At 39.5% G+C, this 144,179-nt stretch overlaps 6 protein-coding genes and 1 long non-coding RNA gene across 64 annotated transcripts in view; 4 read left to right on the forward strand and 3 right to left on the reverse strand.

Annotated features, from left to right (window-relative positions):
- The window catches only part of ndst3 (N-deacetylase/N-sulfotransferase (heparan glucosaminyl) 3), a 51,667-nt gene extending 8,187 nt beyond the window's left edge, over window positions 1-43,480 (forward strand). For 4 of the 6 annotated variants that reach the window (XM_031302766.2, XM_031302764.2, XM_031302765.2 and 1 more), the window contains 13 exons: window positions 10,757-10,844; window positions 13,576-13,730; window positions 15,075-15,260; window positions 25,201-25,329; window positions 33,484-33,666; window positions 34,241-34,337; window positions 35,233-35,356; window positions 35,937-36,111; window positions 36,506-36,676; window positions 37,055-37,164; window positions 40,225-40,327; window positions 41,168-41,278; window positions 42,299-43,480. In XM_031302766.2, the coding sequence (XP_031158626.1) occupies window positions 10,757-10,844; window positions 13,576-13,730; window positions 15,075-15,260; window positions 25,201-25,329; window positions 33,484-33,666; window positions 34,241-34,337; window positions 35,233-35,356; window positions 35,937-36,111; window positions 36,506-36,676; window positions 37,055-37,164; window positions 40,225-40,327; window positions 41,168-41,278; window positions 42,299-42,328 (1,662 nt within the window). In that variant the 3' untranslated portion in view covers window positions 42,329-43,480. Of the gene's footprint in view, window positions 1-10,756; window positions 10,845-13,575; window positions 13,731-15,074; window positions 15,261-25,200; window positions 25,330-33,483; window positions 33,667-34,240; window positions 34,338-35,232; window positions 35,357-35,936; window positions 36,112-36,505; window positions 36,677-37,054; window positions 37,165-38,917; window positions 39,510-40,224; window positions 40,328-41,167; window positions 41,279-42,293 lie in introns of those variants that run through there. The other 2 variants (XM_036000982.1, XM_036000983.1) reach the window with 2 other exon arrangements.
- A 4,435-nt stretch (window positions 43,481-47,915) lies between these two features.
- Window positions 47,916-71,771, reverse strand: prss12 (serine protease 12). 4 transcript variants are annotated; one of them, XM_036000985.1, is made up of 13 exons: window positions 70,681-71,771; window positions 68,682-68,820; window positions 67,560-67,732; window positions 66,996-67,143; window positions 66,151-66,329; window positions 65,190-65,331; window positions 64,867-65,087; window positions 59,515-59,656; window positions 56,273-56,478; window positions 54,037-54,159; window positions 51,823-51,910; window positions 50,690-50,985; window positions 47,916-49,332 (listed from the first exon to the last, which is right to left on the reverse strand). In XM_036000985.1, the coding sequence occupies exons 1-13, from the start codon at window positions 71,072-71,074 to the stop codon at window positions 49,001-49,003; spliced, it is 2,583 nt and encodes an 860-aa protein (XP_035856878.1). In that variant the 5' UTR covers window positions 71,075-71,771; the 3' UTR covers window positions 47,916-49,000. The 4 variants fall into 4 exon arrangements, with proteins under 4 accessions (XP_035856878.1, XP_035856877.1, XP_035856879.1 ...); XM_036000984.1 differs by having other exon boundaries at window positions 66,996-67,146; XM_036000986.1 differs by lacking the exon at window positions 51,823-51,910 and adding an exon at window positions 54,897-54,975 and having other exon boundaries at window positions 70,681-71,254.
- A 158-nt stretch (window positions 71,772-71,929) lies between these two features.
- On the forward strand, window positions 71,930-86,325 carry mettl14 (methyltransferase like 14). Its single transcript, XM_031302759.2, has 11 exons — window positions 71,930-72,315; window positions 72,958-73,046; window positions 75,188-75,275; window positions 77,163-77,240; window positions 80,557-80,644; window positions 80,729-80,819; window positions 80,985-81,126; window positions 83,625-83,717; window positions 85,115-85,231; window positions 85,437-85,647; window positions 85,788-86,325. The coding sequence occupies exons 1-11, from the start codon at window positions 72,250-72,252 to the stop codon at window positions 86,087-86,089; spliced, it is 1,365 nt and encodes a 454-aa protein (XP_031158619.1). The 5' UTR covers window positions 71,930-72,249; the 3' UTR covers window positions 86,090-86,325.
- An 11,239-nt stretch (window positions 86,326-97,564) lies between these two features.
- Window positions 97,565-103,604, reverse strand: LOC118494986. 50 transcript variants are annotated; one of them, XR_004897259.1, is made up of 9 exons: window positions 103,487-103,556; window positions 103,403-103,444; window positions 103,319-103,339; window positions 101,720-101,866; window positions 101,510-101,593; window positions 99,866-100,012; window positions 99,761-99,802; window positions 99,530-99,697; window positions 97,646-98,115 (listed from the first exon to the last, which is right to left on the reverse strand). It is a non-coding gene; the product is annotated as an uncharacterized LOC118494986 (long non-coding RNA). The 50 variants fall into 50 exon arrangements; XR_004897240.1 differs by having other exon boundaries at window positions 101,720-101,887; window positions 103,298-103,339; XR_004897225.1 differs by lacking the exons at window positions 103,319-103,339; window positions 103,403-103,444 and adding an exon at window positions 97,565-97,632 and having other exon boundaries at window positions 97,675-98,115; window positions 101,720-101,887; window positions 103,487-103,532.
- On the forward strand, window positions 98,040-106,324 carry LOC116052236 (mucin-5AC-like). Its single transcript, XM_036000987.1, has 14 exons — window positions 98,040-98,287; window positions 98,850-98,914; window positions 99,218-99,366; window positions 99,493-100,184; window positions 100,746-100,810; window positions 101,113-101,261; window positions 101,389-102,059; window positions 102,617-102,681; window positions 102,985-103,133; window positions 103,261-103,540; window positions 103,856-104,090; window positions 104,655-104,719; window positions 104,809-104,951; window positions 106,000-106,324. Exons 4-14 carry the CDS (start codon window positions 99,525-99,527, stop codon window positions 106,098-106,100), a joined length of 2,583 nt encoding a protein of 860 aa, XP_035856880.1. The 5' UTR covers window positions 98,040-98,287; window positions 98,850-98,914; window positions 99,218-99,366; window positions 99,493-99,524; the 3' UTR covers window positions 106,101-106,324.
- A 7,868-nt stretch (window positions 106,325-114,192) lies between these two features.
- Window positions 114,193-115,364, forward strand: LOC116052235 (5-hydroxytryptamine receptor 4). The gene has a single exon (XM_031302756.1). It carries the CDS (start codon window positions 114,193-114,195, stop codon window positions 115,249-115,251), a length of 1,059 nt encoding a protein of 352 aa, XP_031158616.1. The 3' UTR covers window positions 115,252-115,364.
- A 4,080-nt stretch (window positions 115,365-119,444) lies between these two features.
- Window positions 119,445-128,847, reverse strand: adra1d (adrenoceptor alpha 1D). Its single transcript, XM_031302754.2, has 2 exons — window positions 127,235-128,847; window positions 119,445-120,895 (listed from the first exon to the last, which is right to left on the reverse strand). The coding sequence occupies exons 1-2, from the start codon at window positions 128,190-128,192 to the stop codon at window positions 120,345-120,347; spliced, it is 1,509 nt and encodes a 502-aa protein (XP_031158614.1). The 5' UTR covers window positions 128,193-128,847; the 3' UTR covers window positions 119,445-120,344.
- Between the last annotated feature and the right edge of the window lie 15,332 nt (window positions 128,848-144,179).

A 144,179-nucleotide genomic window follows, 5' to 3' on the forward strand; every position in this document is an offset into this window, starting at 1 on the left:
ATTTCTGTGTAGATTTGTGGCATGCAAATTCTCCTCATGTTTGTTTGGGTGCAAGTTAGATTGTCCAGTGATGGACTGTCGTCATGTCAGAGGAAATCCCCCTGCATTTTGCACATTTGATTGCAGTCAGTCTCTTGTACTCCTGAAAAGGAATAATTGGCTCAATAAGATTAAAACATGCTTTTCCAAAGACACAGTGGGGCAGTTGCTGCACTTTCATTACCCTGTTTAATTTGACAAGTCAAATAACTGCTCTCATGTGGCCTAATAAGCCATAAAGTGCCATTTTCCCTGTAGGACTGAATAGGAAATCAGTTTCAACATTTTATCCAGCTATTTGTTATTCTACATGTTACTGCGTGCCCTAATGACAATGAGAACGGACAATGGGGTAGGGATGTTTGAAATGAAGAACATACATGTCCAAGCTAAAGTGTTTTTTTATGTCATCATTATCACTTTGGTCTGGCAATACAATCTGGCAATAATTGAACAAAAAAAGTAATTTCACAAAATGGGCAATATTCAGACTTCAATGAAGGTTTTTGGCATAGCAGTCTGTAATTATTGTGCAGTCCTACTTAGAGTTAATCTTTAGACTAATTAAGTATGATGCATACAGTGCCAGTTAAGTCAATGGAACTCTTTCCATATGCCTTTATTACTTTGCCAAACGCTATTACATAAGTAATGAATAAAATACATAAACAGTGGAGAAAAGATTTGAAACTACTGGAGGCTGACAAGGACATGGGAGAAAAAAAATCTAAACAATTTAAATTTTTTAGGAATTCTTGAGGCGACATCATTCATTTAATATGTGGCAAAGGCTGGCACCCTTGCTAAGGAATCTCAGGTGTGATCTTAATGGGTTTTGAAGTGACAAAGTTGCAGGTGGGAAAGGGAGAAAAAGGAGATGACATAAGATGGCTGAAAGGAACAAGATATTGCTTCAAGCATGATGCGTCCTGACATCTGCATTCATTCACCCCCCTAATCTGGACATATGAGATGATCACAGTCAGCCCTGCAAGGAAGGAGATGTTTTACAGTTACACTATTAGAAAGAAAACAGGTTGTTACATGTTTATGTATCAGGCGTCATTTTTAACATAAAGTATGAAAAAGACAGTCACGGCAGTGTCACTGTAATGAATAGCATCTGTCAACAAGACAATTATCTTAATAACTTTTTTTGTTTAATTCCATTTTTGTCAGTGTTCTTGTCCTAACTCCAAATTAACTCTGAGAATGTGGCAGTGTGCCATGCATTTTCTCCACAAAATGAGGCAGATTTTGCAGTCACAGCAATCACTGAAACTCAAAATCCTTGAGGCGCCGCCAAGAAGAATTTAGTGTAAGTATAGCGATGCCAAAGCAATCATAAGTACCTTGGATCTGTAAATGCAAGTGAATAGATTATTTTGTAAAAGGCACCAATATAAAAAAGCTACATTGACTTGAATCTGACAAGAGAGACTGGAAGTCAGACAGAGAAGGGTAAGCAAAAGGAGGACTGGCATTAACTGGTAAAGTGCACTCCCTGCTCATCAAATAGAGATGCCTGACCCAGTTAAATTTGCTGGTCTAGTGTTAACATGACATGCACAGATACACACACCTAACCACAAACACATGCACTCATGTAGATGAATCAAGAACTTTGACCTGCTTTTGCAAAAGAATTAAACCCCGTAAATGTGTCAAATTTTCTTGTTCCTCTAAACACACCTTCAAATCTGTTTGCGCATAAAATCCCACTTGCAAATAAGTTATTTTATAATTACTTTTGTTATTTTAGATCTCCCAGCCAGGCTTAAGGCTGTGAAAACAAAAGAGAAGAAACAGTGCAAAGGCGAGAATGACAGAATGGGGATATGGTGGGAAGGTGGTTGGTGTAAAGTGTTTGCGAAAAGCAGTGAATGCCAGCTGTCCAGATGCCTGTCTCCCATCTGTTTGAACCCCAACATCTAGCTGGCGCCTCTTCTACTGCTTACCAAACACGCATGCAAGAACACACAAACACAAACACACACACACACACACACACACACACACACACACACACACACACACACACACACACACACACACACACACACACACACACACACACACTGTCGCTCTCACGTACAAACAAACTGGCATTGCTTCTGACACTAGCAGTGTTAGGCAGCTGTGGGATTGGGCACATAAATGAGGGCCATCGCTAACAGCTAATCCATTTGTGTGCTTACCTTCATCACTAGGATTGTCAAGATCTCTCACATGCTACATAGTCCCACCTCCTGCTAATCCAAATCCCCCTTCTTTCTTATAAAGTAGCTCTTATGGCCCATTTTAAAACCATCTCCAGCTTTGAGCTCAGTATCCAGTGGACAGATTGGCTCCATGTTGCTCAAAGCCCTCCATTCTCCCAGATCTGCTGCCGTTACCCTCAGAAAAACAGCAGGAGGGGACTTCACTGTCCCTCAGAGCCCGAGATAAGATTTTGTCATAAGCTCAGTGTGCATGTTTCTGTCCAAGAAGTGCACTCCTTTTTATTGCTGGGCATAGTTTGTACCCACAGTTCTGCCTCCTAATGATGATCATCAGTAGTTCTCCCATTGCTCTCTATTCTTGAAAGTAAAGTTTCTGAGAACAACACTCAGGTACTGTATTTAGTTTAAGACCAGTAAACTGACACAATTTGCCCAGCACAATGTTTTTTGTTCACTCAACAAACCATTGCTGTAGTTGTGGTATCCTGATGTGGTTGTGTTATGAATATATTAATGTTGCTCATTTTATTACATTTTGTCTGGATAGAACCTCTTGATAGGACACAAACACACACTGAGTCACCAAAATAAAATGTTGCAAAAGCAGGGCGGTTAGGCTACTATGCCAATCACAAGGGCCCTTAAACTGCCAGTATACTTCTACAGAGGTGCTTGTCAGATGGCTGAAAAGCTTCGAAACCCCCCTTCCCCGACATCTTTCAAACAATCCGACACACCCACTTCACGCAGTGATTGGCCAGCTGTGTGGAGTTGAACACCTCTCTGGCTTTCTTTTTTCATTCTTTACAAAACTATTTTTGTCACTTTACATGCGTACAACCGAGTGCAACGCTATGAATGCATTGCAAGAGAGACTGTCAGAAAATGTGTGCCATTATTCCCATATTACACGGACGTGGAATGTCACCTCTCTGTGGGGGAAGGAGCCGGAACTTGTGCGGGAGGTGGAGCGCTACCAGTTGGATCTGGTGGGGCTTACCTCTACGCACAGTCTCGGTTCTGGAACCATACTCCTGGATAGGGGTTGAACTCTTTTCTTCTCCGGAGTTGCCCAGGGTGTGAGGCGCCGGGCGGGTGTGGGGATACTCACAAGCCCCTGGCTGAGCGTCGCTACGTTGGAGTTTACCCTGGTGGACGAGAGGGTCACCTCCCTACGCCTGCGGGTTGTGGGGGGGAAAACTATGACTGTTGTTTGTGCATATGCACCAAACAAGAGTTCGGAGTATTCGGCCTTCTTGGAGACCTGGAATGGAGTCCTGTATGGGGCTCCAGGGGGGGACTCCATAGTTCTGCTGGGGGACTTCAACGTGCACATGGGTAATGATGGAGACACATGGAGAGGCGTGATTGGGAGGAACGGCCTCCCTGATCTAAACCAGAGTGGTTGTCTGTTGTTGGACTTCTGTGCTAGTCATGGATTGTCTATAACAAACACCATGTCACCAAGACATGGAGAAGGACTTTCGGTCGGCACCAAGTAGAGCTTAAGAAAAAAAAAAATCAAGCCCGAACCTGCCCGAGCCCGAGGATGTTGTGTCCGAGCCCGGCCCGGCCCAACACATTAACTGTAATTAATACGTGGGCCGTTATAACTGATGTTCTCAACTACAATTCAGAGTTGTTTGAACTGCAGAAATCTGTTTAGAATAATACAACAAGGACGAAGCCTGTAAACTGCGCTGTTTGTTTAGAATGGAACGGATCGCAAGTGGATCTGAATGAAGAAACGTAAAAAAAAGAAACAATGATGAACAACATATTGTTGTCACTGCCCACGACTTGTTTAAACTGCTTCCATACTTCCGACTTTCCTCCACACTTTTTCTTTTTTTCTTTACATCTTCAAGCTCCCAGTGTGATGCGTGCGAGAGGACATGTGCTGCATTTTGTAACTGCAGCCTAACTTTTGTACACATTTGTTACTTTTATATAGCCTATATATATTTATAATATTTCTGATTATGGCATAGCTATCTCCCCACCCAAATAGGATAATAAGGTAATGGATAAAAAAAAATTTGCTTGATTAAGGGTCCGGCCCAGGCCAGGAGGATGTGGCGGAAAATAACGGCCGGCTTGGGCCGAGAATCTAAACTCTAGCACCAAGGTGCTTCTGGAAAACCGTTCGCCACCTCAGGAGGGGGAAGTGGGGAACCATCCAAGCTGTGTACAGTAAGGATGGGACGCTGTTGACCTCAACTGAGGAGGTAATAGGGCGGTGGAAGGAACACTTTGAGGAACTCCTACATCCGACTAATACGCCCTCTATGGTAGAGGCAGAGCTGGAGGATGATGGGGGATTGTCGTCAATTTCCCTGGTGGAAGTCGCTGAGGTAGTTAAACAACTCCACAGTGGCAAAGCCCCAGGGATTGATGAGATCCATCCAGAAATTCTTAAAGCTCTGGGTGTGGAGGGGTTGTCTTGGTTGACACGCCTCTTCAACATTGTGTGGAAGTCTGGGACGGTGCCTAAGGAGTGGCAGACCGGGGTGGTGGTTCCCCTGTTTAAAAAGGGGGACCAGAGGGTGTGTGTGCCAATTACAGGGGTATCACACTTCTCAGCCTCCCTGGTAAGGTCTACTCCAAGGTGCTGGAAAGGAGGGTTCGGCCGATAGTCGAACCTCGGGTTGAAGAGGAACAATGCGGATTCCGTCCTGGTCGTGGAACAACGGACCAGCTCTTTACTCTCGCAAGGATCCTGGAGGGAGCCTGGGAGTGTGCCCATGTAGGTCCATGTAGACCGCTACATGTGCTTTGTGGATCTGGAGAAGGCGTATGACCGGGTCCCCCGGGAGATACTATGGGAGGTGCTGCGGGAGTATGGGGTGAGGGGGTCCCTTCTCAGGGCCATCCAATCTCTGTACGACCAAAGCGAGAGCTGTGTACGGGTTCTCGGCAGTAAGTCGGACTCGTTTCCAGGGCTGTACTTTGTCACCAATCCTGTTTGTGGTCAGATGATGTGGTCCTGATGGCATCATCGGCCTGTGACCTTCAGCACTCACTGGATCGGTTCGCAGCCGAGTGTGAAGCGGCTGGGATGAGGATCAGCACCTCTAAATCTGAGGCCATGGTTCTCAGCAGGAAACCGATGGAGTGCCTTCTCCAGGTAGGGAATGAGTCATTACCCCAAGTGAAGGAGTTCAAGTACCTTGGGGTCTTGTTCGCGAGTGAGGGGACAATGGAGTGGGAGATTGGTCGGAGAATCGGCGCAGCGGGTGCGGTATTACATTCAATTTATCGCACCGTTGTGACGAAAAGAGAGCTGAGCCAGAAGGCAAAGCTCTCAATCTACCGGTCAGTTTTCGTTCCTACCCTCACCTATGGTCATGAAGGCTGGGTCATGATCGAAAGAACAAGATCCAGGGTACAAGCGGCCGAAATGGGTTTCCTCAGGAAGGGTGGCTGGCGTCTCCCTTAGAGATAGGGTGAGAAGCTCAGTCATCCGTGAGGAGCTCGGAGTAGAGCCGCTGCTCCTTCGCGTCGAAAGGACCCAGTTGAGGTGGTTCGGGCATCTGGTAAGGATGCCCCCTGGGCGCCTCCCTAGGGAGGTGTTCCAGGCACGTCCAGCTGGGAGGAGGCCTCGGGGAAGACCCAGGACTAGGTGGAGGGATTATATCTCCAACCTGGCCTGGGAACGCCTCGGTATCCCCCAGTCGGAGCTGGTTAATGTGGCTCGGGAAAGGGAAGTTTGGGGTCCCCTGCTGGAGCTGCTCCCCCCACGACCCGATACCGGATAAGCGGACGAAGATGGATGGATGGATTATTCCCATATTTAAACAATATCACGTTTCCCCCCTCTCTATGACAGGCAGCTTTTCACTCCGCCTTTGAGTGTGGCCGTTGTCTGATAACACATTGTAAAAACTAGTTCTGTAGTTCTATACTTATTGTATAACAATAATTCACAAAACTTACAAAAGAAAAATGTACTCATAAACTCACTATTGTGGTTAATACAGAATGCCTTATTATTATTATTGACAGTTGGCTGCTAAACAACAACTTCTTTAATGCGAGAATTGGCCAAGTTCATATTATTCCTTTTTAATGTTTGCTTTTTGGTGTTCTGGATTCGTCAGCAATGAGAGCTTTAAAGGTGACAAAATGTTCACTGTAATAGTAAAAGGGTTAAAACATGCAAAATCACCTTGGGGTCATTTGTGGCTCTGGGTCTCACTGGTGCATCACAAAAACTGGTCATTTGCTTGGCTCTTCTGTTTTCTGCTATGGATGTTAGGTAGCAGAATACAAATGAGGTGTTTAAACTAATATACTGCACAGTTGGACACACACCTATGCCGAGTCACAGATACCAACACACACGTTAATAATGCATTTCGACCAAGTGCATCGGGGAGTGTATATTGAGTTACAATGCAAAGCACTCAGCTAAAAACTTAATTTAATTCTTATGTCTTTGCATCCACACGTTTGTCTGTGTGTGGATAGGCAAATGTGTGTGTGTGTGTGTGTGTGTGTGTGTGTGTAAGATGTAGAGGATGTCATAACAGAGGAGACAGGGGATCAGATTAGAGAGCTGTGCACATCTGTCAGCATGCAGCCATCTTCAACACCATTAGATTAGAGCTAATGAAGACACTGTGTGCATGTGTCTGTATATTTGTTAGTTTGGGACACACACACACAGGATGAGAAAAGGTAAAAAGCGACAGAGAGAGAGAGACTGCCTGGAACCAATTCCTTGCTCTGACATCAACTGCTCAGGTCTCGTAAATCAGGGTTCCTGGGGATCGATTAAAAGCAGCATGACAAAGATTGGTAATAGAGATGTGGCGGGTAGCCCAACAGAAAGACCCAGCAGTCTGAAATATACAGGGAATTATAAGAGTTTCATAATTAACAAAATATTTGCGGAAGGGAGCAAATGGCAGGAAGTGCAACGATAGCAAGAAGACGGGGAGAGAGTGCCAGAGAAATAGCAAGAGGAGACTGTTATAGAAAGGGAGAGAGAGCGATCTTTCCACCATGCTGCTTCAGCCTTCCTTTCAAATTAGAACAGTCCTGTCTCCTGAGAATGTGACATTTTCATGGAGCGAGCGAGGGAAAGATGGAGGTTCGGGGGGTGGGGGGGTGGAAGGGGGGCAGAGAGGCAACTGCAGGTTCTCAGAAGCAGGAAGATGGAAGAGAAAGAGGAAGAAAAGAGGAAGCAGCAGAGGAGTGAGAGAGAGAGCGAGAGAGAGAGCGAGAGAGAGAGAGAGAGAGAGAGAGAGAGAGAGAAAGAGAGACAGAGGGGGGGGGGAGAGGGGAATGCATGGCTTTCACTTGGTAGTGTTAGGGGTGGATGGAGAGAATGATGAGAAGGGAGGAGTATGTGGGGGGGGTTAGTCCACCCTCCAGAGGCTACTAATGCACTGACCTTCATTAACTCGCATTACTGTTGATGTGTGTGACTGTATGTGCGAGTGTGCAACTCTCTTTAGTTAACACTCATTACAGAGTCTTTGTTTAAAGGCCAGTAAACTAATGAAGTCATTAAATATATGGAGAAAAAATCTGATTCAAGGATTGAAACCCAAGACTGAGGTAACATTAAGGACAGGAACGGCCACTGGAACACTTAGTAGCCTACACGAACAAAATAATGAAACACACTGTAACAGCATGTTGGTGTTTGCCATTGTCAAGCCACAGGATAAGCACTGATGATAGTTCTCTGAGGAACTAGAGTTTACTACAATATACAGCAGAGAGACATAAGACCTGAATCGGATAGATCTGGGTGTTTATCTATGCAAGTGCAGGCTGGGGATAGAAAAACTGATATACTGGGCTGTGTGGGGTTCAGAGGGGAACCCTGTGGGCCTTCAAGGTATTCAGTGAAGGCCTAAGAAAAAATATTAAAAGAAGTATTGTACTTTTAAATTATGTATTTATTTTTCTGTTTTTATTCACTGAAATAATAGTAATAATGTCTAGATTATTGTTAACCTGGACTCACTTATTTCTGGCAAACAGTGGTTCAATAATGGTCGGGGAAATGGACCAATCACAGCCCTGGCGAGGCAGGTCCTTGAAGTCTTATACTTCAACAGTTTGACGTTTGGTTTGAGCCTTTCTTGACGTACACATTTTTTTTAAACTGACGAACATCAATTGTATAATTCATGGCTCAATTCAAACAGGATAAAAAAAAAATTGTCGTTCCCCATTCACTACCGTTCATATTTTTTCTGAATTAAAGTCCTGTGCCGGTTCACCGGAAGGGGAGGGATTTCGCCTAGTTGAAGCAGCCCGCGAGCCAATTTTTTTTTTGGAGGGTGGTAGGGAAAGACTCATGAATATTCATTAGGGAACTCATCCATGAATGGCTAGTACTCGTTGCCTGCTCTGGTTGGGTTGGTTAGGTTTAGGCAAGAGGAGTGGGATTGGTTATGGTTAGGGTAAGAATGTCAGGGTGAGCCAATCAGGGATGAGTTACCTAATGACAAGTAGCCTATAGATCTGTAACTCTGATTTAATGGCCCTGACACATCAACCCGACAGCCGACCGTCAGGAGGAAAGGCAGTCGGACTGATCAGTCTCCCCGATTTGGTCAAAAAAGTGCCTCGGAACACACCGAAGCAACGCCGACTTGAGCATATGTTCTGCGCGTGCGCAAGACGTAATATGTCTCCATAACAGCAGGCGGTGCTAATCTGTATTGTCGCCCAAAAAATGAAAACCGGCAGCTGATTGGATGAACGCGTCACGTGGGTCTGGCTGCTCCCGGATTTTACAATCGAGCATAATGGTGGCTCATTCAGAATACGATCTCAAGGTTTCCCGCAGAAAATTTGTTAGTTAAGGTGGTAGGGTTGGGGTTGCCATCTGACGGGGGTACAGACTCTGTACTACATTTAACAATTAGACTACTTATTAAACACTAAATATTAATTATTTTATTATTTAAAAAACATAACTATAACAGTGTTACTCGCATGGCTCCCATTATCCTCCGTGACACTCTCTCTTCCAATTCGCCTGACAACTCTTCTCCAAAACAAACAGCTCTGCGATAACAGAGCTCAGCCCATAGCTTCACTCACTCAAAGCAGATAGTATGCGTGAAATAAAAACAGGACACGTAATTTCACTGTGTATAGTGTTAACTACGCTAACTAACCGTGTGTTGTGAACCGCGTGTAGCGATTAAAAAAAAACAGACAACAGCTGTGTCTCAAAGACCGGGCAACAGCCGGGACGTAGAGAATCCACGCATGAGAGGTGATGGATAGTTCCAGTCACTTCATCATGTATTCACTTCGTTGAAACAAGAGAAGAAAGCCTCACTGATGTGAAGAACAGGACAGAGATACATATATAAATGCTCTCTGCCTGCCATATGCCAACGCTCCGGTAAGTCCACTCTCCCCGTCTCTGCCCGGGCATGCCCCAGCTGGCCGCACATTTGTTGACAAACTCTGACGCGCATGCCACGGTGAAATGGTGATTTATCCCTTTAAATGTGAATAAACGACAGTTACACTCACCACCAGCAAATGCTCTTTCCGTTGTGATTGGTAGTATCTTGACAACTCGCCGTTACCTTGTTTCCTACAGACTGTGTTCATGCGACTTGTACATTACAGCCACTCAAACAGGACAGAGTAACACGGCATTTACACGAGTAACACGATATTTTTTTTGTTGTTGACGACTTAGTTAAGGCAGCAGGCGCGTGTTGTTAAGGCAGCCGCCTTAACTGCAAAATGCTGCGGGAAACCCTGGATCTCACATTTTACGAAGATAGTTCACCGTTTCGGTGACAAAGGTCAGTTTAAAAGATTTTCGTCAGATTTTGAGAGCCGTTCGTCACGCTAACATAAGTGCACTGATTAGCTAGTCAAGGGCTAGAACTCCACCAATCAGATTGGGCATTGAGTCCGACTGCCTGCCCTCTGACGCAGCAAGTCAGGTCGGCCAAAATGCCCCTCCGACGGCCGACGGTATGGAACACACCGAACAGACTCGAGTCACGGACCTTGCCAGACGGCCGATTATCGGGTTGGTGTGTCAGGGCCTTTAGGTTGACCTGGCTTTGTTCAATTTTGTGTCCTAATTCTCTGCCACATTTAATTTAATGTTAGTTATGTATTGTAGTGTTCAGCACATGAGTCAGTAAGAAATGGATACATTTGTCATTTATTTACCTATAACCAGCTTTGTGTTTCTGGTTTTCCAATACGACCTTTGTGTATTGTGAACATATAACTATTTTAATTGTTGTGAAGCTATTTAGGGCAAATCAACTTTTAATAAACCTTTAATATACTAAACTTTAATGTGACATAGGGTTCTAGCTATTATTGTTATTGCTTTGTTTGATTGTTTTGTGGTCCAATAGTTCTATTGAAGGCCCACGGTCCAGGACCACGGTTCGCCACTGGTGGGGTTCAATGTGATGTCACTAATGTTGTTTTTATCTATCTATCTATCTATCTATCTATCTATCTATCTGTCTATCTATCTACAGGCTCTCCTTGATTCTCAGAAACAGCTGCGTTCTCAGATCTCCAACTTTACCTTCAACCTGGGCTTCTCTGGGAAGTTCTACCACACAGGTGTGTTCTCTTCATTGCTTTCCATTTAAGTATAAATAGCACAATTTTTTCTAGCAGTAAGTAGTTATGATACAGTAAATAAATCTATAAATGAACTACCAAATAAAAATGTTTTGTCAATTTTGACAATTTACTTGTCGAGTGTATAGTGCTAAGTTATCATTCATCATTTAAATGATGATGATTTTCTATCTCATACTATCTCTTGTGATGTAGTGACATACTGCTGTGCAGTCTAAGCTCTGTCGTGGTTCCAAGGTCAGATTTGATTGATTTTCTAGTTAGTGTCTAAATCTGCAGTGAGAGAACAAAGGTGTAGGATGCAATTGGGGAAAAACATAGAGGTGAAACTGAACATAATTATAATTGAAAAAAAAATCTGATACAGAATAAATCATATTACCATAGTGTCTATTATTACTATGGCATGACTTTCTATCACCATGGTTTCAGACTGCCACCTTATTTAGCAACACAACCTTAAAACAACCCAGTTGCTTGGTGATACGCTGACCTTATACCAGCGAGAAAGTGTATATAGCAGCAATTTTTTAATGTGCTCTATATATCTGCATCAAGCATGCATTATACATGTTATTTATGAAGGTAAATATGGTGCAAAAAGGGAGAGTTTGTAGAATACAATGTGAGAACTTGCAGAACAAAAAATCTGAACTTGTATGTTAAAATTTGCACTTGTAAAAATTTAATTTGCACTTGTAAAAATAAAATTTGCACTTGTAAAAAATATTCACACACATGTGATCTGAATTTGAAGTCATACAAAGAAAAAAAACATGAGAGCTTGTAAAAAAAAATCTGAACTTGTAAGTTGAAATTTGCACTTGTAGAAAATGTTCACACACCTGTATTCTGAATGTGAAGTTACAGAAAAAATATTCACAAATGTGTAGATTGATATTTACATGAACACAATGACAGCTGCAAACTTATAATGCAACATTTACTCGTATACTTTTTATTTTACTCTGGTTCATTTTCCATCACAACCACAACTCAGTGATTACAACCTCTGGAATCTGTCACTGCAACTTCACATATGTGCTCTCTCGCATCACAAAGTGGCCAATCTGCGCACCTCGACTTTCACAACACTCTTGACGATACATTTGGTGCAAAACTAATTTGTACCTGTGGACTTAGGCTGTGGAGCTCTGAGCTAACAGAACGGGAAAAGCAGGGTTTCTATCGCCAGATGAGGGACAACTCTGTCCGGCTTATTTATGTAGCATGGAAACTTGGTGGAATAGCATGCTAGCGTTAGCTAACTAGCAGCCAGCCCGCTTCTAAATAAATACCTTTTAATTGTCTAAACATTTTTAACAGTCAAACTAAAACACTGGCGGTGAGCTCCAGGGCCTGCAGCCGCAGACGGACCGTCATCAGTGGGTAACAGGTGCCAAGTTTCGCATCCCTGCCGAGAATTGCATCCACTAGGGAAAATAATGATTTTATAAGGCAAAGTACTGTTTAAAAACTAGGCAATAGTAAATCTCTTTGTCATGTTCATCAATAATGATTAGGATTTTAGAAGGTTTAGAGACATCAATGTTTTATCAGACTCTGTAGTAGCATTTCCTTGCTACCTAGATGCAATTTTCGGCAGCAATGAATTCTGCAGAAATGATTGTTTCTGCCCAAGCGGGTGAAATTCTTAGCAGGGATGCACAACATCAGCAAAGCAAGCTCTGGTCATGGCCGGGGGATGGGCCGCTGCTACCGGACGTGGGGCTCTCCGTGTCCCGCTGGAGCTCCGACTGCAGGTCGAGGTCGGCAGCGAAGCTTTCTGGCAAAAGCAGTGTTACTACGCTGGTCGATCTCCACTGATGACGGTTCGTCTGCGGCTGCAGGCCGTGGAGCTCACCGCCAGTGTTTTAGTTTGACTGTTAAAAAGTGTTTAGACAATTAAAAGGTATTTATTTAGAAGCGGGCTGGCTGCTAGTTAGCTAGCTAACGCTAGCATGCTATTCCACCAAGTTTCCATGCTACATAAATAAGCCAGACAGAGTTGTCCCTCATCTGGCGATAGAAACCCTGATTTTCCCATAGACTGTATATAAGAAGGCTTTTCCCGTTCTGTTAGCTCAGAGCTCCACAGCCTAAGTCCACAGGTACAAATTAGTTTTGCACCAAATGTATCGTCAAGAGTGTTGTGAAAGTCGAGGTGCGCAGATTGGCCACTTTGTGATGCGAGAGAGCACATATGTGAAGTTGCAGTGACAGATTCCAGAGGTTGTAATCACTGAGTTGTGGTTGTGATGGAAAATGAACCAGAGTAAAAAAAAAAGTATACGAGTAAATGTTGCATTATAAGTTTGCAGCTGTCATTGTGTTCATGTAAATATCAATCTACACATTTGTGAATATTTTTTCTGTAACTTCACATTCAGAATACAGGTGTGTGAACATTTTCTACAAGTGCAAATTTCAACTTACAAGTTCAGATTTTTTTTACAAGCTCTCATGTTTTTTTTCTTTGTATGACTTCAAATTCAGATCACATGTGTGTGAATATTTTTTACAAGTGCAAATTTTATTTTTTACAAGTGCAAATTAAATTTTTACAAGTGCAAATTTTAACATACAAGTTCAGATTTTTTGTTCTGCAAGTTCTCACATTGTATTCTACAAGCTCTCCCTTTTTGCACCATATTTACCTTCATAGTTATTCCTTGTCCTTTTTGTCCTGTGTGTGTTTTTGCGTGTGCAGGAACGATGGAGGAGGACGAGGGAGACGATTTACTATTGAAGTACGTGGATGAGTTCTGGTGGTTCCCCCACATGTGGAGCCACATGCAGCCTCACCTCTTTCACAACGAGTCCTCACTGCTGGAGCAGATGGTCCTCAACAAGGAGTTCGCTCTGGTGAGATGGATGCACACACACATGCATGTACGCTTGCACGCAAGCACACATATTTCTTGCAGCTGTCTAGTTTGTTGTTGCTTTCTTCTTCTTGTGTGTCCTTTTAATCATACTCGCTTCCCATGATTGCATTTTCTTCAAGGACGCCTGTTACCGTTAGTGATTGTTATTTCTTTGCCACAGCAGATTGCAGACAGGATGTTTGCAGGTCAAAGCGCTGGAACTGTTTTAACACAAATAATACACTTTATGTTACATACCCTAGATGTTTAACAGGAAACATAATTTCTCCCTTGTTTACATCCACTTGAAAAAAAAATTCCCAGCTCGGGAAGTGTGACATTCCTATACCATAGGATGTAGACACTGTAAACCGTGATTTATCATTGTGAATGAAATGTGTTTTATTTTCCACAAGTCAATATTGCAGGGAAAGCACATGAAATATATTGACAGTGAATGTTTTGCAGATGTGTACAATATGTTCTTGCTATGTTGATCAATATAATAATTGTGTAGGATTACACTTCCTGCAGAACATTTTTACTAATGCAAATTACTTGCATATGAAAATATTTTTTAGAGGCAGGGCTGGGAAAATAGCTGTACTTCTGTCAGCATAAGCAATAAGAATGCTTTTACAAAATGTACCATCATGTACTCATTTTTTACAGTAAACAAAAACAAACAAAATGTGATATCCCTGTTGGGGGTACTTATTTTGATGGGCACACCTGAGCCCTGTTTAAACGTCTTCTGTTTAATCTCAAGTCCACAAGGTCGAGCACTTTTGTTGCCCTGCTCTGCCTTGTTCTCCTGTGTTTTGTTAGTGTGTGTGCTTCGTGAGTTGAGATGATTTGTATGACCATACTGGAGTGGCGTGCCACACATACAATACAGTGAGGGGGGCTGGTTCATGCTGTTGAAGGTGAACGTGATCATAAAGTGTGATCCCTCACCTCTATTGTACACACACACACATACATACTCCACTCCCTCATCCCCTGACCACCGATGCTTAGCTTTGACAGTGTGTGTAGGTGTGTGTCAGAGCGAAGGACAACACCATCAGTCTGCGAGATGCACCCAGCAACCATCCACCCTCACACTCCCACACATACACATACTCACACAAACCTTTTTTTTTCCTTTTCATTTCCCACCCGAAGGCCAACATCATAACAAACACAACATGCTTCTTCTACAAGGTCAGGCTGTTAGGCTCTACGTGTTTATGTCCCACCATGTCCTTTGTCAGAGTTGTAAATGTGCTATAACTTCTGTTTATCTATATAACCCTCACATACGTGTCTGTCTCTGCATATGTCTGTCCTCCACCTCCAGGAGCACAACATCCCAGTGGACATGGGCTACGCCGTGGCCCCTCACCACTCAGGTGTCTACCCTGTTCACCTGCAGCTGTACAAGGCTTGGAGACGTGTGTGGAATATCCAGGTCACCAGCACTGAAGAGTACCCCCACCTCAAACCCGCCCGCTACCGCAAGGGCTTCACCCACAACAACATCATGGTGAGGAGACAACATTGTGAATCACATGTCTTTAAAAAACCTCAGGGGTGCATCAGCATCCCCGCAAGCGCACACACATGCAAATGTGCTCAAGCATATCCATAAATGCACTTAGATCACCTGACATGTTTCTGCACAAACATGAAAATTGATTAACACCTTCACAATTACCTACTGGGCATTCATTATGAAACATCTAATATTTTTGTTTAGCTGAATGCCAAAAAGGTCTCCTTTCAAGGTATGTTTTATGGGCAAATATCTCTATGATTATTTAAAGAGCCCCTATTATGCTTTTTTGGATTGTTCCCATCTTTTAGTGTGTTGTAGTTTTTTGTGCATTTAATAGATGTATAAAGTACAAAAAACACATTTCACTCAGTTACTGATGTCATTCATTGAGAATGCCAGCCCTGTTTTTAATGTGTGCTGCCCATAGGTGCTGTCTGAGCAAGCACAGCCCGCCGAGTGGCTTGTTTGAATTTGGTTGACAAATCACAACAGAGTAGGGCCAGCTAGTATAATAGGGGCTCTTTAATATTTTTCTTCACGATTTTGTTATTTTTTTCCCCCCTTACTTTATCTCCAGATAGTACTACTTTAGCTTCCACAGCTGGTGGTTGTGGGTATCCCTAGACACAAGTCAGTGCTGCTGCTTTGTGTTGGTCTAGCAGACAATGCATAGATGTGTGTGTTGGCTGACAGAGAGAGGTGATTCAGGTTAGCCAGATACACATGATGAATAGAAATCCTGTATTGTAACTTTTGCTTTTCTTAACACAACACCATTCATGATGCAGAAGTCATGAATCAAGCCTTTAACACTCAAAGTATGTTATATAGTGTCCTTGCCTGCCAGGAGGATAACACATATTTGCTTAATTGCTGACTGAAATGAAAACCATGACTTGTAAATTCTTAAGAGTCACTAAATCAAAGTTTGAATGCAGAACCATTTGGTCACAGGAGTCTCTTTGGATTATTATTATTATAATTAGATTTTTTTTTATCTTACTTTGAAAGACTTTTCATTTACTGTCTCTTCGTTCAAATTAGTGTTTGCTGAATAGTAAAATGTGTGCTGATTGTTTCTTGCGGTCCTAAACTGAAAATCAATGATGCTGTACTGTGTGTAACCTCTGTGTGTGCACGCGTATGTGTGTGGGTGATATGTATTCTTTGACCTCGTCCCACCACAGCTCTACGTTGATTCAATATTTAATGGCTTCCCTTGGCGGTTAAAGGGGTTAGCTTGTCTGTGTGTATGAGTCTGTGTGTATTTGTGTATGTGCAAGATGTGTATCATGGAATAAAGATCTAGTAATGAGAGCATTTTTACACTATATTGCTCCAATAAATAATTCATCAGTCCCTGTTTGAGACAGCAATAGAATAAAACTCCTGTTGCCCGCTCTACCTAAGCAAATTGTCTTCGTACCACCCTCCCTCTTTCTCTCCTCCTTCTCTTCATTCACTTGTCAGTCAGGCTCTTTGTCAGAGTGCACAACTGCTCCCTTATTGACAAAAGAACCAATCACATCTGACACCAAAATTAGCAGTCCATGTTGTTCTGCTGTATTTGGGTCTTGAGCAAACAATTTGAACCGACAGCTATGACAATTTCCTGATCAGTCCCAGAAGTCTGCTTTTATATCTTGACATCTTGTCACAGCGCCATAAAAGAGACACACTTAATCCTACGTCCTTTCAATACAATAACAAGCTGACACTTTGACAGGCTATAATGTGTTATTATACATTATCAATAGTAAGGTATTGAGAAGCATCAGTGAATCACTGAATTAGATAACAAGTCATTGAACAAAAATACATATTCAACATCACCAGACAGAAAACAGGAGGCAAAAAAAATCTCATTTTGTTTGATACAAGAAGAAAATAAGTTTTTTGAAGAAAAGCTGGAGAGGAAGTAGAGGCTGAAATAAAATGAAATCGCCAGAAAACATTACTCTCAAGCTTACCATGGACCCGAATGATGGATCCAACTGTTTTTTAAACTTTTGTTCTTATTGTCTTTCAAATAAAACTTCAGACAATAGTTTTTTTAAATGGCTGTAATAAACCCATGCACCAAAATTGCATTGGTAGAAGACTAAGGACACATGAAAGCTGATGATCAAGTATAGAGTGAGCTTCCATTAGCTGAGTGTTTCTGGTCATGCCATTTGCTGATAAAGATCATGTCATTGAAAGCTACACAGCAGCAACCCAGTGGACCTTGAGGTGACAGTATTCTGTCAAATTTCACACAGAAAACTGTAGAAATACATAATATGTGTTTGCACTACAAATACATATTGTGTATTTCTGCAGTCTAAACATTTTGTAGGCATTGTTAAATATATTAAAGGGGTGATAGAACTGAATAATGACAGTTTAGTGGGTAACTAGGACATACATAGAACCTCAAAATCCCACTGACACCTCTTTCCTCTGCAAATCTCACAATTTGAAACTGCCTCTGAAAACGGGCAAATCTCCTCCTCATTTGGCACTAGTCTCTATCTTTGTCACGCCCCAACATTTACATAGGCTACACCACTGATCTGAGCTCAGCTTACTCTTCTGAATAGGTCGCGCAGATCTCAGACATTGTATACATTGTTAATCTGCTATTTTATCACTAAATTCTCTTCTGAGACTTTTTTATGCGAGAAATCAACTATGTAGAGGTCAAATATGGGCCGTTTTACGAAAATTGATGGCTAATTGCAAATTTTGTCCGACTGTGTGTCGCAGTTCAGCAGGAGCTCAGCAGGCTACGTGACAGCGGCCGGTGCTGCCTCGCCACCCGGCGTGTCCTACTTCATAGACTCCGGCTCGCTGTGAGCTAGCTGGATCTCCATCACGAAGGGAAGCCCGCGGCGCTCCATACCCGCGCAAAGTCACCGTTTCTGGGTTACTGGATTACAAAATGCCGAGGCCCTGATGGAGCTCCAGGGCCTGCAGCTAGCCGCGATCTTTACCCATAGGATTGAAGGGACAGTAGCAGCTAACGAAATCCCTAATGTTCACAAAAATGCATTAAATTGAAATCGGACACCATAGTTAGCTTTATAAGACCTTGGGGTAGATGTTATATAAGTGGCATAACGAAATTCAAACTGTAAATATAGCTACTCTAGTTATGCCAGCAGCTGGCAGCCAGCCAGCCCCGAGTATTTCAGTAGTCCAGTACCCAGGGAAACGGTGACTTTCACTGGGTATGGAGGTTGCCGCTTTCTCGTCAGACTGTGTGGAGCTCCTAGCTAAAGTCCGACACGTTTTACCAAATTTGAAATTAGCCATCAATTTTTGTAAAACGGCCCATATTTGAGCTTTATATAGTTAAAAAAGTCTCAGAAGTGAATTTAATAACAAAATAGCCCGACAAAAAATGTATAACTTTGCAGTGTCTGAAATATGAGACCTGCTGTCTCGTCTCCAATGTGTTTCTATGTGGTTCGCTCAAATCAATCAGCACGCAGCTCATCTAAATATTCATGAGCATACCATATTTGGAAGAAAAGCTCTTGTTCCAAATAGAGCCATATTCACAGGGTAGTTAAGGGCCTAATAAAATAGCATTCGGGCAATTTTCAGCCCAACTAATGTTACATACCCTATTAGGAGACCTTAAGGAACAGTGTAAAATATCCTATATAATCACTCAATCACCCCTTTAAGACTGGGCAGCAATGTGAAAGCAGCGTAGAAAAATAGTGACGAGGTCCATCTCTTGCCCCAAGACATTGCATGCTGCACTAACTAAACAGCAAAGGGAGGCTAGAAAATAGAGAAAACAAACTCAAAACTTAGCTCAAAACATTCATCTGATTGCCAGTTTTTGTGGTGGCTTGTTTAAATGAATATGTGCACTTGCATGCAGAATTTAAATTTTAAATAGTGTCACCATAAATTGGCTGGTGAGCTTTGAGATTCTGATTGGTCTAGCCTTCTGACCTCTCTTAAAGTAACTCTGGCACATCACTCACAACCTTCCCATTTTCCTCACCTTTCACATTTTTTTTGCAATTTCAGCCTATTAATCTCTTTCCCCTCTGCCCCAATTGCTCCAACTTTGTTTGCTCCGAGGAGGACAGGATGTTGTCTTAAGGCTGTAAAATTGGTGTTTGTGTGTCTCTGTCAGCAGATTGAGAGCCACCCACTGGACCCACAGTATATGAACAAATCAGACGTGTGTGTGTGTGTGTGTGTGTGTGTGCGTGTGTGTGTGTGTGCGTGTGTGTGTGTGTGTGCGTGCGTGTGTGCGTGCGTGCGTGTGTGCGTGTGTGCGTGTGTGTGTGTGTGTGTGTGTGCGCACATGCGCAAGCATGCATGCATACTTGTGTGTGTGTGTGTGTGCATTTCTTTTAAAATGTACTATATCAGTTTGAGCTATAGCTCTGTGGATAATTGGTTTGGTGAAATAGTGCTGAGTGTCTGTGGCTCTGGTGGCCTTCTCTCTCTTTCGTGTGAGTGTGAATGACTGCAGTGTTTTATAGATAAACCAATATCTGCGCTTCCAGCCTTTACTCTCTATTTTTCACACAGTGAAAGTGCACCACGAGGAGTTCACAATAAAGACCTTCTTCTCTTCTCATCATTTAATTCATTTAATGACCTAAAGGAGATTCATTTATCTGCTGTTAAACACTAGCACTCTGTTAGTCTTTTATGCTTGTTTTGGGCATATTATTTCTGCTTTTTGACTGCAGTGATTAATTTAAATATATATTTACATTGGCCAACAGACTTTTGGACTCTATATTTGACAAATGTTAGTATTACAGTTGAGGTAAGCTGTAAAGACTCCCTGATGATTTTGATATAAAGCCAAAAACATGTCATGTCATTGCTGTTAAATCAATTGTTGCTGTGACTTTTTATACCTGTCCAACCACAACTTTGTTAGATTTACTACTAGCAATAAAGACAATCTGAGGAATTGACATGTGGGACCCTGCTTTCATCAATCAAGGCATGATTATGTAACTCACACAGGCGGTGGCAGTGTTTCGTGGCCAAGGGTGTACGGTGCACCTGCTCGAGGTGGGATTAAAAGTAATCTATTATTATGTATTTCGGCTTTGGTAAACAACGAGTCACCAAAATTCCAAACAGGTGTAGGTGAGATAGAAAAAAATGTGACAGTGCCCCAGGAAGACTCAACTTCACCAGTGCAATTCATGCACCTGCATGAAAATGAAGGGTCTCTCTACACTGCTGTAGTGTATTATCTCAGCTGGACAGCTCTTTAGGACTCATGGCTCTAGCACAGCACTACAGCGTATCCTTGGACAACCCTAATGTGACTTTTATAGAGCTTTCTCACAGCAGACATGTTGACTTGTCATTACAGGAAAGGCACAGGTGAAATGCATAACATTTAATGATGGCTCCATCCTATTTAAGTGTCCCAGTAAACTCAGTGAGCCAGCGTGCACAATACCAGAGTCCTGGAACTCAAACACCTTATTGGAACAGAGCATTCATCTTTTATGTTATTAATTACACCCATGCATTTTTATCTTATTACAAGTCAAAATGCCAGCTCTGAAGAAGTGTCTATTACACTCTGCAAGAATGTGATTTGAACCATCTGTAGAATTGGCACCTGTGCTTCTCCACTGCGATAGGTAACATTAACATATGCTGGATGACACAACACACCTGCATATCCCTGACCTGCTCTGCTGTCTGCTTCTCATATTTAGAAACTGCCCTGCAGACAAGCTTGACTCTAGCTGTGCATTTCATCCTTACATCTTTCATATTTTATGCTGCTAGCTGAATTATAATAGGGAAAATATTTAAACTAAAATATATATCACCATGAAACCTCCCTAGTTGATTACTTACATTACAGTTTTTTCCAACTGCTTACACACATTTTCAAAACTGTCTCCTTTTTTCAAAACTCTACACACAATTCCCAAAACTGCACACACAAAATGCAAAATGCCTCACATCTCCTTCAAAATGAAACACTGCATTCAAATGGCAAACATTTTTTTTCATAATAGTACATTTTTGGATATACCATGTACACACTGTTTTTCTAAATCTAAAGCTCTTTTGTCTTTCATAGGCCTATATCTACAATGTTCTAGAGTGAAAGTAATCTGCTGAGAGTGGTTGAAAAGTGCACTGCAAACAACAATGCAATGTTACAGTAAAACAGAAAATATTTATTGAACAAAACATCACAAAACAAAACTACAAACATGTAAACCAAAGGTATGGTGGGGGTGTGTGTGTGTGTGTTGTGTGTATTTGTGCGTGCTTGTGTGTCGTGGCAGGGAATTGTATGCACAAACAAAGTCTGATTGATTTGTAATGCTGAAATAGTTACAGTTTTTTTCAATTGCTTAAGCACAATTTTGAAAACAGGGACCGTCTTTTTCAAAACACTACACACAATTAGCACAACCACACACCCAATTAGCAGAACACCTCAGACCCTTTGCAAAATTAAACACTCTTGCAAAAACTATACACTAATTTATAAAAAAACATATGTTTTTACCATATGAAACACATACATTTCATTTGACTTAATTATGTTTGAACCAGTTACACACTGCTGTTGCTAACCTAAAACACTTTTAGCAATTCTACTTCTCAGTGATTAGAGTACTGTAAATGAAGTACACAGAGAAAGTGCAAATTTACAATAAGTTCACCAAACACTACACAAGACCAATGCTGCAGACTGAGGAAAATATAATTTATTTCTCTCCATATACCCAAATCAGTCAACATGTCAACATGGAGAATCAACAACAAAACATGTCCCAGTTTTCATGCTACTACAGTAGTGTGCATAACACTGTTAGCTCAGCAAACAACAGACAAACATAAAATATGGTATCCAGTACAGGTTACAATCACAGAGAAAACAACAACAAACAAAAAAAATGATCTGAAAAAGTACAGAAAATACTAGACATTATCTCTTCGCCTAGCTGGATCTGGTCAGAGAATTTCATCAACATCACAGGCGATATCCTCATTGGCAAGACAACGTGGGAAGAACCGCCTTGAACGTCGAATCCATCCTTGCACAGCTGCGGCGTCCACTTGGTCACAGGCTTCCTCCATGGCCTGAATGAGGGGTACCTGAGCCTGAGGCTGGAGATCATAAACCCTCGCGTGAATATGGGCCCCCTTCCTCGTTGTCGTTGTCGACCCTCAATCCTCAAATGTCACAGGGAGGGGTATCAAAAGTGCTGATATGGTGCATACAATGAGCAGCTGATTACTGTAACTGTAGACAGATTTTCTTTTACCTGTTTCCTTGTCGAAATGTCCTTATGACAGATGCCACTATATATCTGCTAAGATTTGGCTGAACTCTTAGTCCAGCCTCCCTCAGCGTCAATCTGTGGTTCACAACATGGTCCACTAGTGTTGCGCGACTTTCATTTGATAAATGTAGTCCTCTTCTTCTTTGAGCATATTCTCCAGCTTCAGGTATTCCTCTCCCTCTCCCTCTTCCTCTACCTCCACCTCCGTCTCTACCTCTGGCTGGGCCCCTTCCTCTACCTCCTTCTCCTCCTCTGTGGATTCCCCCTCTCACTCTCAGTCTTCTTCTGACTCCTTCCATTTTGGTTGAAGGCAGGTGAACTTACCTGCTGCATTTTATATAGTGCTTAAACCTGATTGGTGTGTCTACAATTAAGCAATCATGTGTTTGCGTACCTGGTGGCTGTGTTTAACCAATTGGTTCATGGGTGTGTTCATTTGAAAGCCTTTGTTTTGAAATTGCAAGGAAATGACATCATGATAAATTTCTGTGTCAAATGCATACAAGTGTGTTTAGTGTTTCGCAAATCACTGTGTGTAATGTTTTGCAAAAAGTGTGAAGCTGACAATGTGCTTACAGTTGTGCAAATCTAGGCCAGTGTTTTGCTCCTTGTGTGTAAGATTTTGCATTATTGTGGGAAAGTTTTAATTTTAGTGTGTAAGCAATTGAAAAAAACTGTATTAGATAGCTGCATGCCGTATGGATGCCATTGTAAAGCTACTCAAGATGGGCTTTTCTCATTGGTCAACCCGTGGTTGATCACATGATGAATAAGAGTGGCCCTGATCTCATCAGAGATGGCTCTCCTTCCTCTTCTTCCCTCCCCCTCCTCCTCATTGTCGTCCCCTGTCTGTCCCTCCTACTCCCCTTGCTCTCTGTCTATTGTTGGCATCCATTGTTCAAAAAAGGTAATCTGACCTTTGACCTCTGTATAGGCCTATACTAAAGCAGTGATTGGTTAGTTTTCAGTTATGACATAATGTGTTTGCACATGTGAGGAGAGTGTGTGTGCCCTGGTAAATAAGTGTAGCATTTTGATTGGTTGTGTTTAGAAAAGGAAAGCAAGTCACTTCCTGTTAGATTTTTGTGTCTTAGGTAGAGAATTGTGTGTAGTGTTTTGAAAAAATGTTTTATGCAATTGAAAATGGAGTGAAAGGCTGAGAAATAGCTTATGGTTTTGGAGATTTGCTGTGTTATTTTGCACTTTGAGTGAGAGGTTTAAAAAATTGTGTGACATGAAAAGATTTTGTGTGTAAGCAGTTGAAAAAAACTGTAAGAAAATATTTTTTTATATTACAAATTGTATGTTTAAATATGCAAATGAGACATTCTCTTATTATATATACTGTAACTTGCATACATTTCCAGTACAGAAATCTGTACATTGGATAAAGCCAGGTACACAATTCTTGTTTCATTTTGTTGACATATTAGAGCCAAATGTTTTTTACAGAGGGGATTTTGGATTTTCTTTTTACAAGTCCATAAATCAGGAAATACTGTCAACAGCCATACAAAATCCATATTCGCCACATTTTTAGGTATAAACTGTTACATGAATCAGATTATAAATGATATGTGAACAAACCCCTCTGTAAAAACTGCAATGTTTGGTGTATGCAAGTGCTACTAAAGTGGAGATTTCTGGCCCAGTATGAGAAATACTAATTTTGAGAACACTTTAAAGCCTTTCAAGATAGTAGAAGTAAAATTCCATACATTTTGCACGACACTACAGGTGAATAGGGTCAAACATTTTAACTAACAGATATCACCATGAAACTCCCATAGTTGACTTACATTAAGACAATTATTTTTTGCAATTACAAGTTTTCTGAAATTATGTTTGAAATGAGGCACTATCTAATGCTAACTTTGGTGAATTTAGGAGAAATCTAAAGGTGCAAATAAACAAAGTGTAGCACAATAAACAACTAAGTATTTTGGATGTTGTTTTCACACTAGTCTGAAGAAGAAGACATGTTATGGAAGCAAAACAGCCCAAAACCTCAACATTTAAAAAAAATATGTTTTTGCCTATAAGTGTATCCCCTTAAGTAATCTTTGTAACTGGTTTGTTTGTACTTTGGCCTTGGGTTAGGTAAGTGATCAGCACTTTCAAAAACCTCACACAGAACTGGCTGTTTTTCAAATCATAGTATCACAGCAGTTTCATATGCCACTTAAAGGGGAACATCAAAGTGTGCTTATAGGTCTTACAGGGGACTACTACTGCATATGTAAAAAAAAGCCTTTTGTGGCTCCAGAGGGTGCTAAGCCAAATCTGATAAATGTGCTAGAGCACTTCTACTACAAGTTTAAAAAAAGAAATCTGGCGGGGGGGTTAGAAAGAAGTGAGCTTACCAGACCTCTGTAGCCGGCTCCTCATCTCTGCTTGAGGCTAGCGGCTGGAGGCTACTCCTTGATTGGTCATTGTAAACAACAGATTATAATTTTTTGCCATTAAGGTTTTTTTGTCTAACAAATTAGTATCTGCTGATCATACTTTGCTTAGTTGACTGTTATCTTACACTATTTGTTCATTTGCACTTACTGTGTAAACTGAAGATATAAAAGATATTAACACTGCTTCTTTTATGTTTGTGTGTGTGTGTGTGTGTGTGTGTGTAGGTGCTGCCCCGCCAGACGTGTGGCTTGTTTACTCACACCATCTACTATAAGGAATACCCTGGTGGACCTAAAGAACTGGACAAAAGCATCAGTGGGGGAGAGCTGTTTCTTACTGTGCTTGTCAACCCAGTGAGTCAGAAAAACCACACATGCACGTACGCACACACACACACACACACACACACACACACACACACACACACAAAATCAAACAGACACACTTGCACATGCAAACGTAAATACAGAGTGAGAAACAGGGAGGACTGTTACTTTCTATTTAGATTTCTTTTTACCTTAAAGAGGCACCAACTGGGTTTCCAGCTCTCTCTGTAAGCTAACTTCCTCCTCTGGTTCATTCTTTTTCATTTGTGTGTGTGTGTGTGTGTGTGTGTGTGTGTGTGTGTGTGTGTGTGTGTGTGTGTGTGTGTGTGTGTGTGTGTGTGTGTGTGTGTGTGTGTGTGTGTGTGTGTGTGGCGTGCGTGTCGCGTGCGTGTCTCTCTTTTCCTGTCAGGGGCTGCTTCTTACTGTGGAGCTGTGTTCATCTCCCCACTTTAAATTAGGTCACACCACAGGGGGAGATGCTGTCACAAATTCACGCACGCACGCACACACACACACACACACACACACACGCACACACACACATCCTCCCCTTTTGCTTACCCCTGCTGTGTATGTCAGCTCAACTCGATTCTGCTTTGAATTAAGGAACAGAATTAGGTTTTGGTGGCAGTTAAGATGCTCACACACATGCTCGCAAGTGCATGCACGCACACAGTTAAAGGTAGGCGTAGAAATTACCAGGAATTATCTCCAAACAATCTCTCGCTGACTCACACCACATACATGCACATGCAGAAACACACACAGAGATGCTCATAGACCAGCAGTAGGCTGTATTGAAGTGTCAGGTAGGGGAGTGCTGAACTAGAGAAGCTGTCAGATTTCGGCGAACATCACAGAGTCAAGTGCAGATTCACACAACAACCTAATATAGTCCTTTCTTCTCTCTCTGCTCCACTTTGTCTCTGTCTTTCTTTTTGTTATTCTTTTTTCTTTTTTATGTTCTCTCTTTTTCCTTACATCTTTCTTGTGTTTCTTTCTTTCTTTCTTGGTCTTCCACTTTTCACTGGTTTATTTATTTAATTGTTCTTTCTTTCATGCTGTCTGTTTTCTGTGTCTGCATGCCGCGGTTTCTTCCCCTGAGTGCAATGTTTTCACTGTGTTAAATTGATATTAGTACATGACAGAAATACTGATTGTTGTTCCTCTCTCAATTGACAATTAATATAACAAAATAGGAATCAGTTCATATCCATTTCAGAAGAACTCTTATATTTGCTTAATGTTGCTGTTCCTAAAGTCTCTTCACAGGTAGCACTTTCCTAGTGAAAAGGCATTTGATACAAATGAAGTGATGTGTTTTACATTGCCTCTAGCAGGGACAATGGTTTTCTAATAATAGACAAAGAACTAGAGGGAGTGTAATTCACCTTTTTGTATTTAAGGGGTGGAGTGATTTGTGTGAACACAAGGAGTCAATGGGGGAAGTGTACCAGATGAATAGTCACCTGTGCCTATAAAAGTCCTTCTCATGGCAATTTTGAACATTGAATGAATTGTGATAGGGACTAATAACTATGTGGCCTTTTGAACTATGTAGTAGTTGCTGAGAAGCACAAGTCAACATGTTGAGGAAGACCAGTAGTAAAACTTTGAATGAAAGATAACAGAGGTAAAGACTCCCTGCAGTGCAGACATATCAAGGTTTTCAATTTGGAAAGGGCACTACAGTATATCAGGGTTTTTCCTTCATAGAGGAATTTTTGGCACCCCCCCCCAAAGAGGTTTTAGCCAGCCCCAAAGGAAAATCAGTGCCAAAATGAAACGAATTGAGAAAAAAAAAAAAAAAAAGCAATTCAAATCCTTTCTGATTGTGTTTAATAGCAATTTTCCGTTAAAAAAACAGAGCATGAACGGACGCTCCTGGTGATTTTAACAGTGGTATTTAAATATTATTATTTTTTAAAGCAGTTTTGTTGATTGTGGTTTCATTGACTCAAGCATAATATACAGTTGTGTTTATCAAATTGTCAGAAATGATTTCTGTCAAATAAGGTAATACAAACTCATTGCCTTTACTGTATGCGCACTGATCATGCTTACTGTGCATAGTCACCCCCCCAAAGGCCGATTCTGAGTCAGGAAAAACCCTGTATAACCTGAGGTTTATTTTATTATGAGATTTAACAAGAAGTACATTAAAAGATGCCAGAATCTTTACAGGTATTGAAGCATGCGATCGATAAAAATGACTGACATGGCAGAATTAAAATCACAAACTTGCTCTTATAAAATTTACATTAACCCACCTCCCCCTTTAAAACCTTTCCTGTATAAATAATTATGCATGCTGCCTTTTGGTTGCTGAAATCCCCTAAAAGGACCATGAAAGAGCATTATATAACAATAATGATGAACTGTATTTTTTTTTAATCAGTAAACCCCATTTCTTAACAGGGTTACAAAATTAGAAACATCAGAAAAATACTGTAGAAATAAAATAGAAATAATCCAAGTTCTAGTACATAAGACAACATTACAATTAATTAAAGATATTACAAAACCGAACAATGTGATTGTTTAAAGCATTGCTTTAATAATACAGTAGTGTTATATTGCAATACATATTTTAGGCTAACATGTTTTTTCCACCACTAAAATGCCTCCGTTTTCTAACTGTACGCTAGGCTTGGGTTGAAGCAATTTGTTCTCATTTTTTAGTTTGTCACGTTGTCATCATTATATTTTGTTTGTGTGTGTGTGTGTGTGTGTGTGTGTGTGTGTGTGTGTGTGTGTCTGTGTGTCATTAGTGTAGCTGTCTGTTGATAGCTGCTCATAAGGACAAAGGATCTAACAAAGTTTCCGCTCATCTCAACATGAATTCAGAAACACTCACACTCACTGTCCCTCTCTGTCCTTCTCTGTCTCTTTCACACACACACACACACACACACACACACACACACACACACACATTACATAAGGGTTTTAGAATTCGTCCTGAAAGCCAGAAACACAAAGGCTAATTACATTTTTTCCTTTTTTTACCCCCATCTTTTGTCCTTCTCTTTCACTTCCTCCCTTTCCTAATCAGTGTAATAAGGGATGAAACTCTCCTCTTGTTGTGTCTTTTACTATAATGAGGAGACAAATTCCATCATGACGCATGTCCACGCACACACATGCTCACACACACAAAGACTGATGACTTATTTTTGATTCTCTCTGCTATGTTTCCATTTGCATACGCAAAAGCTTTCATTAGTGTGTACATGTTGTGCATATAATCAATAGTGTTCTGTAGCTCACTGCTTTAGACCCTGGGGGGTTTCCTATTGTTTTATGATCTGCACATTGGTAACAATGTCACTTCCCATTCAGTCACTTCAAATCACATTTGGCCTGTGGTGGCAGCAACCAACATATTGTATGCGTGTGTGCATGTGCATGTACTGTATGTGTGTGTGTATGCGCATGTGGGTATGTGCGTTTGGATACTTTTTGCATCATTCCAGGCTGCATCAGCGATCATTGAGCTACTCGTCTCACATAAGCTCCACAATCGATTGGACGACCTAGACTCTGCAAACAGCCAATAGGGCACAAGTCAATAAATAGTGAGAGAGGGTTGAAAAAGAGAGAGAGAGAGAGAGAGAGAGAGACATAGAAGAAGAAAAAGAAGAAGAGGAGAGAGGGTGGACATGAGGAGATGGAGGGGCGAGAGCAGGGTGAGAAGGTGGCAGACGGATTGAGATTTAATTTTCAGGTCACGGCTTGTGTCACTTGTGAATCCAGACACATACAGAGAGGAAGTGCAGCACGTATAGGCGCACACACACACACACACACACACACATACAAGTGCGTTTCACTATCTTTGTGGGGACTCGTCATTGACATAATGCATTCCCTAGCCCCTTACCCTAACCTCAACCATCACAACTAAATGCCTAACCTTAACCCTTACCCTCACCCTAACCATAACCTAATTCTAACCCTAATCCTAAAACCAAGTCTTAACCCTCAAACAGACCTTTAAACTTGTGGGGTCCAGCATTTTGGCCCCACAAAGCTGTCGGGACCCCACAAGTATACTGGACTCCCGGTTTTTGGACCCCACGAATATAGTTAAACAAGAACACACACACACACACACACACACACACACACACACACACACACACACGGCAGTGCATATGTTTATGTCAGCATCCAAGTATCTACGTATGTGTGAATGTGTATGTTTGTATAAACGTGTGTATAGCTGATATAAGCAGATCTGTAGACATATATCAGGGCTGACATTTAGCGCTTAGCTCTGCCACTAAGCTTATTAGCCAAACACCAAATATCAGCACAATCTCCCTCCCTCCTAGCCGTCTGTTTTTATCCAGTACTCACCCCACATCCCCCACACCCCTCACCTCTCCTCCATCTCTTTCTTTTCCTAATTTTCAACCTGTTCATGTTGACTTTGCTCACACGTGTGAATCTTTTCACACTTCTTTTTGTCTCATTTCCACTCCTTCCTTCCCTTTCTTCAGAGTCCTGCTGATTGCTACTGAAGGCTTTGGCAGCTCATCAACACATAGTCTCTCTCACACACACACACACACACACACACACACACACACACACACACACACACACACACACACACACACACACACACACACACACACACACACACACACACACACACACACACACACACACACACACACACCCACACCGCTCACACACACACGCTATGCTCAAATCCAAACAGGAGGAGAAATTACAAAGTGAGAGTAAAGCAGTGAAAGATGGCAGAATGGAAAGGGCCAGAAGATGTTGACTGGAGCTGACAGAATAAATTAAATCGAAATCATTTGCTGTGTTGACGTTCAGCTTTCAATTATCCACTGATGAGACAGAGACAGCGAGATGGACTGTGAGAAAGAGAGAGAGACACACTGCAAGAGCAAGAAAGGGAAAGAGGACGATCGCGATGAGGGGTAGAGAATGAAACCGGAAGGAGTGTATAGGCTTCTTTTTAGTAGCAATAACAATTCAATCAGGGAGAAATGTATGTAGAACTAAGTGCTCTGTAATGGGAAACAGGTTTCTACAGCTACACATTGAAGAAGAGAGAACGCAGCAGAGAAGGCAGAGACAAACAGGGAGTGAGAATGCGGTAGGCAAGAGGCAAAAGGATAAATAGAAATAGAGGGAAAAGTGTGGGGGGGGGGGATCCATCCATCCAAGGCCAGTAAAACAAGTAATTTTCTCAAAAATGCAATCATGTTAAAGTGAATTGGAGCATGTCACAAACTCTAATACATGACTGGTGTTCTCTTAATCTTCCAAGACATGGCGTGTGTGCGCGGGCGTGTGTGTGTGCGTGTGTGTGTGTGTGTGTGTGTGTGTGTGTGTGTGTGTGTGTGTATGTGTGTGTGTGTGTGTGTGTGCGCGCGTGTGCGTGTGTGCATGCGTGCGTGCATGTGTGTGTATAAGAACATCACTCCATGTTGGACCAACCTGCTTCATCAGAGCATCTAGGTCAGCTTGAGATCGGAGAGAGGAAAAAAACATATATAAAGTGACTTTTTGCAGCAGACGAGAGAGTAAAAGCAAGCCATTAAAAGGATGAGAGAAGAGGAACGAAAAGAAGCTGCTTAGTAGCAATGAGAAGAAAAGACAAGGGCCAAAGAATGAAAGAGGAAAGCTGCAGGGTTGGGTTAATTTCTCCCATTTTTTACACTTCTCTCCAAGTCCAGTTCCAACTTATGATTTGAGCCCAATTCGGCTGTTAAATTATTAGCGCAGTATTCTTTATTAAAGGCACAAAAGGGACTCAAAGCAATTCAATATTCAGGAAATATGAAGTGGCATCATATGCAAAGAAAACATTTTGATGATTCACTTAATTGAATTCTTACCAACAGTGAGTTCTTCTACCAAAAGAGAGAGGGGCTTGCACTGTGTTGGGAGATGAACACTCTCTCATGTGGCTTTTTTGTTTTTAATTCAGACTCACCTGCCAAGGTTACTCTCTCTGTCTTTCCCTTTGTTACCACCCTCTATCCTTTTTTCTCTTTTTCTGCAGTTCTCCAATTACAAATACAAATCATCTTCTCTCTCCCCTTTTGTTTAATTTGGCGGCCAGTGCTTAAGCTCTCCATAATGAATGTTCCATGTTCAATTCTCTCTCTCTCTCTCTCTCTCTCTCTCTCTCTCTCTCTCTCTCTCTCTCTCTCTCTCTCTCTCTCTCTCTCTCTCTCTCTCTCTCTCTGTCTCTCTCTCACCACACACATACATACACCTCACAGCCTGAGCCAGATATCATAGGGTATTGAGTGGTTTGAAGGGAACATAAATCACTTTTTGATCACCTTGCCTGCTTTCAAAAAAGCACAAAACAACACAAAAAGGGAAAGGTGGGAGACTTTGAAATGCTTTATAGCCTGTTATTTACTCAGGGGAGATTTTTTTCTGCATTCGCTGTGTATCAGTCATTTTATAATATTCACATCTCCCCCCCCCCCCAAACCTCTGCAGCATGCAAATATTCCTTCTTAATCCCTAATGTGAATAGATGTTTCTGGTGAGACGCTGTCGGATTTCATTTTACACGTTTGTAAACGTGCTCCAAGTTCTGCATGCGTGCTTTCAAGAGGGAGGTTTTTTGTTTTTGACATTACAAATCATTGAAGAGGAGGAGCAAGCAAATATTTCTTACTGCCTTGTGTTTCTGTTGTTACTGGTTGAGTGCTTGGTGATGCCTTGACAGTGGTTCCACATTGTTGCCCTAACATCAACCAGATTGATATGAAGCAGGCAAAGCTGGATGGGGCAGCGCTGGTTTGCTTAGAGTGAGCACAAGATAAGAAGGGGGTGGTAGATGCACACAGTTGCACTGGCATACACAAATGCATAAACAATTACACTGACACACGCACACACACATGAAAAATGACTCTGACATGCATACCCTTGCTCCTCTCTGTTCTTTCTCCGTTGTTCTTTGGCACAAAGACACATACAACTAGCCACACAAATCTGGTTCCTCTTTCTCCCTCCCACAGTGTCTCACATATGCACACACACACACACACACACACACACACACACACACACACACACACACACACCAGTATTCAGGGGCGATCGGTATTCTGAACAGCTTTCCAGGTCGGCCGGACGCTGATCCATCAAACGCCGACACTGTGTCGTTTTGTATCTGCGGCAACCTTCAGCGTTAAAGAGCAGCACCGACAGTCCTCTGTCACCAGGAAATTCACGGTGTATGCTTGTATGTGTCTTTCTATGTACGTGTGTTCACATTCATAGAGTCTCCCAAATATTCTGACACACAATCATTCATGCACACACAGACACACAGATGCTCACACCCACCAAATAATTCATATCTTAATGGCTGATGTTTCCGTTTCATCCAGACACTTCACGTTCCCAAGCTGCCTCCAATCGCAAAAGAAGCATGTGTGTGTGTGTGTGTGTGTGTGTGTGTGTGTGTGTGTGTGTGTGTGTGTGTGTGTGTGTGTGTGTGTGTGTGTGTGTGTGTGTGTGTGCGCATTTGTCTGTAGCTGCTATCTTAGCTTGTCTCTTTGATCAGCCTATAAAAGCACTGAGGTGTGGACAGATAGCCTGGACCAACACACTATCGCTCCTTCACTGCCTCTGAGTCTTTCCTTTGCCCTCACACACATTAACCGCCATGAACACACACCGACACACTCTGAAACACTTTCCCGTGTGTAGCTGCATTTCTCCCATCACCCAGTGGCTATGAGGAGTATTGTGTTGCCTCCTCAGCTTTATCTATCCGGAGTGGGGAATGCATCAGTTTCGGTTTATCTGTTTTCCTCTTTATACTTGAAACTGTATTGCGCTGAAAGTTAACGTATAATCGTACATAAAAAAAGTGAATGTCTCTTTGCAAAGTGATAGCAAATATTGATACCCGGTGGACAGCTGCTCTGGTAGTGACTTTAAATCCATCAAACACTGAGAAATAATCTGTTTGCTTTCTACTGCAGCCACAACAACAGTAATTAGATTTACTGCACTGCCTCAGTTTTTCACAAACATGGGAACTTGGGAAATGAGATTTGGACTTTATCATCATTTTGCACAATACAATATGTATTTTCTTCTCTCCACTCCTTTCCCTTTTCCTTTCTACCCCCCTACTCTGTCTCTGTTTCTCCACCCTAGATCAGTATATTTATGACCCACCTCTCCAACTATGGCAATGATCGACTTGGTCTTTACACATTCGTCCACCTGGCCTCCTTCCTTCGCTCGTGGACAAACCTGAAACTCCACACACTCCCACCGCTGCAGCTTGCACACAAGTACTTTCAGCTTTTTCCTGAACAAAGGAACCCACTCTGGCAGGTGTGTTTGCGTGCCCACATGTATGGGCTTGTGTGTTTCTGCACTTGTCTGTAAAAAAAAATTCTGTGCATGTCTGTGTAAAAATATTATCTCTTAATGTGGATTCAATAATATTCAGGAGGAAAACAAATTGTATGAGCTTTGTGATAGGAACATTTTATTCATATTTTCTTTTGTTCTGTACTGTACAAATGTTGATTATTTAATGACAGTTCATTTTACACTATGCTGTCTTTGTCTCAAAAGTCTGGAAAAGAAGGCAATATTTATTATTTACTTATATTTATTATAGTAAAAAAAGTGATTCATTAATTTTGTTGTAGACAATGAAAATCAGAGGACTTGATTGTTTAAGTTGGTTTTCTATTTTCACTTTTGCAGAATTCGTGTTCCGTCGTATATGAGTTTGTGGTGTGTTGTGAGCCCATGCTGGCTGGGATTTATTGTGTGCATGACACACTAAGAAACGCGTCATTCTGTGTAGTAAATCCACCATGCACTGGAAATATGGGCATGCATTTTTTATATGTACATCATTACTTTAACCTCTAATCCTTCGTCTGTGCCTTTTAAGAACCCATGCGATGACAAACGACATAAAGACATCTGGTCTAAAGAGAAAACCTGTGACAGGTTACCCAGGTTCATGGTCATAGGCCCACAGAAAACAGGTAAGCTACACACAAACAGAACCGTAGGCATGCACATGCAACGGAGAGACTCCTTCTGTGTGCCCAGGTGTCTAGATCCTCAACATCAGAGCACATTCATTTAATCCCCCTAGCTCCTTCGGTCCTGTCAGAGGGAGACAAAGGAGGAGGCTCTTACCTCCTTTCTTCCACCCACATACTATCTATTTTAAATGCATAGATATACAGTACTGAGCTACCACCCTGTCCTTTTCTGACTTTCTCTCTGTCAAAGAGACAAAAAAACAGGAGATTATTACAAATCTGTATCGCTACTTGGTAGTGTTACCTTCGTGTGATCTCAGGAATTCTAATTGCTGGTGTTTGATGTGAGAGGTGAGGAGGTCCCATAATGCTGCTAATTAACCAGGTGATCATTTACTAAATGGGAGGAGGGGTCACAATAGCAACATTAGCAGCCCAACAACAACTACAGTACAATAAATTCTCATTTTATTGCAGGGTATACCTCGCATGTCGGAGATGTTAGAGTAAATAGGAAACAGGGTCAGGGGGGATGTTACGGGATGCGTGGGGGTGAGTGTTAAGGGAACGGGGTGAAAAGAGAGCTGCTGAGGGTGAGACAGAGGGCATGACCAGAGCCCCACTGCTGATTGGTATCAAATGGGTTTGAATCATTTGATGGGGAGGCCTGTGATCATTGCAGACACACACACACACACACACACACACACACACACACACACACACACACACACACAGAGTGTATTCTCAGCAAGACATAAATCTTGCGGAGGAAAAAATCATCCAGTATGGATCAGTGGATGACAGCTCTCACACATACTAGGGCACACACAGACTACCCTCTGCTGAGTTGAATTAACGAGCCAGTTATGAATTATGCCCTTTCTTCCAGGAACGACAGCACTTTATCTCTTCCTACTCATGCATCCCTCCATCTCCAGTAACTTCCCCAGTCAAAAGACTTATGAGGAGGTCCAGTTCTTCAACACCAATAACTACCACAAAGGAATTGACTGGTAAAAACAAACAGTCAAACACACACACACACACACACACACACACACACACACTTACAGTATCTTTCATTCTCTCTGTGTGCCTTTTTATTAGTCAAAACCTAAGGTGAAAAGGAAGATTATAAGCAAACCTTTTTCATTTTTAAAGGCTGTTGTATACTAATGTGTCTTGCAGACTTCAATGATACATTAAGGAGTTCAAAAACATCTTCAAAATGATCTTTTAAGCCTGCAAACATAAGCCAACAGACATATGGCTGCCTAAATTGACCCATAAATGGGTTACTTAGCTGACTGAGACACAGATGGTGCAGTCTCCGAAGTCATCCAGAAAAGACGTAACTCTGAAAATGTGTCATTAAAATTATATTGTCAAGTTTATTTTAGGCTCGTCGTCTAAGAACAGATTAAGGCCATAACTTTCTGACTGAATCTGACTTTGAAAAGATTTGTAAAAAATTAGCAATGTACAATCCGGGTGACTGAGTTTGCAGTAATGTTGTGGTGCTTGTGTGTGAGGCTTGTATCATTATAGTGTGTGGATGTGTATTTGCATTTCCTCTCAATTTTGTTGCCTCAGGTACATGGAGTTTTTCCCCTTGCCCTCTAATGTAACCACGGACTTCCTGTTTGAGAAGAGCGCTAACTACTTCCCTTCAGAAGAGTCCCCGCGGCGAGCTGCTGCCCTGCTGCCCAAGGCCAAGATCATCACCCTGCTCATCAACCCCTCTGACAGGGCCTACAGCTGGTATCAGGTATGTACACAAACACACAGAATATATTTGATGCCAGTGACTGCACATGTATTATTTTTAACCTTCTACAGATGCCTGCTTCATCATAAGACATGCTTCATCTCTGTATAGATGAGTTCTGTATTTCTCTCTGTGAGTGTTGAGTTAATGAGCCTGATTTATCTATATATCTCAGTGTGGGAAATGTCACAAGATCCTTAAATCTTCTGCTTAAGTCTGTTTGATTAATGAGACATGAATGTCAACAACGTGGCAGCTCAAATGTTATTTCCTTGTCGACAATACAAATGGTGTGTAAAGTTGTGAATATATTATTTGATGTTTAAGTTAGGTTATTGTACAATAAGAGTGAATTATTTGAAGCTTATGTGGCTGCATCTGCTGACCTTCCCAGCATCAAAGAGCTCACGAGGACCACGCAGCGCTGCGGTTTACCTTCTATGATGTCATCAGTGCAAGACCAGGAGCACCGGCCGAGCTCCGCTCTCTGCAGAGCCGCTGTCTCATTCCCGGTCTCTACTCCTCACACCTAGAGAGGTGGCTCACTTACTACCCTGCCAACCAGGTATGCACAGACACAGGCACAGATGTGCTCTATTGCACTGCAATACCAAACCCATGCACAGATCATACAGTATGCAATGTAAAAGTCTTGTATTGGCTTTGTAAGATGAGAATTTGAAGAAAGGGAATGAAAAAGGAGATTTGAGATTTAATTTATAATTTTAATGTATTCAGGAGGATTGGAACTACGTTGGTATATTTTGCATTGTTAGATGGAAACCACATACAGTAACACTTTGTACATTGCCTGTAGGTATACATAGAAATAAAGAAGCTGCCCCCATGCTTTTACTCTTATCCAATATCTACATGAATTGTAATGCACTAACTAGTTAGTTAATTGTACCCAGTGTTACAGTATGAATGTATCTGTGTGTAGGTGATGATCATAGATGGCCATCAGCTGAGAACTGACCCTGCAGCAGTGATGGATGAAGTCCAGAAGTTCCTAGGTGTCACTCCTCATTTCAACTACTCCCAGGCCCTTACGTAAGTCTCTCTGCTTTTCTTCTTTAGTCTCTTCCATCCCTTTGCGTCCTGGCATAATGGCACCAGGCGTGCACTGTGATAGAAATGACAATACCGATTCAAGCTGTAACAACACTCCAAACCCAAATTTGTGTGAAGCCTGACATCTACTGGTGGACAGTGGGGTACTAAACATGCCATCTCCTCTTTGCCAGTCTTTAGTGCCAGGTGGTGTCATTCTCTGAAAACTACAACAGACAGTGACATCACCTGGCACCAAAGATCAGCCAATAGCAGATGGTCAGTTCGCTGCTTGCTTTGAGCTATTACAGTTCTGCTTTTACACACATTTAGTTTTATGCTTTTGTCAGTATTTGGAGGGGGGAGTAGTATGTGGTACCAATGGAGAGCTTAAAGAGGATACAAGAGGACGAACAAGAGATGATGAGACAAAAAAGAGAAAAGAAACATGAAGACATTCTGTCATATATATATAGAGGACATGGCAGGAATGCCTATGTATAATTGCAAATTAACAAAACAATGTTGTGAAAAGGAATAATTTATTGGTGTCAATATTTGTTTGTAATGCATAACTTGCCGGTCAACTATGATACAGCAGACACTTACATCTCTTATACAGTATTTTAGGCATCACTTATACCAACATATTATGAATATTAACATCTGATTACATTGCTTGTACAAGTTTTAAGTCCATAAATAATAATTGTATTACATACATATTAAACACATGAATTTGAAGTGGGATCAAATCCCAACAGAGAGTTGACTGTCTCATTTACACTGCCTGCCTGTCTGTGTTTGAATAAATAAAATTATGAAAAGATTAGTGCACTGCACAATGTCAGTCCAAAAGAACTAAAACAGCAAAGACACCAGTGCAAGATAAATAGCTACTGTAACTTCTACAGTATGAACTAAACATATGCAGTCTTTCATAACAGATACAAAAAGGATGTGCGAAAGGGAGAAATGGTTTTTTTTTTGTCTAAGCGTTTGTTTTGTTTGTAGCCACAAATACAACCTCGTAATTTACTCACATTTACTGTAAGGAAGTAATGTGGAAATACATTCTCATGTAGCTGTGGCCACTAAAGACCAACTGAATTGACCAACGGAACCACATTCTCAATAGTTAATAGAACAAAAAAAACAACATAATGTGTTTATTCTTTAATACAGATATAATATTCTGTAGAACCAATGTTTTCAGATATCGTTATGTGTAATATGTGTGAAGCCTAAAATATGCATGTCAACCAAATTAATACAACTTGAGAGAATTAGCTTTGGCCACTTGATGCTCTACTTCAGCTCCTTCTCCATTAGAGATTTTGCAATGTGACCTTTAAGTTTGGGAGAAGTGGTAAACAGTTTATTTATCTCGAGCACCACTCATCAGAATGCAATCTGCCTGCAAGCCCTCAAATCTCCAGACAGGGACATCTAGAATTTGTAGCTCAGATTGGGAAAGAGAGTGCCTCTGCCTTGAATCACAAGACCACATTCATACCAATAATTTGTAAAGAGATGCATTTTGACAGAATAATAAGGAAGGTGTGTGTGTCTCTGTGTGTGTGTGTGCGTGTGTGTGTGTGTGTGTGTGTGTGTGTGTGTATGTGTGTGTGTGTGTGTGTGTGTGCGTGTGCGTGTGTGTGCGTGTGTGTGTGTGTGTGTGTGTGGGTGCAAAGACAGAGTTACACAAAAGCCTAATCTTTCTTTTCTCCTTCTCATTCTTTTGACATGGCAGCGGTCTGACAGATCCTCAACACTGGAGCCTATTTATTTAATCCCCCTCTCCTCTCTTCCTCCTGTTCTGTCAAAGGAAAACTGAAGGAGAACCACTTAACTCTTTTTTCCTCTTTTATTTAGCCATTGATGCATGCAGATAAAGAACAATATTTGCATCTTTCACTCACATCCACATTAGCCCTTGTCCTCTATCTGTCAAATAACAGTTAAAAATAATGTTTATCTTTTTTTACCTCTTTTTTACTATTACACTGCAAAGGCAAGGTGCATAAATGTATACATGCATAGAAAATGACTAAGAAATCTACATTATATATGCAGTAGATAGACATACATGCCAATAAACAGTACACGTGCAGGCATACTGTATACACATGCACATACGCACTTGAATACGCATATGTGTACTTTACATACATACATCTATATACATGAATATGGTTTCATGCATATACACAGGACAACAAGCACATTAATTTACTAGGGTATTCATAACATGCTGCTGGGGTGCAAGAGTCTTTGCACACTGCTAATAAGAGAGGCAGTTTGGCATCACAAAGGATGCTCACAAAGCCAATATGGGAACGTTACAGACATAAAATTTATAAAAATATTTCACCCTCACATTTATGTATTTCTTTACATTCAGTAATGAATTAAAGTTCCATCTCAAGCACATACGTACATCCCCAAGTGATTATACATTATCTCTCTTATCTCATTGTTATCATCTCTTTTTGGGAGCCATGTTTCTAATGTCTGCTTTTACAATAGAGAAGTTGTGATCACTGTCTTTACCTGATTATACACCTGTAAACTATGCCAGTCAGATAATCTTCCACGCCTGGAGTGAGTTTTGATTAGAAGTCAACTCCCTTTTTACAAAATGTTATTATGTAGGGGCTTTTTGAAAATAAACACTTTAGAAACACAAGGACATATTGTATCATATTTAACATTTTTATAAATGTATTCTTAAATTTAAATAATACTAGAAAACAGTAAATCAATATAAAATAAATTTATAAAAAGTAAAATAATCACGGAAATTAACCAAATAATAAACTGTACTCATGATTATTGTGAGAGAGGCTAATAGAGACACAGATAGCACGATAGCAAAAGAATAAGAGACGTTTACATCCAGTCCATAAGTATAAAATAGGCCCACTTTTTCCACTGTAATTTCCTAAAACAACAGACATTGCTTTATATTTAGACTGAATTCACTACTTATTTACATTTTTATTAAGATGTCTCTTCTGTCTCTCTTCTGTCTGTCTCTCTCTGTTTCTTTTCTCTCAGGTTTGACCCTCAGAAGGGCTTTTGGTGCCAGCTCCTTGAGGGAGGAAAGACAAAATGTTTGGGAAAGAGCAAGGGGAGAAAGTACCCTCCTATGGAGCCAGAGGTAAACATATACATTTTAATTAGAAAAGATTTATGTGTAGTGAAAAAAAAATGGAATGTTAAAGAAAGAGCAGCCTGACTGACAGTGATACACAGTCCCCTCCATCCTCCAGTCCAAAATTTCCCACAGGACTGGAGCGTTGAGGTGGAAACTGTCAGCCAATCAGATCCAGCCAGAAAGTTACAACCTAATTATGAGGACTCAATAGTGACACACCACCCGTGAGAGAGAGGATAGAGGGGAGATTAGGTTGCAGGGAGGAAGGTAGAAGGAGAAAATCCAATCCATAAATCTTTGTCCTGGCTACTGATTCCACAGAGGAGAGAGCAGACCTGCCGACAATGAATCACAAATTTGCTCTCACATGAAGACAAACACACATAGATACAATTTGTCTTCCCTCATGTGCTCACACATGGATAATGGCTGCGCCTCAGTGTCACCTGTAATTAAACTGTATTTGAATGTCCACCAGGGGGACAGAAGGAGACAGATGAGGAGGAGGGAAATAAAGGGAACACCAGGGAGGAGAGAAAATAGATGGGGAGATGAGGGATGCACACAGAAGGGAGAGAGATAATGGATCTCATACATCCTTCATGTAATTTTCTCCCTCTCTCTAACCTCTCTTTTCCTAGCTCTGTTCATACCACTCGGCACTTAGTGGCCCTTAAGTCCTATTGAGGAGAAATAAACTGATCTAAAGATGGTGGCACATCATTGATCTCTCTTAATGTCTTGTTTGTCACCTACTATGGCACTACTATGCCTGCTTATCTTCTTTCCTATGTTGCTCTCACCCTTCCTCTTCTTCCATCCCCCCCCCTCTCCTCTCATCAGGCACATGCATATCTCTCCAGGTACTACAGGGAACACAACGTGGAGCTGTCAAAGCTGCTGCATCGCCTTGGTCAGCCCCTTCCCTCCTGGCTACGAGAGGAGCTGCAGAAGGTCAGCAGCATTACAATCTGTGACGCTTATCTCAACAGCTTTTAAATGCAAGTCAAAAATTCTAAGCGGACTTACGTCAGCAGATAGTGAAAAACATGTTCTTGAAGCCCCTGAAACCTTGGTTTCATATCTTATGTTTTTCTTTTTTACAAAATGACAATTTAGTGACTAAATAAGCAACATTTACAGTTATAGTTTAAAAAAAAACCTTCCTAGTTGTTGCGTCTAACCAAAACAAAAACTCATCAGGACTGTGTGGGTGTGGTTTGATCAAAGATATTTTAGACTAGTTTGTAGTGTAGACCAGTCTTAATAATGCTCTTAGATTAGTTTAATGCAAGTTTTACAAAAATACATCTTGACTTATTGGAAGCCTAAAACGTAGTCACCCAACCTTTAGGCTAACTCAGAACTAAGACCCACATTTCCAAAGTAACAGTCTGTGAAACCTGCTGACCAGTGGTGAAGAGGAATGGCTCCAAATCAAACCACGTTTATTTGTCACATGTCACACAAAGAAAAAAACACAAAACAGAAATTTCTCATGTGAATTATTCAAAACAGTCTATGTTTATGTAGAGTATCGACGGAGGATTCAAAATACAAAACAATACAAATATAATTGGCTTCTAAAAAGAAGAAATATCACATCTTCTGAACTTGATTACACTATCATCCTGTCAAGGTATTCAAAACATGTGCTGCTGCTGACAGTCGTCTCACCTTGATCTCTGCAGAGCCCTCTTTCTTCTGCAGTGCTCAACATTGTTTGTCTTTTGTCTACGGATTTGTTTGTGTACTGTCACTGTTAATGAATTAGAAGGAGCCACTTGACAAGTCCACTTAGGTTTTCCAGCCCATTCACAACAATTGCAGCATGTTTTCTTTCCTTTGTCATAGTTGGCATTTGAATCAATATGTTAACAAAATGGAATTAAATTACTGTTTCTATCTCTTTTCCCTCTTCTTTGTGTTTTCCTCTTCATCCCCTCCCTCACTTTACCTCTTTCTGAAGGTTAGATAACCTTTACATCCATGAACCAGGGTTAAAGGTCAAGTGGTCGAAGACCAGGAAGTGACCAGGAGCACCTGACCTTCAGATCAGATGCACTGTCTGTGGCCTTTTAGTGAACCCTGAGGTGAAGGTTGGTGAAGGGCTACCTTGTTTCACCTAGGAGCTGTGACACTGCTGGAGGAAGCAGAAGTCATGAAAGCAAAGAAGCAAGAAACTTAAGGAGCGCTTAAACTTTACTCTTGGAAGGACGAAAGGATGGATGGATGGATGGAATCAGAGTTTCAGGTGACTCTGACAGTTCTGACGAAAGTGGGACTGAAAGGAACAGCTGCATTATAAGGCTGACGAGAACTATGGGAGACGAGGAGTATTTGGCAAGTCTTTGATGCCCAAACTCAGTTCTGAACTGTGGTGAACTTTCGTGCAGACCTGCAGTGACTTTGAGGGTTATTACTTTTTGTTTTGATTTTCATCTTTAATTTATGATGCCAGAACAGCGCTGGTCAGCTGTGCGTGGTTCCCTTAGAGATGACTTTGCACTAAGTTCTGTTCTGATTTCCAAGACAAAAAAACAAAAACGCACCCTATGTAGTTTTGCTTTACTATTTTTTTTGTTTTCTTTTGGCACAATGATAGTGAATAAGCAGGGAGGATAAGTGCATAGACTCAGGGTGAGTGACAGGCTGTTGCTTTCCATGATAGCTTCTCATTGTTTTGTGAGTTAATTTTTTAAAGTGAAGCTAGTTTCTGGTAGATCTGGTAGCCTTGTACACATCTAGAGATGTCACTGGAAAGTATGGACTGGACATGATTCACAGAAGCAAGATGCATTACCCGCTCATTATTTTCCTTTGACGCCATGCAGCCATGCAGAAGAGCGCCATTTCCATTTAGCAGAGCATGAGTGCTGATGATCCAGCGCTAAGGACTGAGGAGACATGAGTTTGTGATAAGAAAACTGACCAAAATGAGCCTAATGGATATGACACCTAATTCCTAGACTTTTTAAGTAGCTACTGTAATCGCAGGCCGTTTTTGTTTTGTCAGTGTCTCATTTAAGTCTCAACCTCCTTTTTATTTCCTTTTTTAAAACCAGTGGCCTACGTTGTTAAGCTTCAAATTGAATGCAAAAAACCCCTTAATGTCAAACACAAAAACCAAAATTAAAGAAATGAATATAACTGACAGCACAAGATGTTTGTATTGTTTAACGACCAAGAAACACAGATGAACCATATTGTGCAGGATAAACCTGCACACACACGTATGAAGTCACATAATCTTTGGCCTTAATGGTTGACAGTAGACTCTTTGTCCTTTAAGGTAAGTGAAACTAACGTTGATGACAGTTTGCTGTTTGATTAATTTGGGCCTGTCAGGTATTACATCAGTAACCATTAACTAACCTGTCATACAATGATGTTCAGTTTAAACAACAAGGTTATTTTACTATTTATAATATAACATACATTTACAGAGCACACAACATCATGTCAGACTGCAAAATATGGACAATGCTGTTACACAACCTTGCATAACTGTAGCCTAAATTGAGCCACTTGATGATTAATGTTATCACAGTGCAGCCAGTGTAGAAAGTGAAGATATTCCATGCTTTATCTTCTGAGAGTCGCACTGTGTTACTACTTGTCACATATGGTGCATTAGACTTCAACGCAGTGTTGGAAATTAAGCGGGGCAAAGGGCAAAAATGGCACAAGAAATCTCAAAATGCCCCAAAAACACTTGAGTGAAGGACAAAAATAGCTCCCAAAATTTGAAAAAAATAAATGTATAGCCTATTTTTATCAATTCAGGTTAATATCCTAATCCAACATTAAGCTATAATTTTATTTTTCATTTAATTCATTTATTTTCCATTTACGTATCCAATTTCTCTAACTCACAAATAGCGCTGTTACATATAAATGCACTGATAGTAGCAATAGCATGCTTTTTATTTATCCATGTTGGCAACAGGTGGTGGTTATTGTATGCATTTAAATCTGGGCACATTTCACATTAAAAAAACAGCAACTTTATGCACTAATTACTATTACTCATTTTTTTTATTACTATTTTTTTAAGTGCCCCTAAAATTTGGTATATGCCCCAATTTAATAGACATTGGAGGTAAAAGTTGCCCCCAAAATATTTTTTTAATTTCCTATACTGCTACAACGCATATACATGCTTATTCAGAAAAAGTGATACATGAGAATATATCTACCAACTTATTGTGTTAATGTTAAAGGATAGGTTCACAGTTTTTCAAGTCTGCCTTGCACCCTCCAGCTCAACAGGGAAACACTGTCCATGAAAATACAAACAGGGAATTCCGGCCATAAAAAAAAAAACTGTACCTTTGGAAGATATCCACTTGACCAACTCAGACTGCTGACACCTCGTATTAACTTTAGAAAAACCTCTAAACATGTCTTTGCTATAAACAAAGATGTTGTCCGCCATCACACAGTGGAAGTGCATAAGAAAGGGATTCTGGCCAGTGTGAGGAACAGGAGGAATGTTTAAAGCAAGCAAAACCTATTCTAATGAACATATGAGCACCTGACTATTGTTTAAGACAGACTTGAAAAAATGTGAACCTATCCTTCAAGGCATGACAGGGTAATCACATATCAGTCAGTATTAGAGGGTGTGGGTAAGTGTGTTTGATATACTGCAGTGGGGATTGCCAGGTGAGTTTGTCTTTGTCAATTTGTTTGTTTTTTTATATCTCTGATCATAAAATGTAGAACATTTGCAATAAACCTTGAATGTGATGGAGGGCTTTGACATTACCAAAGCAACAGGAAATGATGTTTAGCCATGAAGTCAAAAAAGGCAACCACCTTAAGATTTATGTCTTGTGAGTCACTACTAAACACTACAGGTCTGGAAGAGCAGAAGCGAAGACTGTACTGTCTGAGAAATCATCCATTACCAGTAAGACAGGAGTGAAGGACACACAGCATGTGAGTGTCAGAGAGAGAACAACATTTGAAAATAATTCAAGACACTTTTGACTCATTTAATCCAGTTGAGAGAAAATAATATGTAGTCTAGTTATGAACTACATCATTTTTGATGAAAAAGGCTTACGATTGGGATACCAAAAGGCAAATTTATCCACAGCCACTGAAAAGCTGAAAAGTTGCAGCCCAGTAATATGCCACCAGAACAGTTAGGTTGTTGTATTATCATTTTCTGTAGATCTGTTGTCCCAAACAATGTCTTAAAACTATAGTTTCAAAGATTCAAGTTTTAAAAAGATGAAGGAATATGAAGAAAATACATTACTCAAGTTTTGCAGATCTAAATATAATCAGTCTAAAAGCTACACAAATCCCAAATCTATAAACATATTTTCAGCCATCTTCAAAAGCAGCTGGTTGGGGAGGGTGTTTCTAGCAGCTAATCAGATGTGCATGAGATCACTCTTATTCAGGTTTAATCATTATTCTCAGATCTTTCCCAACTGGTTTTCCCAAGTGTTGCCAGAGTTTAAGGGATGGAAACAGATATGAGTAGAAATAAATTATCTGTGTATAATGAGACCTTCTGTTCTGCATTACCTCTAGTGGCATCTAATATAAGCTCATTAGTGCAGAGAGCATATAGCTAGAGGTTCAGTGGTAATAGCGATAAGAAAAAAGAAAAAGGGCAATGTTGTCTGTTTCCTCTGTTCATCATTTTATTTGAATGTGTATGCACAACATTTTGAATCTGTTAATTAATTTGAACATAACGGAAGCAGAGAGGTTTATAAAGTGTATACAGATAATCAACATCTAACATCAACAATAACACAAGCAGAATGCAAATGTGTTTTAGAAAAATCTGAAGAAGCAAAAAGGTTTTAATATTCAGTTTAAAAACACTGCCATGTTCACTTTTAATTGGCATAAATTAAATTAAATCCTAGATTCAATTAACATTTACATTTATTTAATTAACATTTAGCCTATATTTGTGTGTTAATTGTTCATCCGAGACTATCCATTATTTTGTTATATATATTTATAGATTAAATGTGTTATTTATCTCAGCCCGAAGAAAAAAGAACACTTCATTTCAATTTATTCATTTTATGTTTATTTGATAGGGACAAATACACTATATAACAAGTATCCAATGCAATGTATCACAGCATTTATACCTACTGCTAATTCCCAATGCCCTTCCCAAAAAGGGCACGTGTTTTATAGTGTCCTAATTCCCATATAAAATGAGCTCCAATATTTTGTAATGTGCGATAGTGACCACAGGAGGGTGCTTTCAGACAATAAGGACAGCTGTGCTCTCGCACTCGCTCAGAGCAGTTCGGTGAGTTCAGGCAATCAATTCAGCAGGTGTGAAAAATGGAGCTGCACGTTTACTCCCACAAACCCCCTGCAGCATGTTGTGCCTTCCAAGCTTATTAGTTAAATGAACTATCTGCCTCTGTGTTCATGTGTGCGCAAAACGGGCACACATTTGCATAACTACCAGTGTGCGTCTGGTTGACAAATAGTTCAATGTTGTCTATGAGGATAAAAAGGAACGGTTCACCGATATAAAGGCAGTAAGGCATGATGACATTTGCATTTCATTTTTAGCATCATGTCTCATGAAATATTTTAAAATCAAGTAAATCTTATCTAAAATCAGAGCCAGGGCAGAAATCCAATTAGTCAACAGAGCCAGACCACTTCATTATTTCTATGATGCCTTTCAACATCATTTGAAGCATTGTCTTGGCTTATGGTTGGTTTTGTATATATTTAGATTTTTTAAATGCTTTTGAAAACAAATAATAAATTAAATCACAGTACTCTATGTCTCAGTTAGGTCCATAAGTAAACATAAATTGTACAAAGGAAAAGACCGTTATTTAGAGATAGAAATGTCACTTATGCAGCAGGATGTGCAAATGCCATCCATACAGATTTATGGAATGCAGTTTAATGTAATGGGTCTGTTTGATATTACAGTAAAACATACTGTACTATACTATAATAAACCGTGTCGATAAAGGTTTTGGCTTAACTTGATCAAACATACAGGAAATGCGAAACAAATGAAGTGCTTTGATACAAGGAGCAAAGCTATAACAATAACTGGTCAAAAGTTAAATCATTGCACCTAACATAACTTTTAAGCATATGAGGAAAAAAAATGCTGGAAAGATGAGAATAATTTGCATTTATGTTGCCAAGATTTCATGCAGCTTCCCACTGTAGCAGTTGGTCCCAGTTCTTAAATGGGTGTTAAGTCAACATAACGTGTTTGCCTTGTAAATAAGAACAACTCAGAAAATGGCTGCCATTCCTGTCGACACTGTGTGACAGACCAGAGACACTGTGTGTGTGTGGGTGTGTGTGCATACACATTGTCTGACATAGTGGTGCACACTTTGACAGTTTGCAGTCAGAAACAAACCTGAAAGAGCTCTGTTGTTCCAGCTGCTGTCACCATTCAGATGTGTGGGAATAACAGAAAGTGTAACATAAAGTGCAACAACCACTTAAAACATATATTCAGTGACATTAAAATGTTTTTACATAAACAGACTATGGCCATTACAGTATGACTTAAAACTTTTAAGTATCTTAATTAAGACAAACTCACTTTTTTATTTTATTTTTACAAAAACCTATTTATAAAGAAATGTTACAGTACATTAAAACACAACACATAGTCAGTAAACACCAAATAAGAAGGCAGTGTAGTTTTTTTTCAAGTGTACCAGATTGTCTCCATTCAGTGTTGTCAAAACCTCGACAACACTTAACTATCCTACTAGAACAAAAGAACATGAATTAACAGTGTCAATACGACAAATCAACACTTAGAAATGCTGTTATGTGCTTTGATTCAGAAACACTTTAGTCCCTTCCTTTCTCTGCAAATGCCAAGCAGCACTGAGTTAAGGACAAATACTGACTGCTTGTAAATGATAAATGCCTGAGTAATTACTAAGACCTGAAATCTGCTTTTTACACAGCAAAACAATGAGCCCAATGGAGACACATTACATAAACAATAATGAAATCAGGCTGAAATGCATATTTCAATTTGGCAAATGTCAATGTGACCAGAATGCTTAACACAAAATCACTGAATATCATGCAATAAGTACCTAAAGGGGGATTCTTAGTGCAAGTCTGCAACTTCATATCATGCCAATACTTACTATGTACGCACGAGTGCATGCATTTATTTCTGTTTTGTTTTTTACTGTGGTCCCTTTTCAACCATTTTAATCACAGTTCATACCATAAATCACAACTTTACAACAAAAGCAAGCACAGAAAACATTATTTTGGTAAAAAAATAATGTTTTTAAGTGTATTATGCAATGTCACAAGAAACAACAAAAAGATATTTAAGTTACAGTTGCATTTTTTTGAGTTGAGATTTAACACCATCCAAAATCTTGCAGCTCAAGAGAATATTAAATCATTAAAATAAGTGCTTATGACTTAGATGAGAGTAAAGACAGAAAAGCCTTCCTCTCACCAAAAAAAAAAAAAAGAAGTCCAGCGTTGACTTGTGCTCTCCATTTGATAGTCAGGTTACAACTTACATCACTGGATAATCAGGTCATAACATCATCACATCAGTAACACATTGTTGTATCAGTTGTCACCTGACCAATCGAGTAAGTCTTTGAGTGTCATTCTTTCTGATTGAGAGGTCAATTCTTTAAATTTGTCATTCACCTTTCATCGCTTTTTCTCTTTCCTGTCATCACGCCCAATCACCTTGCGTATCCAGGAGCTGAAGGCAGAGACTTTGGTGTAGACGCCGGGGGACTGTTGTGTCCGACAGGCATGACCCCAGGATGTGACCCCGTAAACCACCCAACCCCCTCCCGGACGCTCACACACCAACGGACCGCCACTGTCACCACGGCAACTGTCCACACGTCTTTCCGATTGGATGCTGCCGGCACAGAGCATGCGGCTTGTGAAGGCACTGTGGAAATGCTGCTGGCAATGACGCCGGGGAAGTAAGGAGAGGGGGGCCTGCTGTAGGGTCTTGGAGTATGAGCGACCTGAGAAAGAGGCAAAGTGTTAGAGTTTAGAATGAGAGGTGGAAGGTAGGTAGATTGTGTGCGTGAGCATCATATTTGTGTTTTAACCATGATAGCTCTAGTGATGGCAATGTCGGTCAGTAGGCCCATCCCTTTGGTCCTCTAGCATTACCAGCAGGTTGACATTTTTGGTTCTAAGTGAAATGTCTGGACAACTATTGGATGGTTTGCCATGACATTTGGTAGAGACATTTATGGTCCCTAGAGGATGAGTTGTTAAAGCTTAGATCCCGTGACCTTTCGACTTGTGCCATCATCCGATCAAAACATATCTTAACACTTTGGTTTATGACCAAATCCCTGGCGGTGTCACTTTACTGTTGGCCTGTTGGAGGTTGTACACAGAAATGTGCTTCCTCTGATACACATGCTGTTGGCAGTCACTTTGTTCAACAACCAACAAGGAACTTCACCCTGTGGCCAAAATGTCTGCAGAGGTTCAATCTATCCACCACATACACACACACACACACACACACACACACACACACACACACACACAGTGTTTTCAACTCTCCATGGTAGCTTAGGGTGGTGTGTGTGTGATATTAGAGGGCAGATTGCCAAATGCAAACAGCTGTACAAAGCAGACATCTCGCCATTGCCAGCATCACACACTCTAAATAGCCTGTGTTGTCATCACACTTGGGTAAACTAATAAAAACAGTCTCTCAACACACACACACACACACACACACACACACACACACACACACACACACACACACATGGATTCAACCGACATTAAGAAAACAGACACACAAAACCCCTCAACAGGGAGTACATGTTTTTGTATAAGCGTGTACTGACACTGTCTGTAGCCCTCTGTGACTAAGTTGCTATGCTTAATGACATCAGCACGTAACTTAAAGATCACTAACAGATGTGTGTCGGTGTACACAGTCAAGTGTATGGACAGATACGGAGCGTGAAGTCAAACAAGTGCAATTACTGGTGGAGGATTCTCTTCTACTATATATGCATTTGCAGTTGACCTTCAAAATGACTAACATATGGTAAGAATACAGTGGTTACAGTACGTGATTGTTTCACTGTCTGTCCAAATGTGCAATAGACTTTTACCCCAAATAACTAGTCCCAGTGTGATTTTTTTATGGTCCCTCATTACCTTTCTGTTTTTACGTTACGTTGATTTCCAGTGCGACTTACAAAAATTTAAAGTTGTGAAGGTCCTACACCTTCCAATATACAGTGTTGCTTACATCTTAAATACAAGAACGAAATTAAATTATGTCATGTTTTGCACCTCAGGGCCACCGTACCCACCTCCCCTCTACACACAAACACACACCCTCACCCGTATCACCCCAGCCAGTAATATGACAGTTGCTGGCTTGTTTGAGCACTCTCTCTTTCCTCATGGGCAGACAGGCGGGAAGAACATGACGGCTGAATGACACACACTCTCCCGGCATCTGGCCCACGGCCCCCGGTGACAGACGAACCAAGGCCAGGTCGTAATCGTTGTTATGGGAGTGGTAGCCTGGGTGGAGGACAATCTGATCGACGCCGTACTCTTCTTCATATTCCTCAGGGACGAGGGAGTGGTAGTCGCCCACTCTAACTTTATATTGCTTGGTGCTGTTTCCGTACCTGGAGAGAGGAATAGAGGGATGGATTAAGAGAAGTCATTAGGGAGTGTGTGTGTGGTGTGGTGTGAGTGTGTGTGTGTGTGTGTGTGTGTGTGTGTGTGTGTGTGTGTGTGTGTGCGTGTGCGTGTGCGTGTGCGTGTGTGCGTGTGAGTGCAGTATCCCACTGCTGATACATAAACCATGAGCAATAAAATAACAAGCTCTTGCAAGGGTTACCTCAGCAATAGTTAATCTAGAGCTGAAAAAAGTACTGTGTACTGTTACACTGAGCACACAGTCATAAAATCTGGACTAGTTGCCTATGAGTAGTAGAAGAAATTTTTTCCCATATGTTCCATAGCTTTTCTACAAAGTATTATGTATAGTGTTCGTGTTCCCCCTGAGGCTTATAAATATTGCATATGCTTAATCAGACAGTCCTAAAAGCTTTGTCCAATTAACTCATCAGATACATGGTCCCTCATTTTCTCTGCTTTACCTCCTTCTTCACACAACAGTGCTTTTATCAGTTCACTATAAACCATGACTAACAATGGATTGCACATGTCCTGCACTACTTCTTGGAGCTAAACAAATGAAAACTTGGACACAGACTGAGTACAGACAAGAATGATAACAATAAATCTGTCATTGTCATTGTGTGTTTATGCTTTATACTGACTCATAGGTTGACATAATGAAGTGTTTTCCACGCTTTCCATTTACTTGTTAGAGATGTTTGGCCTTTTTGAAATGGAGTGGGAGTGGAGGAGAGGTAAGTCAGGGACAAAGATGGGACCAAAGGAGAGGGAGGGCGGGAGGGAAGAGAAGGAAGGGGAGAGGAGTTAAGGAAGGAGACCTTTCGATCGAGCCAAGTCTGTGTGTCCAGTTACAACTGGTAGAGTGTTTCCGGAAAGATCTCCTGACCTGGGAATGCCAAGACGTTCCTGGCAGAGCAAAGACACTGCTGACCAGTTAAATACGTACAGTGCATACTCACCATGGAGGCAACATCTCAGGATTAGAATGGAGTTTGAATGTGACACCTAAGTTACCTTTCACACGTTGTTGTAGTTGCTAAAAGCAGTTACAAATCTGCTGGAGTTGTGTTACTGTTGGCAAGCCCCCAGCTGTACAACTACAAGGTATAAATAGGTTTAACATGTTGACAGCATGTGACTACTGAGCTGAGGTCAATTTTTATGAATCTACTAATCAGTAGTGTAAGGGATAGGGAAACATGATTGTGTTAGTTACATTTGGTAGTGGCACCTTAACATGTCATTATAAAATCATCTATGCTTGTGTGCAAATTAGAACAAGAAGAAGTGAGTACACCAACTTGTTGATGCATCTTCTGTGTATTGTTTGTTTGTTGCTGTGTGTGCTGTGGGTGCTGTATCACCCTATTTTGGTTACCATATAAGAAAGGGGACACAGTTAAGTCAGAAGTCCCTATCTTGGTCTGCATGCTCTGGCTTGCATGCAGCAAATTACTTTTGAAAGCGGTCATAGTTAAAACTAACAGCTTGGAGCACTGAAGACAGATATGTGACCAAGCAGGCAAGAGAAGTAATTTGTAGTGTCTGACTTTTCTTGTCTGCTTACAATGTTTAGGAAGACAAATGTCCTACGTACAGCTCAAAATACCTTTCATCATTTCTGTCACTGTGTTTAGGTGTGCACCTACATCCTAGTAGGTATCCTTTGAGCAACATCGATCAGAAATAATTAACTGTTACACTAGAAAAGCGTTGTGCTGTACATGTTGCTGTACACATTGTGTGCCAATGTGGCTGCAGTCAGCAAAATGTTACTATTGTAGGAATGTCATCAATCTGAACCTGGCAGATGAATTCCACAAGCTATGATGAATTATTAAAACCCATTCAATATAAATAAAAATCAAAGCCTGAGGCAGTAGGTGAGTGAGCATCTAGGTCATTAAGCACATAAACATATAATTAATTTGTTTTGGTAAAGCCTATCATTTATTTACTCCTGCTTAAGCAACCTAAGCCATTCAACCACAAGAGCAATCACTTAAAGACAGGGGTATGTTTGAGGCTAACTAATATGGCTACTATAGTGCCTACTGTGCAGTTTTAAATGACTTACCATTGTTAGTAAAGAGTCAGACTAACATACATTATTTCAATCTGCAATTACACTGGTGGTCAACTATGGGCACTGCTTGCATTAATCAGTCCTAGAAGTCCTGATTGCTACTTCCCAAGTGTTCCTAATTATAAGTTTCCTGTGTGTCATTTAAAGAAAGAGGAAGTGACGTACGAGTCAAATCGCAGAGTAGAGGTTCTTGCATTAGGAGTACAACTCTGGCAGTAGAAAGGGCCTGGGAATGGCTGGATAAATGGTACTGGAAAAGATTTAGTGAATGACCACTTCCTCTCTTTAATGTGGAAAAATCTGGATTTATAGTGGCAGAGCTGCTGGGGCCTGTAAAGAATTCTGGTTTTCCCAAACCCAAATGATGAATACTTGGTAATGCAACCAAAATATATTATCCTTAAAATACAGTCTGACAACCTTACATGTGCTGTACAGATACCAAATGCAGACTCTAGCTCTTCACAAATTTGCTAAGTCTCTCTCTGTTCAATTAATTTTCTTTCCTTTTAATTTTTCTTTCCGTTGCCTTCTCTGCTGTGTGCATTAGGTGATTGATTTCAAGTTGGTGGTGCCAGGTGGAGGCCCCCAGACCAGATGAGGTTGAGATGAAGTAACTCTGGCTGTCTCACTGCCACCTGCACCACAGCCAAACCACCTCTGATCACTGCTCACATCATTGAGGTCCTCATGCCTCTGTAAGACTTGAATATACTGAAGTAGTTAAGTAGTGCAGTTCAGGTGTAGCTCAAGTTGGAGGGAAATGTATGCATAAGCACACCCACATTTTCATGAATAAAGATAACTTAAAAACTGATAATTTCCTGGCCTCCATACTACATGCTGTATGAGATAAATTGGCTTTAAAAATTTTAACATAGCCTTTCAAACGGTGACACATACATATGTGTGTGAGTAGATGTTGGTGTGTGTGTGTGTGTTTGACCTCTTGAAGCAGTGTGCTGAGGTGAGGACCCAGCAGGTGTCAATGAGAGTCGCTCCACACACCAACCTCCCGTCTCCTCGAGATCCTCGCAAACGAACTGCAGCCTGCCATGGCCAGCCACCCCTACAGATGCGCGCACACACACACACACACACACACACACACACAAAAACACAAGCAATTATAAAAGTGCAGGTAATCATCATAGCAACATGTATATTCTATGATTTATGTGATTTTTTGGAGGACACTAAACATTAGCTTACCTAGCAGAATGAGTTTACATGCAGCTATGTAAAGCGTAAACATGAAGGATGTCATCTAAACATGCACACACACAAACACACAAATACATACTCAGTATGAAAAACGTTCTTTGGTTTCACATCTAACCATAAATGTGGCCGCACTCACTCGGTTGCATTCAAATATACATAAATGTTGCTTTTCTCTCTGCTTATCCAAACCTCTTTCTGTCTCTCTCTCTCTATATATCTTTCTCACACACAACACAAACACACACAGCGCAAGACAGAGAAAGTCATAACCACAGGATTTTTTTGTTTAATTCCAGTGAGTTTTTTTGTGTTTGCCAATGCATGCCTGTGTCTCTTCAATGTAAATCGTTGTAAGTGACAAACTCACAGTTAATGCTAACATTCTTACTCATTTGCGTCCACTTATAGTTTGTGTTTGGAGGAATTACACACAGTTGACATTTCTTTGCCTGTAGATTCAGATCAGCTGTTTTCCATCTAAGACTTATTGTCTTGAAAATGTGTCCAAAATTCTTTATTCCATATGTCTCTGGCAGGAGCTCTTTGTGCTGTCATTATTCCCTCCTGTCCCTTCCAGCTTACCTCAGAGAGTTTTCTCCTCCTATGATTCGCCGCTGGCGGGTGTGTATGAGCCGCAAACCACAAATTGAGTTGACAGGATCTGACAGAGACAAAAGAGGAACCATTGGGAGTGTATATGTGAGGGTGTGTGGGAGGGTGATGATTGTTAAACCATACATTTTGGCTCAGATGTCGCTCATATTAAATATTTAGACTGATTGAAAAAATAATAATGTTTTAAATCCATCTTTCACTACTACACATGAACCTGAAATAAATTAAATTAAATAAATGAGAGATCATTTTTCGTAGTCTGTGTGTACGTGATGTTAAAATCTACAAACAGAAGATGTAATTCATCATACTGAAGAGACAAAGAAACCTCCTGCACTGGTTTGACTTGCAGAAGAATGTGCCCTTGCGAAATGGAAGTAATAGCATATGTGCAGGTATCGAAAAGCATTGTGTGAGTCTGCCCTGATGTGTGACAGAGAGGGTGAAGCAATAACATTGCTCTTTCCCTTTTACCATCTGGATACACACACACACACACACACACACACACACACACACACACACACACACACACACACTGAAGCCCTGCCTGCTTTCCTCTCAGAATCATACCTCCTGACTTTTCTTTAGTCATTTGTTTCTCATTAGTTTTTCAGTGTATATGACATAATGGAAATATTTGCTAAACACACTATAGCAGGGGTGGCGAACCTGTGGCTCTTGAGCCATATGCGGCTCTTTACCTGCTCCTGTGAGGCTCTTACTGTGTGGCTGGGGGCTGTGTCATTGGTTGATTGTTGTTTTTAACTTTTCTGAAACAAACAGTATTTCAGATAAGTAAAAAAAAACCACATTTGAATGCATCTGCCAATACATTTGCCAATTATTTTAAAATGGAAAATAATGCAGCAGAGTTTTGAGGACAGATTCTGCAACCTGAGGAAAAACAGCGGCCACAGATCACCTTCATCGTTAACCCTTTCACTGCTGAATCCGATTGTTTGAAAGCCCCTCTAGTGATAGATGAGTGAGAGAGTTGCTTCGAGTGGCCACAACCGAGTTCAAGCAAGACCTGAAAAGGACTGTGGATAACAAAGACTGTCAGGTTTCCCACTGAGTCAGTCTAAGTGAGAAAAAAAACTATGAAAACTGCTATGTATTATGACTGTCATCAGATCTGAAAGACACTGTTGCTGTTGTAGTGTGGACGTGCATGTGTTGTGTGGCTTTTTGCTATGGTGCGGTTTTTTTTTGTGGCTCTTTATACCTAACTGGTTGGCCACCCCTGCACTATAGTCTCACACATGCTCAATGCACACAGATGCTCCAAATAAATCCCAAGAGCTCCATATTATTTTAAATAAAAATCAGACCTGACTGACCTTTGACCTCTTTGTAGCTGGTTTGCGATTCACCATAGTCACAGATGACCCCAGCGTCCTCACTATGACGACAGTTGTGAGTGCCAAGTGTCTGTTTGATGCAGTCTGCTAACAAACGCTCCTCGCCACCGCACTTAACATTGTCCACGTGGATGGGCCCTGTCCCCTCCCCGAAGTACGCCATCACACGGGCCTTTGCAACCCCACTGTAGTGGAATTGACACAGAACACAGACACTTTATTGGGATTGCCTTATAAATTGTATTAAACTCAAAAACTGCCAAAAAGGTAGTTCATATTAGGCTGGAGATAAAACAAAGTAATTCTCACAAAAAAAAAAAAAAATATATATATATATATATATATATATATATATATATCAAAAAGGCAGGACCGCAACAAATTCAAGAGCCACAAAATTGAATTTACTAAACAGAAATAACATAAAACATAAAAGATCAGTTTAGAAAAGAGGGAATATAAGTCAATTTTGAGAAGCTTTTTAAAAAGAGTCAGTTGAATTGGATGATCTACTGTTATAGTAAGAGGTCAAATATTCCAAATGGTCTCCCTTCATTTTAAGCTGAGCTCTTGGAACAACAATTAAAATACTGTATGTACTGGAGCTTCACCTAAAGCTTGATAGGTAATAACTAAAATCGTATTTTAAAGTCTAAACTCCACTGGCGGGCAATGAAAAGAGGCCAATACTTAAGTAATGTGTTCCCTACACTTTGTTTTTGTTAGAAGACAAGCTGCAGCATTTTGAACCATTTCCAGATGAGCTCCTGTCAGAATTTGAAATGTAGAATTGTCTGTTTTTTGTAATAGTCTGATGAGATTTTGAAAGTGTAGAATGTGTAGGACACATTTAATTAAAAATATACCTTCTTTGATTTAGTGATAAAAACTCTGTTATGTATTTTTTTCTTCTTCTCATTCTATGTATCTTTTCGAAATTACCTTTAACCATTCAAGAGTTGAATCCGTGGTTGCCACATCTTTTTGTTTGTACGTGTGTGTATAAGCATGCAGACGGTGATGACGTTATTGTTTGACATTCTTTGGCTGTGACGCAAACCAGGTCAAACCACTTTTACAATCTGATAACAGTATTTGTATTACTTTCTCACCTCTGACTTTAATAAGCAAACAGCTAACACACAGAGGCCTGTAGGTTGTGGCTGCGTATGTGTGCCTGTATAGGCTTTAACTGTGATTTTAATTAAGATTGATAGATAACTGACTGAGAGGATCTCATATTGCGTCCCTGGGGTTTGATGGGTGGCAGGTCTTCTATCCCCACTCATGACATGTAGCATTGTGCCTGTGTCTCCAATAGCTCCCTGAGCATGCAAAGGGTGAACCTCCAAGTCACTTGGAACTAAAACTGTCATCAAGCCTGCTTGGTGTGTTTCTTTGGAAACACACAGTGATACTACATACTCAACTTAAAAAGTAACGCTAATTGTTTTGTCAGACATCATATTTCATATACTGCCCATGTACCATGAATTATCCTTAAAATGTGAATAATCATAATAATGATTCCCCTTTTTGCTTGGAACCCCCTGGAACTCCCTCAACTCAACCACTAGCAAATTAAGTTGTTGCCAAAATATGTTTTATGTATTATGCTGGCAAACCTTTTTTGTTTGTTGTCCAGTTTCATGTAGATTCTTATTTAAGGTGACTCTGGGTCATACTGTTGATTTTTTTTTATAAAAGTTGTGTGTATGTGTGTGTGTGTGTGTGTGTGTCTGTCTGTCTGTCTGTCTGTGTATGAATATGCGTATTTTGTTTTATCACTCCCTGAGCAACCTCTAACCCTTGGGGACCTGCTGTGTATGTAATGACCTTTCACCACACCCTGTGTGAGACAAAATGATGATCCTAACATGGCTTTTACACTCCTCCAACATGCTCTCTCTCTCTCTCTCTCTCTCTCTCTCTCTCTCTCTCTCTCTCTCTCTCTCTCTCTCTCTCGCTCTCTCTCGCTCTCTCTCGCTCTCTCTCTCTCTCTCTCTCTCTCTCTCTCTCTCTCTCTCTCTCGCACTCCAGATGTGGCTTTCATCTACACCCAGACGTGTCACAGAAAATTGGGTAGCTAAGGGATAAATGTCTCATGCTGAGCAGTGATGAGAGAGAAAATGAAGACAGTTTGTTACGGTACAGTTTTCCCTTGTCATCCCATTGCCATTATTTTAGAAAACAGGACAGTGTCTCAGAGGGAAGGGATAATGGGACACAGAGAGGATGAGATGAGGTAGTTTGCTTCGCCTCAACATATCTGTCACTGTGAATATGTCATATGCATAATTGGCCTGCTCTTTAATTGGATGTTTATCTTGGCTCTGCAAAAGGGCACAGCTAAAACACCTAGAAAAAGCAGCTGGCAGCACAGCAGAGGCTCATAAGAAGTATTTGAAAAACTTTAGTGCACACATTGTAAAGATTGATTAATGAAATATAGTAATCTTAAATGATTAAAAGCATAGTGTAGTTTTTCCATTGTCGGTTAGCTTGAAACTCGAGACGTGCGTGATGAAGTGCAAACTGAAAACAGAGAAGGGTTGAGAGATGGAAGACAGACAGGGAAAGTGGGAGCACGCAGATGCCAAGTCTTGGAAGTAGTGATTGATTTTGCAAACTGAGTAGGCAGTCTGGATTCACTTATGTAAGTTTATAGAGTGATCACACTACAATGCCACATCTCAAAACTGAGCCTTTCTCCAACATGTTACCTCTATTCCAACATCCTGACCATGACTAAAAAGGAAATGATCGGCAGAAATTGTCAACTAAGTTAATTAACTTTTCATCATTTCAGTTTTGAAGCAAAAACACCCAAAATGTACCATTTTCTCAAAAGTGAATATTTGCAGGTTGTCTTAGCCTTTTATTCTAGTAAACTGAATATCTTAGCATTTTGTTAACCACAAAATTAATCAAGAGACTTTTCAATAGTTAATCAATAATGAAAATAATCATTAGTTGCAGATGTAAAATGCACCCATCTCTCCAAACTTCATAAGCAATCTTCCCTCCTCCCAATTGAACCTGTAAGTGCTGTGTGGAATTAGTCACTTCCAGCAGCTTCGTCTGCCCTTATTGCAAGCAAAACATTCTTGTTGCTCATGCTCCATGCAAGTCATTGTGCTTGTTCTAGTTTTTATCATGTTACCCAGAAACACATGGTAATCAATGACGCTACTCAAACAGACATGCACATACATACATACCTGTAGCCCAGCTGTCGGCACACCACCTCAGCGTCACGATCAGTCCATCCGTCATCACACACGGTCCCCCATTGTCCAGCCAGATAGAGCTCCACCCGGCCTTCCCTAGGGCTCTCTCCTCCCACAAGCCTTATTGGCACACCTGAAGAACACACATACACATAGACACAATTTAGAACAACTACACAGACTGGCACAGATTTATTTCTGTTCTCTGAAGTTGCCCAAGTTTAGAAATACTCAAAGGCACTACACACACATTCCCTAACATCCTCTTCCTCCGGGCTAGCATGTTTCCTAAATGGGGCATGTGCTCTCATGTTCCCTACAAAGGAAAAATCTTGAACACCTGTCTGTTTTCATGCACATAACCACTTGTGTGTCCAGAAGGGGAAGTTGGTAGACTCCTGTCGCGATGAAAAGATCATTTATTTTCATTGCCTCTCTCTGTTTTCACATGCTCTCTCTCTTGTTCTTTCTCCCTCAAATGGTATTCACCTATACTGTTAATCAAATCAGTCTGGGTTTTAGTTTAAACCATCCATCATCATTTGTCTGCACACAGACACACGCACGCACGCACGCACGCACGCACGCACGCACGCACGCACGCACGCACGCACACACACACACACACACACACACACACACACACACACACACACACACACACACACACTAATCTCATTTAAGTGAATGCCAATGTCTTTTCCATGTGTGGACAGTTTCAGGATCAGTTTACACTCTTGCCAAGTGTGAGGTTTTTTATGCTATGAAATATAAAGTCGGTTGTTGCGTCTTGTAGCTGAAACATTGTATACAGTAACACAATCATTCTGTAAATAGCAAATACTAGAACAACTTTGTTAGTGGTCAGTTTAGCCTGGAATCTCTGTGACTGTATTAAGTTGAACATTGTGTGTGTGGAACATAAGAATTGTAGGATGGGGAGATTTAGATAGGGAGAGTTAATTGTTAATTCTTTGTTGGTGTTGGGTATTTAGGAAATGCTTATTTTTGTCACACACACAAACAAACACACACACACACACACACACACACATTGCTGCTCTGATACAACACTAATGTGATGATCTCTCAAAACAGAGTGGGAGAGGGGGAGAGAGAGAGAGAGAGAGAGAGAGAGAGAGAGAGAGAGAGAGAGAGAGAGAGAGAGAGAGAGAGAGAGAGAGAGTAATAGTTCAAAGCACAGCCTGACTTATCTGCTTTTTCTCCTTTTCCAAAAACAACATAACAACTTAAACCAATCTGCCTGTGGCATGTTGAGTGGGAAAGAGGGATTTGCATACACACATTAACACTCAAACAAATGCACACAAACAAGCACACACACACACACACACACACACACACACACGCACACAAATGCTATGAAGTAATGACACAATTCTTTAGTGGGCGTTTGTGAGGTGAGAGTGTCCCTCAGGCTCTTGCCAAAATAACTAAAGCTACCTAAACCCAACTTATCATCACTGAGAGGACATTAAAAACAACATGATGCATCCTTTCTGTGACATTCACCAGACTTATCTGTTACATTCAACATCATGACAGATGGCAGAGAATGAAACGGTTGTATTAGGTGAAATCTGAGCCACTGCTGGTTCCATCCAGCACTATGCTTTATTGGTGTCCAGAGGCTATAGAAATAGGCTTGATTAATGGTGCTACCATCCAACCCTTCCTCCCTCTTTTAGCAAGTAGAAACACTACTGAACCCTTCTGTCTCTTCTTATAAAGAGGTAAGAAGTGCAGTGTTATGTGTGTCTGGTGCCTGATAATTATGATTTTGCAGTTAGGAACAGTGAGGAATAGTGGCATGAGGGAGACTTACTTTAGGGAAAGGTTTGCAGTAAATCCATTTAATCATGACGACTTTACAAGCGGCCCAGTTATTAAGCCAGGACAAGCCAACTAACAGCTGTGCCTATTAGAGTTAGCATGACTTACATCATCCTCTATCTGTCTCTTGGAGAGTGTTGGCTTTTCTCTTATCAGTCGGATGAGATCAAATTGAATGCAGGTTGAGTTTGGCAGAGATCGTAAAGACATCAGCTTGCAATTCCATTAAAGGGGTGATTGAACCAATTTTACCTTGTCATAGTTGAATAATGACAGTTTAGTGGGTAACTAGGACATACATAGAACCTCAAAATCCCATTGACACCTCTTTCCTCTGCAAATCTCACAATTTGAAACTGCCTCTGAAAACGGGCAAATCTCAGCGAGCCGCCGAGTTGACGTCAACTCGGCGGCTCCTCCTCATTTGGCTCTAGTCTCTATCTTTGTCACACCCAAACAAATTTTATATAGGCTACACCACTGACCTGATATCAGGTAGTCTTCTGAATAGGTCGCGCAGATCTCAGAAATTGTATACATTGTTCATCTGCTATTTTACCACTAAATTCACTTCTGAGACTTTTTTATGTGAGAAATCAACTATGTAGAAGTCAAATATGTGCCGTTTTCCTAAAATTGATGGTTAATTGCAAATTTTGTCCGACTGTGTGTCAGAGTTCAGCGGCCGGTGCTGCCTGTGTTGCTGCCTCGCAGCCCAGCCTGCCTTCCTTCACAGACCCCGGCCTGCTGTGAGGTAGATGGAGCTCCGTCACGGCTGGCAGCCCACGGCACTCCATACCCGCGCAAAGTCACCGTTTTTTGGGTTAATGGACTACCAAACGCCGCTGCCCTGACAGAGCTCCAGGGCCTGCAGCTCCCCTCTTCCTGCTAAATGGCCGGTGTGTGTGAGTGAGAGCTCAGTTAGCGAGCTTGTTACGCAATCTCTTACCGCAGGTTCCAGTTAATCTTATAATGTGTGTAATTATAATGTGTTGAGTTATTTAAACAAACGATCGGGGAAATAAACGCCTCTTGTCCGTGAGTCTCATTGATAGAGCCTGCGGCTGGATGGAGCTCTATCAATGAGAGCTAGCTAGCCTCCTCTTAGAATTCCTCTGAAATTCACAAAAATGCATTAAATTGAAATCGGACACCATTGTTAGCTTTATAAGGCCTTGGGGTAGATGTTATATAAGTTGTGTGACGAAATTCAAACTGTAAATATACTCTAATTACGCCGAAAATGAAGCTAACTAGCCGCGATCTGTACACATAAGATTGAAGGGACAGTCGCAGCTAACGAAACCCCTAATGTTCACAAAAATTCATTAAATTGAAATTGGACACCAGTGTTAGCTTTATAAGACCTTGGGGTAGATGGTATATAAGTGGCGTGATGAAATTCAAACTGTAAATATAGCTAGTTATGCCGGCAGCCAGCCAGCTCTGTGGAGCTCCACGGAGCTCCGCGAAGCCCCGAGTATTCCAGTAGTCCAGTACCCAGGGAAACGGTGCCTTTCACTGGGTATGGAGGTTGCCGCTTTCTCGTCAGACTGTGTGGAGCTCCTAGCTAAAGTCCGACACGTCTTACCAAATTTGCAATTAGCCTTCAATTTTCGTAAAACGGCCCATATTTGAGCTTTATATAGTTGATTTCTCGCTTAAAAAAAGTCTCAGAAGTGAATTTAATAACGAAATTGCCCGACAAACAATGTATAACTTTGCAGTGTCTGAAATATGAGACCTGCTATCTCATCTCCAATGTGTTTCTATGTGGTTTGCTCAAACCAATCAGCGCGCAGCTCATCTAAATATTCATGAGCATACCATATTTGGAAGAAAAGCTCTTGTTCCAAATAGAGCCATATTCACAGGGTAGTTAAGGGCCTAATAAAATAGCATTCGGGCAATTTTCAGCCCAACCAATGTTACATACCCTATTAGGAGACCTTAAGGAACAGTTTAAAATACCCTATATAATCATTCAATCACCCCTTTAACAGGTATTATGAAGTGACAGGAAATTACATAGAGGCTTTCATCCTTAGGTTTCCTGTTCTTCAAAGTCTATACATATGTGTGCTCTTAATGCAAAGCTTCTACAGTCCTTGTCTTAAGCTAACATTATTATGGATAATTATCTTAATATATCATATTTTTTATTAATTTGACCCAGTCTTATTATTACAAAAATGTATAGTTGTTTATATATCAAAGGGAATAAAAATATATAAGAACAATCAGCAAATAAAGTACAGGAGTCATTTCAGTAAAAGTCCTTCTAGAATAATGTCTTGTTTTTGTAATTTTAGACAAGATTTTTAAAAACTTGCTAGCCTGATCTCATCCAGCTATCATTCCAGAGTTGAGGGGCCCAGATGGCAAACACTGATAGATTTTAGTCTGCACCTAGGAGTCACTAAAAGGGAACAACCAGAGGCTCTCAGGCAGAACTCAGCTAATAGGGGGGTAAAAGGTCAGCAGTCAGGAGCCTACCCCATATGAGCTATAAAAGTGATTAGAATACACATTCAAGTCAACCCTAAAATGCACAGGTAACCAGTGTAGATATAATATGCACAGTATTATAATTATATTATACAGTATATAATAATATATGATATTAGAAAACAGTAAACCAAGATGAGAGAAGATTCTACCTCTGGACCTATGATAATGAGTTCTGATTTATTGGAATTAAAACTAAAATAAGTTTTCAGAGGTTGCTACAATCATAAGAGAAATAGATCTAGTTAAAAGTCTGCTTCTAACAGACACTTTTATCTTTCAGTTATGAGGCATATGAAAGGAAAATACAACAGATTGAGGACTGAAGCCTGCGGCTCCCCTTAATTCAAAGGGGATGGATGATTTGTATTCAACAATGGCAACACAAAAGAGAGATAAGAGTGTAACCAATCTAAACCAATACCACCCACTCATTGCTTAAGATGTCAAAAAATCAAATGATCACCAAAATGAAAAGCCTTAACATTGACTAAAATAAGCAAAAGAGAATATTACAAACGATCGTTAAGGGTGTTGCAAGCGGAGTTTCCGTCTTTATCAACTCTAAAACCGCAATGGGATTTTTGAGAAAGACCATTACCATTTATGAAGGCAAATACCTGCGTCACAACCGATTTTCCTTAAACACTGGCCAGAAATGTTTAGAGATTGCCCACTTGTGCGCTTGCTAACTTGCAAACTTTCCACATCTAACCTCGAGCACAACCCACACAGACATTACGTTTCCATGTGTGTTGTTATAACAAACTTCAATCAAGCTTCAAGTAGCACTGCTCTTTGTTTTTCAAAGTCTAAAAACAGTGACAATCTACATATGCACATAATATAAATAATATCAGTATCTAACCACATACATAACCAACATTTTACAGGTTACATTGAGCCTCTCTCGCCCATTAATGGTTTCTATGCTATCTGCGTCCTTCTGAAGTCTTACAGCAAGATAAGATTCTGTCTTACTCGTTGGAAGACTGTCTCCATTGCGATCAGCGCTGCATGCAATGTTCACATCTTCATGGTGTGTGCAGTCATGGCGGAGCCACTCCTTCCTGTTGCACAGCAATAGGCTAGGCTCTTTCCCTGTGCAGCTCACATCATCCAAAAGAATGGGACCTGACCCCACCCCGAAGCGTGGGACTGAGGTGATGTCTAGTCCTTCAGAAAGGAGAGTCTCACCTAATCTACAAGGTAGACATGTACACACACAAACACACATTTTTTCACTTCTTAATAAGTACCAACAGTGCATGTGTATGTGCCTGTGAGTATATACTTCACATTACCTGTAACCAAGTTCTCGGCACACAACTTGTGTGTTAGAGTCTGTCCAGCCGTCATCACACACTGTCCCCCACTGACCACGGTAAAATACTTCTAAACGTCCCTCATAGCTGCTGGTGCCCCCTACCAACCTAACAGAGCCATCTGGAGAGAAAGAGAAAGACAGAGAGTTAGGCAATGTCCTCGCTAAGGAGGATACATTTTCATAACCTTGAATCCTTATTAAAACACCTTTCTGAATAAATACATAAATAAATGACAAATAAATATTTTTTATGGCTTTGTACGTTTTAAGTTATTGTTTTTGATCACAATATAGCAACAATTTTTTTTTCAATTTATTATTCAGACAAAACAGTAATGATAAACCAGCACTGGGAGATGCTGTTCGGAGCCAATGTCTGTAGCCAGAATTTAGTCCTTAAGATTTCACACTTTGGTCACCTGGCAACCCGCCAGACTCTTATTCCTCTCCTTGTGTGTGGTAAAACCACACATAACTTTTCCCACATTGTTTGCTCAGGCTGAGCAATAGTCAACCTCCATATTTCTGGGCCTGGCCACCATTAACTCTCCTAAAATACAGTACCTCGCTGGCTCCAGGAGCGAGCTCATGTGGGAAAGAGATGTTTTCACATTGCACCCTTTTCATTAAGGGACTTTGATTTGTTTTTTCTCTCCTATAACCAATTTCCAAACTTCTTTTTTAAAGAGAACATTTTGACTTGTCATAGCAATAAAAGCATGGGTGTAACTAATAACATTAATGATTGCTCTATTTAATGCAGGCCTTCCAGTTACCCAGCACACACAATCACAGTCATGTGCGAATCCTTCCGCCACGATAAGGTGGGAATTCCAGGAAGGGCTTCTATATCTTTATATGTAAACTATGTTTGCATTAAACTTGCATGTTTTTATGAATATCATAGATTGCTAATGCTGAGTCAGGTGTTGTTCTACCTGTAATAGGGTTGCAGGACACTCCTGCATCCTCAGAGTGCAGACAGTTGTGTTCCCCCCAGGCACTTTTTGGACACTGCTCCAGAGTGAGCTCATTGCCTGTGCAACGCACCTCATCCAGCCAGACACGGTCTGAACCCTTGCCAAAATGTGCCTGGCCCCATGCCTTCGCCACACCGCTGCAAAGAAAAGACACGGTACAGAAGAATAGAAGGTTTGGTCTGCAGTAATACTGATACAATTGAAAACAGATGTACAGACGGGCTCAGTTTGACTTACAAACTATGTGGTATAGGATGCAGTATTTGTTTAATCTGGAAATGGAATCAAATAAACCTACTGTATTTCAAATAGATTTTTGAGAAATTGCCACGCATATCCGTGCATACATAAACATTGCAACACGAACACCACAGTGGCATACACAAAAAATGCACACACGGACATTTGCAGAGAGTGCAGCGTTGCTAAATATGCATATCTCTGTGGTCCTAGAATTCATGCAGGAACAATGAGCCTGATTCATTATCTGACCCCCAGATGTTCTTTACTGCTCGCTTCTCTCTCTGTGTGTCCGAATGGAAAGAATACTTCTCATACTTTTGGAGATAAAGAAAGACAGACGGGACACCCACAGTTACTCATCTAAGCTTCTTAGTCTAATTTCTGTCAAACGTTTTCCTTTTACTCTCATACTCACAATTTATTTCCTTTATGCTAATTACCAGTTGGAATAAATGTGAATATGAACATTAATATATGTGTGTGTGTGTGTGTGTGTGTGTGTGTGTGTGTGTGTGTGTGTGTGTGTGTGTGTGATTGTGTGTGTGTGTGTGCCCTATCACCTCAGCCCCAGTTGTCGACACACCACCTCTGCATCACTGTCGTCCCATTGGTCGTCACATATGGAACCCCACTGCCCTGCATGGAAGACCTCCACTGTGCCCTCTGACCCTGATCGACCCCCCACCAGCCGTATAGGGAGCGTCACTACTGCTAAAAAACGAACACAAGCATGAATGCACACATTTTCACAGTCTAGTTATGCAGGCTGACACAAAATGCAGGGACTTTTTTTAAATATTACATTTATTTAGCTGATGCTTTTATCCAAAGCGACTTACAATAAGTGCATTCTACAATTTTGGTACAACCCCAAAAAGTGCAAGAATCATGCAAGTACATCAACTTCATCAAGTATGCTGATCTACTGCAAGTGCTACATTTAGAGAATAGGATAATAGGAGATTTTTTTTGTTTATTTAAAGTTTATTTTCAGGACAGTTCTAAAACTGAGTAGGGGTTGTAGAATTTTTGAAGGTTTGTTGAGCTATCAGATCGTATTAAATATTCATCCAAACCTCTATCCATTCATCACAGACCTATAATTCCCCATGAAGAGGGCCTACCATGCTGCTGTGTGCATGTGATGGCTGCAGCCAGAGAACATTCCCCTCCATTCCAAGCAGTCTTAGGACACAGGAGCAGGTCTGGCTCCTCTCCCTGGCAATGAACCGCCCTCCAATGGAGCTTGGCCATGCTTGGACGAAACAGGGGAACTGCACGTGCATGACCTGAGATCCTGGAATGGGATCAATAAGCAAACAAGTTATTTTTACTAATACAAGACATTTTTCAAAAAAAAATTAAATTAGAGTTGCTTGGCTCTTCTTTTTTCAAATCATCTGAGATGAATCTTGCAGCCAGGCGGCCAATCTCAGAGGAAAAAGTACAGCAGCCGCCTGGTAGTAACATTGAGCCATTTGTATGTTCATGATCTGCCATTCCAGGGTCAATGCGGTCAGCAGTTTCACACCCAACAGCTTCAATAACTGGCCACGTGAAAGTCATCACCAACAATACCGGCTGACATATGGCTGACATTTGCCCTCTTTCCTTTCCGCTGCGGACTTTCATTGACTGACTCCTGTGTGAATATGCAGACACAGGCATGTGTTCATGTCAGCATGCGTGCCAACGCTGGTGTTAGTGTTAACATGTGTAGTAAGTGCACAGAATGCCTCTGTTCCCCAGGGAAATAATACACTTTATCAACTATCTACACCCCAGCTTATGAACACTGTCGATATGCATGATCTGTCTACAGGCTCCCTCAAGACCCAGCAGATCTGTGGCTCTTCTAGCATGAAAGCATCTTAAAATGCAAGACCAGAAGACACAGTCGAAAGAGAAAGAGAGAGGTGGTAACAAGGTAAATAGCTGAGCACTGAAGGTATTTAAATACCTCTGGGGAATGGGGGGGGGGTTGGAATGCAAGGGAAAGTGCAAGAAAAGTACAAAGACTGTGAAGAGAGTGCATGAGTATGTCTGATATCTTGTGAAATTGTCTAACATTCCCACTAAATTTCCATCTGACTCTTACCATATGTCAGACCTCTGTAGCTTCACATTGCAGATGGTTATTGTACTTGCACCTGTGTCTTAATACGTATGTAAGAGGGGGAGGCAGACGGAGAGCAGCAAATAGTGCATGCCTGAACGCATGTGTGTGCATGTGTGCTCTCTCTCACCCCTTGCCCAGCTGTCTGCAAACCACTGCAGCGTCTTCGTTCCCCCAGTCATCGCTACACACGGACCCCCACACTCCTCCCAGATAGACTTCCACCCTGCCATCTAGCTTGGAGCGACCTCCTTGCAGACGTACAGAGCCTGGGTTGGAAAGAGGGTTGGAGAACAGTGGATGTGTAGTAATCCAGCACATACAAAATGGGGGATAAAAGAAGGCACAAAAAAGATGTGTCACACCATATCAAAATATATAAGTAGGGTGTTAAGAAAAACAGAAAGAGAGTAAAGGGAAAAGGATGAAAGACAGGGAAAAAAATAAAAGGGGCAGAAGTGGGTGCAAAGCGAAAAAAGAGAAACAGCTCAATCCAAGTTGAAAAAGAAGAGAAAGGGGGAGCAGGCTGTATTTGATTCTGTAAAGATGGCAGGAAAGCACATATAGAGGCGTATAAATGTCTTATAAATGATCCAATGAATCTGTCAGCATCAAAATGGCTGCATGTAGAAGGTCTCATTGCACTTCAGTTCCTGACATCCATTGACATAATGTTTTATGTGTGTGTCGTGTCGTCACATTACAACTAGACTGTAAAAAGAAAACAACGATAAAGATAAAAAATATAGTGCTGTTAAAAATAATACATATATAGGACAATAAAGCAGCTATTTGACTATGTACTGGTTGTATTTTTCACAGCAAATGCATATTTAGCTTTCCCCAAAGAATAAAATATGTATTCACCCTGTATGGCCTCATACCTCACTGCGATACAATTGATTATATCACTGATTAAATTAATTTAGCCACAAGCTAATTAGGATTTGGAATTGAGTGTTTCACAGATGGTTACAGTGTGTGTGTGTGTGTGTGTGTGTGTGTGTGTGTGTGTGTGTGTGTGTGTGTGTGTGTGTGTGTGTGTGTGTGTGTGTGTGTGTGTGTGGGTGGGTGGATGCTGTTTATTGTTGGAGTAACCTGATTGCATTGTGTGTATCACTTGGTATATTTGGGCTATTATGGCAACAAAGATTGTAAGAGTGCATGTTCACGCACGCACACACACACACACACACACACACACACACACACACACACACACACACACACACAGGTGAATGTCTACCTCTTACTGCCATCAGCATTTCTTAAGTTAAATTAAACATTCACTGCTTGGCTGTCTTTTTTTTCGCAAAAAATAGAATGAACAGAATGTGGCCACCCCTTCAAAAGGTGTGTAATTGTCCAAACATCTTTAATAACAGGACCAATGTATGTCAATTCCATGTATCAATTACAAGAAGATAATTTACCCATGCTGTGCCTACACACTACAAGACTGAAAATACCACATATGCTGCTTGTGCCAGATGGAAATCGCACACTATTCCTTTCACCACTCTCTCTTACTTCTACCTTTCATCAATCCAGAGATGTATAGCCCACTTTGCCTTTACTTTTGATTTTAGCAACACTTAGTAGTCCAAGCCTGTATACTTGATAGGTGTTAGGTGATAATATGGTGTTCCCAATGTCAAACTATTTTAATGTGACAAGAGAGATTTTATTGAGTCTATTCACTTTACTCTCTGAGTAGGCCTATATGGCGTGTAGCGTACAACACACCATAAGCAAATACCGGTGCACTCATTACAGCACAAATGTGCTTAGACTTGCCATCTGCATACACTGTGCTCACACCTGGGACACTGAAGGTGTGTCCTGTCTAATTACTTCAGCATGAGCTTCCTGAGTTGAACACAATGGAGCTAGAAAATTGTTAACACAGTTTCACACCAACTTAAAAAAACACTGTACAGTATATATATATATATATATATATATAGGCCTAAGTTACAGGGACTTTTAAATTATCATTATCGTTCCGTTCATTGGAGATTTCGACTACTATGTTCATAATGTTTTTTTTTCGACATATTACACATTTACAATTATGAATCCCAACGAAATCCTATAATGCTATGTGTCTATTAGATCTGCGTGTTTACCTTGTTTACAGTCGCAGTACCCCCAGTCCACTCTGCCTTTGTGGTTCCTGAAAAAGCACCAGGGTCGGATCCTGCCGTCCGGGTTGCGACAGTGATTGTGTTCTCCTATTCCTTTTCCCGGGTAGCGCTCCTTGAAGCCGGCCACTTCGGTCCAGTTCATGCACCGGGTGCCGGACTCAGTGACGTCTATAGCTCCCCGGTAGAAACCGTCTTTCCCACGGCTCTGGACGCAGTCAGTAAACGGCAGGATGAATGAAGGGACGCTGCTGGAATAACAGAAGCCGCTATCCGCAGCCAAAAGCGCGGCTGTTAGAACAAGCAATGCCAAATTCATGTTAGGTCTCCGGTTGTAGGCAGCGAAGACAGTGCTTCTACCATCAGTAGGTTCTATCATCAGCAGAGGAGACGATTTTCAGTCAGCCTCATCGCCCTGCCGTGGGACGAGAGTGAGAACCGGGAAAGGAGAAACGACGCGGATCAATGAAACTCCTATTTGCTTGTGCTAATGGGCAGGCAGCCCCCAACGAAAACTGAATAACATGCAGGCTATAGGCCATATTCGCAGTAAATTCCCCCCATATTGCGATTTAACACCATTTAATTATATGTGGAAATTGTATACCATTCAATAGACCTATATGGTATTAATCAAAGGTCAAATTTACAGGGAGTAAAGGGGAACCCATCCTGTATAACAGGCTAATAACTTTAGGCCTAAATAATGTATAATCCCAAGTAATCCACATAGGGCTCCCAAAACGTTAAGAAATGGCTTTTTGTTGAGACAACATTCATGACCAAAATGCTTATTTGATTGCTTGGGTTTACTGAAAAGCAAGTTTTATTAATGCGTATGCTTTATAACCTTTGGTGCATTGTCATTTTAAGAAATGTCCTTTAACACTAACCTTCACTATATTTAACCTCTTATCATAGTCTACTTTATCTAACGCAAGTCACATAGATCATACAGCCAAAGATGAGCATCTTTGATGACATGCAGACTGAAATGGACTTAATAGCGCCTCTAGTGTCTAAAATATAGTAGTATCCATGGTATTATCTGATTGGAGGAGGAATTTGGAAACGTCAAACAAAAGCGTCCTATCTGGTGACATAATCACGTCGCGTCTATTCTATCACAAAAGTGTTCACTCTTAATTGACACCGGCGTACGCCAAAACTCGTCCAGGTTGGCGGAGTTACTCGATACACCGCTCCATTCGCCGGTTGATCCACTCAAGCCGGGCTGCCAAGACCGCTGCGTATGCAAAAAGCGCCTCAGTATACATTATTGAGACACCAGCCATTGAGCAGTGGCAACCGGTGTCTTTAACACTTTATTTTAGCGGCTAACTTCATTTACGTCGCCAAGACTCAAAATCGAACCCGAGCGCCCAGGTGTCCATAACGAGTACACCCATTGTGACTTTAACGGCTACACCGGTCAATTATTTGCTAATAATATAAGTTACCGTTATAGCTAGCTAACTAATCACATTCATATGAAACGTTTTAATGTAACAACGACCAAGGATACTAAGACAGTTAAACATTGCAACTAAAGAAATGAACAGCCGACTGCAAGAGATCCGCGAGCGACAAAAACTTAGGCGGCAGCTTTTAGCTCAACAGGCAAGTGGACTGTGAGCCTCTTGTTGTTAGCAAGTAACATTAGCTAAGTGAGTTAACGTAAGCTATAGCTAGCTAACGTTATCTGTTGACCAACTGTGGCGCTGCTAACTAGATTACAGAATTGTTGTATTGAAAACTACTTTTCGACTGTGTGGTGAACAAGGACGGAGTACTGTCGCATAAATAACGTTACACACATGGGTGATGATAATTTAGCTGACATATCCGCATGTTTCGCTCTCGAGTGGACTGCAGGCGCATACGCACTGTAGCTAGCGTTAGCTACATGTAAATAAATGAACGTAACGTCAACATGTTGAAGCTATTTGAGCCACTATAGCTAACGTTAACCTTAACACAATTGACATCGTTGCATGACACGTCAGTTAGGATACATATAACGTTACACGGAAATCTAACAACATTCATTTAGAGTAACGTTAACGTTATATGTAAAATATGTAAGATAAGATGGAACTTTATTAATCTCGAGGGAAATTGTTAAACCTGGAGCTACATAAGTAGAAAATACTGAGACAGAAAACGTTGAGTACAACAATACATTATATAATAAAGGAGACAATAGTAGAATTTGAGAATATGTGACTTTGCACTGATTTTCTCATTCTTGTCTGACCACAGTTGGGAGCTGAAAGCGCAGACAGTATCGGAGCTGTCCTCAACAGTAAAGATGAACTAAAGGAGATAGAGGAGACAAGAGAATCATGCAGGTAAGCTATAACCCCAAAACAGTGAACAAATGTCAAGGATGTTTACAGGAAAACGCATATCAGGGCAGGATTGGGAGACATGGACAAGGGAGACTTGAATTTTAGCTCTCCCCATGTTCTGCACAGTTTCTTAATTAATGAGGTGAACTGAAACAACGGCTCGTAAATTGGCAAAACGGCTACCCAAACAGGTCAGTATTAAAGGTGCAATATGTAATAGATGATGTATTTGAGAGATGAAGACAGCTTAGAGCCTAAAAGGATGCTGAGTTGGCTAATTCCCTCCAGAACAGGTAAGCATTAAGTTTCAGGCTAATTTATCACGGCTACTAGGGACTGGCATTTTCAGTCATTTCAACATTTGTGTACTCAAATTGAGTTATATAGCGTACTCAAGTTAGTTACTCACAAAAGCAATTAAGGGCGTTTTCACACATACCTCATTTGGTCCGGACTTTCGGACTTTTCAGTTTGATCCGATCCAAAATTAGAGGTGTGAAACCTCCCCTGGACCACGGTCCGGATCAAAAGACCAAATTTTGGTCCGACAAAAAGAGGTGGTCTCGGTCCGGACCAAACTGAACCATGGTCCGGTTCGTTTACAGTGTGAAAGCATTTTTTGGATGGTTCGGACTTTCGGACCAAATACAAGAAGCTCTGGCAGGCTCTCCTTGTGTTACAAGACCGGGGAATAGCTCCTTTAAGGAATAGCTCGGTGCTTAGTGTGTAGGCTACATGAGAGAGTGACGGTGAATGCGCTCAGAGCAGACAGCTGTCGGCTATCAGAGCAGAGAATACATCAGCAGTTTATTTGTTAAGTGGTAATAATAAATAAATAAATTCTCCAGAAAGTTCCAGTGTCTTGCTTCTCAACATCACAACAAAACAAAAAGAGCTGCGGCAGTAAGGGAGAGCAGCAGTCAGCTGAAAAAACTCCGACACAGAGAGAGGAGACGAGAGGACGGGGAAGCCCGTCTACAAACCAATCAATTATAAGTATCTGGAGACGCAGCTCACGTATGTGATGACGGCAGGACATAGTTTTGTCACGTATAGATCTTTAGTGCGCTTGCATAACTGCAGTGTGAAACCAAAACTTACCGGATCAAATGTATACAATGTAACAAAAACATGAACCTTGGTCCGGACCTTGGTTCGGACTTTCATGTGTGAAAACGCCCTAAGACACAGCCAGTGAAGTGATCCCAACTGGTCCTGGCTAACGCCAGCATGCTAACACTTGATAATTGCTAACGTTACCGGAGGACCAGGCAGGCGGGCCACAGCTGTTTACAATGCGTAGCCTGTTCAGCAGCCGTAGCCGAACAAACGGTGAGTAATTTTAAGCCAATAAAGGGTGGCTGTAAATCGAGTAGAGAGGACTGTGAGTTTGCTCAGTTTTTTGTGGTTGTTGCTGTAATTTTAAGCCGAGAAAGTCTGTCTGTCAGTTGGGTAGAGAGGACAGCGAGGTCATGCTGTTTTAGCGGTTGTTGCTGTCATTTTAGGCCGAGATAGGGGGATTGTCAGTCAGGTACACAGCTCCGCATGAGCACGGACTGTCAACATAGCCAGCATCTAACGTTAGCTACTCCGCTGCGCTGTGGAGTAAAGTCTGACTATGTGAGACTAGTGTCTAGCAACATTGTTGGATGCTGCGTTCTCAACCTGGGTTAGGGTTAGGGTTTAACCCTAACCCAGGGTTAAACCCTAACCTCCGTGAATTTCGAGTCTGGGGAGGAGGGGCCAGGGGAGACGACTCTCCAGTATTTTGAATTTGGATTGCAGTACCTATTTTAAACGCTAGCTATTACATATTGCATCTTTAACAGAAAGAAGAAAGGAGGGGGTGCAATTGAAAGGAGGAATGTTAAATATTTGAATATGCTACATGTGTACACATGCAGGGACTTAATGGCATGAAGAACACAAAAGCTTCCAGTCCAAGCCATTTTAAGTTCTTAAATAAACTCACTTTTCAACATTCAACCGCTCCTCTCGTTTCTTCTTCAACATATTTTCGTAAACATTTGTCCATCTTGCTTGCCAGTTTTGTCTTGTCATTGTCAGTGCTAAAATGTTGATTTTGTGCATTACTAAGCCACAGAATCAGGGAATGTATTTCCGCTGTTTGTGTTTTGCAGAGCTTCATTTGACAGTTCTGTCGCACCTTCCAAAAGAAAGGCACAAACTGAGGGAGAGGACACAGAGGAAGATGTGGAAGAACAAAAGGTGATCATTATGAATCTGCATCGGTTAAAAAAGCCTCCACCTTATGATAATAAACCTGATTAATATAGCACTTTTCAAAACAAATGTTAGTGATTTAAAATATAAAACCACAATTACATTGACAATTAAATCAAAATATATGAATAAAACATCAGTAGGAAACAACAAAAGCAGATAAAACAAAGAACATGTAATGGATGAAACTTCAGGACAAGCCGGGGAGTGAGTATATATGGGGGAGGATTTCAAATGACACAGACTGAACAAACTGCATCTTCTGAGGCAGTTTGTTCATCAGGCCAGTGGAAACAAAAGTGTGGTCCCTCCTGATATTTTTGTCTGGACAGTGGGACAGTAAATAGGGCCGTTGCCTGAGGATCTCAGGCTATAAGCCAGGTCTTTTGAAAGTAGTCTCAATAGTAGGGCTTTGATTTGTTCTTATTAGCTCCAAAGATTTGCCAAAGGACACGTACATATATTGGATATAGTCTGGGTAAGGTCTAGACTGGGTAAACCCAGCCCGATCTGCCACAATTTGATTTCTCCCTGCAGCTCAGGCTGGAAACCTGTACGTTTATCTATCCTGCTTCCGTTACAATTTTGCGGGGACCAATCACAAACTGGCTTATCCACCTGGCGCGCTATTGGTGGGTTAAACACGATGACGATAGAGAAGCGACCAAGCAGCTTCTTGTTTACATTCAACAAGCCGGCCACCGAAGCGCAGCACTCCATGGCAGCAACCCGTTGATTCCTCTGTCGCTGCTACGTCACCCGGATCGTTGGTCTGATTGGTTGAAGGACTATCCAATTGCGTACAGAGTCATTTGAACTATGCCTGTTGATCACGCCTCTTGTGCAGAGAAAATACAGAGCAGACTCCCCAGACTAATGTTCAATCTTAAAAGATGAGCTTGGTCTGGTGATAGCCAGACTAGGTAAGGTCCTCTCTGCAAGTCAGTATTGTGGCTTTGCTCCATTTGGCAGGTTGTAGCTGCAGGCTGTGAACATAAATCTGGCCACCATCCAAATGGTTGTTTTTCTCTTTTCTCAGCAACAGAAGCTGTGAACATGTTTAAATTTAATCTTCATGGGGGTTAGGTTGTAGGTTCTATCAAATTTAAATATTTCAGCATATTGTGAAGCTTGAGGTTAACTATTAATGACTTTGGCTTGAATATGACATGGGCAGAATAAGGGGGTTGATATTGTCTCTGCTTACTCTTTTTTATTTTCCGGCTGACTGATTTGTAGGGCTGCCACCTCTTAGTCGATTAGTCGACTAATCGGTCGTTTTGGTTTTAGTCGACTAAGATTTCTTTAGTTGATGAGTCATTTTTTATACTTATTCATGCTTAATTACTCATTTCCAAGAAACTTATGAGCACATTTCTGATAAGCACAAGATTTAAAGTGGTGCTTTTGCAGGATTAATTGTGGAGAAACTCAGTTTTACAGATGGTTCATTAACTACATTTATATTGTGCTTTTCTAGTCTTAATCACCTCTCAAAGAGCACAGCTCTGTCGATTACATCAACTAATCGATTAATCGACAAAATCATATAAGTGTTAGTCGACTAAGAATTTCTTTAGTCAAGGACAGCCCTACTGATTTGAAACTGAGAATCTTGACTATTTAACTGTAAGCCCTTCAATATGTTTTATGTGTTTCCCTCTATTTGTTATCCCAACTTCTATACTCATTTATTTGTTATTATAGGTAGTAATGTTCTCATGATTTTGATTCCACTCATATTTTTTAAATTGCTTTATGATCAATTTCTTTTCAGTTGTATTCATCTACCAAATACATGTGCCTCTCATTACAGATAAAGATTGTGTTCGTAGACAAACATATTAACCTCATTGTGTTGTTGTGTGTTAGGAAGAGGTCGAGGTGCAACAGCCGGATGAAAGCAACCCATATGAGGAAGTGTACAAGGACTCAAGTACTTTCCTTAAGGTTGGACAACGTGCTGTCTCTTTCTTTTACACACGCCTGTCAAGCAATGTTTTTATTTTTCATTGAGGTAAATAAACTGGTTTCCCAAATGTAGAAAGTAGCTACGTTAGAAATGATCAAGAAAACCAATGGTAAAAAATCTTTAAAATAGTAGTATTGGGCACGTTGGTATTGTTTTTGTGTTACCAGTTGTGAGTATGTAATCCATGGCCTTATAAGCAATCTACAATTGCAATGGTAATACTGGTATTAGGGCTGGGCGATATGGAGAAAATCAGATATCATGATATTTTTGACCAAATACATCAATGTCGATATTGTATGGTTGACTATCCGTGCTTTCACAAAATATTATTTACAATTAGTTTTTAGATATATAATCATCCATAATGTGGGTATAATGACTAAGTGGGTAAAGGCAAATAATAGAACAGCTAGAACAGTCTAGTAAGTTCAGAAAATTGCATCACTTTACTGTAATGCAGCTTTTAAAAATCAGGAAAATAGCATTTTTGCCATATTACGATATCCACAATCTAAGACGATATCTAGTCTCATATTTCGATATCCATATAATATCGATATATTGCCCAGCCCTAACTGGTAACATTTGTGGGAAAGCAGCAGGAAGAAGAGACTCGTAAATCTCACAGGTGTTCAGATGGGTTATGCTGCCTGACAGCTCTGTACATTCAAAGCATTTTTGGATCTAACCGTAATGAACTGCTGTTGTATAAGAAAGGGAGGGGCTGACCCCGCTCACACCACAGCTGTGGATTCACAATACCCACGTGCTGATTATGCGTCTAGCTTGTGAATACTTTTTCGTGGCATTGTGATTTAATGTGAAGACACATTGTATATTTCAATTTGTATTGTATTCAAAGATAGTTTAATTCATAGGTCTAGTACTGTGCGGTTTTAAAAGTGAAGATAGATTTCTGTTCTTTTATCATGTTCAGGTGCAATAACAATTTTGTTTCCAAAGAAAAATAAGTAACTGTGATCCTTTTTTAACCATCACTGTGCATCTTAAAGTTGTCCAAGGTTGTACATTACATATTCAGTGCACATCTTTTCAATGTGTTTGTTTAAGTCTCACTTTCAGCAATGAGAAATGGCCACATCAAAGTGAAATTATATCAGACCCGCACTGTACATGTCAACAATTCCTGATTGCCCCATCACATTCACCAGCATTATCAGTATCAACTGCAAGGACTACTTTTGCTTAAAAAGACGGTGTTAAATTCCAACTCACTGAACATGAGATGGCTTGGTGATGCTAATTAGTCTGTCAAATTCTATTCATTCATTTACAAAATGCTCTGCGTGGACTTGGTGACTAGATGGTGTGATGCAATAGGAAAACCTGTGACATTTGGCTGACTTAAAGCCCAAGCAGTCAGATAAAGATCGTACTGTATCTATATCGGGTGTGCATCAGCCATCAGCCATTCATATCTCAAACCATGAAACTTGTGATCCAAAGAGAGAGGTTGGATCTACAGTATGCCTTCTATCTAAGCTTGAGAAAAGTAAGTGGAATGTTGGTAACATCAGTGTTTCCCACACATAGACAAGATAGTGTGGCGGTAAACGCTATTTAAAACACGTTCAGCTGCAGTTCCTTTAACTGCTCTCCTCCGTCTCTCTGTCACTTGTGTCTCACTCACACACACACACACACACACACGCATACAGCTCCTCCCACCGTGCGGTGTTTGGTGTGTTTAGCCCCCAACGTCGCCTTCCAGGCAGCGCGGCAATGGTTATGTTTAGGGTTAAGGTGAGTGTTAGCTGCCTGGAAGGCAACGTTGGAGGCTTAAAACACCATCGAGCCCACCGCGCACACAGCGTCTGTCTCCATAAGGAGAGAAGACCGCTGGCGAAATTCACAAGTTCAATAAATGTTGGTATCTATCTCGTGAACACCTTTACACAATCACACACTAAAAAGTGCTATAAAAATATTTTATATTCTGAATACAATGTTGAGTCCCGACCTGACTCTTAGCAAACAAGCGATTGTGCCTGCTTTAGAAAGTTAACTAGTCCTAAGTTTACGGTAAAATGCAGTTGGGTTGTCGAGGTCAAAACACTATATGTAGCACCTGTGAATCAAATGAACATATTATAAATAATATGTCATTTTTTACTCTTACACTGAATGTTTGCTGCTTAAATCCAGATGAGTATTGAAAAGTATTTTCCGCGACTGAAAAAGGCACGTGTTGAGGATGAGGACCAGCCTGAACCGGAGGTATCAGTCTGAAACAGAGCTGAACAGTCCGACCAGTGTAATTAATTATGATATTAATTAAAAGTTTACAATATTTTCAGGCTTCAACCAGTGAAAGACAGGGTCAGGGAGAGAAAGAGATAGATTCGTTAGGCATTGAAGTAGAAGAGGAGGACCACATCACTTAGTTTTTGGTACTTGATTGTTACGAAAAGAAGTATCCCCCCCCTCCCCGGCATCAACCTGTAATTTCAGACTGTATTGAGTGTCACAGCCTATTTACAGGTTAGAACCAGTGTAATGATGGACATGAACCTGAATGTGTGATTTCACCATGCGGAAACTATTCATGTATAACGAGACAATTTTTGTTAAACATGTTATTACAATACACATGAACTGCTTTTGCTGAAGTTGAGTACATTGTTTCAGTTAAGGATCAAATTAGTGATCAGTTACACTGGAAAGAACAAAAATTAAGCTTTAGAAAGCAGCTGTGGTGTCATTATTGATTCAAGCTGAAGGATTCCCACTGTTGATGTGACATTTTTATTTAGAAAGTTTTTTTTTCCTCATATAAAAAAAATAAAACATTTAAAGTAGCTGTACTCAATATTCAGACTATTAATATAGCAGCAAAAAATATATATATATATTTGCTATGTATAGATAAAGTGGAGTAATGGCGTCCTGAGCAGATTCAATTTGCTCTGTTTTAATAGCCAGTCCGGTCGTGTGTGCATGTTAGTGTTTATGACTGTGAAAAAATGTAAACTATCATGAATTGGGGAACGGTCTGTGAGAGCCATGTGGAGGCAATCCCAGCCCGCTGTTTTTTTTTTTTTCAATATTTCGAGTTCAGCCCCTTTAAAAAATTTAATTTTTAGATATTGCAGAAATTGAATTAGAACTTGCAGTTTCAATTAGAGCTTTTTCAATTTCATATATCAAGCACTAAAATGCATCAATACACATCAAGCTATTCATTTTTATTTTGTCTTGTTTGTGCAGATGTATTTTTCTTTTGACCCTCTCTCCTGCTCATCCTATTTATCTTATTTCATTCATTTTCAGGGTACCCAGAGTTTGAACCCTCACAATGACTACTGTCAGCACTTTGTCGACACAGGGCACAGGCCACAGAACTTCATCAGAGATGTTGGTAAGTGTATGCTTGTGTGTGTTTGTTTCATGTACATGTGCATGCTTGTGTGTAGTTCTGACCTGGTTGTCATCTGTGGTTCAGGCTTGGCTGATCGATTTGAAGAATACCCAAAGCTTCGAGAGCTGATTAGACTGAAGGACGAACTCATCTCCACCACCAACACCCCTCCCATGTATGTTAAATGATGATGTGAATATTAGAGTAAATATTTACCTGAATGCCAATGTGATTACACCCAGAGATAATAACTTGACTTAAAAAGAGTTGAGATCAAGTTGGCATCATGTATTTTGAAAAAGGTTTGCTATTTAAGATGTGTGTGTGTCTGTGTGTTCAGGTACCTCCAGGCTGATCCAGAGCACTTTGACCTACAGGATTTGAAGTGCAAGTTTGATGTAATTCTTCTTGAGCCTCCCTTAGAGGAATACTACAGAGAATCAGGCATCAGCCACACCGAACGCTTCTGGACCTGGGATGATGTATGTACAGTATGCTTCTTATACTGGTTTGCATTAAGCAGTTTGTGCTTGTATGATGTGAATAGATAGAACATTGTTATGGCTGGTTCATAGGTCACAACAAAGAAGGGAGGCTATAATAATTATAAACTGAAATTTAAGGTAAGTAATAATAATAAATGCCCAGTGTGGTGTATGAAAGTGTATGAATTTACTACTGTGTGAATGAATTAGGGCTGCACAATATAGCGTTTATTTTTTTCCATCATCGCAATTTCAACTGGCCTAATATACGCATCGCGAAAGGCTTTAACATATCGCGATAGACACAAAACCGATTTTCTTTGTGTGTGTTAGTTGAAAGAAAATATCAAATGTATGTCATTCTTTTTTATAGTGGTGCATTTTATATTCAATATAATGTTCAATTTGTCCATTTAAAGAATGTTGGAAATGATTTCCTTTTATTTGTTTTAAATTCAACGAGCAATTGTAGAAAAATAATGAAAGCAGCAGAAATGCAGAACTGAGTACATTTTAATATCTGTTTATGTAGCTCGAGTAATATCGTTAGTGCTATATTCAACAACTAGGGGTGGTACGGTTCACAAAATCCACGGTTTGGTTCACGGTTTTAGGGTCACGGTTTTCGGTTCTGTATGGTTCTTGTTATTTTTTCTTTTAATCTTTAACACTCCAGAAATATACTTCAGCATATGATATATAGCTAAAATTAGCATATTGAATGCATGTTGCACAATACATGCATAGAGGGTTTTCACCGACGTCACGTTGTGGGCGGTAACCTGGATGCACGGCCATATTGGAGGCACTCGGTGTAAACAACTGAATGGAGTATTGTGCACTTTGGATACTTTAATACTTTATGTCTAAACAACAGAAAAGCTCATCAAAACGCGTCCAAGATGCAAAGGCATGGAAGGACTTGGACCACAAAAAAGGCGCGATATTTTGAGAAATTGCAGTTTAGTGGCGGTGCAGATCCCTACAAGTTGGCTCCCTCTTCTTGGATCCATGGCGACCCGGTGATTCTTCCTTCAGTTGCATATCCCGATATAATCAACTACCTGGTTTTCTCGCTGAGCCCATACAACAGCGGAAGACCTTAAATCCTACAAAAGTTTGGAGGCTTATAACCAGATGGTGTGTGGATGGGTTAGGGAGACGCAGTACCAAGTCACTAACGACAAATGTGTTGTGAAGGCCAAAGTAAGTAATGCAATAACGTCTTTAATCAACCTAACCTTAACTGTGTGATATCATTGTTATACTCAAGGTGTAGCCAAGTGACTCTCAATAGTTTTTTTTTTCATTTCATAGACCGAACAAGACAGAGTTTTCCCTCGTAGATCCTGGTTGAGCTTTGCCAACCACAAGCGCCTCCTTTCCTCTGATAACTTCTGGCATTCCTCTCCCTGTTTTTTAATAACTTTTGGAAGTCGATAATATTCCAAATGTTTTTCTCGATCTGACCTATTGGTACAACCTAAAACACGGCAATAATTAACCATTTTCCTTGACGCCGTTCAGGATCTACTTCAGTGCCTGCTTTGTTGTGATGCGGAGTACCTCCAATATGGCGACTTCGGGTCTGATGACGCGTCGTGAAAACCCTATCTATTGTTTTATTTCCGCTGTCATCATAGGTAACATGAAATCCAAAATGTTCCCACACACCAGACTATATACGACGCTGGCGCATCCTCTAACTCCGGGCAGCCTTCCTTATCTCTCCCACTTACCATTTCTGCATGTGACGTGACCTGCAGCACTCCACACTCCACCTGAGGAGCGGTCGGCTCGGCGCCTCTCAAAATCTGATGAAAATCTTTTAAACTGACCTTTGTCGATCAAAAAACAGACAGATTCAGCAACTGTATGGCCTATTTCTCGCTTAAAATGTTTTCAGAAACACTTTCGGTGAACTATTTTCGTAAAATACGAGATCGTATTCAGAACGAGACGCCATTAGAGTGTTTTGAAATTCGGGAGCAGCAAGAACCACGTGACGTGTTCGTCCAATCAGCTGCCATGTGTTGCGTTCGTCACGCTCATCCCCCTCGTCGTTTCCAGTAAGTGTTTTAACAAAGGTGTCGAAAGTGGGCACTACGGCAGTAAGTGGTTAGTGCACATTAACAGTGTACTGACAAACCATGCGACACACACACGCTCCGAACCGAGACATGCGAACCGAGCGGTTCGGATGTTTTTTCATGAACCGTACCACCCCTATTAACAATATTATCGCATATCGCATATTTTCCACATATCGTGCAGTGCTAGAATGAATGTAGTCCAATGAATTCAAGGATTGTTGAAGATATCTGCACACTTGCATCTGGGCAGGCAGGCTTAAATAACTTCCATGAACACTGTGTATAGGTTTCCCTCGTACAGCTAAGAATCTGCAACACGCATACACACACCATTCTGCATGAATGATTTTGACATTGTGTTCACTCACCCCTCTTTTCCTTCTCTGCTCTCTGCTATTTTAGATCATGAAACTGGAAATTGAGGAGATATCAGCTCCACGTTCCTTTGTTTTTCTCTGGTGTGGCTCTGGTGAAGGCCTGGACTTGGGCAGAATGGTAACATGATCCCTCATTCAGTCAAAGCACACATTTAATTACAGGCAAACTCTTACTCGGTGTCTACATCTCATATTCTTTACTGGTTTTACAAGGTTTTGCAAATCAAGGCATGAGAGTTATTTTTTAAAACTGCCATTTTCAAGTCATTCAGGAACTCACTGGTTCAGTGTGCATCAGAAAGTTAGGCAACTGTTTGTGTGATGTTATGACAACATCTTTGAAAACCTAATACGTCTGTTCATACCAGACTATTCAAGGCTAAGCCACTCAACAGAGACGCCATGGTTCAATTCCAGCAAGCTGTCAGAACAACCTGTATTATTTACTTTGTTGTATTGTTGCTGTCAATGGTGTGACGTATGTCCTCTTTTGAGCTTGTCAGTATCACTGAGTCACAGTCTGTCTCTCTGTGTTAGAAAATAGATTTTGTAGTAGCCTTTACCAGGGCAGGTATGTTTACACAGCATTCTTTTTTCAACAACTTTATGATTGACATTGGGAACGGGTTTACCCCATTGTCTGTCCATTCTTTGGGGTCACAAGGGCTAGGGTAGTGAAACCAAAAATAGAAATTTGTATTGAGGCCAGCTGATGATGTTGATGTCAATTTTTACATTTGCGTTTTATATATTTAAAAAAAGTAGAGACAATGGGTGACTGCAAACTGCTAAAGGAATTTTGGTCTAATATAAAAAGGTTGTTCTTAGGCGACCTCTAGCTCACCCAGTCAAGTGTGCGCCCCATGTAGGCTGAGTCCTTGGCAGCGGACAGGGTTTGCTGTATGTCGTCCCCCCTCTCCCTCCCCTTAACTATTTTCAAGCTGTCCTATCAATTAAAGGCCATAAAATCCCAAAAAATATAAAAACAAATAATTGTCTTGTATGTTTTGCTAGTGCCATTATCAAAATACAGAAAAAAGTGAAACATAGACAACTTTAGGAAGGGAAGGCTGATGACTATTCTGTGTTATCTCAAATAGCATTCAACTATTACAAACAAAGAACAAGATACCAGCTAAACTGGGAAGCCAAAACATGTTTTGTGCAGATTACTCGGAAACTTGTATGCAATTAGTGTACGTAAAACTGAGAGAATAACTGGCATTATTGCTTTTAGAACCACAGAGTAGGTCATGCACTTTTCAGCAGTTAGAAATCTGTTTGCCTGGAATCACCAGATTTTTTAATTGAATTTACATTTCTGATTTGCTACATGATGTTCCATACAGTAGATGGGAAGGGAAGCCTTACTGTGTATGCACTGTGTTGCATGTCTGCATTAATCCTCTCAGATTAATTAAAAAGATCAACCTGTAAATATTAACAGCCACAAAAGGAGTACCGTACTTGTACACACTCCTCCTCATAATACTTCCCCTATTACACCCATTTCAGTGTTTGAGGAAGTGGGGCTTTAGGCGGTGTGAGGATATCTGTTGGATCAAGACCAACAAGAATAACCCAGGGAAGACCAAGGCACTGGACCCAAAAGCAGTATTTCAGAGGACCAAGGTACAGCAGAAATGTGAAATATATGTTCATGTTAATGTAAATATTACATACCAGTAATCTAAGTGCTTTGGGATATGTTTTCCTTTCAAATCTGTTGATGTAGATGTAAGATACACAATTTAACAAGAGTCATCTACACATGATAATTGTAAAGTTAAACCAGTTCAAATTGTATATCATGATGTATACAACATATTCCCTCCAGGAACACTGCCTAATGGGAATCAAAGGAACGGTGCGTAGGAGTACCGACGGTGACTTCATCCATGCTAACGTGGACATTGACTTGATCATCACCGAGGAGCCTGAGATGGGAAATGTAGAGAAGCCTGTGGAGATCTTCCACATAATTGAGCATTTCTGTTTGGGACGCAGGAGGTTGCACCTGTTTGGACGAGACTCAACCATCAGACCAGGTGAGATGGACATGCTCTTTCCTTTCGAAAAGTTGGCTAATAACTGCATGTTGTAGGTTTGCTTTTAGTTTCGTCTTCCTCCGTGCCTCTGCTTGTTTCTAAATACTTGTTGCTATTTATTTATTTTCTTCTCTTTCTAGGCTGGCTGACTGTGGGTCCTACTTTGACAAACAGTAACTTAAACCCAGAGTCTTACGCCTCGCATTTTGTCAACTCCCACCTATCTGGCTGCACCGAGGATATTGAGAGACTGCGGCCTAAATCTCCCCCTGCTAAGCTGAAGTCGGACCGTGGTGGCGGAGCACCCAGAGGGGGACGTGGTGGGCCAAATGCAGGAAGAGGCGGAGACAGAGGCCGTGAAAGAAACCGGCCAAATTTCCGTGGGGACAGGGGAGGGTTTAGGGGCAGGGGAGGGCCGCATAGGGGCTTTCCACCTCGCTAGAGGAAAGAGCTCATGCCAACCAGACTGATGCTAGGAATCCCCATCTGCATTATCTGCAAACACAAGCTCATCTGTAATGCAGTCGGGTTATAGTATGATATTGTTATTATGTGACAGCTGAGTAGATTAGCGAATGTGATCAATCTTTTTGAATATTTTTGTTTTGTTTATATTTTTTCATGGATATACTTAAGATTGAGTGGGTATTGTCTGAATAAACATTCCTTTCACTTTTTGTGTTTGTGTTTTGGGATTTTTTTGTATTAGGTTCTGTCTTGTCCTTGAATATCTATGCAGTTATGGATGTAATGTCAACTGTTTATAGTTCAAAGAAAATGAAAACTCTGGCACCCACAGATAACTTTTTATTCAATGTGGGCAAAAGCGTATGTGTTTCAGCTAGAAGCTATCATTAGCGTAATTAAAACTATCAGACAAGGCAATTAATATAGCCTACACAGCTAAGGTTCACACATCAATCAAGATAGAGGTTACATAATTAAATAATAGGATCCATAGGTGGATGAACCGCCCAGAAATGTCATCATCTAGCTCTTATACTGATCAAATTTCACATGCTGTGAGTGCCAGAGTTTTTGTTTTCTTTAATCTTTGTCACTGCCGGGCACCCGATACACGGTATAAGATTTGAAGCTCCGCAATAAATATAACATTTCACTAATATGTAGAGTGTGATTGAAAGTCAAATATGAGCAAATTGAACGTTTAAAAACACTGTATCGTAAAGATACAAGAGGATTGTTGTAATTTTCAGACAATGTCATTTCAGGGGGCTGTTACACTGTCGCTGGAACTATTGATTTATTTGCAGGTCATATACTGTAAATTGACAACTAATCAAACACTGATTGTTCTCTTATACAACTGCTTTTGTTGCCAAAGTATTTAACATGAGCATCAGCTCCATGAAAGCTGATTGGCTGTTATCTTCTTTTCATGCTCTGCCTGCCTGCTGTTGGAATGTTGGTTGCATGCTGAGCATGTATGGAGAATGTCAACCATGCAGACTTAAGAAGGGGGACCATTTGAGAAATGCCACGCATCTTCTTTCTTAACTGCTACTTACAGTACAGTACACGTTCCTTTGGATTGTTCTGTTGGCTCTGGGTCTGGTGTTGCTTAACAGTTTACCAAAAGGTAAAATGGCCTCCTGAAGCAACATGAGGTCAGCATAATAGTGATCTCTGCCTACCTGATACCAATACAGACAAACATTTTATAAAAGTCTACTGACCTTGGTGTCCCCTGACTTTTCATCTTGAACAACACAGAGGTTGACCTATTCTTTGGTTTTCAGTAAAACGTGGATCAATTGTCATGAAATTTGGTACAGACATTCAGCATGTTTAAAATTTGTCATTGTGATCATGTTTGCGTACTGTAGATAACGTTTATCCCAATGTACCACTATGTCTAAGTACTGCCCCACTGAGCCCTTAGCATGGCTGCAGAATCATAGTCTTGTACAGTTTTTGTGTGAAGCATTTTGTTTTTTAAATCTTGGATCCTTGAGTTTGCTAGACTCATTTCTCAATCCCCTGCCAGTTCCTGTTGTGCCTGTTAGGGCAGAACATCTCACCCCTGAAACTATGAAACATGATTGACACTGAAACCAGCCTTTTGTCTTGGTTCTCATGGACTTGATGAGCTCAAGCAGAGTCCAGACAGATCATATTCCATTTACAAGAATGCATTTATCTTTTACATAAATATATTGAGGTGTTTCAATATTCTTCTCAAAAATAAAACCTAAGAAATAATAATTTAGTTAGTTCCTTAAATATAGTTTGACTAGAAACCTGTAGTCTTTGTATAGAATGCTCTCTATTGTTTGGGCAAACTATCATTCCAGCAATGTTAAGAATTTTTTTTTTTATAGAAACAAAATAACAATGCTACACTACATAAGCGAGTTTCCTGCTTTTTTTTAGTTATTTGTAATTTACTGTTAAGCATAATGTTAGGTTTACAATTATTAATATATAATGTTAATTAATATTTTATATCAACATTGACATTTTAGTTACAGTAATATCCTCAATTAATTGATTAGGAAGATTGAATTGAATAAATAGCAAATAGTAGCAAAGTACCTTAAAGTTTTACTTTAACGTAATTTCTATTTCTATAATTATCAACAATATCTATCACTAAATATTGGATTTAAACTGATTTTATCATATTTTTTTTTTATTTATTTAACCTTTATTTAACCAGGTTAGTCTCATTGAAATATAAAATCTCTTTTTCAAGAGAGACCTGGCCAAGATAGCAGAACAAGTTTGTTAGATATAAAAACAATTTACAATCACAAAACAGGCAAAGACATCTCAAGTGCATTTCAATTAAATAAAAGTACCATTAGTTAAACATTTGCACGTGTGGATGGACTCATGTTCTATGGTTTTAACATTATACCTTAAGTAGCATATGTTTTGTTGTGATCATTTATTGTGTTCTTTTATCACCTACTCAGTTTGTGCATACCTTGGCTATTCAAAAGAAAACAATAGAACAATAGAGATTTGTTTCCCATTGGCTGTCAGAGGTTTGAGAATGTAGTCGAACTGGTCACTGTCAGTGGAACTTATTTCCTGTAATACCATCTCATCAGGAACACCTATGGCAGAATTATTCTTGGAAGTCCCCGTGCTATGTGACATTTTGGTACTTACTGATTAAATATTGTCAACTTCCTCCTTCAACCCTTCAACCTCCAGAAGGTGCTTATTATCTTTTGGACAAAGTAGGAGGTCACCTAACCTGTTATTAAGTACCTCTATACAAATCATCTTTGTGTTGGTTAATAAATCCATGTGTGCTAAACAGTTAAACAGTGCATTAGACCAATGTAGAGCCATCTCAGTCATTCAAGAAAGGTTCAGAACCTGAACAATCCACAAAATGTGGAGATAATCAGAATGATATCATAGAAATCTGTAGTCTATCTACCTACCTATCTATCTTTTCAACGAAAGGGGCAGCATAAAGCATGCTAACAATTTCAATTGCTTATCTTTTGCATAAAGTGTTGTCCCTTTGTCATGTTTAACGCCATGGCAGATAGAATAGTGTGTAGAAACCAACTGTCACCTCCATAGTTAGCATACTCAAGGATCCTGTTTTTATGTAGTTCTAGTTTTATGAGTTGAGTAATGTATGTGTAGATTGTGTGTCTGTGCCAAATGGATAGTAGCCCTGTACAAATATAGTAATAATATAATGTCTTTGATAAATTGATTTTTTGAAAAAAACTGAGGATTTTAAATATGTTAATGTTGGAACTACCACAGTACAAAAGCACAGCATGTACGAAAGAGTGACATTAAATGCTCAATAACACAATGAAAAACTTGATGCTTTCCCACTGGCTGCACAGAAGAAACAGCACACAACCTGCTACAGCTGCAAATGCATGAATAATAAATAGAAAACTGATTAAGGATTGGCTTAATTAAATGAGGGATGTCATTGATAGGTTTACTACGGTGGCCCTGAAGTGCAAACCACGCCAGCAAATCCCACAACACTACAGCATTTCAGCACAATACGACAGCATTAGTAAGAATGAAACAGAGGTAGGTACATATTGGACACTGATCCTCGTCCTGATTGGTTGCACTGTCTGTAATTTACAAATTGGTCCATGTACATTTTGAGAGTTTCTTTGAGAAAACCAAACCCAAACACCAGACTGAGAGAAAATAGTGACACTGCATGGTTATTTACATCTCTTAACTTATATCTGAGAAAATTAGATCAACCGAAAGGTGGAATTCAGTTTGTCATCTGTGATGGAGTAGGGCCGCTGTTCCACAATGTTGGCAAACCTGATTCATTGACAGGGTATCTTGAATTCCTGTACTTTTGGAAACTACCTAACTATGAGCATGAGTCTGTGTGATGTGTCATACATACAGGCATTAAAGAGGAGGACTAAACAATGGAGAAACCAGTGTCTTCTATTGCATTCTTATTCTATTCTGTTTTTTTATTACCTTTAAAATGTTATGAGATATTACAAACATTAATGTGCATATTGTTTGTAAATATACAGCATTGGTTGTTTCTTCTTTTACTAAAATAAGTTTACATTGTCTTGATGCCTGATTTCTCTCTCAATCCCCCATGTTCTTTGTACCTCACTCTCGCTTTTGGAACAGAGGCTAGATTTGTGTTACTGCATATATCAATTTCGTGGTCTGAGAAAAGATTATGTCAACTGATTGGTCCTAATTGTTTGACCACTTTCAAACATAATACTTGTAACTTCATAGAGTGTGGTCTAGACCTACTATATCTGTAAAGTTTCTTGAGATAACTGTTGTTATGACTTGATACTTTAAATAAAATGTAATTGAATTTAATTAACTTAGTTAACAACATGAAACATGATTGACACTGAAACCAGCCTTTTGTCTTGGTTCTCATGGACTTGATGAGCTCAAGCAGAGTCCAGACAGATCATATTTTATTTACAAGAATGCATTTATCTTTTATATAAACATATAGAGGTGTTTCAATATTCTTCTTAAAAAAATTAAACCTAAAAAATAATAATTTAGTTAGTTCCTTAATTATGAGTAAAATGTACTTTTACTAGAAACCTGTAGTCTTTGTATAGAATGCTCTCTATTGTTTGGGCATACTATCATTCCAGCAATGTTAAGAAAACGTTTTTATAGAAACAAAATAACAATGCTACACTACATACAAGAATGTCCTACTTTTTTAGTTTGTAATTAACTGTTAAGCATTATGTTAGGTTTCCAATTATTAATATGATTTATATTGTATATCAACATTGACATTTTTGTTACAGCAATATCCTCAATTAATTAAGTTTATTATATCTATTACACCTTAAGTAGCATATGTTTTGTTGTGATCATTTATTGTGTTCTTTTATCACCTACTCAGTTTGTGCATACCTTGGCTCTTAAAAAGAAAAGATAAAAAAGAACAATAGAGATTTGTTTCCCATTGGCTGTCAGAGGTTTGAGAATGTACTCGAACTGGTCACTGTCAGTGGAACTTATTTTCCGTAATACCCTCTCATCAGGAACACCGCATCCTATGGCAGAATTATTCTTGGGAGTCCCCGTGCTATGTGACATTTTGGTACTTACTGATTAAATATTGTTAACTTCCTCCTTCAACCTGTGCAATCAGTCTGAATTCTGCTTTTGTTCTGATGGTTGTGTGTGTGAAGTGCCTCCCTTTCAAGGGGAAATTTCTCAGTATCTGTTGTCGGCCCCCACCCATGTCTCCACCCATGTCTGCTGATCTGTTCCCCTTCATGTTTCAGTACATCTTATCCATACAGAAGTGTCATCAGGTACAGTACAATATGCAGAGACATAGACATACTTGTGCCAACCAAAAGACAAAACATGATACTCCTACTAACATTGTGTTATTCTCTAGAGATACTTTGTGTTTTTCTTAAGGAATACAAAAACAATTATATATCCTTCCGCTCACCCTTAACTTAACTTTCTCAGTCTTAATACCGCTTTACATGACTTCCTTCTTTGCTCCCGTCTTAATTACTACGGCCACTAGACAGCTACCTAACAATAAAACATAAAATTGGGTCGTAATTGCTGCATGTACAAACAACCTATCGTTATTTGGGGCAAGACAGCCTCCCATAAATACAACACTAAAAGTGATAGAGACTGTTAGCTAGGTGTCTTTGCTGACAGATTGAGAGTAAGGTACTCTAAATCAGAGGTTCAAAACTAGGGCGTGGGGCCCCTAAATTTTAAAATTGAACCATCATTAATGCTATTAGTTTTACATGTGATTCTCCTGATATGACAAGTCAAGATGTCTGCTGAAAAAGTTTTTATGAAAAAGAGGCATTACAGAAAAGGCTTTGGGATAACTAGGTAACATTACAGTAGCTTTTGTGCAAAATTATTCCACAAGGTGCTTATTATCTTTTGTACAAAGTAGGAGGTCACCTAACCTGTTATTAAGTACCTCTGTACAAATCATCTTTGTGTTGGTTGATGCATCCATGTGTTTTAACAGTTAAACAGTTCATTAGACCAATGTAGAGCCATCTCAGTCATACAAGTAAGTGTCAGAACCTGAACAATCCACAAAATGTGGAGATAATCAGAATAATATCATAGAAATCTGTAGTCTATCTACCTACCTATCTATTTTTTCAACGAAAGGGGCAGCATAAAGCATGCTAACAATTTCAATTGCTTATCTTTTGCATAAAGTGTTGTCCCTTTGTCATGTTTAACGTCATGACAGATAGAATAGCGTGTAGAAACCAACTGTCACCTCCATAGTTAGCATACTCAAGGATCCTGTTTTTATGTACGTCTAGTTTTATGATGAGTTGAGTAATGTACGTGTGGATTGTGTGTCTGTGCCAAATGGATAGTAGCCCTGTGCAACTATAGTAATAATATAATGTGTTTGATAAATTGATTTTTGAAAAAACTGAGGATTTTAAAGCCCCTGTTGAACACAATGAAAGATATGCTTTCCCGCTGGCTGCACAGAAGAAACAGCACACAACCTGCTACAGCTGCAAATACATGAATAATAAATAGCAAACTGATTAAGGATTGGCTTAATTAAAAGAGGTATGTCAATGAGTGGACAGTCTAAACCAGGATGGTGCTGACTTTTGAATTTATGTTGAATAAGGAAAAAACTTAAAACTGTAAGGCATTGCTTCATTGTTATAAGTAATTCATTATTTTTTGTGATACAGATATATCTGTTCTATAAGACTAGATCTATAATCCCTAGATGCCACTGCTCACTGCAAGTTCAATGACATGAACGAGATGGTGTAGGCCATAGAACAAAGTCTGTTGAGGTTGTTTTCATACAATTAATATTATATTATTAATGTCATTACAGACAAATCATCTTTGCAAGACTTAGTAACAAATTTGCGTTTTGGCACTATAGAGGCTGAGACTTGACAACGTATGGATGTTTGAAATAGCAAGAAGGCTTTATTTACTCAAACAGCATTGGTATTCACGTCTATCAACTCTTCATTAACCAACCCTCCTCCTCTCTAACCTAGTCTTTTCACATGGAAATAACACAACAGAACAGGTCCTGCAAGTTATGTATCAGGTTTGAAAAAGAATTTATTGTCTCTCTCACAAATCCCTCACTGACAAGTTTTCACTTCCATCTTCACATCTTTAAGGTGACAGGTTCCTTCTTAGTGTCAGCTTGTACCATTCATTGAACAATTTCTGTGAATATAACAATATTGCTGCACAGTTGGACTTGGGACTCCACCAAGGTAAGAAAACAAATATTTAAGTTATAAATGTAGTATATATGTAGAATTGGTGGTTTTCTGTACCACTTTCTTTGACTGGGAATTGAATTGTTTAATGAATGATTTGCATTTGGGCTCAGAAAGCTATCAAAGGAATAATAACTACAATTCGCAATCTATGCTTTTCCTTTTCTTCCATGTGTATTGCTTTCACATTGCATGTTTTTATTGACTTCTATTTTTTATGTACCTACTTTTACTCCGACATACCTTTGATATCCATTGTGTCATACAGCATCTTCTTAAACATAAGACAAAAAAATCCTGAAGAACAATGCATTATTAAAAGTAATCCATATTATTCTGAAGGCTGTAACAGTTAAACAAACAGTAGCCTGTATACTTAACACTAATGGATTTCAATGCTTGGCTTGTTGTGCATTGCTGCTCTATGAGCACCTAAGTGTTATGGATATAATGAATGCAGTGAGCAGAGCGGTTTTTATGCTAAGGCAGCTTAGATCGTCTAATTCAATGAATTTAACCCTTGTAAAGACAATTTCTTTATCTGACAAATACATACCAATATTTATGACATGTATATAAAGTACATATATGTATTCTGATACAAATAAGTGATGAATATCTGTTCATACAGGTTTATTGTTGACAAAGTTTAGAAATACTGTCTCACACTCAAAATGTGTGTGTGTTAAATCTCTTTTAAGCATTTGCTAAATTATGAGGACAAGAAGAACATACAGCACATAGTCAAAGTGATGTTATTGTGTATTAATAAGACACGTATTTGACACAACTGCTTGAGAGGAGTTTTACATCTAATTTTTCCCTCTCTCTCTCTCCATCGCACCCTCGCTAATGTGTAAGTGTAAGTGCTGTTATATTTGAGTAGCATATCTGTACACACATCTGAATATGGTCGGTACCCTAACAGTATGTATGGATGAGCAGTGTATAAGTGCTCTGAAGATTGGTAATGTGTATGGATGAGCAGTGAGTATGTGCTTTTTAAGAATTAGTATGTATTTAAAATAGCAGCGGTCAGTTGATGTTTTGCACATTGTCTATGTTTTGGTGTTTTTGCCTGTGGTTTTACTGTGTGCGATGTTTTTTGATTTTTATGTTTTGTTATGTTTTTGTATTGTCCATGCAGCAACGTTCCCTTGTCCACACTAATTTCTCCCAAGGGAGACAAATAAAGATACCTTGACCTTGATATGCATTGTTAGGGACGAAGCAGTGAGGCAACAAGGACACTGTGCTTTGTGGTGTTGTTGAATTGTGTTATGTTAAGAGGTGTTCCTTTTATTTAACATCCTCATTGATATAAATGGTGTCAACAAAATATTAAATACTTCTAAGTATTGCAATGCAATATAACAGCCCCGCAAACTATAACCTCTAACTGACCATTCACTTGAATCAACACCTCTCTAAACAGTTTATATTAAACCTAAACATTATAACCTTTATGAAGGTAGGATTTACTGCAAAGCTAGAGCAGCTAATCTGACAACAGAATGTATATTAGAATGGCATCAGTGTGTATATTTGTTCTGCATATTAAAATGTATTGAAAATGTTTTTATACTGAATTCTTGATATTTCACAGGAACGAGAAAAAGGGAGGATGGATCGTCTTATATTCCTTCTATTAGCAGGTATTTCTTGGAATAAATGCTGAGTGTGTGAGTGTGTGTGTGTGTGTGTGTGTGTGTGTGTGTGTGTGTGTGTGTGTGTGTGTGTGCGTGTGTGCGTGCATGCGTGCGTGCATGCGTGTGTGTATGTGTGTATGTGTGTGTGTGTGTGTGTGTGTGCGTGTGTGCGCGTGTGTATGCGTGCGTGCGTGCATGCGTGTGTGTGTGTGTGTGTGTGTGACAGGGAGAGAGATATTATTATATATAATTTTATTTTGAATTTAAGTTTAATCATTGTCATTTTTTCTACAGGACTAGTGAGAACAGTGTCAGCTACAACCACTAATGCAACAACAGGTAACATGATGATAATACTTTACTTTCTTTTAAGACAACATTTCGGCAAACAATATGTGCTGGAGAATACTCTTAAAGCAAGTATTCACATGGTTCCACAGGCGACCTGTTAGTTATCAAAAGTAGCAATAGTCCAATTTCTTCAGTGTCTTTCTTTTTTTCTCTATATATACACGAGGAAGCAAATCACATAATAGGCTATGTTTTATTTTTTTTAAAGATTAGTTTTGGGCATTTTAGGCCTTTATCTAAATAGGACAGCTGAAGACATGAAAGGGAAGAGAGAGGGGGAATGACATGCAGCAAAGGGCTGCAGGGCGGAGTCGAACCTGCGGCCACTGCATCAAGGAGTAAACCTCTATATATGGGCGCCTGCTCTACCAGGTGAGCTAACCAGGCGCCCATCATAGAATATGTTAAGAAGTAAACTCTGCCTCTGTAATAAAACAGTGAGAAAAAGCCTGGCAGACAATATAGTGGACCAACTGAAAGAGTCTAAAATATAGCTACATTTTCGAACTACTGCTCTTAACTACAACCATTTAAGGAGTTTCTTGTCTTTTGCACAAACCAAAGGTTGTATGCTTTGCCTTTAAAAGCGAGCAGTGGAAGTTAATATGTTACTCAGGAAATTTATATCATAGGCTAGCCCATATGAGAGAGAGCGAGAGAGAGAGAGAGAGAGAGAGAGAGAGAGAGCGAGAGAGAGAGAGAGAGAGAGAGAGAGAGAGAGAGAGAGAGAGAGAGAGAGAGAGAGAAAGAGGAAGAGATATTTGCACATCGTACTCTAGCATTGTGGATCAGTGGTTGTAATTGATTGTCATGGTAAATTTCCTTTTAAGGCAAAGAGTACAACTGTTAATTTGTGCAAATGATTTGTACCCTTACTCCTTGAATGGTAAGAAGGTTTCAGTTAAGAGCAGTAGTCAGTAAATGTAGGCTATTTTTTAGGCTGCATTCAGTCGATCCACAGTTGTCACGCTTTCTCTCGCTGTTTTATTATAGCGGAAATGTTTCATTTTTACAAATAGGTTACCTAATGTACTTCACTTCCATAAGAAGCTGCTGCTCACTCTGTGTCAAGTATGCCCAATGTGTATTCTCGATTTTAGCATCAGTAAATCTGTGATCGACCTTGTGGGCGGTTGAACGTGAACGCACATCTATCCAAATTACCTCATCCTGGCTTGACCTATTTGCACCTCATCAGCCTGGCATGGCCGTTGTGAAACGCACCAAGCCAAGATACACCAATAAGACTAAGTCAACTCTCGCTTTATCGGTTATCCTGGATTTATAAATTCTATTTTTGTGAAATATGTCCCAGGGGTTGATGTATAGACTGTTTAAGTGAAGCCAAAACATCTCGATTGCCCCCTGGTCGCTGGCTGTAGTATAGGTAATCAATCCTACCCCCTCCCTGTTAGTGGATGGGACAAGGGCCAAACTACAAAATCAAAGTAGACGTCAAAGGTTTCCCAGCGATGTTTTTTGTTATTTAAGGGGGTTCTGATTACACTGTTCAAATGTTAGTTTTTCTGATAAAATTGCTTTATGTTAGTTATTTGATGCGATAAAATGGGGTGAAACATAATGATTGACAGCTGGGATTGACTCACGGTTGGGCAAGCAGGTGTATGGGCGGGACTTCGATACCTCCACCAGCCGAACACTACTGCACAGACTCTGGCTCCAAAATGACAAGATGGCGTCACCCGTATCCAGGATATTTTGGCTTCACTTTTGTACAGTCCAAGGAAGTGGAAACGTGTTATTAATCTTTATATACAGTCTATGCTTGAGACCCAAAAGAGAAATAATGTAGTAAATAGGTTGATGCTGAGCTGATATTCAATAATGCCAGTTCAGTGCTGGAAACTAGTGCTGTGGCAAATGTGCTGGTGGAGACAATGTCAAACAGTTCCTACTTCTCCCTTCCACTGGATGCATCAAGCGTTGTTGCAACAAGTAAGAGTTGTTGTATACATCTTGTTTGTCACTATAATTTAATACGGTATGCAGAGCTGCATTTGTTACTGCTCGTAAAGCTCCTGCAAATACTACAATGATCAGAATTTTGTTGTTACAGAAATTAGTACACCAACAACTGCAACTACATTAGTTGTGACCTCACCACCAGTCAACGTAACTTCACCGCCAGTCAATGTGACCTCACCACCAATCAACGTGACTTCACCACCAGTCAACGTGACTTCACCACCTGTCAATGTGACCTCACCACCAGACAACGTGACCTCACCACAAGTCAACGTGACTTCACCACCAGTCAGTGTGACATCACCACCAGTCAACGTGACATCACCACCAGTCAACGTGACTTCACCACCTGTCAATGTGACCTCACCACCAGACAACGTGACCTCACCACAAGTCAACGTGACTTCACCACCAGTCAGTGTGACATCAGCAGCAGTTAACGTGACATCACCACCAGTCAATGTGACTTCACCACCAGTCAACGTGACATCACCACCAGTCAACGTGACTTCACCACAAGTCAACGTGACTTCACCACCAGTCAGTGTGACGTCACCACCAGTCAACGTGACCTCACCACCAGTCAACGTGACATCACCACCACTCAACGTGACATCACCAGCGGTCAATGTGACCTCACCGCCAGTCAACGTGATTTCACCGCCAGTCAACGTGACCTCACCACCAGTCAACGTGACCTCACCACAAGTCAACGTGACCTCACCACCAATAATCACAACTATTGGCACTCCAACTACAACCCCATCAGCTGTCACAAAAACAGAGCCAATAATTCAGATTGGATTTAAGTTAAAGCAAAATTTTACATCACAACTTACAGACAAATTCTCACCAGAGTTCAAGCAATTAGAAAACATAGTAACCACAGCGGTAAGTTTATACATATTCTTTTGATATTTTTTCATCTTTCCACAATCAGAATCCAAATAATGCATCAAAAGTTTCGATAAAGAACTTTGAATGACAGTGTTTTCTGAAGACATTTTTTATACACCTTTTTCAAATTAGACAACACTTAAATTTTTGTAGTGGGAATGAGTTGTCAAGACACTGTAGCAGGTAATAGCATATATAACATTAATACAAATTCAGTGATAAAATAGCTTTCGTAAAACCTTAACAAATTAATGCATGGTATTATATTTTTAATACTCAACATTGACATGGAGGTAAGACATAGGCATACTAATAATGGTGATTTTCACATAACCTACATGCTTTAGAAAAAAGAAAAGAAAACATGGCTGGTGTCAGAAACAAATTATTATCATAACATATCAGGAGTAATTAAACCTTTTTTTAACAGTATGCGTGAAAAACAACTCAAAGCATAAGAGGAGAGAAAAAGATAGAATATTTGTTGAATAATATAAACTTTCTTTCCTCTTACATATTTTAAAATTTGATTTACTTTTTAACAATTCATTCACAGCTCAACACCGTTTATTCACAAAAATATGGAGCTGTCTTCAATCGAACTGTCATCAACAGCTTCAGGTATGAAACATTACTCACCATTACATTTTATAAAAGTTGTTTATTTGTTGGGTAATATTTGGATTTTGTGGGTTATTAATTAAAACAGAGGAATGTTGTACTTTGTTTTTAATTGTCTGTTATATGGTTTATCATACGTATTATAAAAGTTTCCAGAATCTTATGAACAGATTTAAAAAGTTTTTATATTATAAATATGACATCCATCCTTGGCATGGACCCTTAGTTAAACAACAATGGGCACAATAGCCAAATACGATTGCAGCATTAAAAAATTACTTTAAAAAAATATTTCTGTTACAGTCAAGGTTCCGTTGTGGTTGATGCTCAGCTGATATTCAATAATGCCAGTGCTGCCAATGCCAGTGCTGTGGCAAATGTGCTGGTGGAGGCAACGTCAAACAGTTCCAACTTCTCCCTTCCATTGGATGCATCAAGCGTTGTTGCAATACGTAAGAGTTGTTTAATATGTCTTGTTTTGTCACTATCATTAAATACAGCATACAGAGATGCATTTGTTACTGCTCGTAAAACTCCTGTTAATACTACAATAATCCAAATTTCTTTTTTCTTTACAGAAATAAGTACAACAGCTGCACCTACATTAGTCATGACTTCACCACCAGTCAACGTGACCTCACCAGCAGTCAATGTGACCTCACCACCAGTCAACGTGACTTCAACACCAGTCATCATGACCTCACCACCAGTCAACGTGACCTCACCACCGGTCAACGTGACATCACCACCGGTCAACGTGACATCACCACCGGTCAACGTGACCTCACCACCAGTCAACGTGACTTCAACACAAGTCAATGTGACATCACCACCTGTCAACGTGACTTCACCACCAGTCAACGTGACATCACCGCCAGTCAACGTGACCTCACCACCATTGAACGTGACTTCACCACCGGTCAACGTGACCTCACCACCGGTCACCGTGACTTCACCACCAGTCAACGTGACATCACCACAAGTCAACGTGACTTCACCGCCAGTCAATGTGACCTCACCACCAGTCAACGTGACATCACCACCAGTCAACATGACCTCACCACCAGTCAACGTGACCTCACCACAAGTCAACGTGACCTCACCACCAATAATCACAACTATTGGCACTCCAACTACAACCCCATCAGCTGTCACAAAAACAGAGCCAATAATTCAGATTGGATTTAAGTTAAAGCAAAACTTTACATCACAACTTACAGACAAATCCTCACCAGAGTTCAAGCAATTAGAAAACATAGTAACCACAGCGGTAAGTTTATACATATTCTTTTGATATTTTTTCATCTTTCCACAATCAGAATCCAAATAATGCATCAAAAGTTTCGATAAAGAACTTTGAATGACAGTGTTTTCTGAAGACATTTTTTATACACCTTTTTCAAATTAGACAACACTTAAATTTTTGTAGTGGGAATGAGTTGTCAAGACACTGTAGCATGTAATAGCATATATAACATTAATACAAATTCAGTGATAAAATAGCTTTCGTAAAACCTTAACAAATTAATGCATGGTATTATATTTTTAATACTCAACATTGACATGGAGGTAAGACATAGGCATAATAATAATGGTGATTTTCACATAACCTACATGCTTTAGAAAAAAGAAAAGAAAACATGGCTGGTGTCAGAAACAAATTATTATCATAACATATCAGGAGTAATTAAACCTTTTTTAACAGTATGCGTGAAAAACAACTCAAAGCATAAGAGGAGAGAAAAAGATAGAATATTTGTTGAATAATATAAACTTTCTTTCCTCTTACATATTTTAAAATTTGATTTACTTTTTAACAATTCATTCACAGCTCAACACCGTTTATTCACAAAAATATGGAGCTGTCTTCAATCGAACTGTCATCAACAGCTTCAGGTATGAAACATTACTCACCATTACATTTTATAAAAGTTGTTTATTTGTTGGGTAATATTTGGATTTTGTGGGTTATTAATTAAAACAGAGGAATGTTGTACTTTGTTTTTAATTGTCTGTTATATGGTTTATCATACGTATTATAAAAGTTTCCAGAATGTTATGAACAGATTTAAAAAGTTTTTATATTATAAATATGACATCCATCCTTGGCATGGACCCTTAGTTAAACAACAATGGGCACAATAGCCAAATACGATTGCAGCATTAAAAATGACTTTAAAAAAATATTTCTGTTACAGTCAAGGTTCCGTTGTGGTTGATGCTCAGCTGATATTCAATAATGCCAGTGCTGCCAATGCCAGTGCTGTGGCAAATGTGCTGGTGGAGGCAACGTCAAACAGTTCCAACTTCTCCCTTCCATTGGATGCATCAAGCGTTGTTGCAATACGTAAGAGTTGTTTAATATATCTTGTTTTGTCACTATCATTAAATACAGTATACAGAGATGCATTTGTTACTGCTCGTAAAACTCCTGTTAATACTACAATGATCCAAATTTCTTTTTTTCTTTACAGAAATAAGTACAACAGCTGCACCTACATTAGTCATGACTTCACCACCAGTCAACGTGACCTCACCATCGGTCAATGTGACCTCACCACCAGTAAACGTGACTTCAACACCAGTCATCATGACCTCACCACCAGTCAACGTGACCTCACCACCGGTCAACGTGACATCACCACCGGTCAACGTGACATCACCACCGGTCAACGTGACCTCACCACCAGTCAACGTGACTTCAACACAAGTCAATGTGACATCACCACCTGTCAACGTGACTTCACCACCAGTCAACGTGACATCACCGCCAGTCAACGTGACCTCACCACCATTGAACGTGACTTCACCACCAGTCAACGTGACCTCACCACCGGTCAACGTGACATCACCACCGGTCAACGTGACATCACCACCGGTCAACGTGACCTCACCACCAGTCAACGTGACCTCACAACCAGTCAACGTGACCTCACCACCAGTCAACGTGACCTCACCACAAGTCAACGTGACCTCACCACCAATAATCACAACTATTGGCACTCCAACTACAACCCCATCAGCTGTTACAAAAACAGAGCCAATAATTCAGATTGGATTTAAGTTAAAGCAAAATTTTACATCACAACTTACAGACAAATCCTCACCAGAGTTCAAGCAATTAGAAAACATAGTAACCACAGCGGTAAGTTTATACATATTCTTTTGATATTTTTTCATCTTTCCACAATCAGAATCCAAATAATGCATGAAAAGTTTCGATAAAGAACTTTGAATGACAGTGTTTTCTGAAGACATTTTTTATACAGCTTTTTCAAATTAGACAACACTTACATTTTTGTAGTGGGAATGAGTTGTCAAGACACTGTAGCAGGTAATAGCATATATAACATTAATACAAATACAGTGATAAAATAGCTTTCGTAAAACCTTAACAAATTAATGCATGGTATTATATTTTTAATACTCAACATTGAGATGGAGATAAGACATAGGCATACTAATAATGGTGATTTTCACATAACCTACATCCTTTAGAAAAAAAGAAAAGGTGTAGGAAACAAATTATTATCATAACATATCAGGAGTAATTCAACCTTTTTTTTAACAGTATGCGTGAAAAACAACTCAAAGCATAAGAGGAGAGGAGAGAAAAAGATAGAATATTTGTTGAATAATATAAACTTTCTTGTCTCTTACGTACTTTTAAATTTGATTTATTTTTTAACAATTCATTCACAGCTCAACACCATTTATTCACAAAAATATGGAGCCTTATTCAATCGAACTGTCATCAACAGCTTCAGGTATGAAACATTACTCACCATTACATTTTATAAAAGTTGTTTATTTGTTGGGTAATATTTGAATTTTGTGGGTTATTAATTAAAACAGAGGAATGTTGTACTTTGTTTTTAATTGTCTGTTATATGGTTTATCATACGTATTATAAAAGTTTCCAGAATGTTATGAACAGATTTAAAAAGTTTTTATATTATAAATATGACATCCATCCTTGGCATGGACCCTTAGTTAAACGACAATGGGCACAATAGCCAAATACGATTGCAGCATTAAAAAATGACTTTAAAAAAATATTTCTGTTACAGTCAAGGTTCCGTTGTGGTTGATGCTCAGCTGATATTCAATAATGCCAGTGCTGCCAATGCCAGTGCTGTGGCAAATGTGCTGGTGGAGGCAACGTCAAACAGTTCCAACTTCTCCCTTCCTTTGGATGCATCAAGCATTGTTGCAATACGTAAGAGTTGTTTAATATATCTTGTTTTGTCACTATCATTAAATGCAGTATACAGAGCTGCATTTGTTACTGCTTGTAAAACTCCTGCTAATACTACAATGATCCACATTTCTTTTTTTCTTTACAGAATTAAGTACAACAGCTGCACCTACATTAGTCATGACCTCACCACCAGTCAGCGTGACCTCACCACCAGTCAATGTGACCTCACCACCAGTCAATGTGACTTCAACACAAGTCAATGTGACATCACCACCTGTCAACGTGACTTCACCACCAGTCAACATGACTTCACCACCAGTCAACGTGACCTCACCACCGGTCAACGTGACATCACCACCGGTCAATGTGACCTCACCACCAGTCAACGTGACTTCACCACCAGTCAATGTGACTTCAACACCAGTCATCGTGACCTCACCACTGGTCAACGTGACTTCAACACCAGTCAACGTGACCTCACCACCAGCCCCAACTGCTACCCCAACAGCTGCTCCCAATGTTACAGCATCTTCAACTGCAGCTTCTAATTCTACAGCTGCCCCAACTGCTGCCCCAACTGTTGCCACAACAGTGGCTCCCAATGTTACAGCAGCTTCAACTGTAGCTTCTAATTCTACAGCTGCCCCAACAGCTGCCCCAACAGCAGCTCCCAACGTTACAGCAGCTCCAACTGCAGCTTCTACTGCTACAGCTGCCCCAACAGCGGCTCCAACTGCAGCTCCCAATGTTACAGCAGCTTCAACTGCAGCTTCTACTGGTACAGCTCCTAATGTGACATTTGCTTCCAGCACTACTACAACTACAGTAACTACCACCACTGCATCAATAAATCCTCCTACATCTAGTGAGGGAACCCTTGGGCTTAAGTTTAGTCTCAACCAAACATTTACATCAGATCTTTCAGACTCATCCTCCACGGCATATCAGACTTTGGCTGCAAAAGTGATCCAAGAGGTAAGAAGTCTATGCACTAAAATGAAACGTACTTTAAGTTTTTCCTTTGTATCAACAATATTCCATGGGCATCATAAGACAGATAACCATCTTTTTAATTTAACTGCTTATATTTAGAAAACATTGCATTTTGGGAAACAAATCTTATCAGCGTCCACACTGATTATAGGAACACTCATGTGGTCACTCATCAATGCATTTTTGCTTGATGTAGATTAATCATTCAACAGATACAAAAAGGCTGATATTATTCTTGGAATTCTTGTTAGTCCCTTTTTGCTTAATTTGACCAATATTTTGGTAATTGAGTCTGGTTCATACAGTGACTATTGCATTATATTGGAAGGTGTTTTTTTTGTTCTCACTGGCTGCAAGTTAGTCATGTTCCCAAGAGTGAAGTTGAGCCTAGATCCCAGTGTGGCTCACTGGCCATTATCTTTAAACGGTAGCAAAATCCCTTGCAGGGCAATCAGGGAACTTGTGCATTTGTGGTAAGCTGTTCGTTGGTGCTTGTGGTAATCTGTTATATTTGTTATTGGAAATGACAGTAATGTTGTTTTTCAGGTAAACAAAGTGGCTAAAGCTCTCTATGGATCATCTTTCAGACGCTCCTTCATTAATTCATTCACGTAAGACTAAATTTGAATCACTGACTAATTTTTATACATTTATTTTAACTCTCTTCTAAAAGTGTTGCTGTCTCTCTTTGTCAATGTAGGAGTGGATCAGTGAAAGTGGACATGACCCTTGTGTACACAGATAAAAACTCAGTTCCTTCAGCAAGCATTGCAACTTCACAATTCAGCAATCAACTTACGAACAGCTCTACTCTGAACATTATATCAGGCAGCGTTTCTGCACGTAAGTTATTGGAGACTTAAAAGTCAAACGTTGTGAATTTGTGGTTTAAGGTCCAATATGTAATACTGACACCTAGTGTTTAAAATAGTTACTGCAGTACAAATTCAAAATACTGGAGAGAGTCGTCTCCCCCGCCCCCTCCTCCCCAGACTCGAAGTTCACGTTGGTTGCCAGGCTGATACCGGAGCATCCAACAATGTTGCTAGACGCTTGTCTCACATAGCCAGACATTACTTCACAGCAAAGTGGAGTAGCTAACGTTAGATGCTGGCTATATTGACAGTCATAAAAGCCCATGCTCATGTGGAGCTCTGTACCCAACTGACAGACACACTTTTTCAGCTTAGAATTACCGTAGGAAATGCTAAAAATCCCACAACCTCGCCATCCTCTCCACACGCCAAACAGACACACTTCCTTGGCTTAGAATTATGATAGGAACCGCTAAAAATACCACTACCTTGCTGTCCTTTTCCACCCGACTGAACACACTTAGGCTTAGAATTTTGTTTGGGTAAAATCAATGTCCGCTGATCCTGTTCGTTTGTTTGCTGCTTTTATGGCTGTACTAACCTTACAGCTGTAGCGCGCTGGGTTTACGTTTTTACAGGTGTATCTGGCAACCCGGCCTGGCTGACAAACTGGGCAGTTGATAACAACAAACAGGCCAAAACACAAACAGAAATTCCGTCACGGAACGGATATTTCAAAAGGAGAAAATACTGGCATTAGCATTGTTGTCAGAAAAGATAGTATTTCAACTTAACATGTTTCCTTAATATCTGATGACGCATTGGGGTCATTTTTGGATTTATTACAGTAAATATATTACATATTGGACCTTTAACATATTGTTGTCTATTAAACAATTACATGTATGCTACAATGCCATAATTGTAATTATCTGGTAATTTTTAAATATAAAAGTGCAATGAGGCCTCAAGGTTAGGATGTATTTTCCTTTTAACCCTGTATTTCCAACTTGTGAAGTTACTTTCTGTCAGGAGAACTTCACTAACTACAACCTCTGCTTTTTCTTATATTTCAGAGTCAACAGCATTAAGCAGTTCTCCTCGATGCACAATGGGCTCTTTGGCAGTCTTTTCACTAACACTGCTGGCTGTGGCACAGATGCTAATAGACTTATAACTGACTAGGCCAGTAGCTTCTAGTATGCTATCAAGTGTGGAAAAAAGCAAAAACAAAAGACATAAGTGTGCATAATGACATTTACCAAGATAATGTGGTAAAAAGATGTGCACTGTGTCAAAGATTGAGACAGTTTTTCAGTATTTTCCACATTTGATGTTACAATAACTTGTATTTTAATTCCATTTTGTTTGAATAACTAATCATTGAGATTGTAAGTAATTGGGCATTTTTGTGCAGATGCCATTACATTTTGTAAATGCTTCTTTACATACTATTTTATGACATTTTTAACATTTAAAAAATGAAAATACATAAAAGATAGATATTTATTTCCAGTTAAAATCAGCATTGTACAATTCAGCAGGACAAAATTTACATCCAATGCTATTGGTACGTGTGAATGAAGGAGTGTGGTAGCAAAAGCTAGAGTGTGGAGGTAGCATGATCTTGATGCTGAAGATGATTCATATTACACCTGAGACTAATCATTAAAAGGCATATGGACATATTTATTCATGAAGACAATGTTTCCTTAACCATAAAATAAGTTACCTTAACAACACTACAGTTGCCATGAAAATACTGTAGGATTTTTTTTGGCATTTAGCATTCAAATAAGATGCTATTAAACATAATGTCATGTTTCACAGAATCATTCAGTATATCGAGTGAAAAGTGTGCCAGGTGAATTGCTGAATGAATGTTTAAAAATGTCCAGGTAGTATCATACAATTTAAAAAGATTGATTGTAAAACACTGTAAATGTAATGCTTTTTCTGTTTGTTTTTAAAAAGGGGACGATAACAAACATGTATATTTGTTATCCATTAACTATTAAAATATTACTTTTAAAATGACCCTGTTGGTTTTTCATATTTTTTTTTTGTCTTTTTTTTATAATGTGGAAATTAAACTACCAGTAGTATTAATGAAAGTATCAGCCTTGCAATGCTTCCGTGTGATGCCAACACAGTAACTTTAGCTAATAGTAATAGCTTAGCTCCGCTCTGTCTGCAGCTCTCTACTCTTGGAACTCTTTAGTATAGGATTTCTTCTCCTCGTTGGCTGGCAGTAATGTTAGTCATCCCAGTCAAAATGGTCACAGAACCATGGTCTGCAAGGCGCAGTGTATGGTCAGGAGTGTTAGGATCCATTTGTAATGACTTATATGGGTAAGTATCATAATACTCTAACTGCTCGTCACTCCCTGACTACCATTTTCTTTCCAGGATCATAGTGTATTATAATTCTAATAATTTTAATACATTATGATCATTTTATAATACTTAATAATCACTGCTATTAGGCATTAGAATGTGATTATAAGTTGATCTAAGTGGTCATCGGGTGCTTTAAAGTAACTGTATCTAACTTTTAAATGTTTCTGAAACTGTTTAATTTTGCATCTGATGATCATAAATAACCTGTAACAGCAAATGAGAATAACAGAGAAAAGAACGCTATTTTTATATAGTTTTTATTAACGCCTTTGCCTGGATCGATTTTTGCCGCAAAATCACAAAATGATTTATGACAGGTAGACCGGCTCTAATAACACATTATGATGGGTCACAGATTTCAGCGTAACACCGGAAAAAACTGTGTTAGTGGGATAGCAAGAGATTTCTTTATAAAGGCCTAATTGTATTTTAATTTTTATTTAAGAAGATATCTGTTGTAGTTAGTTTTTTCAGAAAAAAAAATTAAACGAAGAACAACTAAAAGCTAAAAGGGAAAAACGACAGGCCAAAACCCAATCAATCTCGGTCGGGCTTTCAACAGATGGAGACAATTACGGGATTTTAAATGATTTAAAACCGAATGCTATAAAGATACATTATTCAAAATTATTGTATTATCATTTTCAAAGAGATACATGTTAAACTGTAATATTCTAACACAGACTCACTGTATTCCGGACACTTTCGATGCAGTAAGCACAGTAAAAGTCCTATGAAATAATGCGTGGAAAGATAAGCCTGATTGGTTTACCTGTCTCTGGGGGGCACACATACTAAAGTTTGATTGACACATTTTGTGCAAATCATTTGGGGGAAATCTTGAAAAAAGAGTAGACAGGGTGCCCAGATTATCGTGAGGGCTCACAGTAATCTGGACGGCTGGGAATTTTCGCTTACATTAACGTTAGACAAAGTGCCTCTGTAAATGTGTATATCCCTTCAAGAAGTCAAAATGTCTGCAAAACATAACTTGAATGTTTCTGTCCTTTTTATGGTGGGTGATCATGCTTTAAAACATTCCCTTCTGCCTGTCGTCCTGGCCGAAGACCCTCTGCTCACTATTTTTGAACGCTCATAGGCGCACTTTGGAAACTGGATTTCTCGTGGTCAGAGTTGAGACAAGGGAGAAAACAAGGATGACATAATGTAGATATTGCCCATAAAAATTAAGTATTTATTTATAGAATTTGCAGGAAAAGTCAAGTGTCCAGAATACCGTGATGCATTGGAAGTGTCCGGAATACAGTGAGCCTACGTTACTGTTGAGAATGTGATGTGATTATTTATGTATGGTATTTTGTACTCTCACTAGAGAGTGGGCATTGCAAATATTAGCAGGACAAAATGTAAAATGCATACATACAATTCTAATTTTGGATTGAGGAAAGCGGTATGCTATTGGTATTATGCTATTGGTATGCTATTGGTGTTATAGTAGGTACAATGATGTATGCTGATAATGATTCAGATATTGATACTGAAACTTATAATGCAAGGCCTAAACATGTGGCTTATCGAGTATTTCACCTGGTGGTAGGGTGTTGACAGTCACCAGGCCTGCTATACACATCTACAGGGTGCACTTATCACAAGAAAATGTCCCAGGAACAGAAACAGACATTTGAAAACTACAGACAGTGGATTGATGAAACAGACATTGAAAGTGATCACAAAACAGATTTGACAGACTGTTGACAAAAAAAGACTCTTTTATTTAAAAAGGCCATTGATCCTTAGAAAAAAATAATGTCAGTGAGTGACAAGTTCACTTCACAGGTGAAGTAAAAATGGTTACAGGTATTATGTATAATCTGAGTAAATTGAGTCTTTACATTACATTAGTGAAATCATTCAGTTGTTCTTTACCAAAAAGTTCTTTCAAATTGGAATACTCAATTTGTCTTATGACCAGTTAAACATATAAATACATTTTACAAAGTTTTCTTTGTTCTTCTTGCATAGATTTAAATATGTTTTTCACTTTACTTAAAGCGCCTAGTGACCACTTAGAGTAATTTATGATCAAATTAGTATAATGTATTATAATTATGATAATTATAATACCTTATGATCCTGGAAAGAAAATGGTAGCCAGGGAGTGACGAGCAATTATAGAGTATTATCATACTTACCTTATAAGTCATTATAAAATGGTTTATTATGTGTTATAATTATTGTTATAAAGCATTATGGTTATTCCTGAGTGCTTATAACTATACTTATAGTGTGTTATAAGCAGATTATAACACATTATAACTGTGTTTATAATGCATTATAGAGACAGGCTTCATAGAAAGTGTTACCGTTTGTTACAGATATGTTGTGCGTAAAAACTGAACTGTGTATGGATTAGGGTTAAACACGGCAACCACACAGAAGTGGGGTTTTATTAATCGGAACCAAAGACGCCATATTGAGTGCAGTTTATCATAAATTATATTATTATTAATACAGAATGTATAATCTAGTTGTTGCTATTGACAGCATCATGTTCTCATAATGTACATGCAATGGCAAACCAGAAGATGGCTGCATTGGCTCAAGGATCATCCGAACCTGTGCATGTGCGTACAGCTTCCGTCCCTAAAATGTTTTATTTACAGTTTTGTGTGCTCTATTAGTCAAGGTCACACATCCCTCACATCACCCCTAGCCGTTGCCTTGACTTTACATGACAAAAAAAAAAAATAGCCAGAGAGAACAAATTTAAATGGAAAAAACTCAGGAATTAATGAAAAGAACAATAAAAAAAAATAAATATGTATTTGAATTTTATCGGCAGAGGAATCAAGTCTGTGTGAGGTTTCTTTGTGTTCCCCTGCATAAAAACCAAAAAATCATAAATAAATGTAATTACTGTTATGCAATGGCACATTCCTTTTTGTTATCTTATATTTCTTGTGCTTTCAGTGAATGAAGACAAGTGGACTCCATAGACCATCTTAATTGCCTTTTACAGTAACTCACTGGTTCATTTTAATCAGGGATTCTGGGGGGGGGGGAGTATGTAAAACAAAGACGGCTCTTACCTTCAGTGAAATGTTTAAAAAAGAAGTATTTTGTATTATAGTGTTTTGTGTCTTATCATATTTTTAACTTTTACTGGGTTAATCTGCATAAGGCAACTAAGCACAATTTGAGAATGGGACACAAAACTAATTTATTCCACATTACATTAAAAACTAAAACAAAATACATTGTGTCTGGATCAGTCAGAAATTGTCCACCTGCCAACTGGATTCTATACACCAGCAACGTTTTGCAACTTTACAGATTTGTTCATTGAAACGTGTCCTCATTATGTTGATTACAACATTTTTAATTTGGGCAGCATTACATTTCTCCTAAAATATTTGCAGATTATTTTAAGAAGACGCAAATTCATACAATGTCCAGAATAATAGAGTACAAATTTAAAGCATCATATTGAGGTATAGTACCATTAATTAGTATTACACTGCTGATAATGAAATGAGTAATCACATAACATAGATCACTTTATTTGCCACTTAGTAATTGAAACAAATCCCAGGAATCAAACTCTGCCCACTACTACTGAACAAAAGAACAGATGTGCAGCCAGTCTATCCTGTCTGGAAGGCACACTTGCATTACACATATGAATGGCTGGTCTGAAAAAACACTAGCTGTTGAGCAAATGTGCCTTTTATTGCACCCTTCATTAAAAATCCCCCCATGTTTAATTAGAAAACATCCGCCACACTTGAGATACGTCTGTCACTGGCTGAGGCCCAAAGTATTCAAGCTTGGCAGGATTGGCTGTGCTCTACTGCACACTGAAACACATGAAAGGGATGAAGAAAGTGAAGTTGTATTCATGTAAACACTCATGATAATACATACCCATGCTTCCTTCATATGTACTTAATATAGAAAATGTTGTTAAGTCTTCCCTTTCTTCCTTAGTGTTATTTAGTGTTGTTATTTTTTTTCTCCAATTTATTCATGACATTTATAATGCAAAATATTAAGAAATTTCCAAACAACACAGAACGTTTTTGCATATAATTTATATCTGGGATGGACACAGCACTTAAGTTCCACCATATTTTACATGTGAAAAAACACCTTTATTTAAAAAACTTTTGAAATTCATGAAATGCACAAATGTGTGTCGTCATTTTTTTACATGATAGTACAATGACAGCAATCAAACATTTCCTTCAGTGCCAATACATAGTGTATCCATATAGATATAGTTGTTGACCATTTGTTGTAAAGGAGCTCTGGAGAGGCAGAGTGTGCATTTCTGGCAAACCTTCACCTTCCAAGGTGCATGGAGAAGGGAAAATGATGCTCTTAAGGAATATGTAATTGAGCTCCAGGCAAGAGTCATTCTTTATGAAGATCTGGTCCTCACTGTGTGTGTGAAGGACGAGAGTCTACTGAACCTGAGTTAGACTTACTACTTTACTACTCATGCCTGGTGAGGTTATTACAAGTATTCCTAAAGGGCACATGAATGTCTGAATCAAATATCATGGCAATCTATCCAACAGTTGTTGCGACATTTTAATAAAAAACAAAAGAATGTCAACTTGCTGGTGGCACTACAGGAGAAGTTAGGGACCAACAAAGTCAGCAGGATATACCTTCTGGGGACCACGAATATATGTACAACAATTTTATGACAATCCATCCAATAGATGTTATTTCCGGACAGACGTTGTTTTTTTAGCCATACTATCAGTGTGGCTCTAGGGATGGCAACACTCTTTTAACAGATGCAAAAACAATTAGGTTTGCACTAATGTCTCTGGAGAAATTGAATTGTGTTTTATTATATAGCACATTGTGTATACACAGCCTGAGCTATCCAGTTTATGGATTCATCAATAGTCTTCATTACAGGGTTATGTTCCTACATTGGTCTTTTTAGTATTGGGAACAAAATGATTTTTCAGGCACTACTGTCCAAATTTTCAAAGTGATACACAGATACAGATTCTGGTCTGCCCTCATTAAACATACCACAATAAGAATTGAATTGTCATTTCAATGGAGTTGGCAGCAGACTGTATTTCGTTACTGTGATTATTGTTGCATGCATTAATTACAGCCCACTTCCCAGCTCTCCCATCCCTCTCATCTCTGTGTAAAAGGTGCAGTATGATACAGACATGAGGACAGAGGATCATCTCTCTTCTTTACAGGTGAGTGTCACTGTTTTCACAGTTTTCTTGTAGTTCCTGATGTGAAGTATTATAATAAACAAGACTTTTTTTTAAAAACTGTATTTCAAAGAACTTGATTGAAATGCTAACATCTATTAATAAGCTAATGTCTAGTAACCAAGCTGCTCTTTGTAGGATCAGAAGGAGAGATGCAGAATCCTACTGAACTTGTAACATTTTAAGTGTGGCTTTTTCAGAGTTGCAGTTACTATATATTCTCAATGTAAAAGATTGGAATTTCTTGCTTTGATATTTTATGTTACAAATAATATCATCATCAACATCATACTAATATTAGCATATTGTGTTCTCCAGTATTGCTGCATTGCAAAAGATGTAACCAACAAGGATTAATTTCATCTGTGACATAATTAATAGATGGCTGTTATCTTTAAAAAATAAAATATGTTATGGTATTTATGTTATTACCAAACATATAGGCAAAATGTTGTACACACTAAATTACAGTTACATAAGCCTGACAGTAAAAGTTTACACAAAGCTTTTGCTCTAATATTGAACTAATTATTGTCTACCTGTTGTGTAAATCATAAATTGACATTAGGAACTAGATGTTGTGGATAATGGCAAAGAAGAGGTATTGTACAAAAATGAACAGACTCCAATACAACTGTATGATTCCTTGAAGACGTGATGTTTCTAACATAAACAGTACGATTAGACGTTTAAAAGGGAACAATGACATATGGATGGAGGAAAGGGAACTTTCACCTGCTTTCATTGAATAGATGATGATAGGATGTTGTGAATTCAAATTAAAACATTTATTAGTCATGGTGATGTGTGTTGGTTACACTCAACAAGTCTACATGCCAAACAAAAACCTAAATTTTCACTCAGCATCACTTTCCCATCACCACTGCACAGTCCCTGTGGTGTTCATTTAAATATATTCCTATTAAGTCAGCTGGAACATCTGCTCCCTGTTCACACCACTGGCACTGGGAATTTCCTATTATTCTTACATATTTTATCTATTCTATGTGCAATGCATAGTCCAGATTAGTTAAACTTAATAAATGCCAAATTATTCCCAGAGGCAAACGCACTTGCTATAATTAAACAAATGACTAATATTGTAACAGAATCCCAATGCTGTTTGTGATAAATGTAACATTCAGGGTTCAAATTCCTAAATTTCCCTATAAGAAAGTCTGACGGTAGTGACAAGTTCCACTTTAACATACGTAATGACTCATACAGAGAATGAGAATCCCTGCTACCTCAAGCTACTCAATGTATTATCTGACAGTATTTCTTGGTTTCAAAGACACATGCAAAAAGTAATCATATCATATATAATTCTCGTTATTATATCAAGATCTGTGTTGTGCTGATTTTGTTCTCCACACTAAGCAAAGAGATGGCATTTTAGATAAAGCAACTACAGCAGAACAAGGGCTTTTCAGGCCCACATAGTTTTGTGATTCCTATGTCAAACTGAAGTTTACAGCTGAGATATTAACTAAAGTTACCATGGAGCACTTATTGGGTCAAAACAATTTTTTTCACAGTAAATGTACCATAGAGGAGTCTGAAACTGCTATGAAATGCCTCACTTACTAAAAAGTCAGTCTAAAACACTCATTACTTACAACTGTATCTGTGTGTTTTGACAGGCTTGATTTGACCATGGATAACAGCAGTTTGGGATTGCTCGGAGATGCTAACACATCTCTTCAGATTGAACTTCAATCCTGTACTACATTGAGGAACCAGGTCTCTCGCATTTCACTGTATGCCTTCCTCTCTGTTGGCATCGTCTGCACAGTAGTGGGCAACTTTCTGGTGGTCTTGTCCATCGCCTACTTCAAGCAGTTGCAGTCACCCACAAACTCCTTTGTCATGTCCCTGGCAGTGGCTGACTGCCTTGTTGGCCTGGTAGTGATGCCATATAGTATGATTCGGACCGTGGAAGGATGCTGGTACTTTGGTGTCCTTTTTTGTAAGCTACACTCTAGCCTAGATGTCATGCTCTGCACTGCCTCTATATTTCATCTCAGCTGCATTGCCTTTGACCGCTACTATGCTGTCTGCAATCCGCTTGTTTACTCTTTAAAAATGTCCCGCAGTCGGGTAGCTCTCCTTATTGTTGTATGTTGGGCTGTTCCCATGCTCATTTCCTTTGGCCCCATAATGCTAGATCTCCATGTTGCTGGTGTAGACATCCTGCTCCCTAAAGATGAATGTGTGTTCTTGGTCAATCGCATTTATGCTGTCATGGCTTCCTTGGTAGCCTTTTACTTGCCGATGGCTGTCATGCTAATAGCTTACTGGAAGATCTTCCAAGCTGCCAAACGTCAGGCCAGGCAGATCAACGCCATGGAAAGCCAGATGGCTGCTGGAGTGGGCAAAGACTCAAGCAAGAAACAAAGACACCGAAACACTATGAAGAGGGAAAGAAAGGCAGCAAAAACTTTGGGGATAATTATGGGAGTTTTCCTAATCTTTTGGATGCCTTTCTTTACAGTCAACATTGTGGACCCGTTCATTGAATACAGCACGGAAGTGGTCATCTGGGATATATTTTTGTGGCTAGGATATATCAACTCATCTCTAAATCCCTTCCTGTATGGTTTCTTCAACCGTTCCTTCCGTAGGGCATTCCTAATGTTCATTGGCTGCAGGGTATGCCTGCCTGGATCCTCCCCTGGGATGGAGCTGTCGCACACTAAGGAAAGAGGCAAATGAACGTGCAGATCAACCATGAAATAAAGATAATATCTGTATATTTTTTGTAGGCATATAAAGCTTACTTAACAGTAAGTGCTGCATTTTTGTGAATCAATGGCACTATTCAGAGTGCTCCAACCATCTTTTTTTCAACATCATGGAAAAAAAAAATAGTTTAAATCAGGAAGAATTATAATTATAAGATAAGAAATATTAGTGATGTGGGACTGCCTTCAAACATGATGTATAAAATCAGCTTTATTGATTCCATGTGGCACAACATTTTTGATTTTGTAACAGAAAAAAGTCTGGTTTGACTCTGCCACAGAAGTTTTTTCAGTTCCATTTTTCAGTAAATTAACTTTGGATTACGCCAACAAGTTTGTCCATGTGTTGCTCGATATTAGAAGAAAATTCAACCAGAAAGTGGTCAAGAACTGCAGGAATGATTTGACAAGATGACCATCTATCTGCTAGTAGCTGTGTATGCCTATATTAAGTCTATGTTAGCATACTGATGGCTCTATCTTGAAGTACAATCATTCATGTGTATAGAGTTACAATCACAACTGTTTTTAAGATTATTTTTTGGGGCATTTTTTCCCTTTATTTGATAGTGACAGTGGATAGACAGGAAAGGTGGGAGAGAGAAGGGGGATGACATGCAGAAAATGGCAGCAGGTCGGATTTGAACCCACGCCGCTGCAAAGGACTCAGCCTACATGTGGCGCACGCTCTTACTGGGTGAGTTAGAGGCCACCCCACAATCACAACTGTGGTATGTTCATTATTAAATTATTTCCCTGAAAAATTCAATAATAATTAGAGATGCTTTGAACAGATCCAAAAAGATGGCAGAACAGATAGGGCTTAGAAATTGCTACAGCTGGAAAAAAACATTTTTTTTTCAATCTTCATACTAGTGAGAAAGGAGGATTAAAGTATATCTAAACCACAGATAACAATTCTTGAGACATTCACAAAAGGATAAGGTTTGGAAGATGTGCAAGAAGTTTTGAAGAGGCCACATCAAACAGGTTCATGAAGCTTCACTAGATGACACAACAGTGATTTACATTTCAGGTAAAAACCTTGTTGATACTTATAATTCTGCTCTTCCATAGCACTTTGACTCAATCCAAACCTAAGTGGATGTGTTAAAGTTGAGGGAAATGTATTATAAATGTCATTATCATCACCTAACCTAGCTATATCTCAAAGGTTGATAATAATTTATGTACATATAAAAAAAAGTTTTATTATTGATTGTTCTTTTAATGTCTCAGTGCCATTACTAAAAAGAGGTATTGCATAATTTGCAACTTTTGCAGAAGAGCGGCTTCGAGAAACCACAGGGGTCAAGCTGAAGACAGGAGTGTCAGGTCTTCAGACGACTGCAGGACAATAAAAAACATCCTGAAACCTGCTGATACGAGTGAAGGTGCACGTTTGAAGGTAAGTGTTTAAGATATCAAATAAAACGCAAAGCACAAATGTAACTGTGCCTCTCATATTTACACTGGAAATCTGGATAATTGCCTGAGACTGCCCTAGGTGTGTTTTGCTAGTTAAGGAGGGGCAGTAATGGTTGTGGTTGTTGGCTACAGCTTTGGGCAGGGCCAATAAGCAACATTTAAATTCTGTGAATGACAGGTTCCTTAATTAAAATCAAAGGCTATTTTACACCCAATCAAATTTACATAAAATAAACTTGATCCACCAATCTGGCAAATTACTAGTTATATTACACAAGGATAAATCAAAACCATATTAAATACAGTACCCATTACCCTGTAAATAGCATCTCTATCGTTCAAGCAACTTGTAAAAAAGCCCAGTGACTAATGTAAAAGCTGATATTTTGACAGCTGTTGGCCAGCTGCTGTTATGAGCTGAAATGTTGCATGCTTGAAAAATTAGCAGTGCAGCAGCAGTTTTTATCTTGTGTATTTCGGTGCTGATAAAGACTTTTACAGTTTGAAAACAACTCTTGCGCTAATAAACTATTGAATATCTCAAAATTAAAACATAGATACTTGGCCCCCTTTAATGTGCTCTTGTCAAGTTTAGCTCAAACTTCAGTAATTTCAATGACACCCAATCCCATTGCTTCTTGAGGTGAAAAACTACAATAAACATAACTTAATGCCTAATCTTGCATTGTAAAATACATCTCAGGACAAATAAATGACAAATTATTTCCTATTGTATTTATTTCTGGCATATAATATTATGATGGCTCTTTATAAGATCTTTATAAGAATTAATATGTATGAGCAAAACATTCTGCAAATTTGAAATGTTATGTTAATAATGCTCATGAAATTGCTATTAAAAATCATCATATTTCACTCTAATTTTACTAATTTCATATTAAATGTAATTTAATTTGTTTGTGGTGACACTGACTAACACGACCAGCATAAAGATTTTAGCTTTTCATATATATATATATATTTTTTCGTATATGTGTTATTAAATCGAAGATGAGATGAGGGCAGAAGACAAATGATTAGTACTTTGTAGCAAGACTAGCATACTATAATACTACACTAATACAGCACCTTGAACCACCTCTGTGTATGAAACGCGCTTTATAAATAAAACTGTCTCCTTTTTGCCTCGCTATTGTGATTGTTGTAGTAAACCGTAGTCATTGTGAAATCATAAGGCAGGATTACTTTTTAAAACATACTTGCTAGATGTAGTCATTGGGTAAAAATAGGAATATGAAATGAGGTTGCTTGTTGTTTTGACTGTTCTTATGAAAAGATCGCTGTCTAAGACAGGAGAGACTGAATTCAGGAGTCACAGCACAGTTTAGCCCCAGCAAAAATAACAGAAAGTAATATGAGACCTCAAGCCGTTGATTGCTGGATAATCGAAGTGTGTGTGTGTGTGTGTGTGTGTGTGTGTGTGTGTGCTCTCAGCGTGCTTTTGTTATTACACTTACACTACACTTCCTTTTTAAAGACACCATAGTATGTTATTTATTCTGCAATAAACATTTAACGTTTAGTTTGAATTTGAAAAGTTTGTTGGGAAATGACCACAATGTGTTTATACTAAATGATACTACAGACATGAACCAAATGTGTCACATTTCTGAAAATTTCACTTGCACGTTGCTCTTCTAATCTTTACTGCAAAGCATGGGTTATGTTATGACATAATGATAGACAATGCACCCTTTTATGGCCACAAAAGGCCTTAAATCCATGAATGAGCATTTATTAAATTAGGATTTGATCTTGCACAAACTATGAATTCATTCATATGCACAACTGATACAATGTAAATTTATATAAAAAAATAGGTATTCAACATTTGTCAGGATATTTTGAAGACAGTTTGGTGTAGGGCTAATAAATATATACCTGTAGGTGTTTTGCTTCACATTATGGTACATGAGAGAAAGACCAACATTATTGGTACAATGAGCTAACATAGGTCTACTATACACCAAATCACATATAACACAAATATCAGGGACACTGCTATATTGGTGGGATGCTGTGCAGTGCTTGTAAATCAGTGTTATTGTCAGCAGTTAGAATGTTTTTGTCCACTTAGTGTTTCAGTTCTTTATGGGGTGTCCATTGATAAAAACTCTTTTCTTTTGTTTTCATCACTTTTTTTATCTTCATGGAGAATTTTGTATGGCATGTTAGTTTTGGATGATAACAAAAATATAATTACAAATTGCAACACATTCTCACTCTCCCATCGTGTAAAATACGGACACTTGGTCATGTGCCGTTGGCGTTCAGCTGTTTGACTTTCCCCTAAAAATGTTTAAGTAAAACTCTTGGTGGAAAGAGGCTAATAACAGGAAGCAGTTGAGATGTATTAGTCTTAACAGAGTCTCTCCCTCTGTTTCTCTACATTGCCTGCAGTCTCCAGCCTTATGTGAATGTGATTTTCACTCTCTTTGCATTCCTAAAATATTTATTTGCATTTGTTTGTCAGTCAGCCTATTCTCACTAAACTATTCACATTGGGATGCACACATGCAGATCATATGGATTTAATTCCATCAATGTCATTGTTATTTTGTCTAAAAACACGTTTTGCTTCCCAGAAGCATAAGTCTGAAGAAGCAGGAGGGAAAACAACCAAAACAATAGTGACTCTACTGGATGGGGCGGATTTGTTTTATTTTTTTAAATCATAAATCAAACTACAGTAAACAGTAAAGAGTCAATGGTTCAACTGTTTTTTTCTCCTTTTTATTTTTCTTTTCATCTTACATAAACAAACATAACATCATAAAATACCAAAATACATGTTCATTTCACATTAGGACTCACTTGGCAATGCAAATTACAGTTAGGCGCAAGTAGACACATGGGTTTTTATTTAAACAAGTGTACATATCAATTCCAAGTTAGCTTATAAATCCAACAGCTAGAATAAATACTGTACAGCATCTTTATTCTTAGCTGGCTTCTTATTTTTAACAATGCTTTGTCCAAATAAAAAATGCAAGATGACATATGATTTATTCTGACATATTACATTTGATTTAATCCAGACATTCTAGCAACATAAACAATTGCACTTATAACTCTTATTTCGCTCTATTAGAGTTTTAAAAATCTTAGTTCTTTGTTTAAAATCAGCTGAATATCAAACAAAGCAGTCACCAGTCATCACATAGTATCAGCTAGCTAATAGTTTAAGACAGAGACACTGTCTGCTATAGATTTTAAAGAAATAAGCAGTAATAATGAGGCTTAAGTTAAATGTCTTGTTGAAAGTGAGTACGCCTGTCAACTGTGGCCTGTGTAATGTCGATGCACAGTGCTTCCAAGTGACAGCAGACAAAGCAAGTCCAAGGACTACTACTTTTATGTCCACTTCAAAAAAGTGGCTTCAAGCAGCTCACAATATGTTTCATCTAAATAAACATGATGGGAATGAGGCTTTGAGATAAAAGTTGAAGTCCGGTTTGTGCTGTTATCAAGCCATCATTATCAGTCCACAGCTTTAATCAAGCTTTGATTCTCAGATGTTTTGGGAACATAAAATTATGTCCTATCACAGTCTTTCTTGCATGTTGGTCCAATATGCCCCTTTGAAAATAAAAAAAAAGATTCTCTGGTGGCCCTCTAAATGTCAGTCTCTTTCAGGCCATAGCAGTCTGCCAGATCATAGAACTGAAAACTGCTCTGCTCACAGGAGTTGTAAATCCCCATAGAGACTGTGTCTACTATATCAATCCTACCCACTGCAGGTGCGGTCCCTTTTCCCGGCCCTCCCTTGATTTTATTTGACAGATTGTTCACTTTCTCTTTGAGCTGGAAGGAAGATTTTTGCAGTGGTGGAAACAGGCTCCATTTCTTGAAACCTAGCGAGCGCCCTTTCCCCTTGTGTAACAAAGAGCTGCCACAGGATTCGTGCACAGCATAGCCATGCTTACAGTCTTCTCTCTGCTGCCTTGTCATTCCCTTGACAGCTGTCCGCCACTTCTGGTCATAGAAGCGACGCAGGACCCTCTTTCTCTGGTGACACTGGCACCTGAGGAGCCGAGTGAACGCCCGCTGGAACTCTTTGCTGGAGCAGGGGTAGATCATTGGGTTGATGCAGCTGTTAAAGTAGCCCAGCCAGAAGACCACCTTGAACACAGTTTCAGGTGGCTTCAGTGCCGGAAAGAATGCACCTAGAAGGAAATGGAGCCAACAGAAAGATTTGTGAGTAAATGCACAATACAAGTACAGTATACTTTTTTCATTTTCCCATTAAAAAACCAAGAACATTTTCACAAATTATATTTCAAAATCAAGAACAGTTGAAGCAAAATGTAGCTACAGTAATAGGAAAGCATTGTTGAAGTGAACCTGAATCTGAAACAATCAATGCATTAAGCGTATGTAGAGGTCTACTATGCAGTGGTGGAAGTATTCAGATCCTTTACTTAAGTAAGAGTACTAATACCACACTGTAAAATACTCTGTTATAAGTAAAAGTGCATTTAACATGTTACTTAAGTAAAGGTATGTAAGTATACCTAACATGATGGAAATGATCCAAACAGTTCTGTCAATCAATTAAATGTTTAATCCTCTAATCATATCAGCTGTAAGTGTGGGCCTATATATTGCTGGGTATAATAAAACATCAGATTTTATAAACTGCATGTGTTTTGTGTGCAAAAATCTTAATTTGTAAAGTAACTAGTAACTAAAGCTGTCAGATTAATGTAATGGAGTAAAAAGTGCAATATTTATCCCTGAAAAGTAACGGAGTAGAAGTAGAAAGTGGCATGAAAAGAAAAGACTGAAGTAAAGTACAGGTACCACAAATGTGTACTTAAGTACAGTACTTTAGTGAATGTACTTAGTTACATTCCACCACTGGTACTATGCTTATGCTGCATATATATTCATTTGTTATCCCTCTGACGGTAGGGTATTCACAGCATTATTTGTGTGATGATTTATTGTTCAGCAGTAGCTGTTTGGTTGTGATTAATAATGGGAACAGAGGGGGTACTGACATTGTGTGGACTTTTATTAACGGAGACAGATCTTTGCAGAGCATGCTTCGACCAAGTGCCCCAATGCATACAACTATTTTTATGATGCTTTTGCTTGAGAATAATCTGTGATTATAAGACGGTGTGTTATTAGTGCTAAGTACTTAAATTAAATCTTGAGTGATATAAATTGATGCACATGCACGTCTTACATTAGGCAGACTGCTAACAACATAAAGTGGATTGAAATGTTCCTGTGGTGTATGCTTTTTCTGTGAGGATAAGGTAGAATATACACTTTGTCTTGTGAGCTGTTTGAAAGAGTCAGCACAGACACACTGTAGCAGTACTTATGTGTAATGCATTACAATGCCTTGGCTTGATTTATTCAAACCATGTCTTTGTTACTAGTGTCGGTATGATGGAAAATCCGGCAATGGACAATTTTAAATATTCCCGGTATAAGCTTTCTTTGGGATGATGTAGCATTAAATTATTGAACAGCTAAGACTTTTTCTAGGACATTAATTGCCTAAAGGCATTTCTTTTTTTTTTTTGGATTGAGGCCGTTTAACGTTCTTACATGTAACATTACAGAATGTTAATTTACTATTAATTAGAACATAAAGCGTTCAAAGGTCAGTTTTCTTTCTGCTTACTATCAACCCAAGCCCTAGCTGCTTTGCTCATTCCGTCTCTTGCTGTTGCAGTTTGGTATGACATGCAATGACATGCTGTTTTTAATGGAAGGTTGCCTTTTCCTATTGCTTTCTAGTTGTTCTTGTCTCCCTCGGCTTGGATTTGACACAATTGTTTAGCCTGGACACGGAGGCAACATGTCACAGTGCTAATGTCAAGTCTGCACTGCCGGGGTCCAGAAGTCCATTATCATATCAATTCTGTTAGTACAATGTGGGAATATACAAAATGGCTTGTATGTGATTTTCAAAGTAATGGTTTCATGCTGTTTTGACATCGACTACCAACAACATACTGTGCACTTGACTGTACCATTAACTCAGAGACAAAACTGTATTATAAAACAGAGTTCTCACTCTTACTTGTAACCTTTTCTGCAGCATGTTTGCAACAGTATTTTGAATGTATAGCATCTGCTACATGGCTCTTTCTGTTAAAAGACACTTCTGTAAACCAGTTCTGGCTCAACATGGTAAAAGATTAAGATGAATAAAGTGATTAAAGGAAGTAATGGCCTCTATTGATTCTTCTCATTGAAATGACATCACCTTAAAGGCAGACAGCAAGTGATGAACCACTCTGACGCACTACCACAACAGCATGAGCATCAACAAGTAATATATTTTTGGTGTTTTATAGCCTTTTAGATAACATTATCATTTAAGTCAGATGTTTGCAAGACAATTGCTATTTTATATCTTTTCTGAGGATGTGATTTTTTTTAAAGTTCACATTGGCTCATATCGTAGTACATGAATGAATCAAGGAGTCTGGGGACCTGTCCACTTTCTCAGACAAAATGTTTTGACATATCTTTTGTGTGAGCAGACAGAATCCTGATCAGTACAGTTACAGAGCCATAGTTCACTGATTACTTGCATAAATTGTATGCATTTATAGTAAGCCATGTTAACTAAATTACATATTGTAATGCTCATAGTAGCCATAGTGTTACTTACATTACCAGAAAACGTATTACAGTAGATATCAGACTATTCTTAATGATATTCTATAAGTTGGCTATTGTCAACAAATTCCATAAAAAGACCAAAACCACCAATGAATTAGTCGGTCAATACTTTATGCCCCAAGCCCATTTGTTCCTACTGAAGACATAAATCTTCAAAAACTGACCATGAATATATACTTTCATTATTTTTAAAGGCTAAGCCATTTCCTAAAACAAAACTAAAACTACTACAAAACTAAACTAAAACTACAGTGCCAATGTGCATCATAATAAAAGACCATGTCACCCAATGCAACAGTACAGCTCACTGATGTGTTTTTAATAGTTTTTGGACAACAACTTTGTCTCTGGCACAGATACATTATATCACACTTTGGCTACACAGGCTACAATACCTGTTAGTCAAATCAATTAATTGTTGGTTTTGGTATTTTCAAGGGATTTGTTGACAATTAAAAAATATAGACCAGACTTATCTTTTAAAGAGAGAAAGCCTTGAGTTATTGATGCGCAAGTATAATACACACAGAGACACAAATGTAAATTGTATGGATTGAATACAACATAACACTTAAGATTATAATTTTAATCCATCTAAGCATACTAGCTGCAGTAAGATTTTAAGATTAAGTATAATGTGTTATGATATTGATACATTTTTCTTATGGACAATACTTCTCTATTTATTAATTTACTGCAAAACACTGTAATGTCCTTGGGACCAAGTGTATTGTTTTATTATTCCTAAGTATAGAACACACAACATGCCTTTAAAACATGAAAGTCAACTAATAAACCATGCCTTTATAATGGTTGAATTTATGTCAGCAACTAATAATAGAAAACCACACAATTATACACATTGTTGAATAATTCATGCTAAAAAGTTAACTCTGTGAAAATTAAATATGAAAGGCTATTACTCTTTATTCCATAAGTTTCTAGTATTCATGAGTCTGGTGCACTAATATAAGCAAATCGTGTTGGCTCTCTTTGGAGCTTAACTCAGACTACTCTCTCTGGATTTGCATCATCACAGAGAAAGAGCCTGATTGGCACAAGAGGTGCTAAAAGTACATGTCTGCCTCTCAGACAAAAGTTACTCATTAATGATGTGTTTCAACAACGTACCAACATCAATCTGTCTGACTGACTAAGTATGGGTGAGCAGGGCTAGGTTATGACTATTCCACACTTGTCAATCAGTCCTTTAGGAAACAAACAGCAACCCCCCCATAGGTGAAGCCATAAAACATGTTAACACTGTATTGACTTTGTGTTTAAACTAATTCCTTCGGGGAAGTCAAAGATCAGGGTCGGATTGCAGAGCAGCATGTCTATGGGGATTCTGCAGGACAGATGGTTTCTGACAAGAACGTTAAATTAGGGAGATAAGATTTATGAAATGTATGCTAAAATGTATGAGGTGTTAGCAATCACATCACATCTATTAAGATACTGCAGATAATGTGTATTGATTTGTACAATGAAACTCATTTTTGTCTTTACTCATTTTCACAAGAGGAGGAGTATCTATCTTGGATTTCTGGATACAAATAAACTTGCCCTTTTCACTCCCATTGAGTAGATGAAGTGATTAGCAGGTCCCACTTCCTTGCTTGCACCCTCTCTCTGTCCCTGCAAGCTTTGCTGTAATAATTTGATTCAATAAATCTGGAGGTGCAGTAAGAATGAGAGTGCTGTAAGTGCTATAGTTTATAAGATACTTCTTAATGGCTTTCACAATCAACTATGTGAAATATATGCTAAATTAAAATGTATGAGGCCACCAAGTGTGTGTTTCTGTGTGTGTGTGTGTGTGTGTGTGTGTGTGTGTGTGTGTGTGTGTGTGTGTGTGTGGGTGTGTGGGTGTGTGTATGTGCGTTGTGAATACTATTACTTTCTGTTAGTGCAGCTGTGTATATGCATGAAGCATTCTTTAGTTTGATTTATGTATAATCCATAAAGACTTGCATTGGTCGTCCACACTAAAGGGTCTTTTCTCATCTTGTGATTATCCATGTTTCATCCTTTCAGTAATGTGGTCTTTTTTCTTAGAATGAACACCTACTTTTAGTCTTCAGTTTAAATAATTTCAATACATACAAGTAAAATTGAATGTTATAATGTAGCTATGAACTTTCCCCGCTACACATGTAGGTCATGAAACAAAACTCTTAACAAACAAATATCTGTATATCATTTTTGTGATTATGTGAGTAAAACAGGTAGCCTGCAGAAAATACTTGGAGTGGGCAGCTGTGATGACTGCCATATGCTGGGGAAATTTAGTTTAGAGTGCTCATCATTAGTGAATAATGTCAGTCTGTTTTGACTGCTCTTTTAAAAATGTGATATTAGCCATCTGAAAAAGATAGTCTCCTAGAAAAATGAAAGGCATGAAAACAAGTCGCATTAATGGTCACATTGCAGTTGACCTTTTCTGACCAAAACAACAATTTTGATCAATTCCTGGCATGGTTTTTAAAATAAATAGACTGAAATCCATGATGGTATTTTCTCATTTCTGTTATGCCCAAATCTTACTGTACATGTTTTTGTAGTTGATGTTGTACATTTTCTTAAACTGTAGTATTGGTTTAATACTAGCAGCCAGTAGCCTAGCTATGCTGTTGTGTATAGAAATCTACGTGGTTCTCAGGAGGAGCTGCAAGCTGAAAAAGTTGAATTAGTTGAAGTTGAAGTGATGCAATTACATCCATTACTCTCATCTACATTCATTAGGCAGAACACATCTCATATCATTGCAAACGATTTACCATATCATCAGTCCAGGTGATGAATCATAAATTCAAATACGTTACTGAAAGCCATGTGTACCAAATTTCAATTTGTTCGTTTGATGTCCGTAAGAATAACACATCTGACAGGGAGCATACAATGCTGCTCATGAGTTTAGGAACCCCTGCTAAAGTTGACTAAAAAGAGGAATAAAAAAATCATCTTTTGGAAATTGATCTTAATGCCTTAATTAAAGAAATTAGGAAAAATTCAACCTTTAAGGACACCAATTTTCTTTGTGAATTAATAATGTATCGTAAATAAATAAATGTTCTTCCTTAAAATACAGGGGGCATAAGTATAGACACCCCTATGTTAAATTCCCATAGAGGCAGGCAGATTTTTATTTTTAAAGGCCAGTTATTTCATGGATCCAGGATACTATGCATCCTGATAAAGTTCCCTTGGCCTTTGGAATTAAAATAGTCCCACATCATCACATACCCTTCACCATACCTAGATATTGCGATGGTTTTATTTCAGTTAGCCTAATAGCTGGTTTGATTTGCATTGAGATATGATTTTATGGAAAGTACCCCATGTCAATCTCTAGGTATGGTGAAGGGTATGTGATGATGTGGGGCTATTTTAATTCCAAAGGCCAAGGGAACTTTATCAAGATGCATAGTATCCTGGATCCATGAAATAACTGGCCTTTAAAAATAAAAATCTGCCTGCCTCTATGGAAATTTAACATAGGGGTGTCTAAACGTATGCCCCCTGTATTTTAAGGAAGAGCATTTATTTATTTACGATACATTATTCATTCACAAAGAAAAGTTGTGTCCTTAAAGGTTGGATTTTTCCTAATTTCCTCAATTAAGGCATTAAGATCAATTTCCAAAAGATGATTTTTTTTATTCCTCTTTTTAGTCAACTTTAGCAGGGGTTCCTAAACTCATGAGCAACACTGTATAGGCGTACTGTATATGAAACATAAAAATACAAAAATAAAAATCCTTTTCTGTACACATTATGTTAGAAAGTGCAATGGACGAACTGGGACACATTTTTATGCTGGACCAACAGACATATAACGTTATAAGACATACCCATCGGTAGAAAGAAGAAAAAAGGCAGCCAACACAAGATGAACATCCCCACTACGATGGCGAGGGTTTTAGCAGCCTTTTTCTCTCTGGAGAACTTCATCAGCCGCACTGACAGCGAACTTCGAAACGGATGGTTTTTGGTGCTTTTTGAGCAGGTCGGGCGCGCGTCTTCCAGCACGCTGCGACAGTGTATCCGGAGGACCACTTCCATCGACTTATTTCTCTCTCGTTTGACGCCCGCTTCTAGGCTCTTAGTAGTCCTGCGGGCAACCACATAGACCCGAAAATACATGATGAGAATGACCATGAGCGGGAGGTAGAAAGAGAAAAGAGAGGAGAAGAGCGCGTAGCCCGGCTCCTCTGTGATGCTGCAGATTCTGTCGTCCACCGGCGGCGGTTCCTTCCATCCCAGGAGCGGTCCGACAGAGATGACCGTGGATGATACCCAAACTAGCACTAAAATAGCTATTGCCTTCTTCTCTGTCATAATAGTTGGGTATTTTAGGCAGTGTTTCACACCTATGTACCGGTCGATGGAGATGACGCAGAGGCTGAGGATGGATGCAGTGCAGCAGAGCACATCCACCGCTGCCCAGATGTTACAGAACACCCGGCCAAACACCCAGCATCCCAGAACCTCCAGAGATGCAGAGAAAGGCAGCACAATAATGCTCAACAGCAGGTCTGCCATGGCTAAGTTGACAATGAAGAAGTTTGTGACAGTCTGCAAATGTCTATTGCATACCACAGACAGAATGACCAAAATGTTCCCAACAATTGCCACCGAAATAAAAACGGCGAGAAAGATCCCAACCCCGACAACTTGTGAGTCCATTGTGAAGTTCTGGCATGTCGTGATGCTGTCGTTTGGAAATATTTGGTCCACAACAGATCCATTGAAAGCTTCAGCAAAATAGATCCCATAGTTGCTTTCGTTCCTCAGGTTAGAGTCTGTCATTTTGAAACGCCATAAAGAGAACTTTAGAGTAAGTTTCCTGGAGAAAGCAGTGTGTCGGGCATTGTTTTCAGTCTCTCTTTGCAGCCAAGCGCCCTCCGAGTCAAGCAAATACTATTTGAAAAATAAAAATAACAAAGAAAAGTCCATATAGGTAAATGCATGCATGATTGTGAAGCTGTTCGCAAAAAAAATAAAAAATAAAATACTCACTCAAAAAACAATTGAGGTTTAGATTCTAGACGAAGTAAAATTATCATTTGGATACAATACAAATAAGAACAACAAAAAATAAATAAATACATTTAGTTGCATTTCCTCGCATTTCTTCCTTGCGATGGTTTTGCACTAGTGGCAACAACTCCGCGATCACAGAGTCAGGAGCTGGAACAGGTCTGAACCCACAGCTCCACCCACACGTCACACTTTACTGTTGCGTTCACAGTCTCCACAAGAGATCGTCACTTAAAAGCTGGTCACGAATTATACGCCACACTAACTGAAAATGCCTGCCACATTTTATTATTACTCTGACTTGTTTTCATTTACATGTGTTATATCTTTGTATCTATGCTTCTTACAGTCTTATAATGCCCTAATAGATACCCAAAACAACCTATCATCATCCATCCTGCAAAGATAAGACAAAGCAGCATCAAGTCAGCTCTGACCACTGGAGTGAAAAACTAAGTGCCTTCAGGCAAAGCTGTGAAGTTTTCCAGTGACACTGCAGCAGTCATCCCCATGCCTTGTGTGCATATCTTAAGCAGAAGGACATGCCTGTACAAACCAACCAGGGAGCCTGGAAGAGAGGAAAGCTCAAGAGGCAGAGTCACAGAGCAGACACACAATCCCTGCATGGAAAAACATCAGCCCAGTGAGTTGTGACATACATCACCGTGTATTATGTATGAAGGACTTCAGTCAAGTAATGATTAAAAGTATTCAAAGATATTATATCAGCATGCTGATAGAATATTACCTTATCCAGGGGTTATATTGGGATTTGTTTTGTGTGGGGAGGGTAGGGGGGCCTCTGTGGTTAGGGTTAGAGGTCAGGGGTTAAAGGTTAGAGGCTGGGGTTAGCAATTTACATTCTGTTTTTAAACCTCAGTGCATCAGTCAGTAACCTCGTCAGTTTCTGACCTTTATTTCTCCCTAGGTTGCCATCCCTCTCTGCCATTTGTGCTGACTGACTATTATATGTTGTTTGTGGTTTGCATGTCATCTCTTATTATTTTGATTTGGAAGGAATTGATATAACCTGAGCCTGAGTGTACACATTGCAATTTCTTGCAAATTCACCTGGAAAATGTTCGACCTGTAAAATCAGTTAAAAAGAAGCATTGATGGGATAGCCATATATGTTTTATTGAGACAATCAGTGGTGAAACTGGTTTTGATATAATTGCACAAAAGATAAGTCAGACAAAAGTTCATATGATATCAACTATCACCTTTTTGCATTTGTTGGTCTCCATCCATTTCTTTAGAGCTTAAAATAAGGCTTGTATAGCCTTATTGGAGATAAATGCTGGAAGATTTGTGTTAGAGCGGTTCAGAAAACATTAGGCTCTAACTCCGATTACACACCAGCAAACATAATTACTGGATGGATAAAGAATGGAGACAAGTTTCACATTCTTGGATCCCAAAAACGGATGCAGCAAAAATATAAAAATTTCGCCTGAGAATATCGATATGGACAATTTCTCAAAACTCTGGATAATGTTCAATGCCAATGTTTATTTTTGAATTCTTGCTTTCTATTATTTGTGAATGGCAGACTGACTGACTGTCCATAAAGTCAACCACTGCGCTAGTTTGGATGAAAAGCACAGACATATTAGAGATATATTAGCAAACTAGTGCTTCCTTCAAATAAAACTTATCAGCTTGTGGTTATGACATGGCATGTCATGTACACAATATACTTGCTGTTCAAGTAGTTAAGTCTTGAGAACACCACTGCTAGGCAATTGCAACATTAACGGTACTGTCGGCATCTAGAAGCTACTGTGGCTAAATATTTAGAATCAGAATCAGAGTCAGAAAAGCTTTATTGCCAAGTACGTTTTTTACACATACAAGGAATTTGTTTTGGTGTTGTAAGTGCATGTCACACATTCTCTAAAATAAGAGGTTAAACAGAACAAAACAATATAAGTATAAATACATATATATATATATATACAAAGTATGTATTAATAATAAGAGAATAAAAATTAAAATAAAAAGAGCAGTACAGCAGAGAGAGTACAGTGGCATGTAGAGCCAGAGGTGGGGTGTGGCGAGAGTCAGGGTGGGTTCCGGGCCTTGTTGATAAGGCTAGTGGCGGAGGGGAAAAAACTGTTCTTGTGTCGTGAGGTTTTGGTCCTGATGGACCTCAGACTCCTGCCAGAGGGGAGTGACTCAAAGAGTTTGTTGCCGGGGTGGGAGGGGTCAGCCACAATCTTTCCAGTTTGTGTAAATGTCACGTTATTTGAAACTATTGATTCGTGTTCATAGGGACGTTTTTCTCGTTTTTTTCGTGGTGGCCAGCACGAAAATGTGAAGTAATGTATTTCAACGGGAAGTATATTTCGTGGCCACAGCACGAAAATGTTAGGGAGTAATATAAAAAGCCGAAAATCTGCGTAGGGAGGTTGGTGGTGGATGGGTCAAACAACACAGGACTTTCACCTGGGCGACCGGGGATCGCGTCCGGCGTGTGGCGCTTTGTTTGCCGGGGATAGTGGCGCTTTGTTTCCCGGGGATCGCGTGGCGTTTTGTCCTGTGTGTTATTGTGGCGCGTTCAAAGCGGGCCGCCTCGCGGCCGCCTCCCAGCTTATGGAGCGTCATTTTCGGCCGTTTCCCAGCCGTCTCCCGGCGTTCTTTCCCCGAGAAAATAACGTGACATTTACACGTAAAAAACGAGAAAAACGTCCCCATGAACACAAATCAATAGATTCAAATAACGTGACATTTACACGAACTGCCGTGAGACTGGGTTGCGTATAGGTCCTGGAGCTGTGGCAGATTGCAGCCAATCACCTTCTCAGCTGACCGAATGACACGCTGCAGTCTGCCCTTGACCTTGGCAGTGGCAGCAGCGTGCCAGCTGGTGATGGAGGATGTGAGGATGGACTCGATGATGGCTGTGTAAAAGCGCACCATCATTGTTTTTGGCAGGTTGAATTTCTTCAGCTGCCGCAGGAAGTACATTCTCTGTTGTGCTTTCTTGACGAGGGAGCTGATGTTCAGCTCCCACTTGAGGTCCTGGGAGATGGTAGTTCCCAGGAAGCGGAAAGATTCCACAGTGTCAATTGTGGAGTCACAGAGAGTGATGGGGGCAGGTGGGGCTGAATTCTTCCTGAAGTCCACAACCATCTCCACTGTCTTTAGAGCACTGAGCTCTAGTTTGTTTTGTTGCACCACTTCACCAGGTGGTCAGCCTCTGACCTGTAGATGGATTCGTCACCATCAGAGATGAGTCCGATGAGGGAGGTGTCGTCCGCGAACTTCAGAAGCTTGAGGGACTGGTGACTGGAGGTGCAACTGTTGGTGTACAGGGAGAAGAGCAGCATTTAGCAAGCTAGCCAGCGGGTAACATAATGTAGGGAATGCAAAGGCATAATGACAGAGGAAAAAGATGAGGCCATTGGGAATATCAAAATTTTCCTCAGACCTATTATAAAATTACGATGAAAAACTCTAAAATTACTAAAAAGACTAAATTACAATTTATTACCATTTACCGAAAACTTCCATGGCCTCCACCATTTCTGAAAACATCGGCAAACACAATTCAACTCGTGAACTCAGGGCTTTCAGAAAATTTCCACTTACAAGGTTGTGAATATCACAACAGAGGGGTGTTCCTATAGACTCTTCTTGTGAACACGGTAAACAGGACCAAATTTAAAGGCCGCATAGGTCTAGTATAGAGTCAGTGCTCTGGCTGTGGGTAGCAGCACTTGTGTTTCCAGTCACGGTGAGTCTGCTCAACTGTCACAGCACATCCTCATTATTGGATTTATAAAAAAAAACCCTACAACCTCACAAAGCCCACCTGCTACTCTGTATGAAAGGGCTACATTTACAGTCATGCAGAGCTAACTTTAGGCCACACCAAACAGGAGAGCTGTTTGTGATGTCACAGAGCATGAGCCTGTCAAAAACGAGTGTGTTTCAGATAACGATGTATGGGATGAATCGTAGTTAGAGGTTGTTAATGGTATGGTACAGTATGGTAATGCTAACCATTTCTATATAAAGTTACCCACTTTTAGGACAGTGCACCAAGACAATGATCCTTAACATACAGCTAAAGAAACCAATATGGTTTTGGGGAGCCAAATAGTGGAAAGCATTTGACAATCCAACTGAGTACTTGTTTTACTTGCTAAGACTAACGGTAAAAAGCCTCCAAAACAATGAGGATGTGTAGTTGGCTGCTGTATAAGTCTTGCAGAGGACCCAAGTGTCTGCTCATCTCTATGGGACTGCAGGTTGTCCTTGATCGTACTTAACTACTCGTTACTTTGTCCTATACATTGTGGCCCTCTAACTTTATGGGAATATAGGGTTGATATATAGCCCACAAACTAAAGATTTAAGTCAGAACTTTTACCTCATAGCCATTGTTTAGTTTCATATTCATTGTGCCGAGAGCCAAAATAACAAACTGCTTGTGCATCCTGGAGGTCCTTTTTTGTGTGGCTGCTTAGCCTGTATGTGATAGACTGACTTACATATATTGTTCAAATGCTCATGAAATGCTCTTTTCCTCACTCAGCGTATCTTACAAATGGGCTCATGGTATGGCAACACAAGGCTTTCCTAGCCTATGAAAATTAATTGACGAAATTGTATTGAAATGTATTCTATGATGTTTTGATGTACTGCTGCAGTAATGAGCAGCAAAGTGCATTCCCACCACTCCATGAAGTTAAACCTTTCTGTTATCTTTACTTGTACTTGATCACAAGAAGAAGTCTGTATCATACACAACCTGCTCTTCAGCTGCACCCCACTCACATCAGAGGCTTTTGACCTCTATCAAAATGCCTGGTATTTCCTGTGATATGATGTACAGTAGAACAAAAACATTCTCAGCCTTCTTGCCTATATCTTTCTGAATAAGCATTTCATCTGGAGTCATTTGTCAAAAAGTCTGTCATCAATGTAAAAGTGAAAAGTCTTTTGAGGGATTTAGCTGCTGTGTGTGTGGTTTTAAATGTTTGAAATTATGTTGCATGCTGACAAACAGGAGGAGGGTCATTCTGTTGCCTATGCATATTTCGGGTCCCATTTGTTGTGGTGCTTAGCCAGATATTTGCACATTTACACATCACACACACACACTTAAACACATTCTTTCTCTCTCTCTCTCCCCCCAGACTCTCAATATGGTAATCTGCCTTAGACTTTGACTGCGTGCCATCTTATCAGTCCTCTGCAGAGCGCTGGGATTCAGTCGGCCACAAGTCATGTTTTGATATCACTTCATACATGACTGTTCAAAGGCTCAAATGAAAAAGGTCAAATGGTCAGAAGTTTCTCATACTTCTTCTTGGTTTGCCACATTTAACCAGCATGTGTTGTATTGCAATTTGGTGTTATTTGTAAAAAAAAATATATGGATGCCCTAATATTGCATAAGCAAGCACCTTTTGCTTTGAATTGAAGCAACTTTGCTTCAAGGTCAGACTTAAGTTTTACTGTAAACCAGCAGCATCACATATGCATCTCACTCTCTTTGCATTCAAAAGTGTTGATTTACACCTTGTTACTGTGCCTCAAAGAGCACTCTTATCAAACAGGGTACATGTGTTGCATTCACTGCTTTGTTTTAACAGTGTGGAAATGGATGCATTTTCCGCACTTTGCCAATGCTTAATTAACACCATTACAAAAGGGCACCTATCTTCAGATGAAGAGGGTCATCCGGGGTGCATTACACTATTGTAATGCTGTATGCTGCACAACAAATTTACTTTCATACTTGCAGGCAAGGTCTTGCACATTTATTTTAATGATGAGAGTACCAAAACTGGTCCATCTGATTCAAAATCAGATTTATATTTGTGTAGGTTTTATTATTTTTTTTTTATTCTGGATGCTTTCAAGGATTTTATGAATTTTGACTTGCAGCAAGCTAGGTAAAGGATACATGCTAAAATTACTAAAATTACAATACCATTTACCCGAAAACTTCAATGGCCTCCGCCATTTCTGAAAACATCGGCAAACTACTACTTGTTACTGTGCCTCAAAGAGCACTCTTATCAAACAGGGAACATGTGTTGAAACTAAGTTTGTAGACAAGACTCAGAGGTGTGTGTGTGTGTATGTGTGTGTGTGTGTGTGCGCGCGCACATCGGCACACTACTTTAGATGGTTGAAAACTGTCAAATAAGGACTCAGTTATTATGGAAAAACACAATTGGAAATACTGCATATAATGCATAGTATCTGAAACACACCTTAGAAAACTTTTATGTTTTTAATATGCAGACTGCCACAAACCTTCAACAGTAGTATATGGTGCACATGAACAGACTTGCACACACACTTTCTAATACTTTTATGTATGGTCACGTATACAAAGAGCTTCAATACTAAACAATACAATTGTGTGTTTGTACTTTGTTATATCCATGAAACACTGCAAGCCTGAGGGGGCAGATAGCAGCACCTTCTCCAAATGTGGTCACTGCATGTGTCTGCAAAGACAGCGTAGACTAATGAGACACAGCCAAAAGAAACAAAGTGTTTCTTCTCAAGGCCCCTTGCCCCTTAGCCATCTATTGTTGCTCAGACAGGGAATGTATATGGAACTCCATGATGTCAGTACCTGGTGGCAGTCTGCCTCTCCTGGATAGTCCAGAGTTGGATTGTGAGCTTGCCAGGATGCTTCCTCTGAGTATGGCTTGCCTGAAAGGGAGCGTAATGGTGGTAAACAAACACATGTGGTTCAAGTCGGAGAGGGTATCCCCAAATGGCTATTGGGTATCCCCAAAGTAACAATCCAGCCCCTTTAAATGGCAATCACTGTGTGTGTGTGGGAGGGGGGGGGTACAATGTTTTGAAAAATGCTTTGTCCCACTCAAGGGGAAAGCACTATGTAAATGCATTACCATAGTAGTATATTTTAATAGTGTGATTTTTTTGTATAGTGTGCATTTTTCTTATGCTTTTTCTTTATCTTTCTTTGCCTTCTTTAATTTTGACTGTGTGTGTGTGTGTAGTAGATCAAAGATCATTACCATCTGCCATGATACGCACACATACAAATGCACACTGCTCCTACCAGAGGCATCTTTCCCTTGGAGAGCCGATCTGGGTCTGGACTGTCAGAGATACATAGGTGGGACACAATCTCTTTACTGACTTAAACTATTCAGAAAGAGGCAGTGAAGCAACATTGCAAGGTAACAGAAAATTGCAACAACAGGGGTGGAGTGCTGTCAGGCACTGATTGACAGATGCTTGACAGATGAAAAGTTGATTTATGTTCTCTTGTCAAGGTTTACTTTTGTGTTTTGTTGACAGCATGACACACCTGCAGCAATGTGAGTTTTGCATTTTAATGTTTTTCTGGAAAATCTGTTTGCATTACAGTTTGTAAATAAATGATGCAGTTTTCCTAAAATTATATTCTGCATAGTTACATGCCCATATTTTTAAATGCATGCAATACATTTGTATTTTCTCTTAGATGTAGCTTTTACTATGTGCCCAGTGTTGCTAATTGAGACTATATAAAACAATTATATTTCAAGTTCAGGATAACACCAGGGTTGTCTGGATAATCTGAAATTAATACTGAAATTATGACACAACATAGGCAACACAGTTATATATATTTAGAGGACGCTCCCAAGCCCTTTGGCCTACAGGCTTTGCTAAAATTATGAGTCTAAAAGAAACAGTTCAATTACATGCCGTGTTTTCTCTGTGAGTGCACACATATGGCAAATGTTATTAACCAGTCAAGAGATATAGATGAAGGTTGCACTTCTAACATTCTTTTTTGGCCTGTTTTGTACTGTACAGATAATGAAGAGGATATGCATAAGGTGCTGAAATCTGATGAGAAAAAATACTTACATAAAGTGACATATGTAACATACAGCTTAAAGAAAAAAAAACCTTCTGGTTTAACATCAGAGAAAAAGACATTTAACCTGTTTTATGTGAACCTGATTTTTTCTGCTCACAAAACTACAAAAAATAGAAACACCACTATGGAGTTCTCTCAGATAGAGTATCACAGTATGAGATTTTCTATCTAGATTAGACCAGAGCCAGCAGTTGGACAGGTGAAATAGTGCTGGAATTCTGGTATTTGGAGACGTGCAGCGATTCTGTGCACTCTGTAAATTACAGTTCAGGGAATGTGTTGGAGATTCAGCGCACCCTGACAGTTTTGTCAAAAAAGGGAACACAAGTTACACATAACTAACTGCTTGTGAGGCATTTAGTGCACGGACAGCACATCCATAGTATAGTACATTATCTCATGATGTTCATTGAAATATTAAATTTAAGAGATTCAATTTGTTGTCATGTTTCTGTGGATGCATTACCAAAGCATGGATACTAAAAGTCTTTTGTGTAGCAGCATAATAAATAAACTCAAAAGAATGTCCCTAAGCTGCATGTAATGTTTACACAACGTGTGGATTTAACAACCAGCATTAACAAGTGCATTATCTAATGTATTAACTGCAATAGCAGCAGGGAGAGTGCATATTATTGCATGTAAAGTTTTCCATTAAATTATTCTTGTGACATCACAGATTTAGGCATGACCATGAGTGCAACATACTGCCCACATGGTACCTGGCCTACACAGTATCATAACCGCAGCAGAGAGCTAACCTGCTGTATAACATGAAGAGGTTACAGCACTCATGCTTAGGGGAACAGCTTAACTAAGAAACAAAATTCATTCAAAAGTTCTCAGTATCCCCACTGAATGGGGATTTAAGTTTTTTTTTTATAGTAGGGAATTTACTCTAGATATTTTGTATGTGGGGGATCTAGTAACAGTTGTGAAGACTGAAAAGGAGGACACAGAGACAAGGCAGGTAAGGTTTTGCAGCAGGCAAAACAGGATCAAACTGGTCCAAAAAAGGAATGCTGAATCACAACAGTGAGGGAGTAAGGTGGTCTACTAATGGACTGATTGGGAAGGGGAGTAACAAATTACATTTAGTCTTGTTACTGAAATAAAGTTGTCTTTTTGTGCTTATTAGCATTTTTAAAACAATCAGTAAAATAAGTTAATGATTAATCATGCATCAATAATTGTACTTTGCTAAATTTCAAGTTATAGAAAAAGAACATAAGTCAAAAAGTCATGATTAAGTGTATGAGAAAGGAAAACAGGAGCCATATCACCACCAGGCCATGCTGGTAGTGACCTATATCAAATACACCCACGATAACAGGTGCATGCTGGGTGTAGCTAAAATACTACATGCCATCATGTGCTTGGAAACCTCTACTTTCAGTGGGGTGTGTGAGGCCTTTCTGCTGTTTTGGACAAGAACAGGTCAACTGTGACTGCAGAGCATCGTTCAGCTCAAAGTGTTTGAAAACGTTGATGAGTGCAGTGGGACAGAGAGGCTAAGTGGACTATTATTGTGGCAGAGAGACCGATTCAACTGGTTGAAAATGTTGCTTTGAGAATGAACGAGCAAGAAGTTGAACCTGGAGCAGATTATAGTGGAGGACTTTGTGGGGCACAAATCTCGCAGAATGACGTTTAGATGGGTGAGTTCAACAACACACAATGTATGTGTTATGTAATGTAACTTACTGTAATGTTACAGACGAGGAATTACAACCTCTGTGTTGCCTAGAAACGTAGCGTTGCGTGTTACACACAAGCGCGCGCTAGTGCGTGTGTGTGGTCGATCTAACAGCTTTGCTTTAATGCGTAGGCTATGTTTGCTGATGTGGCAAGGCGGGTGGCGCTAGGGGAGGAGTCGCCACCCGGGTCTAGCTAACCGACAACGCCACCTGGGGACTTCCACCCCAAGAAATGTTTTTCTATTTCAACAAGCTCCCCAGTTGTACAAAAGGCTACACAGGTTCACTAACTGAAGTAAGACAGACGTGGTTACAAAAGAAATATTCATTTATTAATGGATAATTTATGACTGGAAGTGCCTGTAAAGAGGATGGTTAGAAATGAGGATGTTTGACTCAAATTGCCATAGAAAATGTAGAAAAGGTTTTATTACAATATATATTTAGCAATCACGTTAATTCTTTTAAAACAGATACACTTCCAGTTATGGATTAAATTATCAAAGGAAAGGGGGGGGAAGTGGGCAGAGGCCAGCTGTGGAGAGACAGTCTACTAAGGGTGTGTTCCAGGGGTGCACCAACTTACCCACCGCATGTGCCCACTGCAATCGAGTCACTGCAAACCGGTTCACTGCAAATCGTGTCACCACAAATCGTGTCACCGTGCTGTTATCGCTACAATCTGTGAAGGGAACCACACTAACGTGCCTAGCCTCCACCACACGCTGGCTACTAGCTCCACTGGAAAGCAAAATAACAATTTAACAAAATCAAGAAAATAAAGTTTGTTTAAGTTGATAACCTAAAATACAAACAAATCAAACAGGGAGTGTCCTGGGGTACTAGCAAAGATGTACTAAAATGATTAAAATACAAGAAACAACTAAACTAAGGCAAAACAGCAGCTGACAACCTACAATTCAGACAGAAGATTACATTAATGACAAGTTTAAAAGCAGTGTGTGAACATTTAGCTCAGGTAGTAATCATACCAGACTCCCATGCTTTAAGTTACTCATACCTTCACTCAAATGTACTCAGTAGGCTAAGGGAGAGTTCATCACACCACTCCAGGCAGGGGAGCTTGGAATCCCTTCCAGGCCCAACAGTCAGGCAGGTAGTAGACTGCTGCAAAATATACAACTAAGTATTTAAAAACACCTTGAAAGCATAAAACAGACTTAACACAATTACATACTTAAAAGTCACAGAGATGGTCCTATGTGGCTACCAACAGCCAGAGACAAAGCCAAGAGGCAGCCATGATGATACAGGTGCTTTATATAAGCTCAGCTAATGAGGGGGTTTGGCCTGGGTGGAGCTAATTTGATCTAGTTGAGGTGCGTTCAAGAACCAACAGGATGCAAAGCTTACTGCACACACCACTACATTGAGTTTATATAGTTTAGGCTAGGCACATATCTGTGTTGTCTGCCTGGTCGATATTTTATTCTGCTGTTGCTGAAGAAGTGGCAGGTTATTTAATGTATGTAGCCTGCCTATTGCACCAGCCGCAGTAGTGCTTTTGTGTTGCAGCCAATTGTTGATAATTTTTGTGTAATTGTCTGAATTCTGTCCTATTTTCTGGATAAGTCTAGTAAGGCTACTAGATTACATTTTAAACTACTACTATTACTACTTGTTTTTTACTTTTTTATTTTATCTAGGTAGCCTACCTTTTTTAATGTTCAGTAAAATGAAAATCAAGACAAAATGACACTCAACTTCAGAAGTCTAAAAACAAATAAGCAATGTTATTTTAATGTATGTACCATAATGTCAATACAAAAACTCTCATTCCAAAAAAATTGTAAAATCCCAGGAAAAGCCCCACAGAGAGGAATCTCCCTTATAAACATAGAGAGAGAGAGAGAGAGAGAGAGAATGTGAGCTTTTCAAATATGTTCATATTAATATTGTGAAAGCTGAGACTGCAAGACGAGAATGAAGATCAATCCATTCAAAAGTCAATGAAGCAAAAATGGGTTTTCAGGCAATTCTTGACAGAATAGAGTTTGCTAATTAGACTCTCCTATAGTCCCAGTGCTGCTATAGAAAAAAAAAGTCTTATTACTGCAATTGTTACAGCTAAGACCTTGGGATATGACTAACAATGTTTGTTCGGTGGATCTCTGGGGCCTAACAATGCTGAGGTGGGTCAGACGTTTTAAAATATAGCCAGGAGGAAGGACGTGCAAAGATTGGAAAACAAACTAAAGAGAATCCTGAAATTAATTTTTAGACTCCGTAGTTAACTTTTTGAGGCTGAGTCACTCCACTTAATCTATAGTCTATATTAAGGAGCCTAATATTCATGGGTTGTTATTGCTGCTTTGTCTTTACATCAAGCAGAAATGCCATTAAATTATGTTAAAAATGTAATTCAAAGACAGCTGAAACTAATAGTGTCAATGGATTTAATTAAACGCATAGGCATCAATTTACTGTAACTAAAATAAAACACTTAACACTTTTCATCCGCATGTTTGTTCTGTTGGCCTCTGTCCGACACTGTGTAAATCCCACTTAATTACAAGCCACCGACTGAGTTTACTGAGACAACTCTCATGAGATCTGCTCTGTGTACTCTGAGTGTCTTCCAAAACATAGGGACCCTGCAGCGCCTTTCTCACGCTACATGCACTTTGTTGATTGTGTGTGTGTGGACAGATGAAATCAACACTTATCCCCTGTAGAATACTGTTAAACACAACACACACTCATATCCTGTGTGTGTGTGTGTGTGTGTGTGTGTGAGAGAGAGAGAGCTTGTTTAAGACCGGATGAACAGTACAATAAAGGGATTCTTATCCAAATTCTTTCCAACACCATCTCCTACTTACATCTATTACAGTTTTGTCTGATGATTTAATAACTTCCTCCATAATTACAATTTGTGCTTCCTACCTACAGCTATTACATACACTGTTGTGTTGCCCGGAGTTGCACTTCTCTCCTCATCAATTAATTGACAACGTTCATTTAATATAAACCCAAACTTTTGATTCACCAGCGTTGAGATGACCATCACTTTAAATTTAGCTTTGCAACCAGAAAGCTGTTCAGGAGATTTATAAGTCTGGAATATTTGTTGTCAGTTATAACAGTGCCTTTGCATCATAGGTGGCTGCAGTATTGGTTTCACACTGAAATAATTACTGTAAAAGGCATAGATGTAATGTCTGCCTCAGCACTGACCTCTGTCATTACGATCAACAAATTATAACAGACCATTTTCCTCTGTTTCCCTCTATACCAGTTTCGTAGCCGGCAGGACAAGCAAATTCAGATAGAAATATTGTTTTTTATGCTGTTACAAATTTAGGGCTGAAAGTACTGATTATATTCATTAATATTGATTAGTCTGCTGATTATTTTTAATGATTGATTGATTAATCATTTAGTCTATGAAATGACAAAAAGAGATAGGCTATCAAAGCCCAAGTTGACATCTTTAAATCATCTTGACTTGTCCAAACAACAGACCAAAACCTAAAGATAGTGTATCAGTGTACAGTGACATGAAAGACAAAAAAGCAGGAAATGCTTACTTTTGAGAAGTTGAAACCAAATAATGCATTTATTCATACATCAAACAATGAAGCGATTATCAAATAGTTGCTGCAGTATGTTGTGAGCCAATTATTACCAAACATTGGATTTAGTTACATATTGTGTTTTAGAGTGCAAAGACAAGACACATCTTTTAGAGGCTGATTAGGCTAGAAGGGTTGTCAAAAAACAATAAAAATACAACTTCAGCAATTTCTGCGCTTTACACTTGGATATACAAAATCTGCAGGGCATTTGTGCCATGAGCTGCTTACTTTGTTACACTTATTCAACAACATCTACTCATTACCGTGCCTCAGGAAAGCAGAAATACCATACGTAATTTAGAGAGCACCGAAAGGAGGGTGTAAATGTAAGACAAAATAGAGAGAAGGGTAACAGATTCTCATACAAGCAGTGTAAAGTGTACAGTATGTTCATATCAAAGCTGCATAATGCCTTGACTGAGACCTTTACACACTGTCATATGGAGGAAATATTTATTCATAATTCAAATTGAAAGTCCAAAGAGAAATTGAAAGTCCAAAGAGAAAACAAAGCGAGATCAAATTAAAAATATTGTTATTTTTTAAAATTTTCCATTGATCAAATTAAAAATATTATTATTTTTTTTTAATTTTCCATTTGGCTTTTCCATTTGGATTTAATATTTGGCTTTTGAATTTAAATTTAACATTGGCTTTTCCATTTGGATTTAATATTTGGCTTTTGAATTTAAATTTAACATTGGCTTTTAATTTGGATTTAATATTTGGCTTTTGAATTTCAATTTAACATTGGCTTTTAATTTGGATTTAATATTTGGCTTTTCAATTTCAATTTAACATTGGATTTTCATTTGAATTTAATATTTGGCTTTTGAATTTCCATTTAACATTGGCTTTTCATTTGGACTTGACACATGTCAATGTAAATGAGGAGGCATGGCCCAAAGGCTGGTGGGAGGGTCTGAAACAAAAGGGGTGCAGAGGCACCTTATGAACAGCAGGGGGCGCTGACTGCTGGGGAGCACACTGTTGAGGAGCATCTGTCTGCAGCTTGGCCACCAGGCTGGCTTATCCTCTTATTTCACATGATAGAAACTGATGATGTAGGCTAAACACAAACCACATTTCATGCAACAACAGTGAAGTTTTCATGTAGTTACTATAATTGGGCCCGTGTTAGTGAGGACTAGATTAGGACTGTATTTAAAGCTGATTCTGGTTTCCAACTTCGCCCCAGGTGTGTCTGTTAAAACACGGACGGAGACAACTTCTCTCTTTTGATGTTTTAAAAACACGGATGGAGACAACTTCTCTCTTTTGATGTTTTATTTAATTAAGCAACAGTACAAACATGGGTGTGGGTAGCTCTGCTATGTGTGTTTGTGTGTTGTCAGATCTCGAGGACACACACACACACACACACACACACACACACACACACACACACACACACACAATCTCAACCGGGTAGTCATCGTCCGAACTGCGACCTCTCCTTTTTCTTTCTCTCACTTTTTTCTCCGGGTGGTGCGCGCGGTGTGAGGTGCGTGTCCACGCTATTCTCCGACACGTAGGCTACTCACAACGATCACTCCTGATTGACGTGTACTTTTTCGTTCATTTGTTTTTTCCGATTTTGAAACGATATCCAAATTTGAAAAATGGGTCATTTTAAACCTTGTTAATATTGATGACAATGTGTTCAAATGTAAAACGAGCCATATTTCAGGAAATAAACTTGTCCATGATTCTATTGAGAGACTTCTAGCTGACAGCGGTGTCTGTGAGCATCACCGGCTGGCCAGCAGGGAGGCGATCCCGGCCGCCACCAGCTGGCTGTCCCGTCAGACTGAAGCTTCTGACAACATCGGAGAAAATGTGCAGTTGGCCATCAATGTTTGTAAAACTGCCCATATTCAAACTCTACACAGTTAATTGCTCGCATAAAAAAGTCTCAATAGTGAATTTAGTGGAGAAATAGCAGACAAAAATTGTAAGAAGTTTCCAGTTGTTTGCTGCTGCTGCTACGGCAAACTCCCGATCTAGATTATAGAATCGATTGCTTTTTTATAATTTCCATCTGTTATTTCACACACATTTTCCGTTTGAACACATTGTCATCAAAATTAACAAGGTTTAAAATGACCCATTTTTCAAATTTGGATATTGTTTCAAAATCGGAAATCAAATGAACGAAAAAGTACACGGGCTGTACAAAAGGCCGTCAATCAGGAGTGATTGTTGTGAGTACGTGTCGGAGAATAGCGCGGACACGCACCTCACACCGCGCGCACCACCCGGAGAAAAAAGTGAGAGAAAGAAAAAGGAGAGGTCGCAGTTCGGACGATGACTACCCGGTTGAGATTGTGTGTGTGTGTGTGTGTGTGTGTGTGTGTGTGTGTGTGTGTGTGTGTGTGTGTGTGTGTGTAATCGAGATCTGACAACACACAAACACACGTAGCAGAGCTACCCACACCCATGCTTGTACTGTTGCTTAATTAAATAAAACATCAAAAGAGAGAAGTTGTCTCCGTCCGTGTTTTAACAGACACACCTGGGGCGAAGTTGGAAACCAGAATCAGCTTTAAATACAGTCCTAATCTAGTCCTCACTAACACGGGCCCAA

The sequence above is a fragment of the Sander lucioperca genome, chromosome 4 (assembly GCF_008315115.2).
Source record: "Sander lucioperca isolate FBNREF2018 chromosome 4, SLUC_FBN_1.2, whole genome shotgun sequence".
NCBI lineage: Eukaryota > Metazoa > Chordata > Actinopteri > Perciformes > Percidae > Sander > Sander lucioperca.

Excerpts from the sequence above, each read along its gene's own strand:
- prss12 (XM_036000984.1), bottom strand. The coding sequence starts at position 71,074 with ATGATAGAACCTACTGATGGTAGAAGCACTGTCTTCGCTGCCTACAAC. Across the intron at positions 56,479-59,514 it reads TGCCGACAGCTGGGCTACAG|TGGGGTTGCAAAGGCCCGTG; the intron begins GTATGTATGTAT and ends ATTCCACTACAG. Across the intron at positions 54,160-56,272 it reads CAGCTACAAAGAGGTCAAAG|GGGTGGCTGGCCATGGCAGG; the intron begins GTCAGTCAGGTC and ends GCGCATCTGTAG.
- mettl14 (XM_031302759.2), top strand. The coding sequence starts at position 72,250 with ATGAACAGCCGACTGCAAGAGATCCGCGAGCGACAAAAACTTAGGCGG. Across the intron at positions 77,241-80,556 it reads ACTCAAGTACTTTCCTTAAG|GGTACCCAGAGTTTGAACCC; the intron begins GTTGGACAACGT and ends ATTCATTTTCAG. Across the intron at positions 83,718-85,114 it reads GCCTGGACTTGGGCAGAATG|TGTTTGAGGAAGTGGGGCTT; the intron begins GTAACATGATCC and ends CACCCATTTCAG.
- LOC116052236 (XM_036000987.1), top strand. The coding sequence starts at position 99,525 with ATGACTTCACCACCAGTCAACGTGACCTCACCAGCAGTCAATGTGACC. Across the intron at positions 100,185-100,745 it reads AAAACATAGTAACCACAGCG|CTCAACACCGTTTATTCACA; the intron begins GTAAGTTTATAC and ends ATTCATTCACAG. Across the intron at positions 100,811-101,112 it reads ACTGTCATCAACAGCTTCAG|TCAAGGTTCCGTTGTGGTTG; the intron begins GTATGAAACATT and ends TTTCTGTTACAG.
- LOC116052235 (XM_031302756.1), top strand. The coding sequence starts at position 114,193 with ATGGATAACAGCAGTTTGGGATTGCTCGGAGATGCTAACACATCTCTT.
- adra1d (XM_031302754.2), bottom strand. The coding sequence starts at position 128,192 with ATGACAGACTCTAACCTGAGGAACGAAAGCAACTATGGGATCTATTTT. Across the intron at positions 120,896-127,234 it reads TTTCTTCTTTCTACCGATGG|GTGCATTCTTTCCGGCACTG; the intron begins GTATGTCTTATA and ends ATTTCCTTCTAG.